The sequence below is a fragment of the Homarus americanus genome, unplaced genomic scaffold, assembly GCF_018991925.1.
Source record: "Homarus americanus isolate GMGI-L3 unplaced genomic scaffold, GMGI_Hamer_2.0 scaffold45562, whole genome shotgun sequence".
Classification (NCBI taxonomy): Eukaryota; Metazoa; Arthropoda; class Malacostraca; order Decapoda; family Nephropidae; genus Homarus; species Homarus americanus.
Window position 1 is genome coordinate 3,067,157 of NW_024744839.1, and position 119,480 is coordinate 3,186,636.

General features: G+C 36.1%; 3 protein-coding genes across 9 annotated transcripts; 2 read left to right on the forward strand and 1 right to left on the reverse strand.

The window, feature by feature from the left end:
• Positions 1-3,222: 3,222 nt before the first annotated feature.
• Positions 3,223-16,069, forward strand: LOC121878236 (importin subunit alpha-1-like). 2 transcript variants are annotated; one of them, XM_042384330.1, is made up of 11 exons: positions 3,223-3,333; positions 7,199-7,402; positions 7,552-7,677; positions 8,211-8,392; positions 8,645-8,724; positions 10,398-10,573; positions 11,284-11,422; positions 11,839-12,014; positions 13,104-13,286; positions 13,711-13,893; positions 15,270-16,069. In XM_042384330.1, exons 2-11 carry the CDS (start codon positions 7,319-7,321, stop codon positions 15,507-15,509), a joined length of 1,569 nt encoding a protein of 522 aa, XP_042240264.1. In that variant the 5' UTR covers positions 3,223-3,333; positions 7,199-7,318; the 3' UTR covers positions 15,510-16,069. The 2 variants fall into 2 exon arrangements, with proteins under 2 accessions (XP_042240264.1, XP_042240266.1); XM_042384332.1 differs by lacking the exon at positions 3,223-3,333 and adding an exon at positions 3,734-3,752.
• Positions 16,070-23,894: 7,825 nt separating this feature from the next.
• LOC121878149 (E3 ubiquitin-protein ligase Mdm2-like) lies at positions 23,895-48,279 on the forward strand. 3 transcript variants are annotated; one of them, XM_042384171.1, is made up of 8 exons: positions 23,895-24,156; positions 32,338-32,759; positions 37,082-37,218; positions 39,040-39,461; positions 40,508-40,644; positions 41,759-41,950; positions 43,700-43,985; positions 48,216-48,279. In XM_042384171.1, the coding sequence occupies exons 1-8, from the start codon at positions 24,126-24,128 to the stop codon at positions 48,245-48,247; spliced, it is 1,659 nt and encodes a 552-aa protein (XP_042240105.1). In that variant the 5' UTR covers positions 23,895-24,125; the 3' UTR covers positions 48,248-48,279. The 3 variants fall into 3 exon arrangements, with proteins under 3 accessions (XP_042240105.1, XP_042240103.1, XP_042240104.1); XM_042384169.1 differs by lacking the exon at positions 48,216-48,279 and having other exon boundaries at positions 43,700-46,048; XM_042384170.1 differs by lacking the exon at positions 48,216-48,279 and having other exon boundaries at positions 23,895-24,079; positions 43,700-46,048.
• Positions 48,280-54,052: 5,773 nt separating this feature from the next.
• On the reverse strand, positions 54,053-116,111 carry LOC121878148 (dynein heavy chain, cytoplasmic-like). Of its 4 annotated transcripts, XM_042384164.1 has the most exons (61): positions 115,963-116,111; positions 112,948-113,169; positions 111,615-111,708; positions 110,936-111,109; positions 110,625-110,751; positions 109,914-110,042; positions 109,069-109,255; positions 108,730-108,950; positions 108,091-108,212; positions 107,605-107,848; positions 106,918-107,034; positions 106,260-106,448; positions 105,491-105,733; positions 104,636-104,767; positions 103,520-103,654; positions 102,721-102,771; positions 101,003-101,074; positions 100,724-100,807; positions 99,758-99,937; positions 99,306-99,458; positions 99,033-99,185; positions 97,986-98,194; positions 97,138-97,339; positions 95,298-96,577; positions 94,422-94,589; positions 93,565-93,730; positions 93,108-93,338; positions 92,469-92,615; positions 91,794-92,076; positions 90,860-90,993; positions 90,589-90,718; positions 90,230-90,464; positions 89,387-89,573; positions 88,822-88,968; positions 88,579-88,644; positions 84,462-84,494; positions 80,869-81,104; positions 80,549-80,726; positions 79,505-79,711; positions 78,334-78,557; positions 77,588-78,213; positions 77,282-77,480; positions 76,381-76,524; positions 75,158-75,293; positions 73,841-73,966; positions 71,145-73,451; positions 70,167-70,371; positions 69,816-70,027; positions 68,654-68,830; positions 67,598-67,821; positions 66,799-67,009; positions 66,195-66,436; positions 65,869-66,082; positions 65,345-65,539; positions 64,865-65,048; positions 64,349-64,492; positions 64,038-64,144; positions 63,636-63,839; positions 62,231-62,428; positions 58,363-58,531; positions 54,053-56,564 (listed from the first exon to the last, which is right to left on the reverse strand). In XM_042384164.1, exons 1-61 carry the CDS (start codon positions 115,979-115,981, stop codon positions 56,305-56,307), a joined length of 13,995 nt encoding a protein of 4,664 aa, XP_042240098.1. In that variant the 5' UTR covers positions 115,982-116,111; the 3' UTR covers positions 54,053-56,304. The 4 variants fall into 4 exon arrangements, with proteins under 4 accessions (XP_042240098.1, XP_042240100.1, XP_042240099.1 ...); XM_042384166.1 differs by lacking the exon at positions 102,721-102,771; XM_042384165.1 differs by lacking the exon at positions 84,462-84,494.
• Positions 116,112-119,480: the final 3,369 nt, after the last annotated feature.

Sequence of the window (119,480 nt, forward strand, 5' to 3'; positions counted from 1 at the left end):
AGAGAGACTTGAGAAACTTCATTGTTTCTGCCACACACCAGCTTACTAGACGTTAAGGCGATTGGTCTGTTCTTTTTTATGAGCTTTATTGTATAGACAGTGTTAGTACAGGAAAAAACCGGAGTACCCAGAGAAAACCTGTGATGCTTGGATAAAACACCCTCTCACATTTTCAAAGGAAAAGGACTCGAACCCAGGACACATGGTGAGATATGCCTGTTACTTTGGAAATGGCTAACTGAAGTACGGAGACAGAATAGGGTTGCTAGATGTGTGGAAGCAAGTGGAATTGTGCATGAAGGATGTGAAGAGAAAACTGGGAGAATGGGTACAGAGGTAATACGCCTGGGCTATCACTCGCCACAATGTATATAACAAAAAATAACATTAGAGATAGGAAGAGTGGTTGAGAAAAATATCTTTAGAACAATGAAAGCAAGAATTAATGGATAATGACAAATAGATAAGCAAATATGAAAAATAAATTGAAGATATGAAGGTAGAAACGAAATATACCAGAACAAAAAACAAATATTAATGACAGGGTGGAGAAAAGATACAGGGCAATAAAACTTAAGTGAGCAAGGAAGCAACAATAATATAGATGAAAAGCCTGCACCGGCACTGTGTGGGGTACGTGATGTTTGGTTCACACTCAGGATGGGATGGAGAAAGGAAACTCACAATGTGCTCTCTGTATACATGTTGTATTGGATGTACAATGCAGCTTGGTGCTGGGAAGTGGCAGCGTGGTTACAAGCGTGATGTAGAGAGAGCTGGTTGGTGAGGATGCTCAGAGGAGGACCAGCTTGTGGGTCGCCATGCTCGCCGGCGGGAGCGAGGGCCGCCAGGCAGGAGGAGGAGGAGGTGTTGCTTGCTGGTTGGTGTAGGTAGAAAGAGAGAGTGGTCACACGAGGTCAGGTCTTATATTGCGGAGGTAGGCGTGGCTTAATAGTTGACCTCCGTCATGTAAGGCGGCGCTGGTTGACCTAGACCACCAGGCATACACTGGGGAATTCGCGGGGTCGGCTACTCAGCGACAAACAGCGTTTGTAGGGGAGGGATCCACTACAACTGCACCTCAACAACTAAGGTTAAACATTTCAGTTGTTGAAGCGCAAAGTTACCTAGGTTAGTGATAAGTTACTAACATCAAAGTTGCTACTGCTGTTCAATATATATACTGTATGTAAATGTGTATCAAAATTAGTTGTTACAGTACTTTATTTCATCATCATTGTCATTGGAATCATGAGTTAAGAGGTGAAAGAAGATTATTAGGGATTGAAGAAGCGTGGTGAAACTGAAATACAGTAGGAGTAAAACGATTCTGGGCTCAACCAGATCGCTTCATCTTATCTATAATATTTTTATCTTTGTTTTACTCTCTCGGGTTGTCAGACCTTTTATTTTAGTTTAACAAATTTATTGACAAAGCTTGGAGTACACTTTGCAAGCTTCTAACCGCTGTACACATATCCGCCATTTTAATCATTACCCATTTTACAAAATATAATGGAGTACAGGGTATACTTTTTAAGAGGGTATTTAGAATACATAATTACCAAAGAAGATATTTGCAGTATGAAAGAGGGCCCAAATTTTAGGAATTTATTATAATAGTTTACCATAAAATAATTGTTTTCTTTGATAGGAAGTTAATATATTTTTAAATTGGTTGTTTTTAGCAATATTTGTAAGAAATATTTAATTGTTTTATAAGAAGAAATTTAAAAAATAATTTAATAATTTATGTTATAAAACAAGTATTTTTTACACATCGACTTTAGATTGTTTATACTATCAAATATAACTAGGAAATATATATTTAAAAAAAATTTACTAGCAATTGAAAACTTGTATTTGAAATCTTCTTCTTCAAGAATTGAATATTACTTCTTCTTCTTCTTATTTTTAAATGAGGAGTCTCCCATTTTGTGGTTGATCCTCTTGTAATATTAATTATATTTAAAACCGTCGATGACGTGTTAATTGCAAGAGCTTGAAATTCACATTTGCCCCCAGACAAGCAGTACGGCACATGAGCCTCTTATAAGTTTAACAGAGTAATGGCATAGTATTCATGGGAAGAGTAAGTACATCATTAATTGATCTAATGAACAGTGCGTAACAGAGACGTAACCGATTGCCCAAGCCGCTAACGAGTCGATCAGTGGTGAAGAGGATAAAGGTAAAAAGTAAAAGTTAACATTATTAGGAACCTGCCACGCTTTGCCATAAAGTTTATGGCATAAACAAATGAATTGTACCAGAACCCCACCCCACCACCACCACCACACACCCATCATCCTGTAACTTACTGACAAAACCCATGGCCCTTCAAGCACTTGCGTCCTTAATGCAGGAGTCACCAAGGCAAGCATGAACTCCGCATGCTTCCCTGTAGGGCGCTGTAAACGCTTTTGCGCTTCACCTTGCAGCACACGATGCAAGGGGTGCCCAATAAACTAGCCCCCTCGCTGGGCAAACCTGAATCTGTGTCATTACCATACATCGCAGGTTTTCTCTGGGTACTCATATTTCCTCTTGAACTTAACCTGGGCAATGAAGGTAATAACAATGAATAGACTAACCGCCCGAACAGCTAGTAAGCCTATAATAGGTGTTTAATATTATTTAAAGTCCCCAAGAGGGTAACTGTAACTGTATAAAGGCGGACCTTTTTTGTGCAACAACACAACCGGTGTGGAGGTGGGGTGGGAAGGAGCAGTTAAGGTTTAACTGCTCTTTTCCACCCTTCCTTCACTTGCATTTCGCGGCAGTTTACACCTTAAATAAATTCACGCCTAGGTGGTCCTTCAGCAGGGCTATCCTCGAACACGAGGGTAAGTCATTATTATTATGCAAGAGATATATATATATATATATATATATATATATATATATATATATATATATATATATATATTATTTTTTCTATTTGGGGGTGGGGGGGGTAGTGAAGTAAAAGTATATCTCCTTAATAACAAGTGGCTGGTGCAGCAGACGTCGGCGGACATTTAAATTTTCCACCAATCTCCGAATAGCTCTCATAAATTTAAAGTCTAGTCCACCATATGTCTATTTTTATTACAATTATTACATCGTAAAATAAAATAAATAATATTTTTATAGCAATTTGGACTTAAATATTAATTATAATCATAGTGTGATCATATGTAAATAAATTTATTTTAGAGAAAATAAATGGGCTAAATGGGACCTGTATTTGAATGGACCAATGAGCAGTCAGTTCTGTGTTGAAGCTCTGTCCCAGGCAGGAGCGCTGGCCACCAGACAAAGGCAGTCACGGGAACCGAGGAGTTGGTCCAGGTAAGCGCGCTTTAATATCGCATTAAATTGGTATTTTATCAATAAAATCATATTATCACCCTTTGAAGAATTGCAATAGTGTTCACAGGTGAATGTGAGTTGAATATTTATTGAGATATTGACTGTTCACACCACGCGACGACCATGTGGTTCAGAGGCGAATGGCGACCGGTACAAGATAAAGTCAACCAACTTGTTTCTTTAAATTTCACTGCAGTCAGGGTATAGAAGGCGCTCATACCTGATAATTTTTAATTTGTGCCAATATATATTGTTAAGGTTTTTATTTCACCGTTTTTGTGTAAAGACAACGTATTGTGGCATAACGCTAAACAGGATACGGTAAGAGATGTTTCCGTGAGTGGCCTTCATGACCTCCAGTGTTGGGAAATTCATCTCGTGCTTCGCGGAAACCACTGGTACATCCTCTTTAGGTTTTCAGATTTCATTTAACTTCGTATAAAAGTTATCATGTATGTAATGGTAGTGCATTGGTTTTATTGGAAAGTCATACTCGCAGACGATCTGATACAGCATTACCGAAAGCCTGTCGCAAGTACTTAATGTGCGTTTGTGTGGTCATGGCGATGCTCCTGTCTCCGCATTTTGTATGGAATACTGACTAATATGTAGAAAACACCGGCGCTTCTACCCAACAAGACAATTTATATTTATTTCATTGTGAAATGCCATGTGTGGAGTTACGGTCCGACTAATTACCCAAATGTAGCAAAATGTAGCCGCAATGAAGTCAAATAGTGGTCCTACATGAATAAATCGGACTGCAAATCACTTCTCGACTGGTATTTGGTGTCACGAAGTCACAAAAAATTGGTAAACTTAATTTAAGCTGAGTTAATAGATCCGAGTGCATGTACCTAACTTAACCTAACCTCGACTAGTATTTGGTGTCATAAAGTCACAAAAAATTGGTAAACTTAATTTAATCTGAGTTGTGTTAGGTTAGGTACATGCACTCGATCTATTAACTCAAATTAAATTAAGTTTACCAATTTTTTGTGACTTCGTGACACCAAATACCAGTCGAGAAGTGATTTGCAGTCCGATTTATTCATGTAGGACCACTATTTGACTTCATTGCGGCTACATTTGGGTAATTAGTCGGACCCTGGAGTTAGGGCCCCGTTCACGTATATATAAATCATAGTGTACTATCCACAGAACTTTATATGGAGATAGAGCAAAAAAAAAAAACTACCCGGTAGTGTTTGTTGGGAATTTAAATATATTTTATTTTGAATTCAGATGTGATTTCTTAAGGTTTTTTTTTCTTTTAGTATTTAGGTTTAGGGTATTACAGTACTATTGTTTCAGTCATCCAGCAAAGTTAGGTTTATCCCATGTTTTTTGTTGGGTTTTGAACGATTCTTATAATTTCAAATAGGTGGTTGACCGAAACGTTAATTTTTTCTAGGTTAGATTTACAAACCAAGGTCTTATTGCAACTATATCTTGCGTTAGTCAGGCCACACCTCGATTATGCAGTTCAGTTCTGGTGCCCTTATTAAAGAATGAATATCAATTCACTGGAGTCGGTGCAGCGAAGAATGACGAAAATGGTTCCGGGACTTCGAAACCTTCCTTTTCAGGATAGGTTAACGAATTTAAACATGCATTCCCTAGAAAGACGAAGAGTGCGGGGAGATGTGATAGAAGTATTTAAGTGGGTGAACGGAATCAATAAAGGGGATATAGATAAAGTTCTTATAATATCCGAGCAGGATAGGACTCGTAGCAACGGATATAAGTTGGATAAGTTTAGGAGGGAGATAGGAAGGAATTGGTTCACAAATAGGGTGGAGGACGAGTGGAACAAGCTTAGCAACTCTGTAGTAAGTGCTGGATCGCTTGAAAGTTTTTAAAGGAGGTCTAGGTATTCATGGATGATAGTGGTTGTAACTCGACAGGAGCCGCCATGCACAGGCCAACCGGCCTATTGCAGACTCCTTATTTTCTAATGTTCTTCGGAATTTAGCTATTGAAATTGTTTTAGACAATTCTAAAATACTTCTAGGCGGTATTCCTAGCATAGACTAACATAAATGTTTCAGTAGTTAAAAACTGGGGCGCTCCATGTCCGAAAGTACAATACCTTAGAAGTGGAAGGACCAGGGATATGTAAGAATGTGATAGAATGATCATCTTTCGTGTAAAACTCGACAATAAAATTAAAATAATCGGAGGAGCACAAATGACAACCAACCTTCACCACGGCCATTTTGAGACTGGTCAGTGAAATTACCCAGGCTGCTTCCTTTGAAAAAATCAAATGTAATTGGTAAAAAAAAAATTGCGTGAAGATATTGATACCTCATTGGTCACGGCTGGATGACGTCAGTCAATATTGCGCATGCGTGATGCGCCAATATCTCATGGATGTAGACTGAAAACTACTTGCATCAATTAAATTCAATTGTCGCTATTATCCATTTCCTCCAGGCGTATGTGGTTCAAATTGCTCAGAATAGGGAGACCTAAATGTTTCGGTATTTTACAACATTCGGGGGCTCTGTCCAAAAGTGAAAATAACATTTTCTATCCCAAGCAACAGTTATTTGTGCAAATTTAGTGAAATTTATGTTCATGTTGGGCTCAGAAACCGAAAAGCAACCACAACGCATTGTGGATGCTTGTAAACTAACCAGAAGCGAGATTTTGCTGTAGGTGAGTTTGGATTGGGTTAGTTTAGGGTAAAATGGAAACGTAAAATTTTGCTTGCTGGTTGTTTTGAAAACAACCACCCAACGCGTTGTGGTCACATTTTGGTTTGAGCCCAACATACTGTATATACGAGATGGGTAAAAGTGGTGCTGATGAAACGGGTATAGAATGTGGTGGCAAAATGGGCACATCCAGGCTGATATTGTAGTTAGTTGGTTTTGTCGGTTTGTGTTTTTACTCCCACAATAGCCATTTACTTCAAAGTCCTGTCTACTTTGTGTTCAAAATTGCATTTATTTTTTTTAGAATTTATTTATTTATATATTTATTTTTTTCCCTAATGAAGTGGCCCTATGGCCATAATAAGAACATGAGAATAGAGGAAACTGTTGCGGGCCTATTGGCCCATACTAGGCAGCCCCGTTTATACTCGACCCATATCGTTCATGTCAGTACAACTTATATTGCAAGCGTCCCAGTGTGCATAAGTTAATGATGTTCAGTAACGTGTTCCACTCGTCCACTTCTATTACTTTCAAACCAGTGTTTACCTATCCCATGCCTATATCTAAATTTGTCTAATTTAAACCTATTGAAGAGTTCATTCATGGTTAGTTTTTGTTTTACCCAGATTTCCATTTATACACCTTGATCATATCGCCCCTTACTCTCCGTCTCTTGAGGTAGTGCAAATGCTTGGGATTAGCCTCGTCATTCTCCTCTGAATCGGGGTTACCGTTAATCCGTACCTTGCTTTTCCGTATGTGCCGATTGGTTACCTTCCCGCTTTGTGTTTGGTTAGCGTTTGGCGTCAAAACCATTTTCTTGTTGACAATATATATATATATGTTTAATGGAAGTATGAATGAGAAGTAGGTTTTGAGTTGGACAACTTTTCAGGGATGTAACCTTTCAGTAACTCCATGGGATGCTTGAAAAGTAATGGGCTGTTCCTAGCACACACGGAGGAAATTTTGTTGGGAATTTGATTACACCACCATATGAAGCATGGCTCAAGAATATACAGTAGTTGCTAGTAAGTGAGCCATGCTTCATATGGCTCAAGAATATAGTTGAAGTAGGAAAACCTAAGTATAGTATAAGTATAGTAAATTTTAAAACTGTTTGCATTTTTTACGTAAATTGAGCATTTTCTTCTATTAATGTTTTTTTCCCCACACAGGTACTTGAAGAAATAGCAGAACGCAGTCACACCTCCCTTTATTGGAATTGTGTGCTGGGAGGCATACATTTTGTGCCACGCTATTATTTATAAATCGCTAGCCTGGAGCCCTCCGGCAAAATGCCAGCACCGGCTGTTGCCCGTGATAGCAGCCCTGGCCCCAGTCGCATGAAGAGCTTCAAAAATGCAGGCAAAGATATGGATGTAAGATTGTGAATTTATAATCTGTAGCTAGTGTGGCTAAAATGGGAGATTTGTTGTACATTCAAATTTCATTACCTTGCAAGTGATATGTTAGTAAGTAATTTATATTTTTTAATTTTAAGATTGGTTTAATTGCATTTTTGTCACAGGAGATGCGCAGACGGCGACAAGAAACTAGTATAGAATTGCGAAAAGCTAAAAAAGATGACCAGCTTTTGAAAAGAAGAAATGTCTCTTTGGATGATCCAACATCACCTCTTCAGGAGAACTCTTCGGTATGCTTTTTCTGTTTTGTATATATATATATATATATATATATATATATATATATATATATATATATATATATATATATATATATATATATATATATATATATATATATATATATATATATATATATATATATATAAATCAGTTGGTGGGTATCATGCGACATGATGGATAACCTTGCACATGCGCGTCATATGATTGTGAGCAAGTGCCTTGGCTTGCCATCACCTTGCACGTTCTGTGTTAGGCGTTGGAGGACAATGGTAACTGTCACTTACTGATAATAATGTGCATCTGAATCCATGATTCATCCACTTTAGAGGAGGCTAGAGTAGAAATTACAGACTTGATAATAAGAATAGTTCACTAAATTATTTTAGGTTTTGTACAAAAGCTTTGGATATGGCCTATTAGTAAATTTCAAGATTTTTATGGTGTTTCTTATTTGAAGTGAAGGTTTGTTAAAATATATTGTATAAAAAGTGGTGATGGTCATGTTGCCAATTGGAGTTTTTTTTTTCCCCCCGTTTTCTAGGGTCCCACGATGAGCCTCGAAGAAATCATCAATGGTATTATTAGTACAGATAGCAGTAGGCAAGTAGTTGCTACACAAGCAGCAAGGAAGATGTTGTCTCGGGAGCGTAATCCTCCTATTGATGCTATTATAGAGGCTGGTATGGTAAATCCTCTCATACAATTCTTGGAGAGAGCAGACAAGTGAGTAACCCTAATTACAATTAGAGGAAGACTTGGTGAATATCTTTAATACATGATTAACTTTGCACATGCGCGTCATCTGAGAGTGTAAAGGTGCTTTGTTTCACCCTCGTCTCGCACGTTCTGTGTTGGATGTAGTGGTAAGCAGTAGTGCTGGTCACTATAATTGATGATAATGTGCTAATGATTCTATGATAAGTTTCGGGAGTTACTTATTTTTATTAAATTTAGTAATGAAGCTGTGTTTTGCAGCCCAGCTTTGCAGTTTGAAGCAGCCTGGGCACTGACCAACATTGCATCTGGCACCGCACAACAAACTCAGGCTGTTGCAGGTAATTTTATTTGTATATACGTAAATATTGTCATTTTACGGCCATTTTTCACACTGGATTAGTCAAGAAGTGATTGTAAATTTAATCTACATCAGCAAACCCGATAATGTTGGGCAATTGTTCCTGGCATCCTGCATCAGGAGTTGCATCAAATAAAAATCCATAGGACAGTACAGTGATGTTTCCGTTAGCCAGAACAATTGGTGCAGAGCTCTTCCGAGAATGAGAGATGACTCAAAGCCGGAAAAAATTCCTCCTCCCTGGGATTTTCCGGGTAATGGAAAATGTTCTTGGGACTTCCAGAAATTGCCCATTACATCATCTCTCAAGCCCAGAAAAAATATCCTTCGCCCAGAGAATTTTCAGAATAACGGAAAATTTTTCTCAATTTCCAGAAAGTCGCCTGATTTTCATATCTCAAACTTGGAAGAAGAAAAAAGACCCCCCTTTCCCATCCCCAGAATTTTCCTGGGACCGGGAAAATTCCGGCTTTGAGAACGATTTCAGAAAATTTCAATTCTGACTGAGTTCCGGGTTTAAGGGATTCCGGCTGAAGGAGATATTACTGTACTTATTCATTTTGATGGCATTTAGAAGTTCATACAATACTTATCATTCCATAGGCAGTATATTATATGTTGATAGGAATTCATACGATATTCTGAGTTGCAACAAGATCAGCAGTTTAGAAAAGTGGTAATGCTTGCTGGATGACAAATATAACACCAGTTACCTTCTGTGAACAAGCTAGGCCTTGCCAGAGAGTACAGATCGGTTAGAAATTTACTTAGTATATAAAGATGCCACTCTTCTCTTTTCATAACCGGTATCAAATAGTAGGATTTATAGCGCCTAGTAGTTCTTTACATTTTCCAATGGGAATCCAAGACCATTTTACTTCTTGACTGTTTGGTCTAGAAAGTTGCACAATGTGATGTTCTTTATAGATAAAGCTCATTTTCTTGTGAAGCCTCTGGCTGTACAACCAGTTATGCAACTGTATAAAATGAATGAGCCAAATTTTTAGAATTGCACACAAATTTTACTGGCTTAAGGCTTTTAATTTTAGGCTGTCTCAATATGCAATTAAATGCATTTGGTAGACATTGGCCTGGACCCCTGGGTGACCTACCACTCATCCACGGGTTCAAGTCTGAATATACTGAAATATTTTAATCCATACAGGTTTGGCCCCAAGGGTTTTGGTGAAAGGATACAGTATTTGACATGTATAGTTTTAATATTGTGTAACATGTTTACCTCTATTAACCATACTTTGTTCAGAGTACTAGTTGTTAAATTGTACCTAACCTTACAAGAACAACATGGTATATGGATTGGATAATGGCTCCAATTCAAAGATTTTATTTATATACAGTATATTGTATGTATTTATCTTGATAAAATCACACAGGAAAGGGGGAAACAATGGAGCCCCTTATCTTATCCACATTTCCATTGTGGATCTACATGATATATATATATATAATATTAAACACCTTAAAGAATAGTACGTATCACCATTTCATATTTTAAAGAGTAACCAGTAGCTTGAGTGTCATGTAAATTTTTTTATCTAATATCTTGGCGGATTTGACATGTTGAATTTGTTTCTGGGCAAGGTTCATAAAATACAGGTGAATTTAATCTCTACATTCTATTTTTACTTACAGCTTCTGGAGCAGTAACATCTTTTGTGAAACTCCTACGATCACCACATGCCAATGTTGCTGAGCAAGCTGTATGGGCATTGGGTAATATTGCTGGAGATGGGCCTGAGCTTAGAGATTTTGTTGTCAAGGCTGGCATTGTTAAGCCTCTCCTTGAACTCATTAAACCAGAAACCGAGGTAACTATTTTAGATATTGTACTGTATGGTATGTGTATTGGGTAGTAAAAGGCAACTGTTCTTTAATTGGATAGGTGAGAAACTAATATACAAATACTTTTAATTGTAAATATATTAAAATTTAATACAGCTCCTCCCCAACTTAGGACCTGCCTCAATCGTACCAAAATTTGGTCAAATTACGTATTTTCGAGTCCCAGAGTCGGTACAGACAAATTTTTGCTTGTAATTCACTTTAAAATGGCTGGCAAGCTTAAAAGTGCGTGTTTTGTGGTGCTGAGAAGAAAAAGAGACGCCCATTTTAGATTTGCTATGTATTATTAAGCATTTCCGACTTACGACCTGGATGTCGGTTCCTAACCCCGCCCTAAGTAGGGAGGGAGCTGTACTATTATCAAGGAGCTACCAATTTTCAGCATGCATGTCTCAGTAGCTCATTGGTAGTGTTTGCTTTATAAGTTGTAGTAGCATCCCTTTCCAAACTGGATTATTGGGTTGGGTTTTATAATTTTACACAAGCCCTTGTGCAGTGCTTAAGTGCACTATTGGTTTGCTTGTTAGTGGAATAACCCTTCTATGGACCAGTTTCCTGTGTATGGGGTGAGAAACCCACTAATAAAATTTTGAGCACAGCACCTGATTGGCTGCCGATACTTGGTATTATGAAGAAAAAAATGGTTCCAGGAATTCAGACGTGATTTTGTCCACAGCACACATTTCTGCGTAATGTAACCTGGACGCTAAGTAATCTGTGCAGAAACAAGAACCCATCACCACCTTTTGAAGTAGTCAAGCAATGTTTACCAGCCTTGAGTCATCTGATCTGCCACCCAGACAAAGAAGTCCAGGGTAAGTCTGTCCTCTACACTGTTGAGTAAGAATTTGGTGAATTCGGAAAGTTGCCATTATTGCTATTAGATACAGTCTACCCAAAAGTTTCTCTCTCTCAGCCAGCTACTGCTGCGCATTGCTTGCTTCAGTTATATGAACTTAGTGTGTTACTTTGAATCATTAAATTCATTCATAACGGTTGTTGTGGTTGGTAAAGACAGTTTCAAACATCTGAAACCGGCAGTGCAGCAATAGCAGGCTGGGTCGAGTTAATGAACTTTTGGGTGAGACTGTACAGTAGGATAACTTCTGATGCGGTACTTGCGAGTGAAAACCTGTTAATGAGAAATTCTTTCAATTTTGAATACGGGTAAGGGTGAGAATTTCATTTTCACAAAAGGCTTTGTGTTGGCATTATTATTCCTTTTTTCTAGCTGATGCGTGTTGGGCATTGTCTTATTTAACGGATGGAACTAACGAGAAAATCCAGGAGGTTGTTGATGCTGGAGTCGTTCCTCGACTTGTGTTGTTACTGAACTGTGATGAGCTTCCCGTTGTAACCCCAGCTTTAAGAGCAATTGGAAATATTGTTACTGGCAATGACATTCAAGTGAGTATGTGCAAAGTAAATCCCTTCTATTGCCTCCACATTCCAGTTATATAAAATTAGGATATTAGAATATTAATAGCTAATTATTTGCTTCCTAGATTTCCATACTGGGAACATATGTTATTTTTATGAACAGAGATTGCATATTTACCATCCTAGATCTACCATACAAATCTTTAATGGAAAAATTAATAAACAATTCTGGTAAAGTTAATACTGTATCAGTAAATAAGTTTCTTAGTTTTATACTACTTTCGGGGTTTCAGACACCATAGGTAGGCTTCACTGAACTTCATTCTTGTAAACAAACTCGAGGGTAGATTACAGGAAGTGATGATAGTAACAGTGGTATTAATGGTAATTTTAAGTTCGGGTGAGGTCGTAATGGTGGTGGGAACTGGTTGGAGGTGATGCAAGAGTGCACAGGGAATTATGATACTAATTACAGGTATTTTTGAGGTGTTACTAAAATTTTTAGCTTGTATTTGACAAAATATGGGTACTTTCTTAAAAACAAACAAATGGAGAATGTGCAAAAGAAAATACTGTAAGGATTAAACAAACCTGTGGATTCGATATTTCCTTCTCAAACCAACACAAAACTCAAGTGTCGCTGTTCAGGAAATGCTGGGCAGTTGAGGCTAATCTTGGTTGTTGCTCGGAGAACAATCACTAGTTCAGATATGCGATTTGAATGTGGACAATATATATCAATGGTTGGGGCCCAGAGTTGGTGCAACAGTCACATTGAGATGTGTGCCAAGAAAATTGCACAGCAAAGTGTGACCAGGAGGTTGGCAGATGGAGACAGTTGTTCATACTGGCAATCGTTGAACCAAGAATGACTGATTGTAACTTGAGGATGAGTTATAAACGAGATTTTGTTACTCGGGTAACCTGTATTTGCCTAATGGGCGATATATCCCCCCTTCTTTTTTTTGTGTGGTGGGTTAACATGATTACAGTATTGATGTTCACATCCTGATGCATATGATGAGTTTTCTAATATGACACTTTTGAAGGGCTACAATTTACAGCTTCCTTGTATTAACCAATATTAATGATTTTTTTTTTTTTCTCCTTCCCCAGACTGATGTTGTCATAAAGGCTGGAACTTTACCAGTATTTCCCAAGTTGTTGAGGCATCACCGCAACAATATTGTAAAAGAAGCTGCGTGGACAATCTCAAATATTACTGCTGGCAATGTGGATCAGATACAGGCGGTTATTGACTGTGGCCTTATTTCCCCTATATGTCAAGTTTTGGAAAAGGTAATATGCCGTAGTTAATAAAATTTTGAAAGATTTTATTGGTGTAAGGTGTAACACTGTAGTGTGGATGGATGAATTGGAAGGTATGGCTGTAAGGATTTTTTGTTTGGGGAAATTAGAACCTTGTTAACCCATAAGTTTGTGTCATTGTCATGTAAGATTTGAAATGGATGAATTAATAGTAAAAAAAATGGTCTTTGGGAGTACAAGTACATATTAATTTAGGTACTTATGAACTTGCATATCCAAAGGTTTGTTTCAATTAAATTGACATAACTTAGAAGTAATGCTTGGAGTAACTGATTATAAAACCTGATGTTCACATACTGAGGATTTTGAAGACATCTTATAATATGAGCGAGTTTTTATGATTAATGATTATCACATGGTAGGGTGGTTTGTTAATACTATTTGGGTATTGCAGGGAGACTTCAAGGCACAGAAAGAAGCTGCTTGGGCTGTAACAAACTTTACATCGGGAGGGTCCCTAGAGCAGATCATAGAACTGGTTAGCCAAGGTGTCCTCACACCATTCTGCAACCTGCTCAATGCCAAAGATGCCAAAACAGTCATGGTAGTTTTGGATGGAATCTGCAACATTCTTCAGGTTGGTGATGTGGTTTACCCAACCTATCGTGTTGAGTATATTTGTTAGTGGATGTGTCATTGAATTGCGTAAGTATTTGAAAGAAAATAACGTGCATTGAGAATGCTTATGAATGTGGAAAGTTGGGTTTAAAATTTTGTATGGGTGTGAATTGAAGTATAAAAGTTGCAAGAGGATGAACAAGATAAACACTAGGTGAATAGGTGCTAAGAAAAATACTGGTGGTAAGGAGTTGTAGAAGAAAAGTTTGTTAATCCCTACGCCCCGGGCACGCTGGCCGTATCCCCCACACTGGGTAAATCGAGAAAAATTAACTTCAACAAAAATTATTTTTAACCTTTTTAAATGATAAAACCATCAAAAAGTAAGCAACTATATATTGACCCTCTAGAAACTTCCTTGTGGCAGCAGTGGCAAGGGAGATTGAGGACAGTTGTTTTGGCAGCTAGTGCACATGGACATTACACACTTGGCAGCAATTTTTTTTGCTTGCCTTTGTGTCCAGGATGGCTAGTAATGCTTATATTTACTGATCATAATACTTATTTGTTATAAATATTTAATTTATAATATTTTTACTTGCATTATTTTTCATAAAAAGTGCTCGGCAACACACGCAGTCATCTGCCAGGCTGTCATTGTGTTTGGTAGAGCAAGTAATGCATAAAATAATTATCGGAATAATAATTCCACAAATAAATATTTATAACATAATCATAGCATTATTTTCCAGTAACACTACAGTACAACTACACTATTAACAATATTACTTTGATGCAACATAAATTGGACAGTGAACATGAAACAGATGTAGGTACTTACATTCAGGAAGCTTCCCTGTGGCCGAGCGTGTGGCGTAACACGCAAATATTCGCATTGGAACCTGATAATCCACACCGGGCATTCAAACCATGCTGCAAAAAGTAGCGTGTTCTGGATTGTCAACCGGGACGTAGGGGTTAAAGAACAAACCAGATTTGCAAAGTCAGATTGGACATGGGAGAAGAGGAAATCAGTGTAATTATTTGTAGATAGGAGAGGGTATAAACAAAGGGTGAAAGGATAGTTAGAAATGTTGGATGAGAGGGGAATTAGACCTCCAGAAGCAAGTTAGGTTTGTTCATGAGAAAGTAATGTGTGGAATGGATTTTGTGGAAGTGGCCGTTTTGAAGCAACACGAGTCTTGGAATTGGGGACACCGTGTCAGAACTCTTAGGTAGGACAATTAGAATGCAAACATGATAGATTCTGTAATGGTATTCTCAACCTGTTTTGCAGTGGAAAGAATGAAGAAACATTAAAGAATTGGACAGGTTAGAACTTTTGAAAGGTTTCCACATCCCAAGTATACAAATTCTCAGTTATTACTTTTTCAGACTGCGGAAAAACTAAATGAAGTAGACCGTGTGGGCCAAATGATAGAAGAGTGTGGTGGTCTTGATCATATTGAAGGACTTCAGAACCATGAAAATGAAGCCATATACAAAAAGGCTTTAAGTATCATTGAAACATACTTTGCTGTTGAGGAGACTAATGGTGTCAGCAGCACATCAAATGGACAAGCATATGATTTTACATCAGCTAGTAACATGCCTGATGGTGGATTCACTTTCTAAGTCAGTTTTTCTTTGATTATGTACAAGGTAAATGCATTTATTGCCTTACTATTGACCATCCAAGTTGCAGTTCAAACAGGTCCAAAATGTGATTGTTCTAGTGTACATTGATCAAATCTCATTATTTTTTAGATAAATCCCCAGTATCCAGTTCTCCATTGAACAATTGCTCCATGTTTGATTCCTTCTGTAATCAAGGACATGCATTTTTTTTTCTAATTTGCTTTGCCGAGTGAAATTGCTTGGTAATGCTTAGGGTTACTAAGTTTACATATTTCTTAACACATGTGTGAAGTTCTAGGTTTTTATAAACTAAATTACAATTTTAAATAGAAAAACTAAGTAATTTTGTGAAAATGCTTGGAATTCTAGTTCTCACAAATTTGTGCTGAAGTATATTAGCTTTTCCTTGACATTGTCAATTGCAAAGTCTTTGGGACCAAACAAGATTAGCATGGATGTACTGCCCTTAATCATCCAGTGCTGTGGACTCTTCTTTTTCCTGTCAAACATATTATTTTCATATCTATATCTTTAATAAATCTTTTGAAAAAAAAAAACTTTTTTCTTTTATTTTTCATTTATACTTGAAAATGGCAGTGGAGATCAAACAATTGGACAGGTGAGTAATGAATGTATAAACTACTAGGGTTTTACCAGTAAAGAACAATTGCTATTCAACTTGGCGAAGTACAGTATAAAATGAGGATAGAAAAATTGGGAATGTAGTGCTTTCATATATACTGTACTGAACACCTAAAACTGTCAAGGCTTGGATGGGTGGTGATAGGAAAGTGGCAATCTTTGGCATCTTTTGTGCATCTCTTACCGAATTGGCCATCTTTGGTATTTCGACATGCCCAAATCATCTTGGTCTACCTAGGCACAGAACCTTGTTAATACAGTTGAGTTGTGAAATAAGAAATTTGCAGGTACTTTTATTACTACCTCTTATAATTACACGGTCAAATATTCATAGTTCACTGCCAGTTGGGTGGTGGAATTAGCTAACCCCCTTCCTGTGCTCAGTGACCCTCCATCTTGAACTTAATTGCTTACAGCATTTTGTAATGAAACCATAATTCCTATATTATTTAGGTTCATTTAGTACTGGGTTAGTAAAACATCGTAAAGCGAAAAAAAAACTGCCCCAGAGAGGTTACTGTGTGGCATTAAATTCCTGGTTCTTTTGACGACTTCGTTCGGTCACAGCCAGCCTGGTGCCTGCCTATAACCCACAGAATAATGACGAGAAAGGAAGGAGCCATTTATGTAAAATAAATACCATTTGTACAATATCTGATAATGTATTTTTTTGTATTGTGTAACTTGGTTAGTGTATTAAAGCCATTTTGGAGCAGTTTTGGGGTATTTTTGGCCTGTGGAACCAAATTTCCATTGTTTAGCATCAGCCAAAATAAATGTTAAGAATGACATCCCCATAGTGATGGGGTTAATAACCAGTGATATTCATATACAGTAATTGTTTATCCTATCTTGAGTGTATGAGTACCTTATTTACTATGCTTTAATATGTCTTAACTTAATATTCAGTGTAATACTTGTACGTTTTCTTCCTCCCACCACTTGTAATTACACTAGGCTTGTTACTCATTATTGAACATTTGCTTGGTAAATCCAGATACAGTTGATGCTGAATGTGAAGGTCAACCATTATGCGGTGTGATGGAAAACAAAGGGTCTGAGATTCAAGTTCTGACGTTTATACAGTACTAAGTCAACCGAGTCGGCAACAATGTAATGTTTGTGAGGAATATTTGTTACACTAACGCCATAGTGGAGACACCCTGTATGGCAGTCCATAACCAATGATTTTCTGGCTTATTTAACTTTAGGCTGTGGACTAGTGTAAGAAGACCATTAAATGTCTGTCGGTAAGGATCCTTACACCACCTGACAGAATCGTCACCCAACCAGAAAGTTTTGTACCTGTCATTCTTACCAGTAATCAACCTTGTTGGTCCTTCCCATCTAATTTCCAGTACACAAGGAGCATACATTGTCTTATAGCATAATGTCTCCACCTCACAAAATCTTCCTTACCATTGTACCACTGTAGCAACATTGACTTCCAACAACCTATAGTCTGTTCACTTGAACCTTGCAATCGAGGCCAAGGGTAAGTTTGTAGCAAGACAGCTGGTTAGCTGGCACAGGGAAAATCCCTACAGTTCTCTAGTATTTAATCTAATGTATTTATATTCTGATATTTTAAGAGAACTATAGTGCTCTCTGATAATTTTTGCTCTATGGGGAGCAGAAACTAGTATAGTATGTGAAATGCTATGGTAACAAATATCTTAAGAACATGATGCACAAGCTCTTATGACCCCACTCCTTGCTATGTTGTCACTTGAAATTCTACCAACTATTCAGACTAAAAATGTTAAACATAAAACAAGATAATGTAGTTGCACAAGATGTGGTGAGGTAAAATATCCATTATATATATTTTACTAATGCTTCCATAACAGCGATAATTATGTGGTTAAAAAATATTCTGAATACAGTCCGCAATGTTAATAAATTACTCCTGCATTTTTTAACGTTTAATATTAACTAGTAATAATATGGATAAGAATACAATGATCATGTTAATGTCAGATTATAGCCTTTATTAAAAGCAAGATATGTTATAATAAATGAATGATAAACAGTACAGTATTTAAAAAAAATAACATTTCACAAATATATTAATACATAATATCCATGTATATACAGTGTGTAAGTTGTAAGATTAAAAAATATATAAAAATTAAGGCATATGCGATGAGTACATTACTTTGTTTCTGCCAGTATAGTGTATTAGGATTAACTCTTGGTCAGTGGAAAATACCAGATTGCAGGGATATTCACATAAACTTAAAGGAAAACATACCCTCTTTTGTCACTAATGTAAATGGCTTATGAATTCTGAAGAAGCGTGTAAGAAACAATCCTGTCTTCCAAGAACAAACCAACCAATCAGTGTGGGTAGATTATTTCAAGTACTGAGAATTATTCAATTTTTTGTAAGTTTTGTTGGGCTTTTCTTAAAATACCTAAGATCTATAAATGCTATTTTCACATCTTTACCAGACAAATTATATTTCTGTCTACTGTATATCTCCATACTGTAGACATATTATTTTTGTAAGATGAGCTATATATTTTTTCACCATATTTATAATAAAGCATAATTATGAATATGAAACAGGATATGGTTAAATGATTATTTGTAATTCTATATATTTATTCTAAACATGGGAAATGAAACCTTGCCAATTTGGTTATACGTACAGTATCTGACAAAATAACAAAACATAACTCGCTACATAGAAATGAATCTAGAAAATGTAAAAAAATTAAAAATTAGCTCATTATCACGTTCCTCTCAATAACAAAAGAAAAACAGCGTATCAGAGACGTGACCGACTGCCCAAGCGGCTAATGAGCCGATCAGTGGTGAAGAGGACAAACGATATAACCCCGACATTCCTATAATATTGTCATTAATATACAACATTACACCAGCCTGCAATACAAGATGCATGTTATTGTTGGAACCTCGTGTGACTGTCAAAAACAGCTGATCACTATGCCACCGCTGACCTCAGGGTCCTCAAGTTGGTGAGGTAGGAACAGAGATACTGACAACGTATGCTAGCACTTTGTAAAACCTGAGTTAAGTACTGCAAATGTGATACGTATATGTTCCCTGCTCGGTCCAGATGTCCAGTGTATAACCAAATAAGATTATGCAATGTACATTATTGGCATGACTAAACGGGAGATTGTTTATGTAATGAGTACATTCGTATGTGTTCATCGTTCCTGCTGCGCTCCTCACTAGTCCCACAGCTTCCTGTCTATGCATATCATAATTCTAACATTATTCAATGAATTTTTTTGTACTACAAATCTCACCTGCAAGTAATCTTCCTTGAGTACTTCAAACATGGCTTGACAAGTTGCAGGTATTATGCGAGACAAACTTTGTTTTGATATCCTCGTTCTATACTGAAGTGACGTGTAGGTGCACCCAGTTGAAAGATATATGAGAATTGCCTCTAGAGCTCCCTCATATTGGTATCCTTTTTTTTTTATATATGGTTCCACTTTCGCTAAGTTTGTAAAAAGTGTTGGGGTCCATTCTCATGTAATTGGTGAAGTCTTGCTCATGTCCATCTTGCAGTTCATGTAAAATCGTGGCATGACTTCCCAATACTTTTCTTCGACCTAACCACTTTGCACCATTCCCTTTTCTGCATTTGGTTCTTCTGTTTGCACATAGCAGCAATTATTATAGTACACAACGCTATGCTCTTCTCTTTAACTGTCCGGCGATTATTTCTGCGACACACCATGGTGATCGTACTGCACCCGCCACTGCCAACCACCTACTAGCTGCCGGCGCCCGACTATGACTGCCGCCAACCACCTCAGTGTGTACAACACACAGGCTAGCCCGCCAGGCAGTGCTCGATCGTGTGGACGGGGCTTAAGCTTAGACCACATGTACAAAGCAATTTAAGCGTGTTAAAGAGTGTGATCTTGGAAACTTAAGTCCATCTCCGTTAGCCGGTGTAGCGGACCAAAAGTAGCCGAAACAATAACTGCGTAGTTGATGACGGAGCACCTTAGCTTTCGTCTTTATTCAAGACATCTTGAATAAAGACGAAAGCTAAGGTGCTCCGTTGTTTACCTTTTCCCGTGTGATTTTATCAAGATATATATATATATATATACACATATATATACACACCTAGACCCCGACTTACGACTACGTGGACTTACGACCGTCGGGACTTACGACCGCCTCGGATATAGATAAAAAAATAATAAAAAATTTTAAATGACACGCATTTTCTATACCGAAACGTTTCCAGTTAATGTAGTCTCCATGTATAATTAGAAAATTATGGGGGCCCCATGTGCATTCAGCTGACTACATTAAAGGTTAAGTGCTCAGTCACACTGTATCCATTCCTTATTATTTATTACTTTCACTGTACTGTATCCATTCATCATTATTCATTACTTTTACTGTACTGTATTTCATTGTAGATTTTTTATTATTTCGGACTTACGACCATGTCGGACTTACGACCTGGATTTGGGTCCCTAACCCCGTCGTAAGTCGTATATATATATATATATATATATATATATATATATATATATATATATATATATATATATATATATATATATATATATATTATATATATATATATATATATATATATTAAAAACATGATGCAAATTGTAGGGGTAATACCCCCCCCCCTTCTGCGGATGACCGTTAGAGCAGAATAGTAACTTTCAGTACGGGGAACTTCTGGTCCGCCTATATGTGGACCTGAGTTATGTAGTGGGCGACAACTCCTAGTATCAAAGACTTTGCCTGGTATGCTTTGACGTCATTAACCGCGCATGCACAGTTATCGTTTCGGCTACTTGTGGTCCTCTACAACGGCACCGAGTGTGAACTCTTTCAAGAACAGCACTGGAGCAGGTTCAAATATATGTGGAGCTGGTGCATGCCCAATACTTGTCAATCAGTGCGTGTCAGAGACGCGACTGACCGCCCAAGCGGCTAACGAGCCGATCAGTGGCGAAGAGGAGAAAAGTAAAGTAAAAGTAAAAACATGACTAGGATCAGCTTTCTCATCAGAAGGATATTTGGGGCATCAGATGCAGCATATAAATTGCGAACAGAGCTACGCTCCTCACACATGATATACAGTATACATTGTCCATAATAAACCCTATAACTGATGTGTTTGGGAAGTCTAATGTTTAAAGTTATAAGATTGGCAAATTTTTTTTCACATAATTTGAGTTGGCAAACTTGTCACTTCGCTAGAGTGCAGGCTTGGTACAGTTATTCATACGAGATTCTGTCCATTTAGACAATATAGACAGCACTTCTCTCTACTGCCTTCCACTTTCCTTACTGTAAAGCTCGAAGAGGATATGATCAGAATGTGTCATGGCTATATCTTGTGAACAAATGTCCACACACTACCTATATGAAGCCTCTGGTGAGAACCCATATACAGTATTTACATGAAATGTTTTTCCAAATAAAAGACCATTTAAACTGGATACTTTTCTCCAACTGCTGGTTTAGTCCATGTCTTTAACACATTGTATACATTTTTACTCCTGACATTGGGAAAGTGTTCATGTTTTGCAATAATCAAGTGGAGACAAGTAGGAAACATTGTCTCAAAGTTTCATATCTTGTAGATAACTGGAAGTAAAGATTTGGTCAATTTGCATTATTGCACACAACTCTGTTAGAAAGTCAAAACTATGTTTTCCCAGTGTATTGTACTTTGATTGGTTTTGGCCTTGATTTCCGTCGGAAATTGCCTGGTTTTTAGTTATCGGGAGTCCAATCTTTTCTCGTGTTTTAGTTTGATACATTTGATAGAATCCCTTGGGGTTCGACTTTGCCTCCCTTGCTACCTTCAGTTCATTATTCTTCTTTGCTTTTCTTATCTCGGTCAGAACGAGTTGCCACAATATCACATGTGTTGGTCTTGACGATATTTACATTCGTTCTTAGGTACATAATTAGCTGGTCACAGCTATGTGAATTAGGATCCCAGGGCACTAACCTTAAAGACAGGAGCCTTATATCAACTACAACGCCGCTGTCTCGCATCCCGGTATGAGTATGACAACTGGTGTGTTATGCGGGTCCGACTAATTACCCAAATGTAGCCGCAATGAAGTCAAATGATGGTCCTACATGAATAAATCGGACTGCCAATCACTTCTCGACTAGTATTTGGTGTCACGAAGTCACAAAAAATTGGTGAACTTAATTTAATCTGAGTTAATAGATCGAGTGCATGTACCTAACCTAACCTAACTCAACTCAGATTTAATTAACTTTACCAATTTTTTGTGACTATGACACCAAATACTAATCGAGAAGTGATTCACAGCCCGATTTATGCTTGTAGGACCATCATTTGACTTCATTGTGGCAACATTTGGGTAATTAGTCGGACCGACCGTGTTATTCTGTCTAGCACTTTGCAAGATGCCTTTTGTAACATGCCAGACGCCAATTTCGAGATCTGACAGTATTTCCTGGACCTAAGCTTAATCTAATATATCTAAACGGGACATCAGACAAAAACTAAATCTGCAGGGATTTTGTCCATTAATGTTATTTTGGTGTTGGCAGTTATTCCATGGTAAAATGTCAGCTAGGATTCACTCGCTTATCTGATAATAACCCACACGCACACTGGGTATAAACCACGAGATGCTTAACATAACGTCTGTCCCATTTATTTCCCAATTACAACTCATTTAATTTGTAGAGTAAGGTAATTTTTTCACTGAATATTGTGAAAGTGTAATAGGGTTAAATTTGTGGCTGTCCTATTTTGTTTGTCCTAGAGAATTTTGGACTATTGTGGACTCAGTTTAACACGTTACATGTTAATAGTAAATAGTAAAAGACAATAATGAGCTACTATTGAGCTGTAATCAATGAAATATTTGTCAGGTAAACTGATAAATTTGGTTGTTGGTTAAGAGCTTTTATTGAAAGATGACAGGTGATGTGTTTTGTTCAAGCAAATGAAAAGCATACTTTTTCTAGTTATGTATGAGATTTGAAATCACCTTTTTACAGAACTTAATTTTTGTGTTTGGAAATATAAATGAAATAATTTCAATCAGATTCGCGAAAGTATAATCTAATGGCCACTCCTGTGGTAATTATGAAAACAAACACCCACATATAACTGCGAAACGTCATTACGTCTCTCCGTGCAAGTTTCATCTTGTACACGACCCAACCAACCGCCAGGGTCTGATGCTTTCTATAACTTATAAGGTATGGCGACGCAGCTGTGACAGATGTATCATAATATATTCTAGATAACCGTACCTTTTCACCTTTATAAGAGATATTGCTAAACTGAATGTGGCAACTGAAAAAATACAATGGCATTGAAGAGATTTGAAGGCTATTTCGTAGAATGACAAGGAAATGCAGTTTCATGATTTTGCGAACTTTATTATTAAAAGACATTTATAAAATCGAATTTATATATACTGCACATGTATCTATATGCATATACGAGTCGTATCTTGAAAGGAATGTGTGATTGCAAAAGAAAATGTCTCGAAAACCCACAGGAAATGTAGTTATCGTTCTTCAGTCATCTCATGAAGTACCAACAGAAATGTTCATGTAAGCTTAAAATATATTTATATTTATCATAATTGACTATAATTTTATGTAAAGTAATTATATTATATAAGTAATAATTCAAAATGACTGAAAATGGGGGATGTTTTGTTGGTATCTATTACAAAAGAAATAAGGCTTGTCGGTATAGTTGGTATACTGCCATTGGAGTACACACGTTGAAGCACGAAGGATGTTTCACAATACCTTCACGTTCTGTTAGCGCGTCCACTACTTGTTTCAACTCGCACCTTACCACGTCCTCAATAACGTTGGGCGTTCCGTTGGCCGTGGTGCTGGTGAAACTGGGTATCCAACATGTAGCAGTGGAGTGATAGGTGAAGAGGTAAGCGCGTCCATTCGTCTGTAGTGAGAAGTTAACCCAAGCTGTAATGGGAGTTTATACCAAAGACTTCCTCCAGGGTAAGACATAAAAATTTTGATGTCCTGTATTTACTACATCTGTGGAACTTAAACTTATTTATTGTGTGCACGCGTGTTTGGAGAAGAGAACAGGGATTTTTTTTATTAGTAGTACTACGTCTGAACTTGGGATATTAAAGTTTAAAGTTTGGAACGAATCATTACATTGAATTAACACCCAATTTAGGTAAAATTAATTTTTAGATGGTTTTCATAAAACGACAAAGATATGTGTGCAAACTGGTCAAACTGTGGGAGAGGTAGATGGCTATTCACTCGGTTGAACTATCATACAGGCTGTATGTAAGAGTAATACTTTACTATTCTTGTGCACTTATGCTAGTTATTGTAGGGACTTGAACGGTAATAGTCTGAAACACCATCTCATGATAAGGAGCAACTGAAGAAAACTACTTTACTGTGGAAGGAAATGTCTTTTAGGTCTTTTTATATTAGTGCACCGTTCTATCTAACCTAACCTCCGCCCCCACTGGACACCCCTGATTAGGTTAGATTGGGTTTGGTTTGTTTTTGGTGATTTTCTATGTTTTTTTTTACACATATTTCTAATACCCAAAGAAAGAACGGTCCACTACTATTATAAATTGACCGGCATTTATCTTGGTGATTATTATGTTATACTACACCTCAATAGATCAGGTCTTAAAGCACATAATAAATTTCGTAATTACATGAGTCGATTAACAATTAAAAGTTATGAGTTACATGTTATAGAAATCAATGTATTTTGGCACAGGATATAGGTACAGCAGCTGTATGTGAAACATCGATGTCTATTGGTATGGCAGCCTAGTGCACGTTCGGGGTGGGCAGTTTATACAGTGATAATTACTAAAATGGCCTTCTTTCTGACTAACCCAACTTGCCAGCCTAACCATTAACAACACAGTCCGTCAATATGGCTGCCGTACCTCTATCTAATGTGATCTTTGACGTACTGCTGCTGTACCTGTATTCACTGTTATATTTACCCATAGACTGTCCAAGAAAATAAAGGGTAACGTTTCGGATATTGTCTACCACAGAAACAATTTTGTTCGCACTAAATAGGCAGGGCTTTGAAGTAGATGGAGATTTGTGGGGTAAAAATGTGAAAAAGCTAACCAAGTCAACCTAACCTAATTAAATCCAAACCTAACCATGCTACCTATAGGTACCTTGTCCAACCAAGTGCCCTTTTTGCAGAGTGTGGAGATTTCATTGTCTTGACGAGTTTCCGTCTTTTAGTAAGAAACATAAATACAGTCAGTGGAGAAACATAAGTATAAGATTGCAGTTCCTGCACTTTAATTTCAGCTTTCTAGAGGTAAGAAGTAATACAGTATCCTAATTGCAATACTGAACAGTACTGTACAGATATTAGTAATAAATGGGTGGTTTAGATATGCAAGAATCCTTAAGCATATCTGTTGGTTCCTGTCATCTTTATTTGCAATCTGACAGCCACCTTATTTATAACAGCAGCTGGGTAGACAGGCTTATGGTGTAAATTAACTTGCTCATAGTTTCACTCTTGTGAGGTACCATAACCTGGAGCCACTTGTTTGTAAGGGGAGTACAGTACTGTACAGTATAGTGACTACAACACCACAGATTGCACAGTGAGATCACATTAGTGTATGAGTATTCTTCCACATTGTTTTATTGTTTAAAAATTTTTTAAGTCACATTCGACACTTCATAGTCACGGCAATTTTTTTTCTATATCATGTGCTTCGTACTGTATGTTATTGCACTACAAGTACGTGTTTCACACTGTGGTTTAGAATAACTTTATTGCAATTTACAGATTTCATGCTAATAGATTTGGCAGTTTTAATTTATAGACTGGGTGATGTAGACATTTAAAATAGTGATAAATATAGACATGAAGGAGTCTAAGACAGGCTAAGGTGCAAATATGTCGAACTGTCTTGTAAATTGGGTACGAGTTATCTTATAATTGGGAACGACTGCGACATGTTCTGATGGGTACGATTTGCTCGGATACGAGTTGTCCAGCACCCTGTTCAAGTCACAATATTTGGGTTAGGTTTGAAACCCACTGCTGGTACCAGACCATGAACCCTGTGAGGAGATAATGGAGCTAATATCTAAGAACATATGTGACATATTTTTATATGCTTAATATATTTACATTAATCATGACTGTTAATGTCCACATATACAAAATTGTGCTATACAGTACAGTCTTTCACTTGGGTGTGGGAGCTTGGTAATTTCTGAGAACAGCATAGCCACAAGTAGGAGTTATTCGATTTTGTTAATTATTTCCACAGATGTTTTTAACATTATGGTAAGTATTTTAAAAGAGGCAGCAACTTTTTATTTTAATTATAAGTATTTTTTCCTATCTACGATCATAAATCATCTGTGTGGGCAGGGCATGAAGGATGAGGGAAATTTGGGGGTAAAATACAGTGAAAAACTGATCATATGACACTAAAATAGTGATTCTATGTGTTTTGTATGTAAAAGAATTAATTATTTACCTCAAAAAAATCGACAGTCAGCGCTTGTTGTCTGTTTACAACTGACCCGTTTAGTCTGAGCTTACTGTCATGTCCACAAAAAATGCAAAATTACACCAAGACACTTCAACAAAATTGCATTCATTGGTACCAGATATCAAAGTAAGTACAGTACTTTCTCTTTCATATGTTGGGGGTTTAGGTAAAATTCTTTGGTTGGTTAGGTCCGGTTCTGTTAGGTTATGTGAATTGTCTTATTTTATTTATTAATCATCCATGGAACATCTGCGGAAAAAATGAATGAAATGGAACAACTTATGGTGGTAGTGCTGTTTTCAGACATTACCATTAGTTTTATAATTCCTTCTGAAATTAAAAGATCAATGTCTTCCAAGCATTGGTGAATTTTGGAAAGTACTGTACTGTATATGGTATATTTTTTAATGGATGATCATTATCATTTAACTGATATAAATTCATTATAAAGTATCTGATAAATTCAGTTATATTTTACACAATACTGTTCTGTTTAGAATTGTGGCTGTTTTATCTGCTAAAAGGTGCCATCAGGTAATCACAGCTAATCCATGTAAGCATGGAAAATGGCCATAAATTGGTGATGATGGTGGGTTCTGGGATTAGTATAATAGATTTTAGACCTGAGCAGTTATTCATGGGAAGTTTTCATTTAACCAAAGTGAAAGTCTGCAATTATTGTTTTTTCTTCTTTTCCTTTCTCATCACTTCCAAAAGTAAGTTAAGAGGGGGGTATAGAAGATTTTTTTTTCATATTTCAATTTAATTATTCTTCCTCACTTCTCTACAGTACAATATAAGAAAGGAAGAGGGAGATTCTTCTGATTTTAACTTTCCGGATCCTCTCCTACCTCTCACCTTCCTTCTGCTTGTATTCCTTCCCTGAAGTTGAGAAAGCTATAACAATTCATTGTAATTTTGTTGTTACCCTAATCGAAAGTTGGGGGCATAAAATGATGGTTTCAGACAAACTCGTATTTCATTTAATAACTTCTCATGTTCTCAATGGATTAATTTCAAATATGGCATTGAAATTATATATGGCAGGTTCATGCTAGGGAATGTTGGCAGAGCATTAGCTAAGGTGATTTTTATTTTACACAAAAGTGTACTTTATACTATACCAGTAGAGGAAGCAATGTTTGGCAGTTGGGTATGCTTAATTTCAATGTTTTTTCTTGCTCTTAATCTTGTACCTTACCCTTTCAACCTTTTCTTGCATCTTCCTCATATTTTCTTTCCACTTTTTTCTATTTGTCTCGCTTCCCATTCATCTCATTTTTCTCTCACACTTTTGGATGCTATCTCTCCCCCATTTATTGGTGAGGAATTTGGAAGAATACAGTACAAGAGGTCCCAGACTTATGAACGGGGTTAAACCTGAAATTTACAGTATTTTATTTACTTGACGACTTAATTTTTGCTTTAATTTACTGTATTTTGTCATTCTCTTTCTTCTTTTGTCTTAAATTAAGTGAGTTTAGATGTGTATAAGGACTTAGGCTATGATATAGTGGGATTTTAAACATTGTTTTGTAAGTACGGTATGTATGTAGCATGTGTTCCGACTTACAGTGAGTTCTGCTATAACGCGTGTTTTGACAAAGCGAATTGGCTCTAACGCGATTTATGAATAGAGGAACGATATTTGTATAACGCGAATGCTTGTTTGCTGTAACGCGATTTTTGCTTACTATTTCTCCAATTTTGTGGTATTAATTGTGAATATGGTAAAGAAGAATATCTCCAAGAAGCGTTCTGGTGATCGCTTTCCCGGTTATGATCGTAAAAGAAAGGCTATAACCCTTGAAGAGAAGCTCGATGTTATCTACCTCAAAATCACCCTTCTCCTCCATCAAGTTATATTCATAGTTTTTCAAGGTAAAGTGTTACATTTACTGTATGATTTCATTATTAGATATGAATGTAACATTTATTTAGACTGTGCTATCCTTTGTGTTAGGCTAACTACTAAATTTTTTTTGATTTCGAGTAGTAATCTGCACCTAACCCTATTTTCTCCATAAACCCTGTTATTTCTATTACGCGAATTTCTATGATGTTTTACAAGAACACAACTATCGCGTTATAGCAGAACTGACTGTACGTACAAATCCGACTTACGAATGTCCTCATGAGCGGAACCCGTTCGCAACCCGGGGACCCTTGTATAGGCTTTCCCTCCTAAATGACTGATCTGGTGAAATGATCTTTTCAGTCAGTGCTCTGTTTTGATGATTTGGTAGTACCATTGATAAGGTCATTAGATAAACTTTTATATGTGATAGTATAAGTTTAGAGTTAGGGTGATGAGTTTAGTCTTAAGAGTTCTGTAACATAGTGTGAATTATGGGACAGGTTCCACAGCCAATTAGATAATGAGATTTCATGCAGTCCACAATTACAAGGCTAGCTTTATTGTTCAAACCTAAGTAGGTTAGGTTAGAATGAGAATTGCTGAACTTTCCGATATTTTTAAGATTTGTGTTTCTCATTGTGTTGGTTCAGGGGTCACTTCCTGGAGTAAATTCTAAGATATTTTCCCAAGACTTTGGCTCCCCTGTCAATCATCCTGACTGGTTGTGATTTGAATGATATGATTATTTTTTACAGTACAGTACGTATCTGGTTTATTATCAAGTAAATTGTTCACTGATTAAAAGGAATACTGTACCATACTAATAACCTCCAGGAGGTGGGGAGTGACAATAGTTGGGACTGTAATCAATATACTGTACAGTACTTTACAGTGTTTATGTTTATCAATTACTTGATGCATTTCCAGATCAGATAGTATGCTTCAGCAAAGGCAATGGGAAATAGAAGTTCTAAGCAACTCTTTCTAGACCTTTGTACTGTAATTTACATAATTTAGTATAGATACTGTACTGTGTGTTGTACTGTACAGTACTAGAAGAGTGTGTTTGGCATTGGGAAAAGATGTACTATACTCTTGATGCCAAACTCATTGTTTATAAGAAGAGCCATATACTGTACACTGGGTGTGTGTGTGCGTGCACACATGTGCATATCAGAACAAAATGAATTGCTGGGCAGGACCCAGGAGTTTGGCAATGCCTACCGTCCCTGAGTTCTGATGCTACCCTGGATCAACCCACCATTATAACTTATGTAAACTCATTATTATTTTTCCTGATTGGGTCAGATATGAATGGTAATAAATAGAGGGATAATGAAGTGTGCTTTTGTAGATATATTTGCTACACTAAAAGCGTGTGTACAGTGCAGTATATTGCTGGAGAAATTTTGGACATTTGTCATAATCTGGAGAGTTACAGAATAAATATGTACAATTGGGAAATTTAGTTTGGTCTGATGTTATGCATTTCTCAGACTCGCAAAGATATGCGCAATGAGGTAATGTCTGGACTGTACAGGTATTACATAATGTATAAGAAAAATACTGTACAGTATATTAATTTTCAGCCAATGTACTACTGTACGTGAAAAATATACTGTACCTGTATATTCATTCATAAGTAAGAACAATGCAGTACGCACGCTACAATTGTTGGAAAAATAGTTGAAAAGGAAGGTGATCTGTTAATTTACTTTGTACCTTTACAGAAAATTTTGCGTACAACACAATTAGTATTGCTAGATACTCAAAGAGGAATCAGATGAAACAAATCTTGTCAGAATGTGTCTGAAGAAATGATAAGCCATATGGTAGATACCTTAAAATATTACTCTTCCTTTCAAGACACTTGGTGCTATTTATAAATTCAATTTCTTAAAGTACAGCTCGTAAAGACACCAAAAACAGACACAGATCATTATAAAGCTGAATTAAGGCCCAAGGTGCCTCATTATATCCTTACTAGGCATTAGTCACTGAGCACAGTACTGTACTGATTTTAAGACTTAATTATTGCACTGTATTCAGAATCTGAAGAGATGTGGAACGAGAAACCTTGTGAATCTATAACACTTGCCAGATTGGGCCATGAAAACCTTATGCTGTATAGTAGTAGGGTTCATCCACTTAAGTGATGTCACTTTTGAGCTTATGAATCTACTAATGACATGTTAAAAAGGCCTCTAGATATGTTAATGAAACATCAACAGATGGCCAAGAGTCCTGAAATAATAAGTAGATCCCAAATTTGACATTCACAAAAAAGATCCAGGCGGTATTGGAATGCATTGTTAGATTTATAAATGAAAGTTATTCCATAAGTGTTTGTGTACTTCTGGACAAGAGGATGTCGTGAGGTTTGGTGTCAACCTCAAGACTGAAAATATTAGTACTGTACAGTACAAGGTTTTTGTTCTGGTGGACATTTATGATTGGATGAACTTCTCTAGATATTATATACAGTGCCTTGTGGTTATGGTGGATAATGTTCAGTGACAGTGTCTGATGAAAAGCTGACTGTTTTGGGCGAAAGCTTATATAATAGTTGAAAGCAAATTGATCAATTTTGTGTCACTCTTTACAAAGCTGTGCTTTTGAATTTGTAGTTCAGTGTCTATGAATTGCAAAAGTCCAGTGGTTCAGTCTTAGGATATTATATTGAAGTTGTTTCTGATTTTGAGAAACAAGATAGCTATGACTCTTGGACATTAATTCAGTATAATGTACTACATTGCTAAAAGTGATGGTGAAAATGTTAGTTACAAATTATACTATGGTCTTTGAGGTACTGTGTACGTACTGTACTGTAAGAACTATTTGCCAAAAGAAAGAAATTAAAGAAGTGCGAAGACATTTCTTTGTCTTCTGCACATTATCACTGATTGAATTCCATTACCATACTGAACAAGCTTTGACTCATTAAAACATCCTCAGTATTTTTTAAGTAAAATTAATATTTATGGAATACAGTGAAGTTATTAGCTATTATGTCAGACTACCTGATGGGAAAATGAGTAATATAGTATGCCTATCAGATACAGTGGTAATACTGTACAGTGCCATATAATGAAGCAGTGAGACAGAAAATTAAAATGAATTAACCGCTTTACTTACAAAAACAGTATTGTGGACATCTTTTCAAGCATCTTGTACTTTCAGTGAATTTTCATCATAAAATGGGGAAAATTTTGTCCAGAAGAAGTGTACAAAGGCTCACAAGTGTTTACATTGGGTTCAAATACTATATGGTGAACTTACTCATCCAGAGAGAGAATTTAATTATCAATGTGAAGCTGTGTGGCTGTTAAAAAGTATATTATATAACAGTCCAGGTAAGAACAGTATCCTGAACATTTACAGTTTATGCACCATAGCTAATTGTGTTGCAGATAAATGCAAAAATATATTTCTTATGTAGCCACTGTACAGTATCACAGTAATTACTGGAATTGAATACTGGAAATATTGAATAGCAGTAGAATTCTATATATTATGATGTGTAGCACCGTACTGTAGTTGTATTTAATTACACTGAAATGACAAGGTATTTGACATCAGTGTCAGTTAATGAAATTTTTCAAGACTTAAAGTATTTTACTATTGCTATACTTAAGTAGAGTATAGAAATGGATCCTTGAGTATAGTACGGCACTGTAGTTTAATTTTTAATCCCATTAACAGGAAGACATCAGTAATGAAAGTTACAGTATTGCAATTTCATATCAAGAAATATTGAATGGTGTTGATCAGGGAGTGATAGCAGTGGTGTTTCAGGGTGGAGAGCAGGCGAGGGTGAGATAATGCCACCCGACCTGTCTGAGGCAGCACGCTCACTGGCTGTGCTCCCTCCCCAGAGCTGTGGGGAAGTACTCAGTGCTAGCCCCCCCTCCAGACCCTCAACTGAGTACATCAGCAGCAGCAATGGCATTGTTGATGTGGGTTTGCAGAGCCAGGAGTACCAATCCTCGCCTAGACCTGTAGCTGAGAACTTTACCTGCTACAATGGCGGACAGTCTCATCAGCCTCACAGTCAGGTGGTGGGGTCTGAGGCTGGAAATGGTGGTGGAGGGTGTAATGATACGGGAGCAAGAAAACCAATTTTGTCTTCCTTCATTAACATGTACCACCTCACTCCTGCTCTTAGAGCCACCTTTGCCTCTGTGGGAGCCACCGATAGAAACTACCTGTTCAGAGAGGTATTGCTTTTACCAGGGTATTTTACTGCCCGTGCTTGGTTAGTGTGTAGTTTTATTTCTATTAAGGATGCAGATGTTAGTTTTCATCTTTTATAGTAATTTTTATTATGAATAAACTGTAACATGTATCCAGTCTAAAGAAAAAGAAACATCTGCATTTTTCATATTTTATTTTTGTTATTGAATTGTTTATCCTGATTCATAAAGCATTTACACTGAGTTTTCCTCAACAAAGTTCACAATAGCCACAACCACCCAGTCTAGCATAATCATAAACAAATCAAATAAGGTAATTTACAGTACACTACTGAAAGTATTGTAGTGTACCTATAAATGGCATGAGATTCATTTAATGTGTAATTTGAAAATATTTGTTAGTGTTATATTGAATAATGACATGCTGTACTCTTTTGACCATTGGTTTAGTCTGCACTGGTTGGTTTACTGAGCACTACCCTTAATAGGCAGGCCCAGGGCTCAATTTTGGCTGAACTGTATTGTGACTGGACTGAACTTTTGTTCTTCCCAGCCTGAACCCATGGAGGGAAAGCTTCCAGTTTAAATGTAGTCTTCAGGCAGCAGCACATTGGGCAATTTTCCTCCCAACCATGCTGGGCAACACGGTCCGGCCAGCAGAACAAAGAGATGTTTTCATCACACTGGGACTTTTTGTTTGGGTTTAGGGGAAGCCATCGTGAAGTTTGTTTACAAGTGGCAGCGGCTGGCTGGTAAAAAAAAACCCTGGATAATGATTTAATAATACTAAAGACGTTTTAAAATGATGAATAAATAGAAACATGCCACCTTTTTATGTGTTATATTTTAATTTATTATTGTTTCATGATTTATTTTAATTTCTACTTAAATATTAAACACCTAGTATGAAGCTCATTTGAGCACTGGCCAGCAAAGCTCGCCGCCAAACCGTTGTCCATTTCTCCCAACAGGTGAAATCCTGCTGCTTGCTGGGCCGTCAGGCCAGCGGTCAGCAAAAACATCCAACATGTTGGGAGGAAAGTGCCCAGTGTGCCGCTGCCTTTAGTCTAGGGGATTTGGGGTGCACTTGTATGTACCAATATGAATTTATCCATTTTCTCTTAGGTATGCATTACTTTATACAGTATCTTACTTAGACAGATGGATTCAGTAGTTAGTTTTAAATTATAATATTTTTTTTTTTATGTTCCTCATTTAATCAAATTTTTTTTTTAGTAAAGTATATTATTATTTGAGTAAAATTGGGGATTTGTTTAAGGGAAATTGATTCCTGTACTGACATTTTTCTGTCTGTCTAATTCTGATTTATCTCCTTTTTCAAACTTGGTAGTAATTGAATGTTTATCATGCTTCTTTTAAGGGACTGTATGTGTGATAGTCACATTTACAGTATAGCTTTTCATTTTCACATTCAGAGTAGTATTTAAATTATATACACTTAGCATAACACAAGAATACCGTATGCAAGAATCTACCAAAACGTGTTTCTCTATATACAAATAATGTTTATCAAGAGTCTAAAATTAGTCTTTAGGCATCCTTGGACACAGTAACATTGTATGGTTTTCCTTCATTTCTTTGTCCCAATGCAGAATTAAGAGAATGGAACCTTTAATAATGCTGAGCTGCATAATATTTTGCATGCAGCTTCACATCAACACTATTCAGACTGAGTTTGACAATTACAATAGCTTTTATATTGGGGAGATATTACACCAGGTAGACAAACAAGTTTTGCTGGGGTATACATCACTTTCACTGATGGTCTGTGCGTCTTCCCATTTGTATTGTTTCAGTGATACCTCAAGATTGCTTTTAAGAGATTTGTTTAAATTCTGAAATGTACAGCCATACTTTGATAACTGATGCATATGCGTACTGCGAAAAGTCAACCGGCAGTGGATCAATGGTTATCAAAGCAATAAATCCCATGAGAATATAACGGATTCAGGAGGTTAAGGACCCGCCACCCCAAAAAACTCCCACCTACCCTTGATATATCTCTGTCGTGCACACTGTCAAGCTCTATCAAGACTCGCTCACCATTACAGTGTTTTTAAATAAAAATGATAAAGTATACAGTATAGTAAATAGCTTCATCTTGATATCTTTTTATATTTTATTTCTCATCATAATACATTGCTTCTCTCGATGATTGTTTAGTTACATTACTATGTTGTTGGAAGGAGAAGGGAGGGAAGATACAGTGACACGTCACCTACGATACAATGTAGCTTTTTACTCTCAAGTCAGAATACAAATTATATACAGTATTATATTTTTTGTTATATTATTTATAATTAATATTATGCTGTAAGAGGCTGATCATAGTAGAGTATAATAATAATAATGAATCAATATAGTCAGGTGGAAAGCTGGCCTGGACGGCAGTAGGGAAGATATTAGCTTCTCATACAGTTTCTCTATTAATTAATGTTTTGTTATTTATGTAGAAACATACACCATAAGAGGCTGATCATACCAGAATATAATAATGAATAAATACAAACAAATTGGCAAATGTGGCACAGCCAGTCCTCCCCCTCTCCTTTACGGATGGAGGGGGTGAGTGATCAGGAAGTGGATTACCATGTGTTTTGGCTTGTCTTTTATTTTGAAGCAAAATTATTTACTGAATTGTATTTTGTTGTATTAATTAATGCTGTATGTTATATTATTTATGATGAAATATAAACCATAATTGGCTGATCTTATGAGAATATAATAATGGATACTGTAAATAAAAACAAACTGGTGAACGTGGCAGTGGCCAGTCCCACCCCTTACACATGAACATCACTCACTAGCTGTCATTAGGCATACTGTATATCTGATTAAACCACTGTACACTATCCCTATTAGAGACATACTGTATACTTTACTTAAAATGCTAGCCATCGTTCATGGGTTAAATGGAAGAGGAAGTATTGCTGGGACATCTTGGCATGATTGCAGAACACATGTAACACACAAAGTTGGATCAACGGAGTAGTCAGCAAAACTTGTGGGGTATTTCCCTAATACATAATCGGTCAATGGGACCTTGGTTAATGGGGTATACTTGTGTATCATTGTTATGGTCCCAGGCACAGATCCTGACTCCATAACCAGCAGTTAGTTATTTGATTCATAACTGTTGAAATATAATAATTTTGATGAGTATAATAGTCGTATAAACAACTAGTTTACGCTTCATAATCAATCCCCATTTTGATTCACAATCGCATTAATATTTTTTCTACAGTTACCACAGTTTCTGTCTGCTGTTTGAATTCAAATACAACTCGGGTTCATGTAATTCTTTGAAACTTAATCTCATGATGAACTATAGTGGACATTTTCTGTTGTGGTGGGAATGAATAGCTGGTCAATTAACTCTAAAAACAAATTTGTGTGTCAAGGTCTTTAATCAAATGAAATTTGCACATGAAGATTTTGTTGTCTGCACCTTATTGCACTTGAAATAACAAGTCCAATTGCTTGGAATGGTGGGCAGCATGCATCTATGGTACTTTGTTTGCTAGATTTTCAAAGCAGCATGGAAGCCATTGGCACTTTAAATATTTGTGGGACATTAGAAGGTTGAATTATTTATTTCATTTTATTATCATAGGACAGTCTCAAGACTGACAACGCTATTGACATCTTTTGTATTATATGTAATATAGTAAGGGAAATCTTTCTATAATTTTCTTTGAATTTTTTAGTTTTTTCAATATACAGGTGCTCCTCTTCTTATGAACAAGTTACATTCCTGAGGCTTGTTTGTAGTCCAACTTTATTCTTGTAGGTACCAAACATATTGTAAAAAATGAAAAGATTGTGGATATTTAGTACAGCTATACCCTTTAATACAGCCTTAAAACCTGGCTCACTCTTCTCCTCTAGGTAATTTTTGTTATATCTGGAATTTTCTTCAAAATAATCCAGTCTCATCCACATTAAACACCTGTTCTGGCAGGTAACCCCCCCTCAGTGATGATGTTTGTATCTCTAAAAGTTTGTAAGTTGAACGTTCTTAAGTAGAGGAGCATCTGTATGATCTCGTATGATAATGCTTAAAGTGTTCTGGAAGTTGTTTTACATGAACAATAAAAAGATAAATTACCAGACATTATGTGATGTGCAAAATTATAGGTAATGTAATATTTTTAAGTAGAGATCAATCATTTACTATTTGATGAGTTTTGCTCCATCTCATCCAGCATTGATATTCTGTACTGTAGTGATCAATTTTCTCCATTGAGCTCTAGTGTTTGTAACAAACTAGACTGGAGAAGCAAGGCCATGTAAAGGAGATAAAAATAATTCTTATGATTTTTCAGGTTTTGCAGTTGTTGAAGAAATACCTTTTTAGCAAAGTCCACCTTTTTGATCCTGATGACAAACTGTATGTTAACTGTGCAAGTGACCCCTTAGGTCAAGCGCTGCAGGTCGATCGCTTCCATTACAATGATGTTAAGTGAGTATATCATCATATGGATGCATTCATTATACAGTACTTTGCTTTATATAACCTCTGCATTATGAATTGAATCAGGGAAACTTAAGACATCCTTATGTTATTTCTGTTTATTTTGTAGGCACTGTTACAACCTCAAATTTTTATAAATGGTTGGTCCTAAATCCCTGATTAGGTTACAAAGTATGATTATTATGACATTATTTACTTCCTATAACCAGAATGAATTTTGAGCCTTCCAAGAAAATTTTCTTATTTCGGGCATGGGAACAAGTTTCTGAGGATGAAAACGTGCACATTTTCCGGAAAAAAATCTGAAAAAATCTCTCCATTGTGGGTATGGGAAAAATTTTCCATGGAGTTCCGAAAGATTGTATCTTGCTCTGACGCATCCCCAGGGTATGCTAGCTGCTATAGTAAAAGGTTGTTCCCTCACTCGGTGCTGTTTTTACATAAAATTTGTATTGTGCAGTATTACAGTACTGTACCAGGACACAACCAACCAAGAATAGTGTTAAAGCAGTGTTGAGACATAAATAGTGACTACAGTATACAGTAATTTACATATATTAAGTGTGCATTATAAGCTCAAGATGACATCATCTGCTGGTGAGTTTAGTACAGTACAGTATATATGTTATGGTTATTTTGCTAAATAACTTACAAACAGGCTAACCAAAGTTAAAAAAAGAACAGGACCACTTAACTGTGTATTAATCTACATGAGCCATCCTAACCTAACCAAACCTAACATAACCTACCCTCTTACTTAACCATAAGGTTAGTTTAGTTTAGGTTGTCTGTTTGTAAGTTATTTTGCAAAATTACTGGCATGCATGCTGGGATATTTGCAAAATAACCGATTTCGAAAAAAAAAACATAACATATGCAGTACAGTACAGTAGTAGTATACATTATTTTTCACATTAGTTGAAACCCTAATTGGCAAAACAAAAACAAAGTTCATATGGTGTATAAAATCTCCTGTTACATTTAGATTAAAAATTGCAGTCGGTTCAATGTTCTTAAGTAGCATGAGTTGTAAATTTCCTATTCTCTTGAATATTCCACCTTGCAATATGGACAATACAGACTTCCACCCAACCTGGAATTCTGGCCAAACTGGACAGGCCTTCCACTCAATTAGCCCAGATTAGAGGAAGTTTACTGTATATATACAGTATATTTGCCTTTCTTTCATATTTTACTTTGGGTTCATTGCTTAACACTTAATTTCAAATTTTCCGAGTCTTTAGGTGCAATTAGTTAATTCGATCCTAAAACTTTTATGTTTATCTTTCCTCAATTTGTCTCACATATACTCATGCATAAGCTCATCTAATTACATCCCCTTTAAAATCTAATTTCACAATTCAGGAGTTTTCACTTCCACATCCTGTGCCTTGTTCTTACGTTCTCATGGGGGTGCGACCTTATTTTTTCTTTGTAATTTTCATCCAAATCTGATGATCCCTAACTATTCTGTCATTCCTATAATGTTTGTAACCCGTAATGTACCAGGTATCTAATAATCTACAAAATTTTGAAATATGTCTTCAATGGTCTACTGTACTTCATCAATTTCAATTGTGTGAAATCCAATACAGATGTACTGTTCATTCTAAAGGCTTCCTGTGCGCTCTTACCATTTTTTTCTTTTGTTGTATACAGGTATTCTACAGATTATGAATACCTGTACATAAGGTGTGGTTACATATCACTTTTTTATCTAATGATGGAAAGATCCTTAGCATTAAAAGAATGTTTGATTTTTCATACATACCTTGTTTATGATGATTAATTTCCATATATTAATTTCAGGTTATTGATAAGTAAGCACATTATCAGGGCACAACCTGATAGTGTGAATGGAGCCTGCTCACAGACTATTGGTAATGGTTATCCTCCAAGAACCCCACCTAGTTGTGCACTTGTAAATACAAATAATGGTTTAGATACAACTAATGGCAGAACAGAGTTGTTAGTGCCCACAAGTACTACAACTCCAGGACATTCAACTACTTCTGGGACTTGTTTTAATTCGAGGGAGCTCCTGTCTAGCCAGCAAAGTACAGGTAGCTCTATCCCTGTTCCTGGGCCCTCTAGGGAGAGTGAAGGTGCACCGGACCACAGAAGGCACAGCAGAACTACCAATCATTTGCCCTACACTGTCCTCATCCCTGAAATTCCAGATAGTAACTCTGAAGCAGAATCAGAATATAGTATTCAGGGATATGAAACTGGTATGCTATGAGCTTATTACAAATCTTTTTTAATTAATGACAGTAGTGTACAGGTATTTGAGTTTTGACATTGATTTTTCCATATACAGGTACCTCTCGTTTTGTGTGTTTTGTTTTTTTGCCCGTTTTCGAATTAACATGAGGTCCAAAGTCAAAAAAATATATATAATTTACACGTTTCGTTCACAATAACACTCATAAGTTGTACAATAAGTTGTAAGTGTGCATAAACAAGCGGGTTTTATAAACGGGGCTCATGCACACTCCAGTCTTGTCTCGGACGCCTCTCTCACTCACTTTTTTTTTGCATAAAATTTGATTTACACGACCTCTTCAAGAATGTAACCCTCGTCTAAATTGAGAAGTACCTGTACTGTACTGTATTTTGTATTTGATACAGCACTGTGTTTTATATGTTCAGTGTTCAAGTATATCATAATGTAAGTAACCATCTTAATGGCTTATACTGCAATATGTTACAATATATTTATTCTAAGCTCTCCTTATACACTAATGTAAATCAGGTATCTAAATTGATATACTATAGTCTGTACTCTGTACATTTACTGCACAGAACATAAATTATACAATATACTCTTGCTGAATTCTAGAAAGTACTTGTAATTCATTATCTTACAGGTCTCCATGCTTAAGTATGACAAATGTTTTTAATTGTCCTTTTAGGTTCTTTACATATTCTCTGTTTTACTGCACACAAAGATACATTTGCTTTTTTTTTTTTTTTTTGGAGAATTGAATCCAATAAGTTTTGTGAATAGTTAATTGATGATTGTAAATTTCAAGGTTTCGAAAGAAACACAAAGAGCATTTCCAAAGAAACTTTGCTCAATAGGTGATTTGAGATAATTGATCCAACTTACTACAGTTTAAGTACACTATAGGAAAACATGTACCTGTAAGTTGATAATTCATTAACTAGGAATTAAAAACAATTTAATAGTAGTGTTACAAGATATTTTGCCTTATTTTTCATAGAAGAATACAAGCAGACTGAGACCTCTATACTGTATCTCTATTCCTTTCAGCCCTCTGTCGTAACACAGAGTTTGAGGAAAGCGATGATGAGGAATTGGGTAATGAAGATTCATATGAGGAGTATGAAATAGCTTCAGATGACGCTAAGGAAGAGGAGCATTCAGATGATGATGATTCTGTGGTTGAGGTTGGTTAACAAATGACTACCTCAGAACATATAGAATATGTGGGCATTAATGTAAAAGTAATGCTAATTGACAATATTTTTTCCTAATAACATTTTACCGCTGGGAATATTACCTCCCTGATTCATAGTACTGTATCCTTCATTTTCTGTTTTTGTTCTGTGGTTTATTAGCACATCTGTAGGATATGATGGTCTTTTAGATATTACAGTAGCACCTTCAGCTATTATTGGATGATTGCCAGGCCATCAGTCCATCACAGAAAAGTGACATTTCCCTTATAACTTTATCACTGGAATTCTGTTTTAGTGGGAGTGCATATCCCTTGGTCACAAATTTCAAGGGTATGTTGTTTATACTATAGTACATGGATATTGACGTTTGTTTTTCCCCCTGGAACCACAGTATTTTGGAAGCTAATTTTTGCTTTTCCAAGTGAGAAAATTATCATAGATCAACATAAAATAGTTATTAACCTTTTAAAATATCAGAATATAAATTTGATAGATTAAATAGTAAAGAGCTGTTGTAACTTTTCCTACCCGCCTGCCAACCAATCGGCTGCCTTCGTTGCAAGCTTTGAGTGAACAGATTGTAGTTCTGTTTGACTTGGAAATATTGATGGAAGCATAACATCTCCTTTGGTAATTGCAAGATATGAATTTATTCCTCTGTCATATTAAATATGTTTACATAAATATTGGCACATGGTTTTTGGGATAGATTAATAATATATTAATTAATATTATATAAAAAAAGAAACATGGCAGTCATGGAGGAGTCAGAATTGTACATTTTTCAACTTTTGCCACATTTTGGATTTCATTGAAGACAAGTGACTAGATTTTAAAGTATGGTGATAGGCTATTACACATGTGAATGTTTTTCATAATCTCCATGTAAGTCATCTCAGAGTTAGTGCCTCACTTATATTTATTACAAGTAGTTGGTGACTACTGTGCAAATGTGAAACTACTGTACGTATAGGTGTCATGAGCGTATTGGATCTTGGAAGTTGGAAATTGATGTTGTAACAAGGTGTAGAATTAAGGTCCACCCTGACTATGAATTCAAGAAATGTGTTCATCAAAATAACAATACTTTTGTACTTTACAGTATGTTGAGATAGCCCTCCTAGCTATTCATGCATTGTGCCAAGATGACTCAGAGGAGGACTTTTGGGCAGATGACTCGGACACAGATGATCAGTCATTGGATGACCCAGAGTTGGTAGTTGAACGATGGGATTGCCTTAGTTGTGGAGTCAAGAATAAGCCTTTTGTACGTTACTGTGACAAATGTTGGCAGGTAAGATTGATAACCAAATATAATTCACAGTACAGATCCTCTCTTATACCGGCAACCTTGGAGCCAGGGCCTTGCCAGATGATAAAAATTCCTGTTAAACAGAAGGCTGATGATTAATGGTACATTAGCTACACTTAGCATAGTGCCATTTGACACAGTTCATAGTGAATATATTTAATAAATAAAAAAAGTATTGTGAAAATATTATTTATTAGATGTACACTCACCACAAAAAGTATTCAAACGGTTGGGCACAACAGATTTCAGAATGAGCACTATGGCCCTTGTCATCTCAGAATGGTTGGTATGCCTGTTTGTGAAGTGACTCAATATTTCATAATATATGTTGCTTATCTTCATAGTATTTACAGGTGAAAAAGTAATTTGATTTGCAATAAAACTTCCTCAGAGAGCAATGTTCAGATTTCTCATTTGTTTTGTCCTACAGTATTGTACAGCCCATAGAGTGTCAGATAACTTTTTGTGGCGAGTGTACCGTATAATAAATTAAATAGTAAAATAAACGAAAAATGTGTAGAATTCATGCAAACCAGGACATGCACAGTTATAGTTGGGCACTTATAATTATAACATTCATGATTCAGTGTCCTTGAACAGTTTCATGTTTTTACAGCCATGCCTCCCAAAAAATAATTTCTGTACAGAAACACTTAGAGATTGATAAAAATTACCCAGTAAATATAACTCTAGGCATATAAATAACTTTAAGCATTAATAACTGTAAGAATGCATAAAAGTATTGTACAAGTTATGGTGAAGAATTATTTATTATAAAGCTTGTGCGTCATATTCTGTCTCATAGTCGATCTTCAACTGTTGTTCCTTCACCGTGCTCTTGTTTAATAATGTCTGATTTACAAAAAAAAGACACTGTCTCTGTATAAAAGCTGTGCTTGGTGAAGCACTGGCAGATGATAATTGTACTTATTATGCACAATTTGGGTGATTTCAAAGGAAGTACAGCTGCTCCCCGACTTACGACGGGGTTAGGGACCCAAATCCAGGCCATAAGTCGAAATGGTCGTAGGTCGAAAATACTTAAATAATACATAGAACATCTAAAATGGGTGTCTCTTTTTCTTCTCAGCACCACAGAACTCTCACTTTTAAGCTTGCCAGCCATTTTAAATTGAATTACACAGAAAAATTTTGTCAGTACACAGCGCAATCACTGACGTTTGGACTCGAAAATACGTAATTTGACAAAATTTTGGTACGACTGAGGCGGTCGTAAGTCGGGGAGTACCTGTAATTGTGTATACCTGTATATGTAAAGAATTTAGTAATGTATTGCATTTTGAAATATGAAAAATATAGGATAAAAATTTAGGGAACCTTCAGTATTTCACTAAACTAGATAATTGAGGGCAATTTTATGAACATGTATGAAAATAAAAAAAAGTTTCTTTTCAAGTCGTACACTGTAGATGAACCAATATCATACATCTCACATAGCTTATGAACAAAAACACTGCTGCTGAAGGGTGTTGCTAAGCTATGTAAAGTGTTTGTGATAAACCAGATTTAGATCTTAGGACCTGCTTGTAGAAGGGGGAAGAATATAGTACAATAGCTACATTGCACATCTTTTAGCATGAAATGGAGAATTTGTGTTTATTCTTGATTCTCTCCACTCTGTATTGTAACTGGATAAGACTTAAAAGAATAAAAAGATAAAATACTAATTAGAAAGAATATGATTGTTTATATTTATATTTTTATTTTCAGGTAAGGAAGAACTGGTTACCAGACCGACCAAGGAAACGAAGGAGAAAACCTCGACCAAAGAAAAGGCGCACCAGGTTTAGATCAGAATCTATCCAGTCAGATGATCAGAGTAGTGAGAAAACTTTAAAAACATTTGAAAATTTTATGGTATCAAATTGTAGTACAGGTAGTACGAGTTACAGTCAAGAACTTGAGGAGTTACCGGAATTACCAAGGACATCATCAACTGCCTCAACTGTGTCATTAAAGAGTGGCTCTCCTTGTAGGAGTGTTTCCTTTGATAAAGGTAGGTATAGTTCTCAAGACTCTGGAATTTCTCTGTCTCAAGATCTTTTGATAGAATTTGATGAAGAGCAGAATATGGAAGACAACAGAGTACAGGCAGAGGATGTACAAGTTAGTAAAGTCCAGTTGTCTCACACACATCAGAAACCATCCATAAGTAGAGAATGTATTTCTACATCAACTCTGAGTTTGTTAACTGAAGCAAATTTAGATGCAGGTGCATCAAGCAGTCGAAAACGTAAATCTTCTATTTCAGAGGATGTCAAACCCCACAAAAGGGCTAAAGATTGTGAGGTTAATGAGTCATCAGATGAGGAGGAGAGTGATGATGATAGTCATATAGAAGTTCAAGCCAAAGGATTTGCTCAGTTCTTGCAGTCACCTGCTGGCAAGGAGAGGCTTAGGCTTAAAGACATTAATGTCGAAGCTAAAGGCATGGCGCAGGATTTAGAGTCAGCTGCTGGGGAAGAGAGGCTTAAAGATATTAATATAGAAGTTAAAGCAAAAGGCTTTATTCAGTTCTTACAAACACCTGCTGGTAATGAGTGGCTTAATTCTCCTGATGGAAAGCAATTTCTGTACTCTCAGAATTTCCAGGAGGTTCTTGTTGAAGCATATGGAACCGATATGAGCATGGGGTCATCCAGCTTAAATTCAGTTGAGCCATCATCGGGAATATCCTCTTTGTGCTCAATTTGTTGCTTACGCCCTAAGAATGCTGCAATTATCCATGGTCGGCTATCCCATCAAGCAACATGCTATCAGTGTGCTCGACGTCTTCTCAATAGTGGTTCTCGGTGTCCTGTATGCCGACGAAAAATTCACATGGTTTGTAAACACATCATAACATAGCACAAAAACAATAACAGATTTTACTTTTTCTTTTCATACACTTTCTCGAGCCCACATGATTACAAATATTTTTCTGGTACTTTTTTTTTTTTTTTTTTTTTTAGTCGATGAAAAAATTTTATCAGTTTTATGAACCAATGACTTTTCTATACAACACTTAAGGAAGGAAAATCTTTTGATATAATTATTTGTTATTTAAAAAATTTGCTTATAAGGCAATTCCTCTTGTATTTCTTTTCTCATTGGTTGTATGCCATATGACTTTATTTATGATTTCTTAATCCAACATCTCCTTTTCAGGCAAAACTATTTAAGTTCTTCCTTTTATTCACTACAAAATGGCTGATTTGCAGTTTAGAGATCCATACCTGAAACAGTTATTAGTACACAAGCAGGGGTTGATCAAGTTCTTAACGTTGAGGTTGAATAGCTTTGGGGTATAGGCTGTCTCTCTCTCATTTGGAGCTGTTTAGTAGTGTGTTTCAGAATAATCTAGAACACGTGTATAAATGTGATAAGCTTGACTTTAAAACATATTTCATGATTTTAAGTCCGGAGGAGATTGTGATGTCTTTATTCAGCCATTTCTCTTTACTTTCCCACCCACCTTCATCACCCCCCACCAGCAATTAACTTAAATGCAACATGTGCCATTATTCAAAATTGTGTCAGGATACATTGTTAAAAAAAGTATTTGTATAACGAATGCTTTGACAAAGTATTTGTATTCACAGAATAATCTGATGACTACCTAGTATTTTGATAATAGAAATCAGCTTATTTTATTAATATCATTCACTTGACTGCCGAGATTTCATCTTTGGATGATATATTCAGACAAGTGAGAGAGGGAGAGGATACTACATCAGTGTCACTTTCACTAAATATTTCCACATGCTGTAAAGTAGTTGTGGCCTATAAAGTGCAGGTACAAATGTGATCTACAACTTAGCATTGTTCACTTGAGGCAGCTTCATCTAGCATTTGTATACAGTTGTTTGATTGTTCCAACTTAGTGAAATTAAAAATATGCAGAATTTTGGTAAATAGTTCTTTGCTATATAAAATTACCAAAATATTCCGTTGCTGTGTTGACTTCATCGATTCATGGAAGATATACAGTACTCGTCACTTAATAAATAATGATGTAATGTTTTTTATACTGTACTGTATATGCATTGATAAAGTATAAATAAATATAGCATATGCATAGTTATGAAATGTTGAATATCAAATATTAATATATGATATACAGTACTACGTACTATACTACAGGTTGTACCTCTCTAGTCTGGCATTCTGTGGTCCGGAACGATATTAGTTTGCCCATGGAGAAAATTAATTTGAGTCTGGTACTTTCGATGTTTGGCTAAATTTTGCCTTATTTATCCTACTTTTTTTTTTGCAAATTACTACCTGTAATAAAGTAACATCCTAATAAACCAATGAAAATAACAGAGATAAAGTTAAATAAAAACTAAAAACAACAGAAAAAGTTTTTATGTTCTACAGCTTCAGCTAGAGTTGAACCTGATGACTTGACAACTTCGTCATCCAAGTAAAAACACACACTACAACATTGGCTGTCCTTTTGTTTTCAACTTTACCACCACTGTTGGGTAGAATTTGTGTTTTAATTTCAGAAACATTAATTACAATATATGTGAACAGTATATAAGTGTTGCTTTCATATTCTTATGTAGAGTAATGACGATATGTTTTCACATGTGCACACTTACATATGTGCAGTCTCACTTTTTTCTTTACCATTAATGGTTAGCTACTTTTATTTTTCCATTTATTAACATTAAATAAGATTACTTAAAATAACCATATTAAATTTTTACATTAATTTTACTACAGCTTCAACCAGGGTCTTATTTTCTTCAGTTTTATATGTAGAACCAGTCGGTCACTGGTTTGTAAACATTAACGAAAACAATGCCTCCTCGTGTTTTAATATTCTACGTATTATTAATGAATTGCATTGTTCATTTTGCACACAAACATTAATTCAATCAAAAAGACATTCAGTAATAAACAATAATGAATCTTTTGTACATAAGAGAAATGACGTTTTCACGATTATGCACGTCTGAACGTTGGCGGGCCACTCAAACCCGTCGAAATTCGAGTTCCCGCCATCGAAATTTTAAATTGTGTATTTTTTTTTTTTTTTTTTTTTTTTTTTCAAAATAAAAAACGTTGAATTAAAAACTCGCAAAATTTGAGAACCTACTGTACAACATTTAACCCTTCAATATGTCTTCAAAGACACCACGAAGCAGTGAAAGTGGTGCTAGTGCTTCCAAGCGTAAGCACAAGCCACTATCTATCCAGGAAAAGGGTGAATTTCCATGGTTCGGTCAGGTCCTGAGGTTGCCGGACTAGAGAGGTACAACCTGTAGTAGCAATAAAAAAATCCTGGTTTTACCAAATAATTAATGGATGCAATCATAAATATTTCATAATGTATTTGTATTCATAAAAGTAGAAGTTTTCATAGTTGTATTTGAATATCGAGGTCCTGTATTCACTGTATCCTTGTCTCCCACCCACCAATGCACACACACATACATACTGTATTCCTCCTTGACAGAAAATGCTTCAGAATTTGAGTGTTTGGGTTCTATTCAATGTAGTTATTTTTCTGCAAATCATTACACTATTTGAAACAAGGGACTTATGTTAAGGAATGTTGTGTGGCACTGGATATTACAATAGCTCATTAAATTTGTCCTTTACCTTTGTCTAGCCTTTTGGATTGTTTCACAGGATGTGAAGGGACTCGGTACATGCACAGTTACACTCTTTGCCCATACAGTACACATAACATATGAAAATAGCTTAAATTTAAAGCATATAAGCATGGATTCATAGCCGAAAGTTAAAAAGAGGTTTATATCGAATAATCCTCACATTTAATCAATTAGAATTTGTACCTATAGTATTCCCTTAGTTTTCAAGTACTATAGAGTATGTATTACAATATATTTGATTCTGGTGATTAAAGCTCCTACAGAAGTACAGTACAGTACTTGGATAATTGAGGAATGTAGAAATGAAACTGAAAATACCCATTATAATTTTAAATTGAATGGTTCTATTTTGTGGTTGCATTATTTTATTCTTTCTTAATTTACGGGCTTTCTTTTTACACAGATAAACGTTTCTTATAAATTATCTAGTACAGTACCTAGTTATCTATTTTGATAACTTTGAAGTACACCAAAATGTGATTTTTTTTAATATGTAGCATTTGTAGGTTTTGCAGTATATAACCAAAGAATTGTTTTTATTATATAATTATATATAGTATGTGTGTGTAAATTGTGTATTAACACGTGCATATCTACATAACATACTTAACCTCCACCAGTGAGGTTTGAATACGGAATCCCAGCATGGTAGTCATTGGTGCTACCCCCAGGCCACCAAGTGCACAAAGACCTTGTCTGTTCGATCATTATATGCTGAATATCCATTCATCTTGTCAAGCATCATGGGTCTCCAAAGGACCAGTCCTTGCTCCAGTAGTTCAAAGGTAACTACTCAAGCTTACTGGTAAACATGGATATATATATATATATATATATATATATATATATATATATATATATATATATATATATATATATATATATATATATATATATATATATATAGTGGGGTATGCTATAACGAATCTAATTGGTTCTAGAACCTTGTTCGTTATAGCATTCGTTTGTTATAGGATTAATCCGTTCCAGGCCCCCAAATACAACCACTTAACACTGAAAAATATAATATAAAATTGTAAAAATTGTAAAAAGTGCATAAATATGCATCTAAACCCCTGAAATAAAGAATATCATTAATATTTGTAATAATAAAACAATAAATTAGAAAAAAAAAAATTAAATTATGTTCGTTGTAGGAGTTTCGTTCGTTATAGCATTCTCAATTTTATAGGTAAAACCGTTCGTTATAGGAATATTCGTAGTAGGATCCGTTCGTTATAGCATACCCCACTGTATATATATATATATATATATATATATATATATATATATATATATATATATATATATATATATATATATATACAGTATATTGTATTAAATAACACATGTGAGTAAATTTCAAGAGGTACATGCACACCCACTAATATTGCCAGTTCCTGCCTTACGGATTTTAAGATATTTTTACAACAAACATAATTTGCTTAGGTATTCTTCAGTACTTTATGCTTTGGTAATGTTTGATCTACTGCCATGGTACTAAAGATGAAACATTAGTAAATTCAGTGATGGCACTCTCTCCTTCACTATCACAACCATTTCTTGCTGGTTTAGTTGTGTTTTTATAGTTTTGGACATCTCACATTGAATATGATTTTGTTTGGGTATTTTTAAAAAATTTAGTTAAAAATTGGCAAAGATTACTGTGAACACAAGTTTGTATTTTATAAGTTTAGGATACATGGAGACAACTGCAGTCAGGTCATCTGGGTTTATATACAGTAAACCCTCACCAACTCAGACCCCCTTGCTTTGGACACTTTTCCATCCAAATCAGACAATATCCAAAATGGACAGCCGAGTGTGGCCACCTGCTCGGATAACCTCAAGTCTCCCCAAGGGTTTTATAAGCTTCCCCAAAATTGGTAGTGTGAAATGAAGTGGATGTGTAGTGGTGATGTGGATCTATAGTCAAGGTCAAGTAAGTCATATCCATCATTGGTCTCGATACATCATCACAACTTTTAAGGTTAGTTTTGTTTTTGATTATCATACTTTTTGTTTCATACACCCACCTCTCGTTTTACGTGGGGATACGTTCTGGAAAACCACCGCTCAATTCAAAAAAGTGTAAATTAAACATAATTGTCCCATAAGAGTACATGTAAACGGTACAGGTTAGGGGAACCATCATATACAGCACAGGGTACGAACACTTAAACCAAGCACGTGGCCAACCTCCAACACACGCTCTCCTCTCTGAAGGCGGGTGATCGTATTTAATTTCACGTCTATTGCGATTGTTTTTCATGCCTTTTTAGCTTTAGGCACCCCAGAGGAGGCAGATGAACGTTTTCCAGACATGCTCAATGGGGAAAACAGTGTTTAAAACTAAAAAGGTACTTGATAAACACACAATGCAGATGAGAGCACAGAGAAAAGGTAGTGCTGGTGTAAATTGAGAAAGTAACACGCGGGAAGCTTGCTGGACGTCATCACAGTTGCTGTATAGAATACTCCATTATCTTCATCATTAGTAGTAATAATCTTTATTAAATTATTATTAATTATAATAATAAAATCGTAGATGTTGATATGACTGCAACTTTATAGTAATAGCTTACAAGTACCTCACCAGGCATCACATGCGACTCCACTGCCAGGCAACCAGGCGAATGTGCGCGGCAAATTTAAACAGTAATGAGCCCGTTATTTAAAAAATAGGTGTGCATAAATTAGCTTTTGGTATTAATTCAAGTTGCATTATTCCAAAAACGCTTAAATCAAACCTGCGTAAAATGCGAGCTACCTGTAATTCGTTATTTCTAAGTGTAACTAATTATTTTTTTTATTTACATAATGGTTCATAAGTAATATTTTATGTTTACTATACAAAATGCATCGTTGTCCATCCATATTTTCTTGAGAGTAACCGAGTTAGAACAGGTAATCAGCAAACGACTCCCACTCATATTGACTTTTATTGAGTACGGGGAAAACTTAAAGTTTTCATCAACGTTTTTCATTTGTTATTTATTTATCTATAATTTTCTATATTGAAATCTCTCAAGGTACTACTGGGCATGGACTTTCGAACATTTCATCTTGGACTACCTTTTCCCTCAATTAATCTGAGTTGGCGAGGTTTTACTGTATGTGTAATGTATACAAATCAATTATTGTAATCAGGCAATTGTATACAGAACATATTTGTTAATGTAGGAAAAACACATGCATATTTATTTATTTGTATTTTTGTGTATTTTTGCACCAAATGACTTCCTAAAAGTGGGAATTTATGCTATGTTATTGTGTGTGTTCACAAACACAAGCATTTTGCTAATTTAGCATTTTGTGGTGCTTTGGTAACTATTATATTATCAAAATAAGTGGCATGGTTTGCCCCATAATTCTTGTCATAGAGATCAGGTTTATTTAACATTTTTTCAGAAGCCTAACAAAAAATTTGCTTTTTGTCTAGGCTGCTCATCCCTATGACTGGGCATGATAAGTTCTGCAATATGATGGAATTAATAGAAGATAAAATTTTAATCTTAATATGGGAATAGTTATTTTGCAGTAGTATTGGGAGATTTCATTTATAGGTTATTATAGTAAGACATCCTAAATCAGAATCAGTTAAATATAAGGAGAACTTAAAGTGCATTACAGAAAATTTGTTCATGATTGTTTTTTATGTTTGCATTTTGTTTCAGATCATTAGCATTCAGCATATGTGAAAGCTAGTTTTGTGCACATCAGGCAGTAGAGTTTGTTATATTGTCAAAAACAGCCAGTCTTAATTTTCATTGTAATATCCAGAGTTATTACGACCCCCAGCAAAATACTTGCATAAGGTGAGTACAATACTGCAGCATTCATATGAAACAAAAAATTTTCATGCATGTTGAAAAAGTATGTGATACTCATTTTGTGTGTCACATGGTCTCATGTAACAATAATTAGTATCTGGCAAAATTTACATTGAATCTTTGGATTATTTTGACTAATATTAATTTCAATTTTTTTTTTAATATAGCTATTATAGGTATATTGCTATTTATTTGGACAAAAGTTATTAACTCACTATGGCAGATGCCATGACTCGCTAGAAGTTGTTGGGATGTAAATAAGCCCATTTAACTTAAAATGTGAACTCGACTTCTGAATAAACTATATAATATATAACATCATATCTCTTTTAACGGAGAAGAAAAAATCAAACAAATATTAGTGAAAAAGAAGCAACTTTCTTGTTTACATCCTCTAAGGCAATCATCGATCATCTCAAAACATAGATTCATGTCTGTTGCATCACAGTAGCTTCATATTTTTGCTATCTGTGTGTGTTTTGTGAACATTTTATGCCCATTGTGTCTGTAAAATGGTCTGCAAGTGCATGTACTGGTAAACCTTTTTCTAATGTTTACAGCCTATTTTGGAGCAATCATTATTTTGTCTTTCTCCATAAGCATGTTATAATGGACCCTTTTAATGGACATTTCACGTATCTCGTCCGTTATAAGAGGTATGATAGTATATAATACATGTATTTGCATAATTTTTTTTTAGCTTATGTAAAACTTGTTGCTAGGGAAGAATATTTAACTTAAACCAGGGAAGAAAATTTTTCAGTTTCAAGGGTTTGTGTGTACATATGCACACTTCAGAATAGTAAAGATTGGAAATTTTCTGCAGAAGAGCTTAGGACCTTTTTGAAGAAGTGTACTGTATATTCTGGGTACTGTAATGTATACTACTCAAATTGTAAATTTATAGACCAAGAAGCTAGCGGTTTTATTATAAGAACTATCTAGAAAGGGTTTGCTAATACTTTACATATTTTTTGTGACCCCTGTGCAACTAGTCTAAACTTCATAAAATATTTTGATTCCAATTTTCTAAAAAAAAAATCAATATACAGTAAAGTTAGAGATGGAACAATACCATCCTAACTCTTAAAGTTTGTTAATTATAATGAAAGAGGGTAAATGTAAAGGAGTTGGAGATGGTTGCATACCATCCCGATTCTGAACTGTCTATTATGATACTTGGCTGGCAAAACTAAATATATAACTACATAAGAATTCTTAATATCTGTACTTTGGTTAATTTTGCCAGTTTTGAACATAATTTTTTAAATAGACAACTTTTAAAGGATTCACTTTTTGCATTACCCCTCCTGTGTACTGTATTATCACTGCAAAATTTTTACAAAAACAATAGAGGAAAATCTGGTTTTATTGAATCCCCTTTAATAAAATGTCTTTGGGCATGACAATCCTTTCCCATTACTCAGAACATTGATTGATGTGACTAATTGTATATTGTGCTCAACAGCAAATGTTGTGTTTAGTCTGCATACTGTCCACTGCTGAATGCAATATTATGTAACTATTACTTTTTACTTCTTAACATTTACAGTGGTGGTGGGATTAGTGGATCTCTTTTTACTGACATAACCTGATGCATTGTCAGATCACTGATTGTATATAAGCTCACTTCTCTCATTTGGGGTGGGAGGGGATTAGTGCTCACATTAATGACCTGATGCTATGTCAGGTCACCCATTGTTGGGGTAGGGGAAGGAAAAAGGCTAATGTGCTCCAGTGTTTCCATTTTCCTGTAATTATGGTACTTTCACACTTACTAAATGTACAAGTACAGTACAATATACATAACTAATAACTTTTACATCTTTAACAAAATTTTTTGCTTGTACAATGGCAGAGGACTATGAATTAACTGTCAAGAGGCTAGGTTAGAGGGGATAAGCTGGGAGATGAATCAGGCAATCACAGGTATCCCATGTAGTCACATGACTGCATTAGCCAATCCCCTAGGCTCAAGTTACCCAAGGAGTCTTTGCACCCAGCACACGAGGACACAGCTGAACACAATGCAATCCTTTTTTTAATTCCCAGAACAAAGGTTTGGAGAGATTTTTCTCTTTATTTATCAAGAAAAATTCCAGGCCAATTGGGAATTCAGGCTAACTGAGATTACTGTATACTGTACTGTACAAGTAGAATGCAAGTATGCACACACCAATTTGCTTAATATCTTGCTATGCCAAACCTATATGTGCAAAGTGTGGGTGGCTGTACAATACCTCGTATCCCTCCACAAGGGGTGGGCCGACCCCATGGGGACCAACCATGACTCCCTACCGGAGAATCAGTGCACAGTTTGGAAGGTTCAAGATGATTGTACACTCTCCTGTCCCACCACCTGGGTAACAAAACTGGTGGCAATGAAATGAGACAATAATAGTTAATCCAATACTTACCAGCACTAATCCTTGAGTTAATGGAACTAGAAGAAACCTGTTTGTACTATACACTGTACCGGTACTTTGAAAATTTAATTTGAAATCGGTAAAAATGCCTTTAAAAAATATGGGATTATCACTTGCCTGTAATAATAGCATGAAAAGAAAGAATATGAAAATTTTAATGTTATATGAATCCTGAAAGGTTACACAGAAGCATAAACATAATGGAATGAAATTTATTTAAAATGACTTACAGCAACTGGGAATAATACATTTTAAATAATTGTATGGCAAAATACAGACCTGATAGTGCTCTATACATTCTGATCACATAGACTACGTATTGGTATGACTCTAGTCCTACTTCTCTATCCACTTGTGAAGGCCAAATAGGTACTCAGGATATTTATTTACAATAATATACACACAATAGTAATATAATAAGTTTATTAGGGGAATATCATGTCTGCCAACAACCTGAACATCAGGTGTATGGGGGCGAGAGGTCAACCGGACTACAGAGGAGTTCCAACTCCCCCGAACAGCATACCTAAATCTTTTGCTGCGAGGGCCAAGGAAACAGTACTTATTAATGTCCACCACAAGACAAATTCCTCGGCTTCCAAAATAACAACAAAACGGGTTAAGCAAAGATCAAATTTTATACTTCAAAACAGCCGAGTGTAATTAGGTCCAATGGCAAGACTCCTTCCTAAGAACCTCCCATTGGATTTGGTTTGGTAAACTCAGGATCTTCAACAAAGCTTCTGAAGATTTCAAGACCTGGCCAGTCACCAGCCACTACACCAAAATTGCCTCGGTCAGTTACCAGATCCCAACCTCACACTCCAACAATACAGAAAACATCTAATATACTAAGAAACGGCCTACACCATACTCCAGTCTTCCACCCCCGAGCAACTCCCTATAAAACTGGTAAATTTACAATGAAACGACCATCTAATCAAGCAATACACTCAAGGAAAGAAGCACCCAGACTCAATTAAAGGTAAGACCCCATCTTCCTCACCTTTCAAAATCAACATGTTACACTTCAAGCGTGGTATTTATATTGAAAATCCTGTTGCTAAATACCTTTAGGAGAACCCACCTTCCTCTCTCATAGTGAATGTTAAATCTCGCCACAAAATCAGCCCCTTGAAGATGAAGAGCGAGTGTTCTCCGAGAATGAAGTTGGTGAACCAGACAGAAAGGAAAGAACATGACACCCAGTACCAGCAGGCTCATGCGTTACTGAAGAGTTGGCAACTAGTTTTGCAAAATGAGAAGCTGCTCTCTTAGGGATCCAGGATAATCTGAATAGATTAGGATTGAAAATGAAAAGTGGCCAAACTAGTGAAGAGAAAGAGCTAGTCCAGCTAGTGCACATCAACAAAAGAATATGTACTCCTCTGCTGTGCCCATAATAGTGAATGAGGAGAATGAGAGACTATGGCGCCGCATTAAAATGTTAACAAATAAACAACTCGCTCTGGTTATGAAGCATAAAGGTAACAGGGTGATGGCTAAAGTAACCGTTGAGGAATACCTTATTGACGTTTGTCACCAAATGATTCCAGAAGTCCCACCCACAAGAGGGGGAGTGATATCTTCCCCAGAGCCTTGGCCATCATTAACTGGGTCCTTCATGGAAGTGTCCATCTATGAATCACGTGAAGCTCGGTACACTAACACACTCAAGTGAAAGTCAAATCTTTCGGAAAGTTTATCTGAAATACCAGTAATTAAATATTTGCATTTGTGTGGTTATTTATACTGTATTTGTATTCTCAAATGTGTTATATGTATACATTACTAAAAAATCCACCGAGTTTCTTATCAAACTTTTACCTTTTGATTTTTATTAAATACTTAGTCAATGTTATCATAGATAATTGTTTTTATACCGTATAAGGATGCTGCCAAGTTTATTGAAATGCCCAGTGTTTATGAACGTGAAGACGTTTTTATAATTATATACTGTATATAGCTTCAAAGGAGATGACTTACATGGAAAAATAGATAAATTTACATGTAAGATTACATTGTGGTGTAAATTGGTGGCTTCTAAACTATTCATTCCCAGGTTTTACCTTTATAATAAACATCAATACAGTTTTTGATTGTTTCATCATATCATTCACATTAAAACAAATAAAAAATTATTCTCATTATACATTAATTCTTCACTCTTGTTTTATTCTTTAGTTGTGAGAAGGAACCTCCAAACATTCCACCATTCCATTGTACTTAAAATAATTTATGGTTATACAGTATTTAGATACATTTCATCCTCAAACATTACCTCAGAATAGATTGGTGTAGCAGTCTATCATCAAAGATCCTATTTGGCCTTTACAAGTGCATGATAGTTTATACTAAAACTAATAATTATTAAAAATCAATTTAGGTTTCAGTTAACCCAGTGCAAACAAAGAAAAACCTACCTACTGTATATTGGTTTCGTATGGATTTTAGTTAAGATTGATAGATGCCAAAAGAGCTACACCTCTCTCATAGAAGCTGTGGGGACTCTGGTTAGCAGCCATGTTGAGATCCACAGTGAAGAGAATGTCTGTCCTGGTGGCATTGAGGTACACAGGCAAAGTTATCTTGTCATTTTCAGTGACCTCAACATGTACCCAATGAAGGGTAACCATGGCTAGATCAGTCATGATTGTTTGAGTCAGTTGTAAGAAATTTTCCACACATACAGCACCCTGAAGCTTCAGACCTGAGATAAGAAGTAATGCAGCTTAGAAATGTTTTACAATTATCAACGATTATATTATCTAAGCTAGAAATGATATTCATTAATTTAGACAGAACACTATAAAACCATTTAATACCGCAAAATTGTTTTGGCAGTTCATCTACCTTACTATTCCAGCCTCAAATTTCTGGAAAAAGCTATCATGTACCAAGTTACTATATGTACATTTGTTAACAAAAATTATCTTTCAAGAGGGGTCCGATGAAATTGGCACTGAACAATCCCGTTGTCTCGCTATGGTTGGAAGGCAATATGATTCATGAATAAAAGTATGCCTCAAGAGCCTTTATCAAAAACCTTTGTTCGTGGGTTTATTTTGTTTCGCATAAGAACTGTGAAGATACTCTTTTACCAAGTGTACATCAAAGTGAAACATTGAATAACATTAATACATAACTGTAATACTTGTTAGGAGAAAACTGTAGTTACTGAATCCAGTGCAAAAACAGTCATCACACCAAAATGCACTTTGTACAGTAATTTATTTGTGCAAAAAAATGGTATAGAACTCATGTTTCTTTCCAATACAGTCATGCGTCGGTTAACGTCCAATCGCATATACGTCCGTGCCCCCCCCCTCCCCCCCCCGCGCATGACTGTATATGAGGTAGCCAGAAATTAATTAATTGCTTGACAATATAATATGAACTTGCTGCACTATATGGAGTGGAACCAGGTCGTGCAGATTAGCAGTGTCCAACTTGCCCAGACTAAGGTGCCGGACAAGTGATTTTTCATGTCTCTATGCCCAGCGGACAACCCAACATTTTGAGGTAAATAACTAGATGGGAATTCGTCAGGTGCTGCATGACCCCCATCTTTCAGTACATGTTTAACCATGGAGGTCATCAGTGTACCAGGATTAATAACCCATATCAGGTGCAGGTCATTTACCTCTACTTTAAGTTGCCAACCCACCTTTTAGTCAGTCGGTCAACATTTCAAAGGAGCCATCAAGCTGAGAGACTGTAGAAGTGAGGTGACAGGAGTAATCACCTCGCATGATAAGTGTTAATGCCACTAACACCAGATCATGAGGTGGTGGTGGGGGGGGGGGGGTAGTTAGAGTAGGTGTTAACAGGTGCTGCCTCCACCTATGCACACCCTGCAGGTGAGGTGACAGGAGTTATGACATCCCAATACAAGGGTTACCACCACTGACACCATTTAGATTTTGACTGTTTAAAGCTGTTTATCTGATTTTCTATTGCAAAAAAAATATATATATAATACTGTAATAAATAAGTAAATGTTCCACATAATCTACACAACCTGGGTGGTACCATTGCCTCCATACTGACCCCCCCAGTAATTGACTTGGTCTAGTCTGACTATTATGCTGTATGAGTAACATTTTAACTGCAGTAAGGTTTGTACAGATACCACAGTGATATTTCCCATACTTCAAAAATCAAGGGTAAACAGCCTCTGCTTCCTTGTACCACATGATGAAGGATGTGGTGCAGTGCAATAAAATTTTTTAGATTTTAAGTTTTTCTACTTATTTTTAAATTAAAATTTTTAGGTGGGTTTCTGTCCAATTGTGATGATTTCCAAGCAATTCATGTCCACTAGTATATTGTGGATAAAAAATCTGTAAATTTTGGTTTTGAAGACATTGATGTTTACTTCAAATAAGGTAATACTGTACAGGTACATAGTGATAGTTAATATAATTTGTACTTATGTACAAGAGTTTGGAACAGGCTACATGTACAATACCACTATGATAAAAAGTAACAGAATAACTGCAACATACCTTTGACGTTAAATCCTCCACGAGAGGTAACCTGGCCTTCTGAATCGGCAATTGAAACATCAAGCATAAGTTCCTCTAATGACCAGGAGTTAGCCTGAGCAACACACTGACGAGTAGCTGTAATGTAAGCTTCTGGATTGAAGAGCCCTCCAAGCCAAACTGTAACATTCTGAAAATAGATGAAAATAAGAAAATGACAATTCTGTTGCACAAAAAAGTTCCTGCATGTGTGCAAATGAGTACTTACCTAAGGGTGTAAGTACAGCAGAGATCAATGTAATGAAATCATGACATTCCTGTACAGTACTGTACAACAGTACATAATAATTAGTCACATTAGGTTAGCACTTGAGAAGGTACTGTACAGGGGAATAAATACCAAACATTACTTACGACGTTTAAAAAATTTTCTTTTAAGTACTATATGCATACAGATCCTTAAACAGCATGTTCACGAGTACCTATACTGAGATTTTGAACAAAATCAATTTTTTGGACGAAATGCCAAAAATTGTAAGGCTTACCCCTTACAGTATTTTTGGCCAAAAATACTTTTTCTCTCAGAACTAAAATATAATGTGCCTAACTATTTAAGTACATCCAGAATAATACACAATCACCAAGCAATGACCTCGAAAACCCTTAAGTGGCGAGTAATTAGCATTGCAAAAGAAATGTACAATTATCTAAAAATCACTTGAACAAGCAATAATTCAGATATCAAATTTTAGTTAACAGATCCTTAAGCAGCATGTTTAGGAGTACCAATACTGAGATTTTGAACAAAATCTATTTTTTGGACGATATTGTAAGGCTTACCCCTCACAGGAATTTTGGCCAAAAATACCTTTTCTCTCAGAACTAAAATACAATGTGCCTAACTATTTAAGTACATCCAGAATAATACACAAGCACCAAGCAATGACCTCGAAAACCCATAAGTGGCAAGTAATTAGCATTGCAGAAGTAATTAAAAATTTCTAAAAATCACTTGAACAAGCAATTATCCAGATATCAAATTTTAGTTAACAGATCCTTAAGCAGCATGTTCAGGAGTACCTATACTGAGATTTTGAACAAAATCTAATTTTTGAAAGAAATTGTAAGGCTTACCCCTTACAGGAATTTTTGGCCAAAAATACCTTTTCTCTCAGAACTAAAATACAATGTGCCTAACTATTTAAGTACATCCAGAATAATACACAATCACCAAGCAATGACCTCGAAAACCCATAAGTGGCAAGTAATAGCATTGCAGAAGTAATTAAAAATTTCTAAAAATCACTTGAACAAGCAATAATTCAGATATCAAATTTTAGTTAACAGATCCTTAAGCAGCATGTTTAGGAGTACCAATACTGAGATTTTGAACAAAATCTATTTTTTGGACGAAATTGTAAGGCTTACCCCTTACAGGATTTTTGGCCAAAAATACCTTCTCTCAGAACTAAAATATAATGTACCTAACTATTTAAGTACATCCAGAATAATACACAAGCACCAAGAAATGACCTCGAAAACCCGTAAGTGGCGAGTAATTAGCATTGCAAAAGTGATTAAAATTTTCTAAAAATTACTTGAACAAGCAACAATTCAGATATCAAATTTTAGTTAACATATCCTTAAGCAGCATGTTTAGGAGTACCTATACTGAGATTTTGAACAAAATCTAATTTTTGGAAGAAATTGTAAGGCTTACCCCTTACAGGATTTTTGGCCAAAAATACCTTTTCTCTCAGAACTAAAATATAATGTGCCTAACTATTTAAGTACATCCAGAAAAATACACAAGCACCAAGAAATGACCTCGAAAACCCGTAAGTGGCGAGTAATTAGCATTGCAAAAGTGATTAAATTTGTCTAAAAATTACTTGAACAAGCAATAATTCACATATCAAATTTTAGTTAACAGATCCTTAAGCAGCATGTTTAGGAGTACCAATACTGAGATTTTGAACAAAATCTATTTTTTGGATGAAATTGTAAGGCATACCCCTTACAGGAATTTTGGCCAAAAATACCTTTTCTCTCAGAACTAAAATACAATGTGCCTAACTATTTAAGTACATCCAGAATAATACGCAATGACCTCGAAAACCCATAAGTGGCAAGTAATTAGCATTGCAGAAGTAATTAAAAATTTCTAAAAATCACTTGAACAAGCAATTATCCAGATATCAAATTTTAGTTAACAGATCCTTAAGCAGCATGTTCAGGAGTACCTATACTGAGATTTTGAACAAAATCTATTTTTTGGACGAAATTGTAAGGCTTACCCCTTACAGGATTTTTGGCCAAAAATACCTTTTCTCTCAGAACTAAAATATAATGTGCCTAACTATTTAAGTACATCCAGAATAATACACAAGCACCAAGAAATGACCTCGAAAACCCGTAAGTGGCGAGTAATTAGCATTGCAAAAGTGATTGAAATTGTCTAAAAATTACTTGAACAAGCAATAATTCAGATATCAAATTTTAGTTAACAGACCCTTAAGCAGCATGTTTAGGAGTACCTATACTGAGATTTTGAACAAAATCTATTGTTTGGACAAAATTGTAAGGCTTACCCCTTACAGGAATTTTGGCCAAAAATACCTTTTCTCTCGGAACTAAAATACAATGTGCCTAACTATTTAAGTACATCCAGAATAATACACAAGCACCAAGAAATGACCTCGAAAAAAGTGGCCCGTAAGTGGCGAGTAATTAGCATTGCAAAAGTGATTGAAATTGTAAGGCTACCCCTTACAGGAATTTTTACTTGAACTAAAATACAATGTGCCAATAATTCAGATATCAAATTTTAGTTAACAGACCAAGCTTAAGCAGCATGTTTAGGAGTACCTATACTGAGATTTTGAACAAAATCTATTGTTTGGACAAAATTGTAAGGCTTACCCCTTACAGGAATTTTGGCCAAAAATACCTTTTCTCTCGGAACTAAAATACAATGTGCCTAACTATTTAAGTACATCCAGAATAATACACAAGCACCAAGAAATGACCTCGAAAACCCGTAAGTGGCGAGTAATTAGCATTGCAAAAGTGATTGAAATTGTCTAAAAATTACTTGAACAAGCAATAATTCAGATATCAAATTTTAGTTAACAGATCCTTAAGCAGCATGTTTAGGAGTATCAATACTGAGATTTTGAACAAAATCTATTTTTTGGACGAAATTGTAAGGCTTACCCCTTACAGGAATTTTGGCCAAAAATACCTTTTCTCTCAGAACTAAAATACAATGTGCCTAAATATTTAAGTACATCCAGAATAATACACAATCACCAAGCAATGACCTCGAAAACCCATAAGTGGCAAGTAATTAGCATTGCAGAAGTAATTAAAAATTTCTAAAAATCACTTGAACAAGCAATTATCCAGATATCAAATTATAGCTAACAGATCCTTAAGCAGCATGTTCAGGAGTACCTATACTGATATTTTGAACAATATCTATTTTTTGGACAAAATTGTAAGGCTTACCCCTTACAGGATATTTGGCCAAAAATACCTTTTCTCTCAGAACTAAAATATAATGTGCATAACTATTTAAGTACATCCAGAATAATACACAAGCACCAAGAAATGACCTCGAAAACCCATAAGTGGCGAGTAATTATTCTCATTTCAGCTCAAACAACCTCTTCCCATGTCATTCTTGGACAACCCCTGGTGGCCCCTCCCCTCAATATTTAAGCTATCATTTGTTTAAACAAAGCCTGTATACAGTAATCATAAAACATATCACTGATAATTATCTCTAGAGAATTCATTCCCCAGAATAACTTAATACAGTACCGTAATATAGTCCATCTACTTGTGGGTAACTGTTCTTTACACCTGAGAATACAGCAAAATTTACCTTGAGTTCTGTGGCACCAAACTGTGCAACCTGCTGAGAGATCTCTTGAAGTTGTCTTACTCTCTGTGAAAAGTCTGTTACCCACTGAATAACGGTTGCCCCACGTGGCACTGTGTAAGCCTTCCACTGGTCAGGGATGATGCCCTTTACCAGCTGACTCACCATTGTTCGGTGGTAATTTGTTTGCTTTTTCTCACCCTGAAATAAGATTGGATATGATTATGATAATTAGAAAAAAATTCTGAAAATTATAAAACAGAAAATATGATAAGCAGCTTAGAGACAGTTGCTGGGCCAAGTAGAAGTTTTGTGGTGAATGATTAAAAAAGTTTGTAAAGGATTACGAAAAAATTACCATACAGTACATTAAGGTGTAAATAGTTTTATGAGAACAGTTATGGAGACTATGAAATGAGAACTGGAGGCAAAGATGGCCTATTGGAATTTTGTTAATGATTTTTCTTATATACATGGAGTAATTCCAGTTGGCAACTAAATATTATAACTACAGTCAAATAGAAAACTTTAAAAATAATTACTTGTTTCAGAAATACAATAATTGACATGACCTTGGTATTCACTTACTGATCCTGTATTCTTCTAATATTTGGTGTTCTCAACTCTATTTCCTATCTTAAGAACTCTAACTACAGTTGATCACTTGCAATTGAACCCATTTCAGATATAAGCACTGCTGGTATAATGTGCTTGCCTCTCACCAATGTGGCCAAGGTTCAATTCCAGATCAGATGTGAGAACAGTGATGACTAGTGTGATCTTAATGAACATTACAGGTTTCCCCGAGCACACTAGTATTGTCTTGTACTAATTACACTGGATCTGTGAACGACTATCTCATTAGGAACAACTGTGGTATTTATCAAACCAACAGCTTCTATTCATTGTGGGAGAGGAAATTAATCTCTTGGCCTCATTACTGCAAAACAAGGGATGGCAGTATTTTTTATAAATACAATCTTCCCCCAAGAGCACATAAACCCAAAGTGACATGTCTAATCCAAAGCAAAACTTCCTCAGTGTCTTCTTTTCCACATACACATGGATTGAGAATCACACACATGAGCTTGACCTTCAATCTTAGTCTCTTCAAAACAGTTCTCCCACAATCATCTTCCACATTAACTATAATTTAATAACAACAACCTAACAAGTTCTATGATATTCTTTTTATCCATCATTAATTTGTTTGCATTCATTATCAACTGGTAAATTTTTTCAAGACATGATACCACATTTTTTAAATTTTTATTCCTCAATACCAAATTGACGTGTGCCTACTTCTCCAAAATAATATTAATCCCGTCTTGACAGCACCCTAGATTTCTAAACTATATTTTTGAAGACAAGTGTTTCAAAATATTAAACTGAACATATAAGTACATACCTTACATATGAGAATAACGTCACAAAGATCACTCCTCACAATACGAAGTAATTTGGCTCCAGAATTGACCTCGCGTTCAAAGTAACGATACAAGGGATCCTTGATGTTATCTAAAGTGCGACGTAATGTGTTAACCGATTCAGGCAGGTGGGAGAGCCAAGTCACAGCAGACTGTTGAAGTGTCACCATCCAAGAAGGTCGACCCTGGAACAAAAAAAATACTTCTACAGTCCTGGAAAACTTATGAAATAAGAAATGAATACTGCAATTTATTTTTTTTATGAACACTGTTGGTACAGGTATACCTTGCTATATGTTGTCTTGCCATACCTTGTTTTACTTATACAGGTACGTTGTTGATGAATTAAGAAAAAAATAAAGAAAACAAAAAAAAATTCTTACCTCCACATCTTTGCGCTCAGTGCCAGGTGTTTCATCTCCTCCATATGCTAACTCATCATCATCCTCCAGTACCTGCATCTTTAACAATTTGCTGAGCATGTCAGTACCTGTAAATGGGATATTCAATTAATTTGACCACCTGTGAATCCCTTTAATAAAGAAATAATAATTTTAATAGAGGTATTTTCTTTGATTAAGAAACTAACAACCCAAACTCATTGTGTTTAGAGCCTGTGTTAAGCTACAGTATCCCTGTTCTTTACATCCCAAAACCATTCTACAGTTAAGTCATGAATCAACTAATTACATACCTTTGGTGGTGAGGAGGACCTTCTCAGCATTGTTTGGCAGTCCCAGCCAGGATGGAGACTGGCGATCACTGAGAGATTCAACCCAGTGTAGGAACTGGTCTCTTCTGATCCCATCCGGCATGGTGATATTCTGCCCTTCATGACCTATATGGAAAAACATTAATTATTTAGTTCACTACCTGTGTGAAAAACTCATCAGGTTCTTTTGCAATTTGCAGCTCTATGAATGACTTTCTAGGCTTACATATTTTTTCAACCTAAACTCTCCTCACAGTTGGGTGTACAACACAATTTATACCTAAACACAAATGGTGATATAAATTCTTACGCTTACATATGCTAAGTGATACCCAAGACTATAGGAATTATTAAAATCACTTTCTTTTCTTTATGAACACATTTATAAAATTAAGGTCTTCAAAATGTGTAACTAAACATTAAAATATTTGTCCTCATCATGCTTTCCGATACAACTAAATTTTAATAAACCATAAACCATTGCTTGGTAAACCTTACCATCAACATTGCAGACAAGTGGGAAATCTGGGTCAAAGCTCCTTGGTGTAAACAGTTTAGCGAGGAATGAAGTCAAGAGTCTCTGGTCAAACTCATTATCAATTTTGCCACCATAGATGCACTGTGACATTAAAGTGGCCAAGGCATCCCATGGTACTTTCTCTGGTGGAAGATTAGTCCGTCCCTGCAAAGAAAAATTATGTACAATATCATATAAAAGCTATATATACTCTTCCAAGTTTTACACTGAACTAAGAAATTCATGTAAAGAAATATTAATAAGAAAGGGTCGAGTATAAAAAAAAATAATCATGATGAGTCAAAAATGGAAAAAAAGAGAAAAAAGAAATGAGATTATTTTTCATTTTAAATTGCATATACTATACAGGTACAATACATTCAGTGAATCATTAACTTATGCATGATAGATGAGGATTCAATGAAAATAAAAGAGTCTTTGCTGCAACACACTAGACTTACCATTGCTGTTGCCTCAATCCAAGTGTCAAGGGTGTCACATGCCACCCTCAAGTCCGACTCATTGAACTCATAATATTTGGCCCAACCAAGTGGTGCATAGCGTAGACGTTCTTGTGTGATGGCATGGAACCAGGCCAAGATAAAGTACAGACGTGCTCGTTCACTGGGAGCACGCATCATGCGTGATGCTGGTACCTGAATGAGTGCAAGACAGAGAGTGAGACATTTTATTTTTTATTTTATGCACTCTTAGGAATAAGTAATTATCACAAATGTACTTTCTTCTTTAAATGAAAACTTAAATTTAGAGAAGTGAAAATTTTAGAATTTTGCAAGTATCAAGAATACAATACAATACAGTACAATGATAGTTCCATGAAACAGCCTACTATATATTAATTTTTCCCCACCCTGATCAATTTAATAAGAAAATATAATAAAAATCAAGAATTGTTTACCACATACAGCACAGTAAATTCACATGCATTTCAACTTGAATATCCTTTAGCTATGGAAATACTTACTGTACTAAAGGTTCGCATCAAATTAGCCCGTACACCGGGTGGTGGCTCAAAGACAAACACACGACCAGCACGCAGGAGGTTGACAGGCAAACGTGGAGATATTTCCATTGTAAGGAAGAGACGGAACTGTGGGTGAGGGTGAAGTGAATGCAATTTCTTCTCCAATTGCACAAGCCAAGCAGGAGCCAGATGTACATTCTTAAGCATCACCCACCTATTTAGAAAAACAAATTATTTTCAAAGCATTGTCTATCATCACATCAACAGAAGCAAATATTCTTCACAGATAAAGTTACTTTATACTTTGACAAATAATGATAACTAACCTGCCATTTTTAACAGCAGAATTAATTGCTTTGTCTGCTTGGTTGAAGCCTTCAGCTGATCCTATTGCTATGGCTGTGATTGGTTTATTCAGCTCAGCAGCCAAGTCATCAATTCTAGCAGAGGCATCAAAGCCCTGGACAGCACACATGAGTACTGGAGTACTGGCCTTAACTTCATTCTCAACAACTCCTGCCATGTCAACTTCACGTTCACCAATGGCTAAGAAACCATCACCCAGAACCTATAAGGACAAAACACAATCTCATTACAGAAGCAGTCCTATATTTCAGCTTTGTGAGCAAGGATCAAGTCCCAACTAAGTCCCCAACTCTTATTATGTATTGTTAATTAAAAAAAAAGAAGATATTTTTGACATTAAACATAAACATACATAAAATAAAGATTGGCCCATTTAAATGAGAATTTTGTAAAAGCTACCATTATTATTAGTTGGTTCAAACTTACTTTATCATTCTTTAAAAACAACACTTTTGGTTTACTCTTACTTGAGAAAACTATATTTGGCTTTTAAGTTATAATACAGTACTGTAGTTCAATTATGTATCCAGGTTCCTAAAATATTTGTATTTATTAAATACTTACATTGTTTACAAAGACACTAATTGCAGCACATAACCCATCAGGTCTGAATGCCTGGATAGCCAACACTTGGTATACGGACTGACCAACTGGTGTGAGCTGTTTCTCTGTCTCCCAGACGTTTGGAACATTTACTTCAGGAGAATCAGATTCAAGCCAACCTTGGAAGTCCTTGTTACCCACAAATCGATCCACATTGCCAAAAGCATGTACTCTGTATAAAAATACCAGTATAATTATTAAGTGCTTAAAATTATAATATTATCAAGTTAGTAGTTCAAGCACTTATATCTCAGAATAAATACTGTACATTAAAAAGACTAACTTTGCATACACCTGTTATTAAGCATTAAGCAGGTTTAACAGTCAAAAGGACAGTATCTTATTTCTAAACCTATATGAAAACTTAAAATATATCTAGTAACAGTCAATCTAAGTACAGTACTGGGACCATCTTGATATGTACTTATGTGTTGGGTCAAGGAAGAACAAATAAATAGTAACTCCAGACCCATCTTTCAACATACCGTAAGTTATTCATCAAAATCGACCAACAAACTAGTGTCATCTCCAAACATCAACTGACTTCTCTCCCTTTGCACCCTATACATTATCCTTATTTTTCAAACCTGCATCCATTTCCCTTATTCTTCCCTCTTCTTATTTATGTATCCATGAAAGTTTGGAATCATTACAAATCCATTACATAGTCCTATTTCCAATGGGGAAATCTGTCTCTTCCTGAAACAGTCTAGTTCAGAATTACATAATAAACCTCCAGCCATAAATGTAAAGTACTTACTTGTTACTCAGCCTCAACATGGAATCTGTTTGTTCTGGTGTAAGGCCGGCCATTGCAGATATGGTCGAGTTCAAGAGACCCTCTTTACTCTTCAACAGGAATTGGAACTCAGAGTCATATGAACTCTCAGATGTGACACCACGGAGACGGATGCGAGCCAACAATACAGCAAAGACAATCTGGTCAGTGTGCAGCATACCACGTGCTACACGCATATATGTCAGCTGCAAAAGATGATGATTTTTAGTTGTATATATTACTTCCTTCTTCACTAAATATAATACTTGGAAGGAGAATATCTTAAAATTCACAAAATAAATCATTAGTGATGAAAAAGTACAGGAAATTAAATATAAACAAGGTGCAATAAATCTTTGTATACATGGTAAAGATCAGGACCCAAACAGCAGGTTGGAGCCAGGGTGATATTAACATTATAAAATTCTGTGTAGGGCGAAATGAAATAAGATCTCTCTCCCACGCACACACACAAAACTTTCATTCATATTCTCACTGACGTAAACGATGTGTTCTATGTTACCCCCTTTCAATCACATCTACTAGGAATTTACCATACCAATGTTTTATCTATTCTATCATACTTTTTCAAAATCCATATATACTACGTCACAAAAATTTAATTTCCATTCGCCATATTTTCCCACCCCTGTTCTTTAATGTAAAACCTTAACATATCCAATTCCTTTTCAGAATCCACAGTGCTATTACCCAAACACACAAAAACAATCAGTCCTTACCCCCTCAACTTCATTTCCCACTCATCACTCTGATCACATTCAAGCAAAATCACATTTCCCATATTAATTTGTTGTAACTATAAGTGGAGGAAGTGTTATTAGCCTCACATATCCAGAATAAGAGGGGAGGTGAGTCAGGCCCCAGGCAGATAACTGGCTCCCATGTCCATGACTACTATACTGTGTTCTGTACAGTCAAATTAATTTTCTTTTTAATTTAGCATTATTTTTCAGAAACTTTTCATTGTATACAAGTTATTGTTGTTTGGCTTAAAGTACTATAACTATTAATACTTACCCGGAAGAGATCATTGGTTATGATTGACAATCTGCGTGCATAATCAGTTTGGTCCTTGATGTTTGGATTGTTGGAAAGAACATCAGTGAACACATCAAGGAAGAAGTGCAAGGAGTACTGGTACAAGAAGTGAACTTGATGGAGAGCATCCAATGTGAAATAGATACTTGAACATGCCTGAAAAATAAAAATGGTTTCAATCCAGTTTGCCTTTGGAGATAAGCTTCAAAATACTTTCATCAATGACATCTTTACTTGTTAATTCTTGAGTGAAGTAACTGAAGTATGTCTATTTCTACTACAATTTAACAATAAGTTGGCAAATAAATTTTTCACCTACAATGGCTCGTTAAAATCTTTTTTTTAAAAAAAGAAGAAACAGAAAGACTTCCAGAGGTACATTATGCTATTAGTATTACCACTTTGGAACATATCCACCTGGAATTAAGGCAACATAACTGATGGGAAAACGTCATAACAAATAGGGCGTCATTGGGATTCATAAGGGGTGACAAATATTAGGCTCCCCTGGACAAAATAAAGAAATCCTTCCAAAGGGAATGTACAGCAATAAATACATGTTTCATTTCCAACATGTCAACACAACCCTATCTTCCAACAGAGGTTTCATAATATGCTAAGCCTTCAGTTGAAAATTTAAGGGAAAGTAAACATGTCTTTCAGGTGACGTGGAAACCAATGAACTAGCTCAGCTTAAAATTTTTCCTCTCATAACAACAACAAAGAATTCCTGATTTATGCTCTTAAAACAATGTATATGATCCATATGCTGTTTTCAATGATTTTCATGTTCTTCTAAGATGATATAGTCTCAAAGGACAGCAAAGCATAAAAGTAATTACGTATCTTGCTTCTGCATTATCAGAAGAATAAGGAATGTCTCAAGGGGGACAAACTGGGCATTTAGCCATCTTTTCCCTTTTTTATCTTATAGCATAACTTAATTCAGCCACAGGCTCATAAAGGCAAATAATTGATATTCTAACACTGAACCAATCGATAGGAAGCCACATTTGGATATGACAATAGCACATGGGTCTAACAAAAATAAATTTATATTACAATCCTTTACAGTATAATGCATTCAAAGCATTTAAGGTGATTTACTTTAAAATATAACAGTACATCAAATAAATCTTACCGAAGACAGTGGCAGATACTGCTGAGATACCATTTCAATCTCATGCATAGTCTTGTCTGTTTCTTGCACTTTCAATGAAATGTCAGCTGCTTCCTTCTTGAGAGTCTCCAGAGTTGTGATTACAGAATCATCATCCAAAATCTGGCCCTTAGCATCATTTAGTACTTGCAACAGGTTTTTCTCCAATTGCCTTAAGCGAAGTTGGAACTCACCTGTATTGTAAATTATATACTGTAAACTGTGCTGACAAATGTTTAGAAAATTGTAAAATTTACTGAAAGCCCACTTATGTACACATACTGTATTTCCTTTCATTCATATCAAAATCCAAATAATCTTGAAAAAACTCACCCTGCAGTTTGAGCAAATTGGACCTCTTGTCATCAATATCCGGACGTTCTGCCTTCAGAACTTGGTTCAAGCACTGAGACTGAAGTGATGATCTTGTCACAGTGAAATTAACAAATGTGACACGCGAGCAAATGTCAGGCGGGAACTCCACAGTTGGGTCACGAGTGGACAGGAAGATGGTAAATGCCGGGGATAAATCAATATCCTGAAAAGTAGAATAAGCATTTCAGGGCATTAGAATGAATTTATACATCATGCAAGAATCAACATGCTGTATATAAGAAATACACTTAATGTAAATAAATAGTAACATTTAATGATTCATCTGTTCATATCTGGTTCTCAAACACTAGTATACAGAGCAATAATTGCCAAAAATGAATAAATCAAACTAATCCAAATTTTCCATGAAAGTAATACCGTTAAAGAAATGCTTTTCTTATGAAGATAATTTTCTTTCTTTCATAAGACATAAAATCATGCCTTGACCTCACTTAAAATCTTGTACAGTAGTAGATTTCCATTTTTCTTTCTTCTACAATCTACCATATCTTTAAATCTTTCAACTATTCTTAACATTTCCAATTTCTTTTGCTTCATTTTATGTTGTACAAAGATTAACCAAACACAGCAATTCCAATTGTAGAGAAAACCTATGCTATCATCAGTAAGATACGCAGACATTAGAAAACTAATATATAGCTTTAGGAATGATTCCCCACACATCTCTTCATAAACTGATACAGTATTTCAGAAATTAAGGCATATACAAGATACATTAATTAAACTTAACTGTACAGGTACAGTATTGTAATATATTTTATGAAATATTGGTTAAATACAGTTTCTATAAATTCTCATTATGTCATTTACCTTTACAGCCTCAAACTGTCTTCTTAAAACACTAAATTTACCTCAAAATAGAAAAACTTTCTTATCTAAGCATTCAAGTAAGTTAAACACTGCACCAAACCATACCTGGTCTCCCAGAGTTATGAGTACGCGTCCTCCAGTCCTGCGAAGTTCGCGATTTAGTACAGGGTTGAGAATTGGATCATAATTTTCAACATCTTGAACCAAAAGTGGATTACCAAATCGGAGAGCAGATTCGAGATTCTTTCTGAAGGAGTCATCCAGGAAGCTGGTTCTAGTAATTTTCTTGTCCTTGAACTCATTCATGATGAACTCTGTGGCCTGACCAGATGGATCAATGATCAGTGGGTACCTATTGAATCTGTTTAGCATAATGGCATTCTCTGTACAGAGTTCATCTGCTGGAAGGGCATTTGCCTGCCATCTCAGTCTCTCGTCTGGATTCGACAAATACTCAGTTCGAGCAATATCTCCACGGAATTGGATACTTGCTTGTTGGAGATGATGACACCAATTTGTGAAAAGGTTCTCACGGAACTGCTGGTCAAAGTATCCACCATAAGCTAGGAATGCAGATGATAATAACACATCACCAATAATTGTTGACATTTGGAACTTGAATGTATCTGATGTTGCAGCCCAGCGATCCTTCTCAATACTAAGATTTCTTATAAGAGCCATGGAACGGTCAACCTTGGCCTGTACATTCTCAAGATCTGTTTTGATGGCTTGGGCTTGAGAAATGAGTACAGCATACTCATCCTTATAGGCAGCAATGGAGCGCTCAAGGCGATCGATGAGTGTTTTCACGTCTTCATGCTTTTTCTTGTTCTCGTCTGCCATATTTTCTAAGCTACGCAACTCATTTCTTAAAGGCTCCACCCTCTTCAGCATGTCAGCAAATTCTATTTGAGCTATGGCCCACTTCACCATTGGGCCACAAGCCAAAGAGGCACGATTGACTTTTTCAAAGTTGTAGTCTGGATTACTTAGGTACCTATGCTTCATCTTTTCTCTAATATCATCCATCAAGTCATCAGTGTTGAAATTAACAACAGTATTAATAAAGTTATCTTTCATAATAATTGACTTGATTGTCTTCCAGTCTGAAGTAGCTTCACCAAGAAGAAGACAGATGGACTCCAGAGCTAACTTAACCATTGGTGGAGGATTAGCCATTGATCGAACTTCAACCAAATGTTGCTTCTTGATACTCTTGACAGCATTCTGAGCATCTTGCACAGCAGGTTCCACCTTACTCAGATCTTTCATGACCTCTTCACGTTTGATACTGATGCCTTCTGTTTGGGCTTCAAGCTGTTCTTGAAGTTCTTGACTGGCAACTTTCTGTTTTTCTGCTTCTTGCTGGTCTTTGACCATCTGCTTCAACTTCAAATTGGCTGCTTCATTTTTAGCTTGAAGTTCCTGATTTTTGATGGCCAAAGATTTTTGCATTTGTTCCACCTGTTCAACTGTCTCGGCTATTTTGCCTAAACCAACATTCAGATGAAGCTGTTGCTCTTCAAGTTCAGATCTCTTCTCATTATACAGCTTTACAAAGTGGTTAATGAAGTCTAGATAGTGTCTTGGAGTAATAGCCATCACTGTGCTTCCTCTCTTGGCCAAACGAGTATTTGCTCGGTGGAGTGTCTGATGTACATGCACAAAGGCATTGATGATGGCATCACGGTGAGATGGAGGTACAGGTAGACTTTCATAGGCAACAGGGAAATAGTCTGGAGGGGTCCAATTCATCTTCCCCAGGTCAATACGATTAGTGAATTCCTTGCCAACTTGGAACAAGGCACCATTAGACCAATCTCCAAACCAGTTGAGTACACACCTGTTGAACAAGGCTGGGGAAGTAGCAGCTCGGTCCTTTAGTCCATCTGTGGATGGGTTCATAGTGAATACAACATGAAGATTCCGCATAACTTGTCCAGTGAACCATTTGTAAAGCTCTTCACTCGAGTCAAGCATTAGGCCTTCTCGCTGACTTCCTTCTTTACATTGTGTCATAAGTGTTGTGTATTCATCACCCTCAAATAATCCTGGCACTTCTCCATTGGCTAAGAGTGTGTTCATGCGTTCCAGGAAGGAGGAGTCGAGTACATTCGATTCATCAAGAATAAAGCAAATCTTCTCATCCTTACAGCCAGAGCGCCGCAGAACAGCCCTCAAATCCTCATCAAAATCTTCTGGTGTGTATTTGTTGTGAACCTTGATCTGGAAGATTGACAGTCCATTCATCCAAGCAACAAAGCGTGATAGTGTGGTTTTGCCAGCACCTGAAGCTCCAATGAGTAACAAGTGGCCCTGTGGTTGGCGGAAGATACGATCAATACGAAGTACATGATCCAACACCTCATTGAACAGTACCAAAGGCACATCCAATTCCTCTTCATAGAATACCTGTGCAGAAGTAGAAAACAGAAATGTAGTAGCACAATCAGTTTTCAGGATTTTGCAGTGCAAATTTTAAATACAGTATTTTCAATGCAGTAAAATTAATAATTTACCATACAAAACATATCAATTTAACCTCAGGTGTATTCGGTAACATTATTTTGCAATGTTCAAGATTTAAAATAAAAAAAAAGGATTCCATGAATTTTGTCGGAGTGTTAATACAACTGATTCTAGAGAGCTTAAGAACATCAGTGAACAAGGAAGTACTGTACTTATGAAAGAAGAAAGGCCAAAGGATGGGACTGTAAAACTATGTTTCCAAAAACCAAACAAGCCTTTTATATGTTTCTGTCACAAGGTAAGAACAGTATGAGGGTAGTCCTGTACTGTACCTTCAGCCTGGCCTTGACATAGTCCCTGAGTTCCTCCTGATCGACAGGAAGATAATCTTTGGATAACCAGTTGGAGTATAGGATGGGGCGGTGCATTGCTCTGTCACGATCAATGTTCGGGAAATGCTGAAAGAAAAAACTTGAATGATTCTCAATTCCTGATTACGATCACTAGTTAACACCATTAACAAATGGGGTACAATTACAACAACAATAACCCACAATCTTTAGATCTGGTTTCATCAAATGATTCTTTCAATATAAATACAATGAACCAGGAAATTTATACAAGGTGACTTTCCAGGAGAAAAAAAAATATATAAAGTATTCGTGTATAAGATACCCTGCTATACATATGAAAAAGTGGGGTAAGCTTACTTCATTTTCTCAGAATTAAGTTACAGCATTCACAATACTATAATAGTTTAGTTTCTTACATGTTTTTCAGGCCTTTTCTCCCAATATTGGATGGTGGTTCAAGTCAATATCAAAGACACTCACTATTCACTGTTACCCATTCACTTTTTCTAATGTAGACATCCAAATCCACTACCTGCCATGTTACTATATCATCCATGTATTGTACTTTACTACTGTACTGTACCACATGAATGGAACTATCTTCCTCTTTTCAAGTATGTCCTTTACTCCTCCTTTCCATCTCTTCCTTGGTCGTCCCCTCTTCCTCCCACCAATCACTTCTGAGGTACAGTATATGATTTTTTTTTTCAATCTTTCACTACCCACTCTCTATGTACCCATATCACCTCAGTACACCCAGGTTAGCTCTGTCTAATTTCTGTATTTTTTACTCACTACATACTACTCTAACATATTTCTAAATATGCTAATTTGCTTTTTTCTCTTACATTTAGAGACCATGCTTCACACCCATAAAATAAAGTCATCTCAAAAATCCTCTTCCACATCCCTGCTTTGTCTCATTTGACAAGATTATTTCTTTCCACACATTCCTTAATGCACTTATTACTTTTTTCTTATGCTACTCTGTGACCCAATTCATTAGTCCTTGTCACAAGCTGACAAAACCACTCCCAAATAACTGAAACACTACACTACAACCATTCAATCTCCAATCCAATAAACATTAAATTTTCTGTTTCCCCTTTTCAATCTATTTCATCACTTTAATGTACTTTCTTCACAATTCACTGCCTGCCTTATCTTTCTTCTAGTATTTTGAATTGGCCACTAGAGTTGTATCATCTGCAATCAGTAACTGACTTCTCCCTACATACAGTATTTAAAAAAAAATCTCAGTTTATTTCTATTTTCAAAAATATTCCTTTTTAATACCTTTAGTGCAATGGCATCAACATTCTCATTGGTCCATTTGCGTTCTTCATCTGTGACCAAACGGTCATGGAAGAGGCGCAGTGCTTCATGAGCCCACAGTCTCACTAGACCCTCAACATCCAGTGTCTCAAGTGGTCTGTTGATAATACCAAATGGGGGAAAATAAGTTTGTTAATGTTTTCACTGATATCAGTCAAATGCTAGATCTCAAGAAACCTCATCAATGTTTACATAACCTCCTTCATGGTCATACTGTACATGCAAAGTCTTACACAACAAGAGCTTGTTAGAAGTTCAGGAGATTGGTTCACCATAAATCCTGCCAACCAGAAAGTTAAAGAAAAAACAGGAAAGAATGATTTGAAGCGACAATATTTCTTTGCCAAAAAAATTACAAGATCCAATCAGTGTTAAATACACTCACTACTGTAGTTAACTATATTTAAGACATCTGTAGATAGTTTGAAGACATTTTGAAATGAAATACGTACACCGAATCCTCGCTTTATGCGCATTCACTGTATGCAGAAAAGATTCCCCTATTATGTGTTCTGCAGAAGATATTATTTACTAGTTATATATTATATTATATTATACTATATCTTTATTTTTAAGCCACATTAGGGTATTTTAAAAATTTCCACAACTCTTATAGCATTATTGTTTACTTTTAGTAGTTGTGGAACATATCCTAATTTTCCCCATAAGATTAAGTATTCACTATATGCAGATTTCCATTATGCTGTGTTGTTGCAGAACGCAACCATAGCAAAAAGCGAGGGTCAGGTGTATTAAAATATAACTTTTGCAAATGGTAAGAGAAATTATTGCGTGTGGGGTACACTAATAAGCTGGATACAATGAGAGTGTAACTAACGGGTAGAATTATCAGTGGAAGGAAGGACGGACAATCCCATCACCTAAAATCAATGAGAGCCTTTGTATATACTTCCTATGATCAAAATTATTTAGCAAAAACATTTTGTCATGAAGAATATACAACAACCCCAAGCAAGAAAGTCATAAAACACACCAAAACTTATAATCATTCTACATATTAAGTCTACCAAAAATTACTGTGCAGAAATGAAATTTGCTCAGGACAAATAAAAACCATCACTAATATTATCCACCACACTCATTCATTGTGATAAAAGACCTTGATTTACAAAATGAAACAAAGGAAGTGAAAATTTAAATTATCACCGAAAGCCAATACGTACCTTATTGCCTCACAAATTCCTCGAACCCAACGAGTCATCTCTCGTGGAGAGTAAACATAGTGAGGTTGCATATCTTGAGTAAACCGCTCTTGGGATTGCAGGTAAAACTCTACCATAGCATTTGTCAGTGGATCTGCATATGACCTGAAAAGCAAAAGAAAACAATAATAATAAATAATATTGAGGTCATGGGAAAAATGAAAGAATATGCATGAATGTCCCATCATCATTCAGTCATTCTCACTATCTGTTGTAATAATTGTCCTATATGGTGTTCCCTTCCACATCCCCAAAACTTCCATCAGGACAATGACACTTTATACAACTCAGCAACACCCATCAGCAGCAGTTCTCTCCTTATAAACTACTGTACTGCACTTGACAATATTACTGTTTCTGCCATAATCTTGATCTCACTGATTTTGTTCAAAATCTCAATATCTGTACTCCTGAACATGCTGATTAAAGATAAGTTGTCCACAATTTGATATCTGAATAATTACTTGTCCAAAATGACATCTCAAAATTTTTAATTACTTTTCTAATGATAATTACTTGCTGCCCATGGGTTTTCTTCATTTAGTCAAATAAATGCTTTAATATTATAACCGTGTGTTTACCAAAACCCAAATGAAGTATAAGTATTCATTTATCACCCAAAGGCAAGTGTAATGACTTTAGGAATACTGTATCTCCATATATACAGTATAATGGTGTAATGACTTTTTAACACATTCAATTAGTGCTCTTCTCCAGGAATGTATTCTGAATGCTAAGCAGGGTAATACTGTAATCATTAATGATGAGGATAAAAAATAAATTTTATTCTAAAGAATAAGAACAATAACTAATAATTACCATATTATTCTCTAGTATCATGGCCACATTTCTATATATTTACCTGAGGGATGGAATGATTCGCAGCATAGCCCTGTTGAAAGTGCCATAGATCTGTTTCAGAGAAGTCTCTCCAGGATAGTCCACATACACAACAGGAACATGACGTAAGAAGCGGTAAGACAAGGGCTTTCGACCAGGGTCAGTTGGAGGATTGCAAGCACCAACAAACTGGATACGTTCTAGTTTCACCCATGCTTGGTCTTGAAAAAAATTTAACAGCCTTTTAAAACAATTTCATGGATTTATACATAGTGTATCATATAGTAATGGTACTTTACTTAAGGTATTAAAAGAAATTTTATCTCACCTGACACTCGATAAAATCCACCATGTTCCACCATCTGTCGGAGGAAGCTAATGACTCGCTGGGTGCCATACTTGTCCATGTCTGGCAAGTTAATCTCATCACAGAACACAACGAGCCACTTGCCCAACTGAACTGGTGATAAAATTATACCATTTGGTGTTTTACGGTATTCACAGTAGTGGTCAAATGTCTTGAGCAGCAGTTCTGGGGAAGTTGCACTGGAGAAGTTGAGGCCAACAACTTCCAAGTCGGGCAATGCTCTCAGGGCAGAGAAAAGGGTCATAGTTTTACCTGACCCAGGAGGACCACAGAGAACTAATGGCTTATGTTCAGCAAGCCACGTGTAAAGAAGGGCTTCGTGGCGCACTGTGTCAACTGTGGGCACCACTACATCTGGTGCAGCTACCTTGTGTGTTTCTACTTCCATGCTGGGAACTTTAGTGGACCACAACATCCATTCTCCACTAATGGCTACCTCATAGTCAATAATAGGTGTGTTGGTGTTGGGTGGTAGAGGTATAGTGGTACAGTCACGAATAAAGTCACCCATATCACTACGTGCCTTTAATTTGCCATCTCCAGCAAAGCTCCAGAGAAGTGAATGTATCAAACACTTTGGAATATACCTAAAAAAGAAAGAAAAAAGGACAACATAAAAACAAGGACCAACATATAATGTAGTTTCTATTATAAGAAATCAAATGCACACACAATTATTCTGAAATATATGACCCACATTGCCATACCTTTCAAGTTGATCTGCCTGCATAGGAAAGTCTGGATGGGTATTATTGTACTGCACGACATTCCTGACGGCTTGATTCAAAAGAGCAAAAAGTGAAGAGAGGGCACGCATACGAGTGAAGTCCATGATGTGCTCCAAGTTGTTGTTGGCATACTCTAGACATTTTACAACCAAACCATCAGGTGTTAAGTGTGGTGATAGGATAGCAGTCACATCCCGCTGAACCTGTTATACAATACGGTTACCATAAAAATTGTGTACTAAACCATGGTTGGATTCATATTATCTTCTGTCTGATATTCTAATAAGTTAATAAATAAAAAAGAACAGAATTTTTTAGGATACTTCTCTTTTATTCACTATTCTATAAGTGAACTAAGTCTCCAAGCTACAGTACTTCCTTTGTCCTCTGTTACCTTAATCCTCTCTCCCTAATTAATCATTTTCATCTTCCACACTCAGGCTGCAGACCATCTCCCTCTGCCCATCACACCTACTACACTGCCCCTGTACACCCTCTTACTATCTTCTCCAGCACCTTTCTTATTATGTCCACATAATTTCAGATAACCTCTCTACCCACTCTACCTTTTCACAATTTACACCCTCATCTTCTCAGCCATTCCAAATACTGTACTGTACTCTAAATACATCATTATCATTCTTAACACCATCCCCAATTACTTATTGACCTTGGCTCCATAGATTATTTCATTCATCCCAACTTTTAATCTTAATTTGCTAATATATGTGAATAATTTCCTGTTTTTGCTATAGATACATGGACTATGGGACCCCCTACCACCAATACATCATCCCTGTTCCTCACCCATCTCATACTCATTTTCTTCACTCTCAATTGCAACCGTTATCGACTTTCCCAAATACGTATATTATATTCAGTAGACAGATTTCTCCACAGTTTTTGCAAACTTCTTTGCTAGTTTTTGCTTATATACTGTACAAAGGTTCTACACTAGCATAAACTTTGGCCACCCATCTGATATATCCCTGATTTCTGTCCCATTATACATAATTTTGATAAGCTAATTAATTTTTCCTCTTCATTTTTTTAAATCTTTGCCCTAGTGAATTTTACACTCATATTATCACACACTAGATGACCGATACTGTACTAAAAATTGATGTACAGTAACCGGCTGTCACTTTACCTGTAGTGTTGGGGTAATATCATCATCTTTCTTCTTTTCAGTTTTCTTTATAAAGGCGGCATCTTCTTCTGTCTCCTCTACAGGAATGTTGGAAAGGCGAAGCATGAAGTTTTCAAAGATCATCTCCACTGACAGCACATCCTCAGAGAACCACACCATGCCACAACGAGACACAGTCGCTAGTGTTGCGTACTTGAGATCTTGTACCTGAAAATATTTTCTAAATAGCTTATCATGCTCCTATATTCGCTACTTATAATCACAGTCACTTGTTCACCCAGAAGCCTGTCAATACTAGTTCCCTTTTCTATTAGTGATGTCTAAATTATTCCTAAGTTAACTATCTCCAAGCCTACAATAATAAATAATCCATTTCTGAAACTATCGAAACTAGAATATATTTTGTAAATATACTATGATAAAGAGCAGAAAGGAGTACAGTATGTCTACTGGTGCATACATTTTAAATGCAAACTATGGACACATGGTGGTCATGCTAATTTATGGCAATGACAATTATTTGTCTCTTTAAAGATGTCAATTTACATGGCACAATAAAATGCAAATAACAGATTACTTAACTCACTCAAAATCTTTTTAAAAGAGAGCGAGTCCTATTTATATTGCATTTTCTAAGAATGTATCCCTGATGTCAGTGACTTACTGTAGTGGCCTGGATGGACCTTTTCTACCACAGATCACGGATCATTTATCCTAAAAACCTTGGGATGGATTGCATTTCAGTTGTCATATTTAAGTGTTTGGATGCCATGGACTACTTACATTACAATAACCTAACAAATTTCACTAATATCAATACCAATCCTTCTCATTTCACAATTCAATCTCTATATAAATGCTATCTATCGTTCACCTTCCTAACATTATATACTCGTACACTTATATAAATCTTTGTACACCTATTTATCCCATACTTCTTGAGTCCATACATCTTAATATACTTCCTAGTGCCTTGTATACAACAAACAAAGGCTACTTGAGAATGGCAATGCTTTTCATTTTTTGATCAGACAAAATTCTCACCTCAAACATGATGCGGACATTTGGTGGAATTGACAATCGTTCTCCATTAGGTAGTGTGAGTAGTTTGTTGTCATCCAGTACAGAGTTCAGGTTCTCTACCCACTCTGGGTCAACATCCCCATCGAAGATTATCCACTGCCGCTTGTTGATCTCTCCACGTACATTGTCAATAATTTTCCTGTAATAATATGAAATGCATAATAAATGACAAAAAATTTTTGTATTTGATAAAAAAAGAAAGTACGGTAGCTACAGACACATTTATGTATCTCGTATATCAACTTACTAAAACAATGATACTGCAACACTGAATAACTCACCTTAGAATATGGGTAAAGAGACCATCTGTCCATTCTCGAGTGTTGGGATCAAGGACACCATACAGAGCTTCTTTGCTCATTGCCTTAGGGTCTATAACATGAGCCACACCTTCTGTTCCCTCAAAGCGTTCAAGGGCTCTGAGAAGGACACGCCAAGCAGTAGACTTTCCTGAGCCACTTGGGCCCACCATCATCAAGCCATGGTTCAAGTTGCTTATCTGGTACAACTGAAGCACCTGCAAATATAATGGATAACATTAACATTATTATCATATGTAACACAATTTGAAGTTAAGAGATTCAAAAAATTTCAAACTTTATTAATGTTAAGCTATGCATGATCCATGACTGATAGGAAACCTTATTTTTGTAGTTCATCTTGAAACATTTAGCAAAATATTTCTGAAGGTGATTACAATGTAAATACTAGATTACTCCAAAAATCTTTTCAAATACAAAATGCATATGAACAAACAACTGCACAATCAGTGTATAAATTTGTGAGACAGCAACATTTACATGATCAATACAGGATACAGAGTTGGTGTTGCCAGAAGAAGAAAAAGCATTCTTAAGACAGGGCAAATGCTACAGTCAGGCAGTGAATACTTAAGAACAGGAAAACTGGATTTTATTAAAAAAGGGAAACGATAAAACCTAAGCAAAAATTTCAGACTATATTCATTTAAAAGTCTTTAAAATAAACATTGTTTACATAAAGATTTAAATTACAATGACTAAACTAGCTTTTTTCTAATAGTTATTTAAACAGACTTTTATAAAACCTCATATATACTTATAAGTTACATCAACAGCCAGTCCTCCTACATGAAACAGACTACGTACACTCATTACATCTTGGTAGCCTGTTTACTTTATTTTCACTTACTTTGTATACAGTAAACCTGTACTAAATTCACTACTAACAAATTTCATGAAGGAAAAGCTGAATATAGACTGAAATATGCCATTAGAATACCATAAATCCCATCTTACGGCCAAGCCCAAAACTAAGCAATTCATATACAGTACACTGTAACACTACATGTTAAAATTCGAAGTAAACCTTCACATTAACAGCTGGTACAGCCTTCCTGTTACAACCAAATCATCAAAGGAATTTCAGGACCAAGAGTGACTAAATAAGATAGAAAGAAACAAGCTGTGATGTCACATTAGCAATTGGACATCTTGTTTGCAGCCTGATTGACCATGTTACAATTTTAAACATCAATCAATTCAGTTCCAGCCAATTTCCATATTACTTTCTGGGAGGAAGCGTATCCAAGTTGCTTAATAATATGCCTGGCCATTATATGGTATTTCAGGATCAATCCTTCATTAATGGTATAATGCCTTCCACTATACAACTAGTGTATCTGAGGCCTCCCAGAAGATGGAAGGAGGTGGCACAAACAAGCTCTAAGTACCAGTGTCATGCTCCTCATGAAAGATGTCAACATTGCTAAACACACAAGATGACACAAAGAAATAACCAGCTTCCCCTTCCTAAACAGTTCATCAAATTAGTTACCACACATTATAGCCAAAGACTTGTTCCTTCCACTTCATAGAATCGACAAGTTTCTCAGGTCACTCCCAGTTAATCCTCTCGGGAAAAATCTTTCCTTTCCAAATCCCTCAAAACTACCGAGTAGGGAATCCTTCAAGAGATAAACACAAAACATTCTTACCCAAGTGCCTCCCCCTTACTAAAGGGAACACTAAAATCTCTTTTGAGTCTGAAAAAGCTCGAGTTCATTAACAACACTGCCTCACAGTGAAAATCACTTTATGGCATCAGTGGACCTTGAATAGCTATACCTCTAGTAAAGAGAGAGCCCTAGCTTGTCCAACTGTTCAGAAAGTTTTCAGAATAGATTAACTAATTTACAAAAAGCGAATTGAAAAAATCAAGCACCTTAACACTTCTTTGAGTATACACTACAGGTATACTCAAGCCATGAAAAATTTAATGGATATAAAATGAATGGCATCCTCAGACAACTTCAATAGGTCTGCCTGTCTTCTAGGATAGTACCAGCTAAATGCTGGGACCTTGCCTACAAAGGCTGGGGACCTATAGACCCATACAATTTTCCACAAAATGTGGAACCACCTCCCTTGACGGTGGATGAGAATTCCAAAAGTCAACATAGAGAAGAGTCTGTTTATCTCTGAATCAAAACCATTATCACAATGAAAATTCTTGCACTTCTACCTGAGACCACTTCAAGAAATTCTTATACCTCTGGGCCATGGCCCCAAAAATGTTGAAAAAAAAAAAATTATATTATACAAGACGAGTTATTCACGATGAAATCTGCACAATGCTAGGACGAGGCAATATCAAACATGTATGCTAGTGTAAGGGTACCGGTATGTGGGTACCCACACATTAATCTAACTTCAATTAAATCATTGTCAAAACAAACACAATATTAACACGAAAACAACTACATTGTAATACTAGCGAGTGAATTCCACCTATAGCTCTTCAAGTGAAACAAGGTGCCCTTGGCTCCATCAAGAAGACTTAATGAAGCAGGAAGGCATTTGCTCAGTTTAACTAAATGGACTGACACCTTAACTTTCAAATGTTGCGGTAAATTCGTACACACTTGTGTGTTGTGATTCATTGCCATCTAAAGTAGCAACTTTGCTTCTAGATAACCTTCTGGGGGATTTGGTTTTAAGAAGAAGGCTTAATAAGTCACTGAATTAGTCCCAGCTTCTAATGCTGAGGGTTACCAAGGGTTTCAATCACTAGAGTTAATGGGTAAATGAATGTCTCTCTTAGTAAAGGGCAGTAAGCCATAAAACCTTTCAATACAACCATCAAAATAATATGCTTAGCTATAATGCCATCTATCTAGATACATCCATAGTAGAAAATAAAAACAAACAATATTACTACTGTAGTGCTTAAAATTATGGTTAAAAATACTATTCCATGAAAGACCAAAAAACATTTTCCTAACGAATCTGCATTTATGTCCCAATTTGATGTTTGATGTCCAAATGTTTGTCGAACTCCAGTACATTCCATGTTGTGCAAGTGAAAATCCAGAAAAAAATTGCCAAGACCTTACTTTACGACTGGCCATTTACTGTGCAGGTGTTAACACTTAAAAATAATACTTCACTGTAAAAATATAAGGGATATTGACCTAACACTGCTTATAAGGCTCTTCCATGTACATTACTTTATATAGTTTGCAAATAAAAGGAAAGTACAGAAATGTTTAAATTACAAGGCAGCAGCAGTGAGTGTGGAGCTAATGCTTGGCAGCCATTGCTGGCATAAAGTTCAAATTTGTCTGAAAACCTCTCATAAAACTATGAAGTTCAAAAGAAACCAGAGGTAAATTTAATAATGCAAGAGGAAATACTTTATATATTTTTTTAGTTCAATTAAAGGAAAGATATTTTTTTATGTCTTGCTGCAAATACAAGCAAGACCTCCACCAAGCCAAGATAGTGCACCAAGCAGGGAACATGAGTCAGGATGGGCATAGGTGAGAGCAGGCATTCTAGGGCCAGACCACCCCCACCCCCCCCGAGGACCAGACCTTGGCCAGCGTTGCCCTTACCTTCTCACACCAGCCCTCCCCAGGGTAACTCCCCTTTGGCAGACATGGGGGTAAAGTCATATGTAAATCAAATGGTATGCACCAAAAAAAAAAATCATCATACACTGTCATGTCATGAATAGTAGTTTGATGGAGTTGACTACAAAATGATTGTCATTTTACAGTCACTCACAAAACACTTCCTCCTCATGAGATCAATGTTCAGTGATGACTTTCATAAAAATGCCTTTTAAAGGGTTGGTGCACCCATAACACTGACAATTTAATAATGGGAGCCAGATATTATGAACTGAATTAAATACACAAACTTGAAGTTAAAGATTGACACTTTCGTTTACTAACTAAATATGAAAAATTATTCAAAGAAAGTGACTACAATTACCCATCTCACTAACAACATTTACAAAGATAGTACTGTACAGTAGTAATGACAAATTTCATCCTGAAACACTATAATCAAGATTTAAATAAAATCAGTGAAAATCATTGCACTTAACTTTCATTAAATTTTTTTACTGTACCTATGTCAGTTTTATTATCATACAAGATTTTCTCAGTAGAACTAAATGTTATAGTAATAAAAAAAAAATGCCCTAGGGGTCATTGCAAGTCCCCATTCTTTAAATTTAAATGACAAAATTTGTAGTTCTTTATGTACAATTATACAGTAATACCCTAATATCATTCTCACTTGTTTGCTACAAGACTCATGTGTATCCTAACCCAGTGACTGAAGCAGCAGTGCCACTATCTGACCCAGCATCCAAACTCCACCCTGAAAACTTTTCCAAATACAGTACAGTATATAACTCTTTTTTCTACAAGTTTATGGGCAGTTTTATTGTAGTCACCTTCTTATGGAATATATACATTTTACAGCTGAGAGTTCTAATACAGTACTCTAGTAGTCATCAGGATGTCAAAGTCAATAAACAAAACTATACATAACACAATCTTGTAAAATGCACTTTGCATAAATAATCTTTTATAAGGATCTATCAATTAATATTTACAACTACTTTCAAATTAATGAAGACAAGAAAAAAAGACAACTACACTGTACAGTACTTTATATTCCTCTATTTCTAAGTGGATTTATATTCCTCTATTTTGAAGGAGTTTTATAAATTCTACACTTTCTATGTAAAAACAATATATTTATGTGGGAATTTTTATGAAAATTTTTTACATGCAGATTATTAGTTTAATAGTACAGTACTAAATTTTCAAATCCCAAAAGTCAAGTGGAAAGTACGGTATATGAATTCAAATTATTTGCTCTTCAGTACTGTATTTATATAAAATATTTTATACAATACTTCTTGATTTAGAAATGCAAAAAACTACCAATTTTGAATGATAGATAATATAATATATTGCCTTAGTGCAGCAATACTTCAAAATTTCACCCTAGTTTGGCAATCAAATACATACAACCCTCAATTGAAAAAGCCAAGCAAGTGATACTTGCTCCACCACAACCAAGTTATGAACTGCCTACCTCATTACAATCAAATTGCTTGTTACCCATCCCATCCTAGACAGGTTGTGGTGCATTAACAACATAGTATACATACAACAATACCACAGTAGGATCCTATATACACTAAAGTTATATATGAATTTCATTCATATATACAGTACAGTATAGTAAATCACAGGTTCCCTGTTTTTTACAAAATAGATGCATTCCTGAAAAGCTTAACCAACTGCTTCAGGTATGACCAATGGGCTACATAAAAAGTTAGTGAGGCAGGCAGATACTCCTACACTTGACAGGTTAAAGAAACACATCTATGGGCCAAATTCAAGTTAATTGGGACACTTAAAATAAACAAAGTGCCATAATGAAGATACGAGAGGTGAAGTAACAAAGTTCTAATGTATTCACAATAAATTCCCCGAGTTCACGCAAAAATGTTCATAAGTACAGTACAGTAGAAACTAAACAGCAAACTTTGAGGAAAAGTATAAATTTCATGTAGACATCAAAATCTCTGTATTAATTTCACTTTCTCTTAAACCTGAAAGCTTTCCTTACTCGTGTTAATGCTGCCCCATCTCACATTCAAATGGGTAAAAATCTTAGTGGGAGACATAACTGTCAAGATATTCCATTTCCTTTTTAGTGCACAAATCAAATGGGAAGTTATGCTTGGAAAATCAGTTACCAGTAAGCATCATAAGAAATAATTCAGGGACTGCAAACTGTACAGTGGCTAACCACCATGTGAGATCTTCAAAACCTCTGGGAATGACCTAAACAGCATTATTATATACTGTACTCTACTGAAAACAGTGGATGTTCACTTATGAACTTTGGGTATACTCAACCATGGTTTTGAGCATCCATATTTTATATTTACTACACCATTTCACCAACCACACCATCCAGTTAATTTATCGACAGGTTTGCACAGCCACAGCAGGAGACTCCTAACCCAGCTTAGTAGGAATGTTCACTGAATCAGGACTATCTTGCTCGCTAGTCATGATTGTTTTTCAAACGATGGAATAACGTAATTTTAAGTGAGAATAAGACGTGTACAGTGAAGCAAGGGAAAAGTGTTGTAAGGCAAGGAAAAAGAGTGTTGTAAAGTAAAAAAAAAAAAAAGTTGTCTAATGAAGTAATGGAAAGTCAAGTGCATAAAATTAAATTGCATTGCTTAGTGATACAACAAATGAACTAAATATATTTTTTTTTTATTTAAGGTGGTTTGAGTGAGTTGCATATATAATGATCAAATATTAATATGCTAAGTGATGTGACAAGTTGGGTGAAACAAGTGTCTTCAAGTGTACTGTACCATATAAGAAGTGCAATTTGGTTGTCACAAATGATGGGACAGGGCTTGCACAAATTAGTCTGGTGTTGAGAGGATTTGCTGTACAGGTATATCCTATTGAAATGCACAAATAAAATAAATTATGATTCGATATACTGTATATAATTATGTCCCACTCCAGCAAAAGGCGAGTGAGATAACTCGATTTAATCTCTGAAAGTTTTTGGTAACTACTTATCTATTTGTCTTTGCGCACTTTTCAAAACAGGAATGGTGTAATGTATCTAGACCTACAAGAGAACATAAATCTTGATGTTTACTCAGATAATAGCATGTTCAAATTACTGTAGTAAGAAAAGCTTTCAGGCAACTAACGGAGAATTCCTATCTGAAACTAATGTTACTAAAGTTGACTCTTGAACTCTACTTCTAGAAGCAAGCAAGGAGGTATTCTGAAAATTCCTGTGCAGTAATTTTAATGAATTAGGAATTTTTTTTCACCAAGTACTCAGTTTCAAAATTTCTGTTAACAAGTGAGCTCTATAAACACTTTCCTATTAACTCATCCCAAAAGCACGAGTTCAAAATATTTCTTCCTCTCTTGTTTTTGTATGGTTTACGCACAAACGTTCATGATAATCACACATTTCCATATCTTAAGAAAACTTGTGAGTGAAGCCATATTATTAAACAACAACTTATCAAAAATATTAACAAGTTAATCAAGTGCTAACTAAGAAATTCACTTATGTTGATTTTATGCAAATATCAGTACTTATGATATCTTCAGTTTCTAAGTACAGTAATTATCAACAATTAGTGACAGCCTTTTTAATTACCATGTATTGTTTATTTCAGCTTATATGTACAGTATTTCATCAAGTTATCAAAAATATTGGGTCAAGTTCAATTAAACTGTTCACAACACAGTTATAATTATTAAATTCTAGTCTACAAATAGACTAAAGCATGGTCACAGCACAAGGTTAAACAGCACTGCCGGGAGCTCTCTGATTGCAGTTCTAATTACATTAGTGGAATTACAAATATTGCTAACTAAAAGAAAAAATTTAGTCACAAACATCTGGAATTCAATGGCTGTTCAGTGCACAACTCATGAAAGTGTGTGCTTGAAATTATTAAGTACTGTACATCTCACAGATATACGTGCTGTACATTTCCTAATGTGTTACTCTTTTTCTCCTCAAATTTTCTAAGAAAATATTAGTACAGTAGATGATTAATACAATACAGCATTTGCAAATTCTGAACACTTAATAAATCCACAGGTTAGGTGGCAATACTTTAATAAGGACATGAATGTTACATACCTTCTCCATCCAATGAGCTCCTTGTTCTTCTCCCTCTCCACACACCAGGAACTGCTCTGCACACACCTAATATTAAGAATAAATAGTTTTTATAAGATCCTCAAAACTCCATTTACTGAATTGATAACTAAATCAGAATTTGAATGTTGTAATTAATTAACAAAAGGAAATTTTAGGAAATGAAAGTACTTCTACAAGTTGTTCATAAACTGACAATTGAAAACGTAGTTGGACTAAACTTACCTTTCTGATCTCTTCTTTCAGTCCCGTCATTTGGGCACGTGTGTACTCGATGCCTGGGAATACATCAGAGAGCAGAGAGAAGAGCAGAGGAATGTCCTCTGCTACAAGTTTGGGCACCATGGTTTCACATACACTCTGTATCAGAATCTGCGGGGAAAATGCTAGTCATAGGCCATCCTTTAGACAGTTGTCATTGTGGAATTTGCATAAAATTAAATGGGGACTTTTCTCAAGTGAAGCTAACATCAGATCCATATACAGCACCTTAGATACTTATATGCTTTTCCTGGGACAATTTTGTTTAGACAGTACTGTACATGGATAACAAGAGATTTCCTAATTTTCTAAACACATGGGTCCATTTTACAATAGCACAGTTTGTCTTGATAGAAAACCTAATGCATAGCATAAAATGGATAATACAGTTGGCCAAAAGTATTTGTGCATCTGTGTTTCATTAACCAATGAGGGATTACAGTACGTATTGTATTATGTGCAAATAAAATTATTTGTATATCATGCATGCAAGAACACACACACAATGCATAAGTGGAGCATAACTCGCCTCTTGCTCAGGAAGATTCTCAGCAATGGTTCCTTCATCTATGATGGCATCTTCTCTACTCCTTAGATCTTCCTTGATGCGCTGGATGCGATCACGTTTGACATTGCCGGCAGACACTAGGACTGACTTCAAGGCTCGTAAACCAAAGTCATAATGAGACTGATTGGATAACTGCTCATCACAAAGTCTGGAAGTTTAAAGAAAACCAATATAATTTTCTTAAAAATGTTATCTGTACTGTACTGGGGGTGAATCATCCTACATCTGGGCACTACTTTCGCCAGATGTGGCTGGCATGCAACCACCAGAATGTATTCTCCTACAACCCATTCACTTGTTCAACTACTACAGTCAGCAGCAATTATGGAACACTAAATTTTCTTTACATTAATTAATAATTGTAGGGAGTGAAATTACTGGGAGTGTCAATACCATTCACCCATCTCTGCACTCGACTAATTTGTTCCCACTGACCGACAATGTGAACTAATATCCAGAATCATTTAAGAATACTGTATCCCAAAAGGTCCAAAGGTTCCTTTCTAAACACCTAACTCACAATTAGAGAGAATCCTTCATGCTATGCCTCCACCTTGCTGTTGGTTTTAATCTATTATCTACTTCCACTCAATCTTGCTGTGCATACTCTTTAGTTATTCACTTTGTATCTAAATTTTATATACAGGCAGAGATAATGACATTCTCAAACAACCTGATAAATCAATCCTCTAGTCCCTAGGTACGGAACTAGCAAAGTAGTCAATAATGTGAAATCAGTTTGAAATTACACCATCTGGGGGTGTATTAAGTGTCTGGGGATATGCCTATAAACACATTACTCACTTGAAGAAGGGAACAATTTTGCTGGCAAGCTTTTCAGCTGATCTGAAGCCTTGACTGAAGAGCATGACCTCAGCAATAAGCTGTCTGTCAGGTGTGGTCATAGCAAGGGAACGGAATAGCTTCTTGAGGTTATCTGGAAGATTAGACCGGCCAGCGTAACCAGGATTCATGGTGATGAAGATGGCCATATCTGTTGAAACCTTCACCTGCTTGCCCACCAATTCTACAGTGAAGACTGTTGGAAGAACAAGCAATTATATAAAGAAATTAAGAAAACTGATGATCATTTAATCAAATACGTAGATACCAATTTTCTTACGTGCTGTCAAATACCACATGAAAACAACAATGTAACTAACCTTGAGTACCAGTCTTTTCTCCAGCTTTCTCTTTCAGTGCTTCCTGTATAGTCTGTACTTGCTGAGACACAGCTGACAACATCCTCTCTTCCAGACGGTTGAACTCATCAAAGCATCCCCACGCCCCAACCTGACCAAACAAACAAAAAATAAAGCACCCTTACCAAATGTGAAATATCAAACTATTGTGCTCCTGTACAGTGACTTATTTTATTTTTCAGGTAAAGAAGGAAATACAGTACAGGACTTGTACATAGTAGAATAACTTTACCTGGCAGAGTCCAACAAAGATACGGCCCATTGCTTGGAAGTCAAAGGTCTCATCACAGTTGAAGACTAACACAAAGCGACCCAACTGGTTACCCAGTGCCTTGACTGACTCTGTTTTACCAGTACCAGCCGGTCCTGCAAGCAAATGTAATGCGTCATCAGGATGAAAGAGGAAATACTCTAGAGAAGTTGTTGTACTACAGGCATGTCACAAATGCCTATGCAGGCAGCAGCTTAACTTACAGGTTCTGTTCCTGAAACCCATGAAGTTAATCAAAATGATACTAATTGAAACCTAAAACTCCATAGGCCTAATGTTATTAGTAAGAGTTACATGCCAGGGTGTTTATGGTTTGTGGATACTATCTCTCACCTAAATGTTATGTTTCTATCAGGAATGAAACAAAGCATTTACTTAAGTAAACATAAGATAGTCCTCATTTATAGCAACAGTTCCATTCCTGATAACCCTTGAGATGTAAATCTAATCTTCCCATAAGAAACAAGGAGAGGCCGGGGGATATATTTATGACCAGGAATTCCATCCTGCACCAGCTAGTCATCACCTACAGCAAAAATTTATTTAGTTTTAATCTGATCTACGACGTGAAAAAACAATATATATATATACATATATATATATGACCTGAGTGATGAAAAGCACAGACTACCTGTACTTCAGGATAAAAAGGGAATAAAGGTGAAAGTTGAGATATTTGTATAAGAAGACAAAAAGTAAAAATATGTTAGAAGGCTAAGTAAGATTCTAAGGGTGAAACAAGGTGCAGTAACAAGAGTAACCCAGTCAACTCAGGCCTTTTATATATCTCTAAGAATTTAAGATTTACAGACATAAGTCATTTAACAAAACCACTAAAACCTAATGAGTTATATATGGTATGATAAACTGATAACTTAGAAATAATAATAATTACCAAAGGGTGACCCTCCTAAGCGTGCTTCAAGAGCTTGTGTCATGGTGAGATAGCATCGGTCTGTCAATGGGGTCTGAACAAGTTTGTCCTGCACACCAAGATACTCAAATCCATAGTTGAACTTGGCATTGGCCATGTGAATGCTCAATTGCTTCAGTGGATCATTCTGCTTGGGGTCAAAGTAGAAACGCATCTGACAAAGCCAGTCAAATGACTTTGGATTCACCACCCTGTTCTTGATAAGGTTTCTCGTCACTGTTCTCTTGTGAACAAATTCACTGATCTGGAAGAAGGCAAAAAGTTATTCAGAGGTAGAACAACAAAAAACATGATGTTAGTTGATATTATTGTACCTTCTGAAAACTAATAACCAGGAGCTGATAGAGTAGGCAATATTTCAATGTAGTAAGTGAACATACATTGACTTTGGTGAATGGAGTATGTCTGGTCTGAGCTTATGCTACAGAAAAGAGAACTTAAACATTTCCTAAAATACCAATTACCTTTCACTTCAACTCTTTCGTCAAAATTATGGATCAATTATTTTATGCTGTACTGTACTGTATAAACAAATATAACCTACAAGTGTTACTGTGCTAAATACCAGGAGGTGCACAAAACTTAATAACAATTAACTGAAGTGATTAAAATTATATAACCACATATTGTACAGACCAGGTGTTCTAACTTCTTGCGGCGCAGAAGAGGCTGTTCCTGGAGAACAGAATCAGCCAATACATTCAGAGTTGCTTCCACCTGAACAAGGGTTTGTTGCATCGGAATCATGTCACCATTGGCAGCTGCACACAGTCCAGCTTCCACCTGTAAAATTTATGTTATTTGTATTTTTTTTCACCAAGATGAAGTGTAAGTATAAAACAGGCAACAGCCGTGTTTTATAATAACATTAAAATTTGGATCAAACCCATACACCCACCAAAACATAAAAAAATAAGTACCTGTACTAGGTTCTTGTTTAAACTTGTTGGACAAGTGTCCCTGCATCACCATGTTGGTAGACCCAATAACTGTATCATACTGTACAACATATGGAGATGTCTTCTATCAAAAAGTTTCCCTGTTCAGTATTTCAAATTGATATTCTTAATAAATTCTATACTGTGTACAGCATAATAAATTATAGTTTACATATACTTACCAAGACAGTATACATCTACAATAACTGTCAATTATATTACCTTTGTCAAAATACAGTAATCATATGTTTCAGCTAGTATTACACCATCTGCAAAGTAAGTCTACTTCTAATTATTTTTTTCATGATAATTAAATGTGACAAATTAACCAACGTACCTCTTCACTCCAAGAGATCTGTGCAGCCAATACAACAAGCTGTGCCTGGTATTTGTCACACCACTGAAGGTAGCTTCCAGTGTCAACAGGACCATGTTTAAACTGCTTGATATCTGCGACAGCAGATGCTAAATTCTGTGCAAGTGTCATCCTCATCTCATTTTCTACTTGCTTGAGCCACTCATTAATCTTTGGATAGTTCACAGTTGACACCACTTTGTTGAACGGTACCTGAAGAAAACCTTTATTTATTTCACCGTTTACCCCCATATCTGCCAATGTAGTAATTTAGAAGTGGCATCTAAAGGAAACAATAGAAAAAAGTAAAAGATAATCTGTTTCAAAACATACTAGGCTCCATCCTAAATTCAGCACAGATTAACATATATATACAGGGAGTAGACCATTAATTTATTATTCATATTAAACAAGTACTTTACACACACTGAACACTTACCACTTCACCTTCCCGAGAAGCAATACCAGTGACAACAGTTTCACTTTCATCAAGACTAATAGCAGTGACACCTGCAAACATTTTCTTGAAGTGCTTCTGCAGCCGTGGGATGTTCTTACTGTTGCCGATTATCTCCAGCAGATCCTCATCTCCCACAAAGTAGAACCTGTGGCAGAAGCAATTTTCATTTAAGAAGTTTGGTAGGGATTTAAAGTGGCCACCTGTTGCCATCAATTAAAAAATAATACCATGATTCTAAAAAGGGTAAGATATGTGTTAGGTATATTGGTAAACTACTTTGCTGAATTACACACAATGATGACAATTAAAAAGACCTTCTATTATATAAGTTCTAGGGGCTGAAAAAGAGAGGCAATGAATTTTGCTATAATATGAATACTGATGTGGTTGAAACTTAACAGTAGATGGAGGTGTCATATGAACCTTAGTAAACAGAGAAGTTACATAAGAAATGTATATGATCGCTTCATGTAACAGTGACTGCTTTTGTTTTGAGTGAATGAACAAAAAGTTACCAAAGACCAGATAAATCAAATGAGCAAAGAATAAAAATGCATTATACACAATTATTGGAATTAATGGAATTGTTATGGTAAAGAAGGAAGATGTGGGAAAGATATACATGATGAAAAAGTCAGAGGGATGCAGGGATGAGAGAAAACATGATAGTATGACAAATGATAAGGTGGAGCTTATGGCAGCAGAGAAATAGGTAAACCATTTAAAAGATGCACTAAGTTGATGTTCAGATCCAGAAGAGGAAAACAAAAATACCGAGAGGAACAAGTAAAGATGAGGGTATTAAATTCCATACCCAGTGATCAAATCCTGCTTACCTTGGGAATGAAGATCTTTCTCGTTCCAAATACTCGCCAAGAGCCTTTTGGATCTTGCCCAAGAGGTCAGCCAAGCGCTCCAAGGAACGCTGGACACCTTGAATGTTCAGCACATCCATGACCATTGGAGATTTGCTCACTTTTTTCATCAGGTTCAGAAATTCTGTGCTATAAGCATAAAAATATTGCTATTTACACAGGTAACACAAATAAAATATTCACTTTCAAATACTGTACACTTGTACAGGTACAGTATATGAAATACTACTGTACCTTATATATGTAATGCATAAGCAACAAGTGAATTTTATGGTATTAATCAATGTTTTTCTTATGACATTTTACAAAAAGTACTGGTAAATTGCATAAATGCTTTTAAGCTGCTACCAACAATTGTGATATGTGATTAATTCCTCCAGGTGAATTTCAGAATAATCCAACCTACATATTGTACATGTTTTGAGGCAATTGACACTGTTTGCCCTTAAATACGGTACTTCCTCCCATTTTAGCATTTATTCTCAAGTCATCAGTGAATTCAGTACAGTACTCCGAGTGCTAGAAACACCCAACCCTCTCTAATATCCCACCTTCCAACATTATCTAAATGAAGGAGACGGAGGGCTAACCAGTCACTGAGGGGCTTTTCTGCTTCAAGCAGTTCAAACTTCTAGAAAAATAAATGAATAAAAATCTACTGACACATCACATATGCATGACATTGAAAAGAAACACCTACACCTCTGGTAAGCCCCAGGTGTACCCTAGATTGAAAACCCCTTATCTAGTAGTATAATTAAGATATAACTACAACACCTGCTATTTCAAACCTGACTACATCCTTAAGTATGAATCATAGGGTTCATATAAACTCACCTAATGCTGCCAAAACGTGAAGTCTCAACTGGCAAAAGGGCTTTAATGTCTGAAGAGCCAGAGAAAATTCCTTCTAGATACACCCATCGTCGCTGGACATCAATCCATACATCAAATACAGCATTGATGCGGTTCAGCTTCTCTTCCCATGTGAGTGCTTCCTCTTCAAACTCTCTGTAGTATGGAGACAGTTTCATGGCTGCAACAGAATTAATGTGCTCCTTAACTTTGTTGAAGAGATCATCCCAGCCACGAATCAATTTACACTTGTTCTGGTAGTTGATGAGGTCTAGTTCGTAGCTCTGCCAAGATTCTCGTACTTGTTTCAGGAACTCTTCCAGAGCCATTTCTCCTTGAGCAGTGATGATGACATTCTTTATGACAGCCTCATTCTTCACCAGGTCAATATCCCACACCTGACCTAAGGTTAGATCACTCAACACCCAGTTGACATGTAGCTGTCTCATCAATGTCTTCCAATGCCGTTCCTTGAGGGCATCGCTCTTCAATTCAACAATGGTCATATTAACCTTGGTGTAACCCTGCAGAAGTCTCTTCACAAACTCATAGCTCGAATACTGACGCAGTCGAGCAGGCAGGTCTTTCAACTGGGTAAGAAGGTGATCCAGCTGGGCTCGAAGCTTACGAGGCTGTACAGACAGCCAGGGCTTCTCCTTCATTTCATCAATCTGCTCCCAGATCTTGGCCAGCTCAGCCCAAACTCCCTTTAGATCTTGGAGTTCCTCAAATGCCACAGTCATTCGGTCTTCCGATGTATTGAGGGCACCTGGCTCCTGTAGTTCAAGGGCTTCCTTTGCCTTAGCAACATTATCACGATCATCCTTCAGACGTGTAAACTTGCTCTCATACAGTATGAGACGTTGCAGAGCTTCATCTGGACGCAAGTGTCCTTCCACTGGTTTTCCATGCTCCCAATCTTGGAGGAAATCATTGGTTCGTGATTCCACAGCTTTGTCCTCGGCAACAATCTTAAGTTGCAAAGATGCCACCTGTGTCTGGATGCTCGAATCTTTACGTCGAATGATCTCATTAAAGGCACCCCATTCACCTTCAATGTTATCAACATGAAGCCACTGATTAGGGAACTGGAACCTCTGGCGCTCCAAAATGCGCTGACCCTCTTTGTACATGTCAACGTGTTTCTCCCAGGATTTCATCTTGCGTTTCAATGATTGTACATATGTGATGAGTGTTACAGCATCAGAAGTACTTGCAGCATCAATACTCTGTTGTTCTAATTCACTCCTACTCTTCGACACCTGTTGAAAGCACAAGCATCAATGTTGATGTATCTAAGACCTCAATCTCCTATGTAATATTTAAAGTTCAACATCAATTAATTATCCTAGATTACATTTTTGCCAATATACCTTTTTTTGTCTCAACCAACCAACCCTATTTTGACAAAAAGCAGGGAGACCCATTACCCTGTACACTGCCCTGTCACTTGTTCTATTTGTCATGGGAGAATATCCCTATTTCCTCTAATACATGATTAATCTCTTGCTGCATATGTAAATAAATGCACATATCTTAAAAAGACCATAATTCTTATCCCAATTGACATGGACTTAGACTATTTAAGCTTCTCTGCACCAATCTACAAAGACAATCCCTCAGCTGAAAAGGGGTAAATTGAATGTATCATCTCTCAAAATGCAGTAAACCTTTCTAGCATCTAAAAAAATTACTGTCGTGTTTTTGTTCCATCACGTTTCGGTAGGCATTTTGTTCTTCTATAAATATAAAAACAACTTATACAAAATTAATTAGCTAAACTACATTTCTTACAATTCTTTTTAAAGAAAACAAAAATTACCTGTGCATGGAAGTGTGTCATCTCTTGGCCAAGAAGTTGACCAAATTTGCTAAGGACATCTTTATGCCATGAATCATACTTAAGAGACACTTTGCTCTGAACCTTTGTGTAATCAACAACAATGGGGCCAAAGCTGCGTCTTGTATCTGAAGTATCAAAGGTTGTTCGGCACTGTTTGATGTCTTGCAACAGCTTCATCCATCTGAGAGGAAAAAAAGAAGTTAATAATCATCACACACGGGTTTGTCATTATCAATTTATCAGAGATAACGTAGCAGGTTAGCTGGTCTACAACACCACCATGGAAAGGAGAATTAAATAATAAGTACCTTCATGAATTGTAATTGTATTAATATTACCTCAGTGAACAAAAGGACAGCACCATGAAGTGAATACAAGTCAATCATAATCTTGTCCAATTGGCACCGGCTCTTATTTGAGAAAAATCAACAAAACCGAGTACCGGTAGTAATTCTGATTGACATTTGAGATTTTGGTGCATCATTCCTGTAGGCTTCTCGTAGTAGTCCATCTCCCCTTAGTTACATAGCAACTGCCCATAGAGCAGCGCTTAATGTCTATTTTTCCTCAACATGCAAGTTGAAGATACTCTGTGCTAAGCATTCAAAAATTGTATCTCGCTATCCATCTCGCACATTAATACCCTCCAATGTGTACTACTGTTCGCCTGCTAAGTGTTCTCCGAAGAAAAAAAAATCCAGTGCAGTTCTTCCGTGCTAAAAGGTCACAACTAGCCCAGTGCGTCCGAGGGGATGATGTTACAAATACTGCGGTGCAGGTGTGTTAAAAATAATTACTGTATTACAAATGAATAATAAAATACTCACTTAGAAACATCATCTCCCAACTGTCCATATAGGTGATCAGGCTGCAAGTCCCAGAGAGCTTGATACTGAAGCCATTCCTTCACATAGTTGGTCACTTCAAATACAACCATGTCTACAGCATGATAGGCAGCCTTAATGTACACGTGTTCATCAGGCAATTTAATAAGTAAATTCCTGTACACCTGAGCAGTTGGGCGATCTAAGCCAACCTGTGAAATGAATAATTTGCAATAGAAAATTCATTCTGCTTACAACTATCATTGTTTTTATTATTCTGTGCCACCAGATGATTATGCAAATATGACCAATAAAAGCAGGAGTGGATGGATATGCTGACAGAAATATATGCTTAAAGGAGTGACAGTGGGGAATACAAGGTTAAATTCATTACTCGTATACATGGAGGCAGGATAACTGAAGGGATATAGAATTATTGGACATTAGTTGTGGATAAAATATTGAGATGAAACTTGACGTGGATGTGCTACAATGGGTGGTGCATGACGCACCTAACCATTACCGGGTAAAAATGAAATTATGAATGAAAAGTTCGAGTGACAGCACCTTAAAGAAGGGATAAGGTAAAGTGTGTCAGTGAGCTGAGGAAGGAGAATGTAGCTGAAACATTGAAGGAAATGATGTAATGATTAAGGAAAAAGTGAATGGTTCAGGAGTAGCCTTAGAAAGTATTTCTAAGGTGTCAAAATACAGAAAATAGTAAACTAGAAATGTCTTCAAATGAATACCATAAAAAAATAGAAAGTGACAGCATATTAGGGAGCAGATATTTAAGAAGAGGGCGAGTAAGCTGACCATGTACGAGTCAGGCAGCATAAAAACCCATATTGGCTAAACACTCTACAGTCAGGAAATCACACAGGAAAATTTTGGGGGATATAAAGGTGATAACTGGAGATGAATGTAAAGTACCCTTTAAAACAGTGAAATCCTAGCCAACTATACCAGACTGAAGATAAGTTCATGAATAATGTCTAATAATAATGAAGCTTCCAGTCAGTGAAATGTTATAAACTTCTCTCCACATACCTGGTAACGTGTACTCTGGATACGATTTTGGCTAGTCACAATTGCCTGCCAGCTGAAGAACTGCTGCATGATTTGATAACGAGCTTCTTCAATAGTCGGATGCATATACATGGTCTGGTTGGTGATACGAACTTCTTGCACAACTTGAGTAATCTGTATGGAAAGAAATGATAAGTTAAACACCTCTGACCAAATTTGTTTAAGATGATTAGCAAAAATATATGAAATATTAAGGTAAAAAAAATCCAGATTCAAGATATATTATGCCCTGACCTTTGGATCTCCTCCTGGCTTGTGAGTTGGTTTGTCTGGTGTGTCAGTATCCATAGGAATGTCAATATCCTCATCCTTTTGCCTCTGTCCCTGCAGTGCTGCAGTCCATGCCTGCATACCAGCCTGAAGTCGCCCAGCCAATTTCTTCTCAACCTGTAAAGGGACAAATAAATTCAATTATTACACAAACCCATTACGCAGCTTACACAAGTAACGGATAGAAGTGTAAAATTTTATAACAAAGAAGCTACCACTGGTTCAAATTTCTTTCTCTTTAGATAAGCATTACAAAGTTAGGAGAATGTCTTCAATGGTAGTGCACCTAATGACAGGAAAAATAATAAACTACAACTGATTCCTAACAGCCAACCTAAATGTTTTATAAATAAGTGGCTCCTCAATGTACCATTGAATGAAGTACCACACACCAATTTTCCTGAAAAGTAACCCACCTGTTCATCTAGTCGTTGTACCCAAATGTGAAGGTTTGAGTACTGGTGGAGAGACAGGTCATCTACGGCCTTCTGGATCTTGTTGAGAATCTCAGCAAAAGTGAAATGTGCATACTGGCATGTATCAAGGGACCTCACATCAATATCCAGCTGCTCTTCCAGCACTAACAAGTCATCCACCTGAGGGTTATAAATACAGTTGCAGATTTACTTCACGCAACTCTTATCATTCCAAGCAGAACAAGAAAGGGTGAGAGACAAATATCTTGGTTAAGACAAATGGTGGAGGCAACAGGGAGAACTAGCTAGTTTCAGGCAGGTGTAAGTGGGATGTTTATATGTGGATGATGTAGAAATAAAAGTTACTTAGATTGTACAATTAGAGAGGGAAAGTGGAAGTATGAGCAATGATTAGTAGAAAATGGAAGCATTATCACGAGTTGACCAAAAAAGAAAAGAAACCCAAGTACAGAAGCGAGTAAAGGGAATTAGTAAAGGACAGTAGTAGTAGTGGTGAAGGGCTGAAGTACAAGTGGAAACTAAAATTGTTGAGAGAGGAGGGAGGGGAAACATTGGTAAGTGAGCTACAGATGCAAAAGTGAGGCTGAGAAAGATTGAAACATTAGGTTTTTATGGCAAATGATGTCCCCAATTCATCCAGTATTTTGTCCATCTCTTCACACTGGTTTTTAACACTTATCAAATGATAGGAAAAAGATTAAATTGTAGATTAAAAAATATGTAGCAGACCTCTCAGTGTTGTGGCCTATGTAAATTTGGTCTCCCCAGAAATATCCACAAATCACTTTTCCCCAAGGCAGGGCAAGCAAAGCCCATAAAGAAAAAAATCTTCTTTCTATTGTGATGCTGTCATAATACATGTAAAATAAACAAGGTACTGACTGAGATTATATAACACAACCCTATCTAAGGTAACCACAATTAAACAAAGCTTTATTTTCTTACCTTCTCTTGGAAGCTGAAGACACACTCAGCAAGACGTTGCACATATGGATCTAGTTTGTAAGACTCCCAGACCAATGACATACCCTGTCAGAAAGAAAGTGTTGTAAAAAGAATGTTACAATTACGGTTAATATTATATTCAGTTATGCAATTTGTTGATTTCTTGTGTCAACAATGAATGACCCATTATCTGAAAATTATTTATTAATCAATACACTTAATAGTATTTCTTACAGTTAGGTTAAAACTTTGAAATACTAATGACAAATTTTCACTTACCTCTGAAACAAGCCCCTGAACTTCCTTCCGCATTCCAGCTACAAGCAGCAAAATGTTGGTCTTGTCTTCCATCTGAAACAGATATAATACAAAAAAATACTGTAAACAAAAAAAAAATATAAAAATGACAAATGCCAATAAGCATGTCATATTTAATCCACAAATCCTGAGATTCAATATATTGTACTGTATATTCCTTCAGTCATTTATCACAAATGATCCAAGTATCATCAAGTTCTCATGATTAAAAGAGACTTGCAAAATCTTAATGTGCATCAAGACTTTACTTAGCTAAGTGGAAAATACTTTACCTTAATACAAAATATATATAAATATTACTTAAAATCTTTCAGAATTACCTGCAAAGAAGCCTGTGTTTAGTGTCATCTATGCATTAAATTTTTGCTATTAATATACAAGTCAATACCAGCTATGTTAAATTTCCTCAAACACATGAAAACCCCATGCTGGTTAAGCAAAAAAAAACAGCAATCAAACTCTATAACCAGCGAATATTAGGATAATTATATATGGCAGTAAATTCTAAGCCATATTACATTATATAGGGCTTTGAACCTCTTATTGTGCACCATCTGTATGAGGGCTAGCAAGGCTCTGTGGATAAACTTATGACCCACACGACATATCCGACATGCATGCCCTTGACATTATTAGTAAATCCACCATGCAAGTCACCTCTATTTAAGTCTTACATTTCACACAAGGTTTCCAAAGTTACTAGACAAATATCCTCTTCACATCATGCGCAGCCACCATATAGTGCTTCACCAAGCTCCGTAATAAAGGGGACGAAACGATAAGATGTAAAATAAATTTCAAGAGTCCATAAACTGTCTTGTATGATTATCTACAACCATAAATACAGAAGCTGTCAAATAGGAGAGCATTTATTTGTATCATCTATGGGACTCAAAAGCACTTGGCAATGAAGCAGACTTTCTGTATTACTATAAATCTGTCATAGTACGTTGCAAACTACTGGATGCCAATTACATATTTATCACAGCCACGGGGTAACGAAGCAAGGGTACCAACGTAAGGGAAAGCCTCAGAATAGGTTTATATGATGTCACTAAATTTTCTAATAATACATAACTAAATGATATCCAACACAGATTAAGTTCAGATATTTGTATATACTCTTTTACAAACTAAGGGCCTTTCTTGAACAAATTACTGAAAAAATTTAATTTAAAGTCATTCAAGACGACAATCTTAATACAGTACATGACACAGCCAATTTCCTGATCATATCTAGTTAATGAGTATACAGTATATGCTAAGTGTCTGTGCTTATAGAGCTATAGTAAGCAAGGGAAATGAAAGTGTAATTGAGGGATGTATAAGAGTAAAATTCAGTGTGGAAGTACATCATAGACTATTGCCTCTGCCCTCACATGACATGTCCCACCAGCTTCTGTCAAGCTGACTATCATTTAATAACTGATAGTCTTATGCATATTTCGGCTTCTTACTATCTAATTACTCTTTCCTTAATAAGAGATAAAATTCTTAGGTTATTATAGAGTAAGACTCTGAGGCCTATCATTTGTCTGTCAATTTTATCAAGCAAAATCTGTCATGTGAGGTGCAGCCAAGGTCAGGGATACAGTCAAGTGTTGTGATGGACGAGAGAGCGCGGTTATGGCAAGAGTTACACTGATGAAGCCACACAGATTCTGACAAGACGAACATACCAACAAGGACGCTTTGATGGCAGGGCTGTGTGGTCCACCCCGCGACAACAGCTGTGGTACCACCATAACATCAATTATCAATACCAACAAGGTAGATGTTGGTTGTCAGGTTTGGCTAGTTAGTTGTACAAAATTTCAGAGATGCTCTTCATAAATAAAAAAAAGTTTTGGGGAGGGGAGGGGATTAAGTAATGAAAAGGCAATTCGTTTAATACACACATCAGATTATACCACTCTTCATAAGATCCTATTCACACAGTTATTATGGGCATACATCTAATTGTTTGCTATTTTCCATTAATCGTCTATTATTCTCCTTACTAAACAAAAAGTTTCTTTTCAAAACTTACATTAACAACATTCATTATTTATTATTATTTGAAGCACTAGATTTGTATATCCTGAGAAGCCATAAGCTATAACCCCTCTCAAACTATCTTCTATATATGAGAAAGCAAGAGGCCTGCCCCATGATGCAAAAAAAAAAAAAAAGCCACTTCAAATATCAAAGAAAACAACACACTAGCCAGCATCTATCAACAGCATGAGCAAGCTGGGAAAACTTCCAAAACACCACTCCAATTCACTTAAAGCTAAAAATCATTTACAGTAAGATTTGTATTTGAAGTGGTTTTTCTCTACACTGGAAAAGCTTTGGAGCCTGCAGTACTCCCATTCATTTTTTATTTTATTCTGTATTACTCAATGTGTACAATAATTTAATTATTTACTCAGGTTGAATGAGAGTACTGATGCTGTCATTTGATTTGAAAGCATCTGGGAAAGGCTCTGTCCTTACCTTCTCCAGAGTTCTCTCGTAGGTGCGGACGCTCTCTATGAGGGAGATTGCAAACGGATACAGCTGGTTGGCTTGATGTGCCTTGTTGACAATAGCTAGGGGCACTCTGAAGCCAAGGTTTTTCAGGTTCCGCACCTAGAAAATAAGACCATACATTCATTGTCCTTTAGTTTTAATTACTTCATGTGTGAGAATTTTAAAAATAGTGACAGAGTTAACCTAATAAAAATATTTTCCCCATCAAAAATCATTCATATCAATTAATATCTTCCACATTATCATGTCGTGCACTCTGGTACCCTATAATGACTTCCCAAATACCAACAGTCCTTTACTCATTTTCAGACACCTACAAAAGTAAACCACTTCCACACACACACACACACTAACCTTCTGTTGTTCCCCCAAATTTTAAAAACTGCACATACTGTTAAATCATATTGTATTCACATAGCCATGTACCATATCCCAGAAGCTTATACTTCAGTGGTTATGCTTTCCAAATGTTCACACTTCAGATAGGTACTTAATTCTGCAAACTATCCGTAATCCTCAAACTATCCCATTTCCCAACTCAACAGCGATGTCAGACTACAGTATTTCATTCAGCACAGACACACCCCTTACACAAGGGGTTAAAGATATAACTTTTACCATGCCTTTCATAATATATCTTCACACAAAAGCTCTTCAGTATTTCTAGCCTCATCTCCAAAGTTTTACAAAATTGTACATCTTGAAAACTCAAATTTCATTCCTCTATCTTCTGCTTTTAACACAACCCAAATCTTTAAACTCAAGCACATCTCCCTTGTCTGTCCCTCCGATATCACAGTGCATTTTCCTATTGTAAAACACAAATATTCAGTGAAATAACCCCTCAACATTTCTAGTATTTGATCAAAAATTCTCAAAAAATCATTAACATGGAGTTACAGCCTCCAAACATTGTTGAGTCACTTGTTTACAATGCCTGGGAATTTGGGAGATGTTCCTTTTCAGCCAGTACCAATGAGAAATTTAGATGGGTAAAATTGCCAAGTATTTTACAGTACAAGACTCTTATGAAGGCCTGAATACCAATTACTTCACACATACAAAGTACATGGAACTTACCTCCTTAGAAAGAGTGATGATCTCAGGCAGGAAATTTACTTTCAATTTGCATTCATTTCCTTTGCCAGTCTTTGAGCGATGCATTTCAATTGCAAAGATGCGGCCAGACACACCTAAGTTACGTTGCTGAACCTTAAAAGGGGTTGGATAAAATGTAGGTTATATATTTACCTTCTTTTTTACATATACACCTGTACTAAGAAATGCCACAAAGAGCTATAAATTTTATAAGCTGTTTCACCCTCGTGTACTAAAAGTTAATTTCCTGAATGACCATCAGAAAGTTTGAGAAATATGTAATCAAGAAATAGAAGCCACTAAAATTTCTGGGAAAAAATGCTGTATTAAGCGAGGACACTATGTTGAACACAGTTGTCTGCCCCCAAAAATTTATTACAATTAACCATGAAAACTCACATCAAGGAAAGAGTTCTATCCTACCACCACATATATTGCAATACTTCATTTATTAATCTATTATCACCCATGAAGAAAGGTTTACACTGCTAAAATAAAACTTAAAATATTTGAAAGTTTCTTACCGTTTATAATATCGCTTCCCACTACCGAGTTAAAAACAAACGCGCAAAAAGAGTCAACACTGCCCCAAGTATTGAAATGGCTGAAGGCCAACTCACCACACATCACAGCAAAATAAACAGTGTACCCCAATAACCTGCCTGGCCATGAAAATGAACCCATGATTTGGAGCCAAAGCACAAGTGAGCCAGACACCCTACATTAACTTAGCAAAGTAAACATACTAGTAGTAACTGTTTCATCATTAGCTACCAATTTGTTTAATAGGATAGGTTTTTTTTATTTCAACATACTTCTTAAGCAACAAAAACATACCTTTCTTGCCCAGTCATCAAAAATGTCTTGAGTGTTCAGTTTGAGCCTAAAGGAGTCTCCATCTCCCTTGAGTTTCTGTCCTTCAACGTGACTCTCCCAGCCTTTACCCAAGACATCCTCAACTCGCCTCATGTAAGCAGTAAGCTGTCGATCAATTTGCTTGGCCCATATAATGGAACCTGACACAGGAGGTATGTCTCGAACATGACTCATTCTACATGACTTGCTTTGAGGATACTGGACCTGAAATTAAAAATAAAATATATAAATAAAATTTTGTAAACCTGACACAGGAAGTATGTCTCGAAAATGTCTCATTCAATCTGACTTGCTTTGAGGATAGTGGAGCTGAAATTTATTAAATCAAATTCTGTAGATCTGGTGAAAAATCAAGCCACTAACACTTTGAGTACCAATGACCTTCATAACAAAAAACTTTAATGAAATTTATCACTACTACAGTACTATGATTTTGCTCTTCACTCTGCTACTAATTTGGCTTTATGGCTAAAGATATAGGTATTCAATACTACTACAACTGCCTGGAATATAAAAAATAATCCCATTAGTTTTTGTGAGAATCCATCTCAGACCCAAAAACTCTAGACTACACACCTGCAATAATGACTTAAAAAACATTAATAAAAAATCTGCACTTGTTTATGTGCCATAAAATATTAAGACATTCAAGTAATGGAAATAGTATATTTCTTTCTTTAACTTAATACTGTACTACCATGTACAGTACAGTATATAAAGCAGCACCCACCTTAAATTTTTCATGTAGACTCTCAATATCATCCTTCACTCGCTGAATGAGCTGTGTTTGATATTCTCTGATGGCCCCTCGAATGTGAGGGCGCACAAACAAGGCGTTGAAGCGAGAAAATATGCGAAACATCTCGTTGGCATTCTTTGCTGTACCCAATTGGTCTCTGAGACGAGCTGTTATGCGTGTCTGAAAAGCAAAGTTGTAAGAATATGGAATGAAAGCCAACACAGTACAGTAGTTGCATGTGAATAATCCACATCAATGACACCAATTTATTGCATGTTTACTCATAACTTTGTAGTCTTAATGTTACAATCACACTTTGGTGCATAAAGATGTAGAAATACATGAGTGTAGGTATTAAGAAAAAAAAACAGCCGCCAATACTAAGTACAGTACAGTACAAGCGGTCCCTGCTTAACATCAAGGATGTTTATTTTATTTATATATTCAAAAGGAAAAATACAACAATTAATGAGCTGATATATAGTCCTAACCAAATAGTGCCCCTATGATTTGTGGGTATATTAATGTTAAAAAATAAATAAATAAAACTAAATTGGAACCTTTGTCAACACAAAACAGAGCTTCAAACAATGACTTTATATTATAACAATATTGTATATACTGTAAGCTACACTGCTGATACACTTACCTCCACACGGTCAATCCTCTCATCATAACGCTTCAGAGCTGCTTCCCACATTTCTGTGCCCTCTTTGCTTATATCCAGTCCATCAACTTCTTTCACATTTTCATAAGCTAGATTCACCTAAGAGACAAAATTCAAATTTTGGTAACTGGCCATGTGGATCGTGTGAATGATGAGAGATTTAAGATTTTTCAGAGCGGAGGTACAGTATACGTGCATAAGATGAAAAATGGATTAATAACATTTTGTTCGCTATACTCATTTGATGGCATAATAAAAATAAATTATTGCACATCATATGCAAGGGAAGTGTGTTGTATGTGACAAAGCAAATGGTTATTAAAGCATTCTGGTAATGTAAAATGTAATCAAAATTACTGTCCTGTCAGACAAGAGAGGAAAAAATGAGAAAAATGTACACGCAAGTCATAAATCTTAAAATATCTAATATATTCATGCATATAGGTATGAAACACAACATTAATATGACTTGTAACAATAATGAGGCTGCTGCATTAAAAATTAAATACTGTACCATGTTAATTAATCCATCTCCTGTAGGTTACCACCCCTTAAAATAATTTACCCAAAGATTACCCTCCAGCTTCACTAAATACATTTCAGGATCCTTAAAGAAGCTTCTAAAATTATTAAATCTATATCATATAAATGTAATATATACCCCCATACCTCTTCAATAGCATTCAAATCAGCAGCATCCATCTCTGGTTTGAGTTCTGCAGTGTCACCATCTGCCAAAGTTGTTGTCTTTACTACAGTAGGACGAAGAACTCTAACAATAACAGTTCGCAGCTGCTCATGCTGACGTCGGAACTTGCGCATCTGTTCCATGCGTAACTGCAACTTCTTATGAGCAGGAGATACACGCCACACCATCTTGAGTTGTTCATCTCGCTTTTTCTTCACAATATCCCTATAAAAATAATGGCACTGATATCATTAAATAATTAAGAAAAAATCCTAAATTCTATAACAATTAAAATGTTTACCTCGGGGAAACTAATTATTACCTTTGAGAATTGCTGAAGTTTGCTCCATAAAATTTGCATAAACTCCTTAACATTTTCAATACAATATGTTACAATGTAACCATGGCTTTCAAAAACATAAAAGTACAGTACAGTATACCATTGTGAAAATAAAATTTATACATACCGTAGAAGGCCCTGAAGTTTCTCATACTCATCATCCCAAGTAATAAAAACATCAAAGCACTGGCTCATCACCTTTTCAAACTCATCAAATGCAATGTGCATGAGGCGGCGAGTTCCCAAAACCTGCACGATAAAAGAACATTATACTGTACTTATAGATTCAGATTTGCCCCCGAGGGGGCTAGTTTATTGGGCACCCCCTTACATCCTGTGCAAGGTGAAGCGCAGAAGCGTTTACAGCGCCCAACAGGGAAGTAGCTGTACTTATAAACTCCCATATTATTCAAACTATATTTTTTTTTGTTTCAAGACAGCAGAGCAAAGTTCACCATTTTATTCACTCAACAGCTATCACTACTCTTTTGGCATAGAACTTCAGATTTTAATACATTTGACAATATGTACAATTTACTATGGTAATGTAGCTACAGTATTTAAAATGATTCCCAATGCTGAAGACCTTTTTAATAGCCTTTGTACAAAACTTCTGTAATGTTGATACTGCCATTACTACAATTCATATGGATTTACTTCAGTTATTCTCCAGCAAATTGTACATACGTACTTCTGTCCAAAGCCAGTATCACCTACATAATATATATCCAATTCCGTTTCTAACAAAAAATTCCACAATACAAACTTTTAAGATTTGGGATGACAAATCTCTTGATATAGCCTCTACCAGTCTTAAGGCTCTCTGAATAGGATACTTTGTGGATCTGATCTTCCGTAGGTGGTTAAAGATGGCTTGTACAGCCGAGCGGATTTTCTCCAGCTCAGTTGCTGCCAAAAGGTCATTCAATGGGAAATCCTTCATGAGTGGTGCATAATCATTAACTGTTGCTAAAGCTTGCTTCAAACCTGTAATAAAGGAACATAATATTAACTTCAATAGCCAATTACATTAAGAAACAAATTATTTTGTTACTAATGATGACAAAGGCATTAGCTACAACAAATCTTGACCAGAATTATTCACCTGTATCAGTATCAAAAGAAACGGTGGCATGGAAACGTTTTCCATGTTTCAATACATCCAGAGTGAGAGCCACCTCTAAACTCTCTCTCTTATCTTGTATCTTGAGGAGGGCCCGCTCCAGGTTGAGCCAGAAACTGATTTCTTGTAAGGCTGTGCCACTTGATGGGTCTCTATCCAATTTTGTTACCTGATTCCCCAAGACATTACAAAATATTAGAGAACAAACCACAAATATTTTATAAATACTGTACTGTATATGTACTAAAATATATTAAAAAGCATGTGATTTATGATTCGACAATTTCACTGATACAGTATATCACTACAGTATAGACAAAACAGATTAATCATAAATACATTGCAGTCAAAATTAATATCCAATGGAAATACTTATCATAAATAGGACATAACTGGCTGTTTCATACCAATACATATATACTGTAATTAGCATAATGTGCTAACTTACAAAAAAAAAAAAAAAGATTGGTCACTTTTTTGTGAAAAATAATATAATACAATACGGTACACTGATCCGTGGTTTGTGCATTACAAATTTAAAGCAAATACGAAGAAATTCTGCCAAAATAGTCCAGAAAATATAAAACCTTAAATAGACCACCAAGGGATAACTTCATCCTTATATTATACATCAAACTGATGATGCCGATCCATGATTCAATCCCGATATAAAGTGGTTAGGACACTGCAGTGAAATCCTCTGGAGAAAAGATCAAATCCTTGCCTTACAGCATTTTTCATCTATAAATCAGGATGCTAAGTAAGATTCCTTTTCACTTCCACTCACTCTCTCTTACAGCTCCCATAAAACTTTAAATTAAAAATACCTTCTGTATCTCCCTGATCCACCGAGCCACTCCATTTTGGAGCTGGTTGAGGAAATTTGAATCTTCAACTCTATCACCAAAGTCAGCAACTTTAGGACGTGTTCCTTCATCAGCACACTTCTTGATAACCTGTAGATAAAGTAAAAAGCAGCAAATCAAATTTCTATGAAGAAAAAAAAAAAAGACTCTTATACTTACCACATTTAACACAAAGACAGTTCACTCTATTAAAGCACTATCATTTCACCTACATCTAGCATCACATTCTAAATTTCTTTACAGATCTATGTGAACACTATAGTTAATCATGGGGCTCAGAGTGATATGTTACACTCCTAAATTTTTTATTACAAATTTTCAGCCATGAAGAAGAATAAAACTTTACAAATTTCTAGTTATTTGGTCTTGCATTCCTTCAGACAGAACCAAGAGAAGACTTCCTACACTCACTCTTATTGTGATATGGTTTACTTTGTTTTGTTTCTGCCAATGTTTTACTCATCATGCTTATCACATACTCCACTCTATACAAACATGAATACTTTAATACCTGTATATACTGTACGTTTGCCCTCCAATGACAGCATAACATCAAAAGGCATAATGTTATGTTCTTATGTTCCTAATTCAATACGTTTAACATTGCTAAAATCCTTTGGCACTGAGAATGACCTTGATATACAAATTCATTACACACAGCAGGAGACTCACTTGTGCAACAGTTGGATGGATGGGCAAAGATATATCTGGAATATCAATGTTCTGTTGTAAGTGCAGGAGACCCATTTCTAGCTCTGCAATCTTTTTCTCAACTGATGGTGCCATCTTGTCTCCATCCCTATTTGGCGTGAATAATTTCCAAATTAAAATTATATATTATTCTCTTCAACCATTCTATTGCAATGAAATGTATTTAAAAATTGAATACGGTATAGTACAAGATACAGCTTAACAGACGATATATAATGTACAGTATTACAAAGTATTTACTCCAGGTACATACATGGTTTTCATTCCCTTACCTTTCAATTTTGCCGGACTCTTTAACAAAGGATTTGAAATAAGGAGCAACAGCATTTGCTACAATTGCATGGAGTGTTTCATATGGAGAGCCATCACTCAGGTTTAAGGTTCGTATCTGGGACGATATGGATTTGTCTGCTTCAATCACTCCACCACGCTTGATACAAAGGATACTGAAAAGGTAAACATACATGTAAGACCACAAATATATATATGAGGTGAATATGTGGAGTATTTCCATCTGCTGTCTCCGCTCCTTCCAGGCACTTTCTATCTAAAATTTTCCAGCATCAACCTCTCCTCCAAATCCCTTCCTTCCTTCCTTTTTACATTGATCCACCCTCAGCCAAAAAGTGGAAACAAAGTAAATAAATTTCTTATATCATTAGATTCTCATGAAACTTGAAGGATATTTTCAAATGCTGTATCCTAAGACATCTATTATCTATCCACCACGTAGGTATGAATTTCATAAAATCCTATAATACTGTAAGTAGAAATTTCATAAAACAAGCTTGAAAAGCAAATAAAACAACCCACATTTACCCTGAGTAGAGTAGAGCTTATAGTGTTCTGCATTCAGAGAGAGAGAGAGAGAGAGAGAGAGAGAGAGAGAGAGAGAGAGATTGAATCTCTGTTTTGGCTGCTGATTAAAAAAAAATGGTGAAGCATACACACCTGTTCATCTTTATTGAGGAGAAATGTACTCCAGTTGATAAATGAAACACCACATCTTTTTCTTCTTCCATCTCACTGCCTTCTTCAGTTTCTTCTGTAAGTAAATTTTATATGTCATTCTAAGTCTGTATACTGTACATGTAACAGGTAGTTAAAGTACATATTCAAAAGTCCCAATTCTAGCAGAGCATAAACATATGGTATCACACCTACCAGCCCCACTGCTTCCCACAAGCATTTAACCCTCTCATGCATGCAAATAAGTTTTTAAGTTTCTGAGACCATGACAAAAGTCATATGGGACCTGTTATTACCCTCCACTGCAGTCTGAGCATCTTCGTTCTGTGGCCAATTTATCCAACAAGACTTTATTTTTTTTTATTTTTTTATTTATACATCACTGGCTCCATTATTGCATTGGTTTTAACATTGCAGAAAAAATAGGCTGAGAATAAGACTATTTTTTCACTCTGAATACAGATAAATTTTTATTTGTTCCCAACATCATACTATCTCGGATATTTTTGCATAAACCTACCAAGTGATATCAGTTATACAGCAGATGTGGAATTTTATGAGCTTTCCAACAGAGGCTTTGTAATTTTGATATGACTAATAATTGAAATCACTTAATTTAATCTATTTCACCAGCTACCCTGCAGAATTCATCCAGCATTTATCTATGTTGATGCAACAAAATACAGCAGTTAAACATTTCACTGCAGTCTGCTATACTAGTTGTGGGTTTAATAAATCAGAATACTAGAGCAAAGAATAAAAAGAGGGAAGCTGCCTTATTTAATTTCCCAAGTTAGGCAAGACATTTCATTTACATTTACCTGTATTAAAGTCAAACTGGGCACAAAAATATTGTAGGTCATTACTCTACATCCAAACTCGGAAATATTCTAGAATTCAGACACTGCCTGGGCCCAAGTACAGTACTTCAGATTCTTGAGGTTTGAATATAAGGAAAAGGTCTACTTAATGCTCCGGGTGTATATCCTGGTGTGCAAGGGAAAGATGAAAAGTGTGATGGGTATCTGTACATATAAACCTTAGCCTGGTACAGTATAAATAAAATTTAAGTTGTAAAAAGTAAACCACATTGCTACAGTACAGTATATGCATAGCCAGTGCCTGTAAAGCTAAAAAAAATGAGGTAACCAATACTAAGACAAAAGGCAAGTGAGGAAAAGAAGCACTGTATTACCTCTCTTAATTATGAAATTCATTCTGGTCAAAGTAAAATACCTCTAAAATAGATCCTGTATAATCTGTATTCTTTGTACTGTACTGTACACTACTGTACTGTTAGGCAACAACAAATTACCTTTGGTGGCAGATCTCTGGACGAGAAGTGACTTTGCTTGTGGGTCTGCAACAAATTTTCGAACAACATCTTGATACTGTGGAGCGTTGAGAGCAGCTTGAAGCTCAGAGGATGCTTCATCATCATCTTCCAGCATAACAGAAGCTACTCGTTTCACATAGCGTATGACTGCATCCACCTCTGCTACAGCCCCCACTGTTTCAAGAACTCCCCCTCCATCTCCTGTAATAAATATCATAATATTGTACTGTATACTGCAAGAATACAGATGCAGGTAAATTAGACATGATCACTGAATTTTATTTTAATCAGTCATTAAAAGCAACACTTTTTAACCCATTTCCACCATCTGTAAATACATGCATCTTTACCATGTTTAAGATCTTACTTTAGTTTTGGCAAGGTTTTAATGCATAGTGGAAGGGGAGCAAGGAAAAACAATTGCCGACTTTAAGAATATATTGCGGTGTTGAAATTTCAATGGCATGACAACAGATGAGATGTGAGTGATCAGATGGATGATAGCAGGGTTAATGATTTCCAAGAGCACAAAATCAACTGTACGGTATATGTCTTGACTCTAATACACAGTCGTTCGATTCATGAATTTTTTCCACAGATGTTCTTAGTATTAAGTATTTTAAGAGTCAACATTAACTAGAACTTAACCTAACCAACCAAAGAGACCTACCTAACCTTACTTATCTTTCCAGCTGGTTAACCGGCACAATATTTCTGGTAAAGTTTTACTTTCACACAGCATGGGAATCTTAGGAATTTTAACTATGCAATCAATAGTTTAGACAATGTTAAGACACTTTGCAAATGCTTATATATACTTTTTACTTTTACTTTTATCATCTTCACCACTGATCGGCTGGTTAGCCACTTGGGCGATCGGTCATGTCTCTGTTACCCACTGTTGGCAAGTACTGGGCATGTACTGGCTACTGAATGCATCTGAACCTGCTCCTGTGCTTATCAAGTCTGGTCCTGAAAGAGCTCACACTCGGTGCCATCACAACACACTCTGGTAGATTGTTCCACAGGTTCACAACTCTCACTCCGAAAAATTTACCCCTCACAGTTTCCTGGGCTTGCGGCTTCTTCAACCTTGAGCTGTGACCCCTTGTGGGGCGAGCATTCGCCAGCTCCAGGTAAGGGCACTCGACTGAGTACGGTAGTGCCCTCTAAGATGCTTATAAACCTCAATTAGGTCTCCCCTTGCCCGTCTGTAGTATAAGCTAGGCAATTTCAGGCGCTCTAATCTCAGGGTAGCTGAGGTGCTGCAGTGCAGGCACCAGTCTGGTGGCCCTCCTTTGGACATTTTCAATCAACTGACAGTCCCTGGCATATCTCGGGGACCAGACAGGGTGACAGTAGTAGTACTCCAGACGGGGAAGCACTTCACTCTTGAAGATCATTACAAGGGACGGACCGTCTAGATATCTGAACGACCTTCTTACAAGATCTAATAATTCAGTTGCCTGATTTACCTTCTTCTCGCAATGGCCCGAGAACTTCAGCTCATTGTCAGCATACACACCTAGGTCCTTTTCACGTTCAGTCAATTAATGCAGTTTCTTCATCCCGTTGGGACATATGATACGCCTCCTTACAGTTTATGTCCCTGGTGTATCGTCTTACACTTTGCGACATTGAATCTTAAGCAGCCATTTCTACGACCATTCTTCAAGCTCAGAGATCCTTCTGCAGCTCTTCACAGTCTGTGTGGTTCTTAATTTCCAAAAATAACTTGGCATCATCCGCAAACATTTGTATAAGAACATAAGAATGGAGGAAACCGCAGCGGGCCTATTGGCCCATACTGGGCAGTCCCATTTACACTCAACCCCTATCGTTCATATATACATCCAACCTATGTTTGCAGCTATCCAGCGTATTCCAGTTAATGATGATGCTTGGTAACTTGTTCCATTCATCCACTACAGCTCCTCCCCGACTTACGACCTACTCGACTTATGTCCACCCGCACTTACGACCTGCCTCAGTCGTACCAAAATTTGGTCAAATTACGTATTTTCGAGTCCCAAAGTCAGTACACAAAAAATTTTCATCTGTAATTCACTTTAAAATAGCTGGCAAGCTTAAAAGTGAGTGTTTTGTGGCGCTGAGAAGAAAAAGAGATGCTCATTTTCGATTTTCTATGTATTATTTAAGCATTTCCGACTTACAACCATTTCGACTTACGACCTGGATGTCGGTCCCTAACCCCGCCGTAAGTCGGGGGGCAGCTGTACTCTATTTCCAAACCAATGTTTACATATTTTGCGCCTAAATAAAAATTTGTCTAATTTAAAACCAATTTTACGAGTTCGCTCCTGGTTGGATAGTTTGAATACCTTTGTCATGTCACTTTTGTTTAGCCCTGACTTCCATTTATACACCTCTATCATATACCCCGTCACTCTACGTCTCTCGAGGAAGTGCAAATTTAGATGCTTTAACCTGTCTCTGTGCTCAAGGTTCATAATGCCCGGGATTAGTCTTGTCATCTCCTCTGAATTCTTTCTAGGGATTCTATATCCATTCTGTAATACAGTGACCAGAATTGAACTGAGCCCAAGATACAGTTTTAGGATAACCTTGCTAGTCTTGTAACTAACACTCTTTTGTATGAACCCAAGTACGTTATTAGCCTTGTTTTGAGCAAATGCACATTGTTTACTTGGATAAAGATTCCTACTTATCGGATTTCTCTATAACATCGTTGTTCGTCTGGTAGCCATTAGGTAATTAAAGATAACTACCGGTATGGAATTTGTCAAAACAGGGAATCGCCGAACTGGCCTCTACAACCAATAAGATTCTCTAGTTCTACTCTGAAAAACTGTCTTCCATGTATCAGAATGATAATGAAACAGTTACGATATTTAGTAATATAACACTTCCCTAGGCTGTAATTAAGTAGCCTCCCTGAGTTGGTATGAGGCATGACTAAATATCTTACATTATAAATTTAATAAGACAATGCCATAACTATTTACAACATACCTTCATCTCCAGGATCCATCTCTGGAATTGTTAGGTGCACAGCATACAAGGGTAAACGGTATATTCCTCCTGAACCCTCCTACCGCTGTCGTTGTCACCTGAGCAGGGAGGCGGGTGAATGAGTCACTTAACTGCAGGGAGTAAGAGATCAGACTGACAAGTACAAGAATCGGTTTGAACAATAAAGATAGAATAGTAATATATATGTTCAATCCCTTTAGCATATGTTATCTATGTGTTTTTGTTTAAATTAGACTTCAGATTTATTGTACAGTCTATACAACTTATGTCGTCTATACTTGGGGAGTGCTCGATGCGGTTTCAAGACTCCTGTGGTCATTGATCTGCGCACACTATGCCAAAGATATTAGTCTTGGTCCTATAATGTGTACAGGTATATATAAATATATTCTTTTTGTTATATAATTTATATCATAACCATTTAAAAATAAATAAGAAATTATATGAGGAAAATAAACAATATGCTCAATGAAAATCAACCAAGAAAGGTGTCAATGTTTCATTTTCAACTATCGATAGATAACTATTTATTCAATAAAATTATTATGCAAGTTCACATAGGTTTAGTATGTACAGGTAAACAAACAATGATAAAAAACAACCAAGGGCAGGCTGAGAAAGCCGTTAAAAGCTTGTTTTCAAGAGGCCCCCCCCATTTGAGGCTGTTTTTTAGTTTAAACAAATTTGGTAACATCAAATTAACTTGCAGGTAGATTAAAACTTTATTTCAAAAGTGGATAGTTTTGCGTTAGTGCACACAACTTTCCTCCCTAAAATCTATTATCATATTCGAATAATTTTCTTCTATTACATTACCGTCGCAAACGTATAATGTCGCCTACCTCATCTCCCACTCCTTCATGAATCGTAACGCCCATGCCGCCAATCAAAAGCGTTTTTTTCCTCACCAATTAAAATGATTTGTGGTTTAATTCGCGGTATTTTTTGCCCAATCAGATTTTATTTTTATTTTGGGTCACTCATAAATTAATTTCCGACCATGGAAGTCTGCGATGGGTGTCACTTCAATTATATGGAGTTGATTGCGCGTTTTGGAGAAAAAACTGACTAGCTATATTATTTTTAAAATCTTATTGTTTTCGCCCGACCTCAGTAAAGTGTCTTAAGTGTAAGAACGAATGTAAATATCGTCAAGACCAACATATGTGGCATTGTGGTAACTCGTTCCCAAGACAAAGAAGAGACGTTGGTGTTCGTACACCCTCAGTAATTACAAATGAAAATTTTTAGAAAAAGTGCCATTTTCATCTGTACTAATCTCAGAATCGAACGACGAACCACACCAATAAGGTAAGAAATAAGTGATTCCATCACATGGTGAGAGTCAGGTTAGGTCAGGTTTATATGCCTGTTTTTCTATTTTTTTTTTTGTATTTTGTATTCGATTGGTCATAATTATGGTCGGAAAACGCCTCACCCAAAACCCCCGATAACTAAAAAAAACCAGGCAATCTCCGACGGAAATCAAGGTCAAAACCAATCAAAGTACACTGGAAAAACATAGTTTTGACTTTCTAACAGAGTTGTGTGCAATAATGCAAATTTACCCAAAAGTGGCAAGCACTGCATTGCACTTAGATTTATTTAGGCGTGTATATTTTCTACAGTACAGTAAATGATTCGTAGGTCAGTGATAAAAGATAATATTTTTTTTAAGATTCAGAGTTTACTAATTTCTTGCTTGAATTGCAAGTCCTTAGATGCAGAGAGAGAGAGAGAGTTCAAGAAGAGAGCGCAGCCCACCCAGCTGTTTTTTTTTTATCTGGCCAATATCATTGCCATTTTGAGGCCATGCACACTTGATAGTAGGGGATATTCTGAAGTCAATAGTAAATACTTTTTACAATACAAAAATGCCTGAGTTCAATACTGCATTAAAGAAAGGGTACTGAAATTTTCTGACCCCCCCTGTATCCGCCCTTGGGGGAAGTTAAAAATAGACCTTTTTCACTGTACAGTAGAAATAGCCTATACTATACAGGAGTGGCTAAATAGCCACTTCGCTCACCAATGGCGATAAAAAAATCCCAATAAGCTAGTTGAAATTTTGGAGAGCCAGGTGTTGCCGCAGGCAATGCAGCGGCAATTCAAATTTCATTTTTGCCCAACCCCAAGATCTCCTCCTTTTCCACATTTCGATTCAGGCATCTCTTGACCCAATTGGTTTTCATTTACTCCACATGCCCGAACCATCTGAATTACTTACCTCAACGCAAAACCTCGCCAGTGCTCTCAGTACCCAGCTGCCCTCTTGTTCTCAACAGGGTTTCTTATATTTTAATGTCACATTACACAATGCATTCCTCTCACTTTTAGCTTCTCAAGCATACAGGTTTCATCCTCTTAATCATTCTTATTCTCCCCCTCACGTTTTTGTATTATTTTCATATACTTTCCGTCCCTTTTTCCACGTCTCTTACTTTATATATATATATATATATATATATATATATATATATATATATATATATATATATATATATATATATATATATATATATATATATATATATATATGTATGTATGTATGTGTGTATATATATTCTACTTCATGCCGTTTTTCTTTTTCGTTCTGTCATTTCTTGTCACTTGTCTATCGTAGGAGATAAATAAATATTCAGCAGAATCACCATAAGGTTCACATTGACTTAGTATGTGTACATAGTCACTTTATGTATACAATGTATACATAGACAGTGCAGGCATATATATTCAGTAAAAGAATACAAACACTGATAAATTCATTGTACATAATCATTCCTTTAATTCTTCCTCATAACCAATAATTATTCATCATTTAAACGTTGATTCGGCATTGAAACGCTTTATATTAGATGAGGGTTTTTTTTACATCTATAGTACATAAGGCAGAGAAAGACCAGACAACTATTGTCATGAAGTACATTCACTAAGAAGTCGTCACCTTGCCAAAGACTGAATACATTTGAAGCATACTTTAAAATGTTAGGGATTATAATTATGATGTAAGAAAACCTGTTGCTGGGAGTTCCACTGATTGCTATAGTTTGGGGTATATACACTGTTGGAGGTAAGGTGCAACCCTCATAATGGTCCTCAAAAGCGAGATGCTTGCCCGTTTGGGGTACTGTCTGGTCCCCGACATATACTTGAGACTGTCAGTTGATTAAAAATGTTCAAGGGAGGGTCACCAGACAAGTGCCCTCACTACATCATCTCAGTTACCCAGACATAAGAGATTGGAACACCTGCAGTTGTACAGCTTATACTACAGCCGGGCAAAGGGTGACTGAATAGAAGTCTATAAACACCTCTGAGGTCATTATTCAGACAACCGTTCGTACCTAGACCTGGTGGTTGCCCGCCCCACTAAGGGTCACAACTTAAGGTTAAAGAAGCTGCAGGTTAAAGCAATTGTCAGGGCAAGCTTTTTTGGAGAGTGTTAATTGTGACGGCACCGAATGTGAGCACATCCAAGACCAAACTTAATTGGCCAA

Coding starts and splice junctions, on each gene's coding strand:
- LOC121878236 (XM_042384330.1), top strand. CDS start 7,319: ATGCCAGCACCGGCTGTTGCCCGTGATAGCAGCCCTGGCCCCAGTCGC. Junction 8,393..8,644: donor TTCTTGGAGAGAGCAGACAA/GTGAGTAACCCT, acceptor TGTGTTTTGCAG/CCCAGCTTTGCAGTTTGAAG. Junction 13,894..15,269: donor GAATCTGCAACATTCTTCAG/GTTGGTGATGTG, acceptor TTACTTTTTCAG/ACTGCGGAAAAACTAAATGA.
- LOC121878149 (XM_042384169.1), top strand. CDS start 24,126: ATGGGAGTTTATACCAAAGACTTCCTCCAGG. Junction 39,462..40,507: donor TATTCAGGGATATGAAACTG/GTATGCTATGAG, acceptor TATTCCTTTCAG/CCCTCTGTCGTAACACAGAG. Junction 40,645..41,758: donor ATGATGATTCTGTGGTTGAG/GTTGGTTAACAA, acceptor TGTACTTTACAG/TATGTTGAGATAGCCCTCCT.
- LOC121878148 (XM_042384164.1), bottom strand. Junction 73,967..75,157: donor TTGATGCCATTGCACTAAAG/GTATTAAAAAGG, acceptor TTTTTCTTTCAG/CATTTCCCGAACATTGATCG. Junction 70,372..71,144: donor TCATAACTCTGGGAGACCAG/GTATGGTTTGGT, acceptor TCTACTTTTCAG/GATATTGATTTATCCCCGGC.